Source organism: Haliaeetus leucocephalus, unplaced genomic scaffold (genome assembly GCF_000737465.1).
Source record: "Haliaeetus leucocephalus isolate CR32 unplaced genomic scaffold, Haliaeetus_leucocephalus-4.0 Scaffold450, whole genome shotgun sequence".
Classification (NCBI taxonomy): domain Eukaryota; kingdom Metazoa; phylum Chordata; class Aves; order Accipitriformes; family Accipitridae; genus Haliaeetus; species Haliaeetus leucocephalus.
Window position 1 is genome coordinate 16,778,682 of NW_010972886.1, and position 142,521 is coordinate 16,921,202.

Sequence of the window (142,521 nt, forward strand, 5' to 3'; positions counted from 1 at the left end):
CCTTCTGTATCCATTAAAGGATAGATATTCTCCTTGGCTTTCTTTTTATTGTTAACATATTTGGAAAAACATTTTTTGTTGTCCCTTACAATAGTGGCCAGATTGAGTTCTAGCTGAGCATTGCCTTCTAATTTTCTCTCTGCGTGATCTAACAAGATCCCTGTACTCCTCCTGAGTTGCCTGCCCTTTCTTCCAGAGATGATAAACTCTCCTTTTTTAATTGACTCCTAGCAAAAGCCCCCTGTTCAGCCAAGCTGGTCGTTTTCCTTGGTGGTTCGACCTGTGGTACATGGGAATAGCCTGGTCCTGAGCCATTAAGATTTCCTTCTTAAAGAATGTCCATCCCTCCTGGACCCCTTTGCCCTTCAGGACCATCTCCCAAGGGACTCTCTCAACCAGCGTCTTGAATAGACCAAAGTTTGCCCTCCGGAAGTCCACAGTGGTGGTTTTGCCAACCACCCTCCTTGCCTCACCAGGAATTGAAAATTCTATCATTTCATGGTCTCTAAGCCCAAGACGGCCTCCGACCATCACACCTCCCACCAGTCCTTCCCTGTTTGTAAACAACAGATCTAGCAAGGCTCCTCCCCTGGTTGGCTCACCCACCAGCTGTGTCAGGAAGTTATCTTCCACACACTCCAGGAACCTCCTAGATTGTTTACTCACAGCTGTGTTGTATTTCTAGCAGGTGTCTGGGAAGTTAAAGTCCCCCACAAGGACAAGGGCACACGATTCTGAGACTACTGCCAGCCACTTGTAGAATGATTCATCCGTCTCTTCAACCTGGTCGGGTGGTCTATAACAGACTCCCAGCACAATATCTGCCTTATTGGCTTTGCCTCTCATCCTCACCCATAAGCACTCCACCTTGTAATCAGAATCGTGTAGCTCTGTACAGTAAAAACATTCCCTAACATAGAGAGCCACCCCACCACCTCTTCTACCTTGCCTATCCCTTCTGAAGAGCTTATAGCCATCCATTGCACCACTCCAGTTATGGGAGTCATCCCACCACATTTCCGTGATGGCAACTAAGTCATATCTATCCTGCTGCACGATGGCTTCCAGCTCCTCCTGTTTATCGCCCATGCTGTGTGCATTGGCATAGATGCATTTGAGCTGGCCTATCGAATCCACCCCTAACATCAGCATGCTGCCCCCAGGCTCATCTCTGGTGCACCTAGTTTTATCCCTTACCCCCTTCAAACCTAGTTTAAAGCCCTCTCTCTGAGCCCCGCATTCTCACGAGAGAGGATTCTTTTACCCCTTTGAGATAGCTGGATGCCATCTGTCACCTAGCAAGCCCGGTGCCATGTAAACCTCCCCATCATCAAAACCCCCCAAATCCCACTGAGGGCCCCAGCCTCTGAGCCACGTATTAACCAGGTGTGTTTTCCTGTTCCTTTCAATGTATTTCCCTGCCACTGAAGGGATTGAGGAAAACACTACCTGTGCTCCCAATCCTTCTACTAATCGTCCCAGGGCCCTGAAGTCCCTTTTGATTGCCTTTGGATTTCTCTCTGCAATCTCATCACTGCCAACCTGCACAACCAGCAATGGGTAATAATCAGAGGTCCGAACCAGACCAGGGAGTTCCCTGGTCATGTCTTTTACCCGGGCCCCAGGGAGGCAGCAGACTTCCCTGTGGGATGGGTCAGGTCTGCATATTGGGCCCTCTGTCCCCCTTAGAAGGGAGTCGCCTACGACAATTACCCTCCTTTTTCTTTTTCCAGAGGATGTGAGAATGCATGGGGCTGCCCGACTGAGCCTAGGCACCTCCCTAGATAGGGCTTCATCTACACACTGATCTTCATTGACCTGGTCCTCAAATTCCAGAGCCCCATACCTGTTGTGTAGGGGCAACATTATTTTCCTGTAAAAATGTCATTCCCTCTTTATCAAAAAATCTAGAGGTTTGTAAGAATGATTGCTGGTATTTTTCTCTTCATGAAAAATGGTAACGCTAGAAAAAAGAAATATTACAATAACATTTTAAATAAATACAAGCTAGCTAAGTATAAAATAAATATTCCTGTAAATTTTTTTTTAAAAATCTGATAAATTTCAGCTTCCATGTAATTTTTTTCTAAATGAAATAGCAAGTTTTGGAAAAATAACTGAAATGCATCTGAGTAAAAAAAATCCATTTCTTTCAAGAAAGACAAAGTTCAAGGGTAAACAAACAAACAAACAAATTCTAAAGAAAAGAAATCACACCAGGATGAAGAGATATGAGGAAAGACTGCATAATACTTGCAAACTCTAAATGACCCTAAATAGGGAATCAGCCTCTGATGAATCATAAGATTATCATTAAAGTAATTGCTTTAAGGAAAAAACTTTTTCTTCTATTTTACTGTTAGTATAGAGAACACAGAATTTGTGCTTCCAAGGCTCTGCTGACAGCCACAATGTCATCAACTTAAGCTGCTCTCAGCAGCTAGGCCTTTTAAAAAATAGTCATGGTATCTAGAGTCACATCTCTCAAATTCACAGCTTTGGCTGGATACTAGGTATACCATGAGAGCATCCATTCTGCAAAATTGTTTTATGTCCAGCAAAAATTTAATATTCACAAAACCATATTACATGCTTGGACATACACTCAGAGAGCAAAGTTTAGGTGGTCACAAAGAAACTAAGTTAATTATTCTGTTTCTATACAAACATTCAAAATCAGACCCTTTAAGTAATAGTTTGCAACACTAGAAATAAAGGCAACATGCAGTAGTTCTGCAAATTGTGTGAAATGTAATAGTGGTAAACATATGCAGAAAAACTAACAACCACCCAATGCTCAAATACTAAAGTACTAAATATGATTCATTAGCGAGCAATTAAAATATTAAAGAGATGAAGCCAAACTGTTCTACAGAGGAGATGCCACTGGCTAAAGTTATAAGCAGTGGAAGAGGAAACATGCTTAGATATAACAGTCAACTCCAAGTGTGTAGGATCAAACAAATTTGTCTACTGAAATGGATGTACAAACTACAGTTAATGAATCTGATGAAGCTTTTAATGGATTGGGATGCATTAAATCTATAATATATCACATTGCTATAGGCCCCAATGTGCTTTCTGAAGTAGATGTGCCACATAAAACTCAATTAACTCTCAGAGACAGAATACAAACTGAACTTCACCAGATGGCTCAATCATTTGGAGTTAATTCAGACACTATTGACTGCGTTAATAGTATGGTCACTGTACTAAAACAACAAAAAAAGTTATGAGAACTTTAGAGATAAGAAAGACATGCATAAAGCAATCAACCTAAAGTAGTTCCCCAGAAGACTAGGTGAAGAGGTCACATCTAGAGTTCAAAATGCAAGAGAGTTTTTAGTTTGGGATGTCAGCCAAGGAGCCTGGCAAACCTAACTCTGTAAAGAATTTGTTTCTTCCACTCTTTTTGAAGAGGTTTGCAAGAATGAATATGTTTCATAATTTCATCAGCACCTGATTTTTAGGAGTATCTTGTTGCAGATTTTGAAGGGTGTGGACACCATGGAATCAAGTAATTACTACTGACCTGCTAGGAAGTGAAGAAGATCAGCTCCCAAATCAGAATGTTTAATTTCTAGAACAGAGAAAGAACATTAGACTGAACAGAAACACACTTCTTGTTCGGCCTGGAAGAATTTGGTTATGTAGAAGAAAATAGTGACAAATAGCCAGACTTGACCCTGCAAAAATGGATTTAAATGTATGAATGGAATATCCCAGAACAAGGGGGTCTGGCATACATTCATGGGCTTGTTCCCATACTTGAACGTATTGATCCATAACTTCTTATGGTTAAGCACTTCCTTCAAAGAATACACAATGACAGTAGGTTGAATGGCAGAAGAAAAGCCTTTGGAATACAGAAGACATTATACTGCAAGTACTGGAATATTTTGAGATTAAGCAAGGTCCACAATCTCAGCTGTGTTATGGACTATTTTAATATTTACTGACATGTACTTCTAACCTTATAAAACATAACAGAATGCTCACACTTCTTTTAGTTCAGAAACAGTCTCTTATCTAATGCCTACAAAATCAGGATTATTTAAAAATAAAAAAATCTCATATACAAATGATTGTTTTCATAAATCCTGCTGTCCTTGCTGAAGACTTATTTTATACTAACACCTCTGTTTTGAAAAATAGGTTAATTATTTTACTTTTTCTATCCGTCACTATTACTGCCATTTTTAAACATGCTTAACTGAGATATGAATGTTACGTAGCTGGCAGGAATCTTCAGTGCTGTAAATGTTGCCTTCTCTTTAGCTGCCTTAGAAATACCAGTCCAAGGTCCATCTGAAAACAGATTTTCCTTAAAAATAATCCTTCCTTACAAACAGCTCACACATATTACTGAGTAGTACAATATTACCCAGTTGCACCAGAAAAAGCTTTCAACAACTTCAAGGCCACATAGTTTGAAGAAGGAAACTTCAAAGATCAGCCTCAACTCCTAGTTCTTCTATATGACTGCACTCTTAGCAAAGCCCCTCCCTATTTTCTTTGTGATCTTTCTTGATTTAATTAGAAACATCTTTAAAAGGCGCCTTTTTTTTTTTTTTTTTACTATGGTAGTATAACATCTGCATTTTCAGCAGTATGCTATTTAATCACATTGGGTTATAAAGTGAAATTCTTAGTACTTAGTGTAGTATCTTGTAGAACCCATGCATTTTGTCTTTTAGTGTCCCTGACTCATCATCTTATATTCTTTCATCAACATTTTAATAGCCACTCTTAAAAATGTAATTTGATGGGTAATTCTTGAAACCTGTTTCAGTTGTTATTTCTTTAAAAAGTTATGTCTCTGCACAGGTTTTCTTTCTGTGATTACTGCACCTGAAACTAATTCCAAGTATTCAAACATACAGACTTAGACTTGGGGCCACCATAAACTCAGAAGGTGATAGAGCTGTGCTAGATTGTCATCCGAGATTCTGATTCACAGGTAAGAAAATTTTGTCAGTGTCAAGAATTTCACTTTTAGTTTTAATTGAAATATGTTTGTTTATTATGTATCTATTGTATGGTATGCAGTGTAGTTTTAGTTCAGACACCTAAATTCTGTTTTAACCCTGTGTTCAGCCTCCACGTGCTTTATTGGATCTAGCACTCACTGTCTACATTTAGTCCTCTGTTCCAAGGTAATTTAGTCAGTGACTCTGAAAATCAACTATCTGCAACTATTTTGCAGCAGACTGAGTAGAGCATTTATTCACTTTAACTTCTTTCTTGTTAATTTGACAAAAATAAAACTCTATATAGTAAAGTAGAATATCTATGAATTTCAGGGAATTTTTGGATCAAAGCTTCCCTGAGGATAGCAGTTACTTAAAACCATACCTGATCTGGAGAGCTCTGAAATAGATATTTATGTTAAATGTTTACTTAAATATTTTTCTGAGTCTTCTTTCTTGAATATGGGGGTTGAATAATCATACTTATTTCAACTGGACAATTTCACATAAGAAAGTTACCTATAAGAGTATCTGTTCCTTTCTTCTCTAGCAATTCGTAAATAGTTATCACAGAAACCAGAGGCTAGGTTGACTGTGAAAGCCCAAAAGAGAGTTCTAGTCCCATATTTTTCCTTTGACAGATTTCTGCTAGTCTTTAAAGTACTGGGAAATAGGGAAATTCAAACTAATTCAAACTACTCCCTGGACTCTCTGAAAAATGCCAATAAGGGCGGGGGGCGGGAGAAGACACAATAGAAGTGGCATTGAATTATTGGCAAGATCTAACATAACTGTACTGCATAATGTTTTTAAAAAAAACAAAAAAAACCCCCACAAACCCCAAACAAAAACCCTCAACCAAACAAAAACCTTTAAGGTGTCTGCCATTGTTAAGGAGATTCCAGAAAGATAAATAACTTGAAAAAGCAGAGGAAAGAAGGTGTAGATGCTAAATATCTGATGGGGACTCTTCACCTAAAGCTTGAAAATATACTTTAAGTTCTGGTTTGAAAAGTGACTATGCAGTACTGATGCTTGCTTATTCAATAGCTGTGTGCACTACGGAAGTCATATGTGCCTGTTTGGGTTTTTAAACCACATTCTGCAGAGCACACAAAAATGTGACAGTATTTTCTTCCTATGTGTTTTAAAAAAAAAAAAATAACCTCTATACAAATTTCTACTACATATTTAATGACACACCCAGAAAAGTACTGTTTCTATAGGAATAAGGGAATGTACTGAAGAAAGAAAATCTAAATTTTGCCTACAAACATTTGCCTTACTAAACTGCATTAGTCGTTACAGATAGACAGGCTCCTCTGGGGAGTAATACAGAGCAAAAGCGTAATTTTAAGTGCTTTGAATTGCTTTTGGAAGGGTTGGGTTCTTGCTATACAGGTATTGCTTGACAGTGCTAAAGTCAGCATATGTGCACAGCCCCTAAAGAATAGGATGGAAGCGCTGAAACTCTATGGCAATATCTCTATGCTCAATCTGGATATTGAAAATAATCAGTCTGCAGAAATGTGCCCTTTGCAGATTCTGCATAGCGTACCTCCCCTTTGGAGAATTCCACCATACCTTGTAAACTGAAACCTGCAAAAATTCTTGATACTTCCACAGCACACACACAGAAAGAAAGTTAACCTTATCAGTTACTTTGCATAAACAAAATCTTTTTTGTATTTATGTATATATATGTTATACCAGGTGACCAGTCCTTATTTCCAGGCGGTGTTGCTGAAGTCTTCATGCATGTCTCGATATGCCCACCTCTCGCTTTCTTAAGCAAAATCTTTAAAGCATGTTGGTCCTTGAAGCACCATTGGGCTGAATATATGCTTTTGACTCACAAGTGATAATTATGAAGCCTTGTTTCAATGGTGGAAGGACTCTGCATTGCAACTTACATTACTAGTTCATTCTTAAAGAAGTAATAATCAGAGCCATTGTCTGAACTCAATTTTATTACACATGAGCAAATCTGGAATAAAGCTACTGCAGTCAGGTTAAAATCAATGAACTATATCAGATTTATATTGGCTCAACTGAGATCATAAATTGGTCCCGTAATTGGACCTTTGGTTTTAAATAAAACATTTGCAATTGGCTGTTCTGCCCAGGAAACAGAAAACTGTATCTTGACAGCATTCTGAACCTATTAGAATTAGTTGGGAGAGGGTAACTACATGATGAACATTTAATTCTATAAAAGAGAGACAAGTCAAACAAGAAATAGGGAGGTGCTGAATTTGAAGTAGATTATTCTTAAACTTGCATCTGCATTAGCAGTGTTTATAGACCAGGAGGAGTGTTAACTCAAAGCAAAATAGGTTGTGATGAAGGTGTGATGTCCTCGTCACACTTTTTTTTTTTAATTTAAAAAAAAGCTGTAGTTGTATTCAATTGACTGAATGCCCATTTGCAGCTGGAGTGCATTAGATGCATTCCAGCATTTTCCACTTCAGTTTAATCCAAAAGGAATTCAGTTCATGTGCTTCAATACCACATCATGATGTGAATTAAAGCACGGAACATCAGGACAATCAGAGATTCACTTCAAAAGCACAATGCTGATCTGAACTAAAATGACACTAAAAAGAGAAGAACCCCCAGGTACAGAAAGATATTTGTAGGCTTTGCTAAAGATTGTTTATATGTTCAGTGGAAACTCTTACAAAAAGGCCCTGAGTGACTCCCACCTGAGTTCTTTGGTAAAGTGGGAAGACAGGGCAAGAAGGCCTGTGAATGAATTGCTTTTTAAACAATGAGATAAAATGATCTTGTCAAGATGAAACTATGCTTGCTGGTTTTTAGGCAGCTAAAACTAATCATGTAATACAAGAATGGTATATAAGACATCTCTTAGGACTGAATTGTTCCTGAAAAGAACAAAGACTTACTGAGATGACATTAACTCTTCTTTAAGAGAAAACATCGATTGCAGTGCAGATACTTCTAGTCCAAACCAGCTAACCTGGATAGGTTAAGGGCTGAAATACAGGCTTGCTCTCTCTTATATAACACCTTCCATTTTCAGTGCAGATGAAAACCGTAATGTGTTGATAGTCCCTTTACGCCCTTTTCACAGCTCACCCTCATGGGCCAACAAGGTGTCTTACAAGTCAACTTGCAGAAGAATCCCATGTTACTTGACAACAGGTCATGTTCAGGGGAAGGCAGAAACTGCAAGGAATCCTTCATACAGCTAAGGCTTGATAAGAGAGGATGCTCACACGGTGACAAAACTGCCTTATGTACCTGCAGCAGCCATCTCAGTTCTGGATTTCTGTTTCCAGAGCTTTTCTGGAAAAGGCAACATAATCTGCTTCAGAAGCCTTCATCAAATATTTAAATGTACGTGGACAGCTTTGCTAGAAGCAGAAGGATCTACTGTGTTCCCTCACTCTGATCAGCTGAAGCAGCGCTTTTTGGCACAGAAGGAACAGCCAGCTCAATGGTGTCTTCAGCATCTTCAACCAGTACAGCTATTCATGAAAGGAGTGTCTGTCCATGGCCTGACATTGGGGTACAAATCTGCAAGTTAGCTGTACACTGCAGATACAGCCTAAATGTAATTAGTTCTTTTGTTTAAGAATAAACTGACTCTAACCACTTCTTGGGCATGTGGTTCCTTCAAGACAAAAAGGCAAATAACTCAGTTACATTTAGAAAAATGGCTTTAATGAACAGGAAAATGGCATTTAATCTTTCAGTGCATCCTGCATTTTATGAGTAAATTCCGTGGGAAACTGTGTAAATGGAACATAATTATTTTTAAAATAGAATCCTTTGTTATTAGCTACATAACTGTCATGTGTACATAAAGCACCCTGCTGTACAGACAAAAGACTGGAAAAGTTTCCTGGAGAGTTTCTGCTATTGAAAGAATAAAAATTGAAGCAGTGGGGTGAACTTTTGGTTTACAGACTCAAATACTGAATGTTAAACCTGGCTGAGAGAAAATCACTTTATTCTGATAACCGGATTACTTAGAACAAAAATAGAGAAAATTAAGAACTGAAGAGCAGAAAATTAAGGTGGAATGCAATTTAAAGAGTAAGTAGATGATGTAGGCTTTCATTTTCATCCCCCCCAGTGTCCAGCTAATTAAAATTACAATCAAAATGAAAGTCTAAACTTGTAAATATCTTTAGCTAATGATTTTGTCTTTTTAATCATCTTCACATTCAAAGACTTTATTTTATTCATTTAGAGCTTTACAATAAAATGAAATTGTTTTTCTCTAGTAAAATCCTTTTAATTTTCGTTATCTGTTTCTTTTTACATCATACATTATGTATTTTTCTTTTTTCTTTCTAATTTCTGCACAGTATTCTCTACTTTTATAGTCTGTGCTCCTCTTAGGCATTTACTTAAAACTATTAAAAGTTAAATGTAATAAAATGCTATAATGTAAACTTTTTGCTTAACATAAAATCACTAGAGTTGCATCTACTGGCTTGAAAACTAATCTAGACAAACACTAGCTTTCTTCATAAGGTGCATATACAGATACAATGACTTTTTAAGCCACTGATCACATACAACTTTAAATTTAGACAGAACAATAAGTATTCATCATCTTTGTTTCTAAGACAAAGAATGGATTTGCCCCAATTTATAGACTGCTATCCATGGATAATGGCTGTTTTTTCTGTGAGTTTTGAGGCAACTCTTTGAAATGGCTCAAGAGTTAAAAGTAATTAAAGACATTCTTAATGTACTGGGCAGCAATGACTCACCTTTCTGCCCTTAGTGTTCTAAAAATTAGTGTTTGCTGTAAGTATACTTTGCACTTCCCAACAATCTGGGAATACAGAGTAATTTTATCATTTAAAAATGCATACAAACTTAGATCCTTTTTTACATGCTTATGTCACCATGAAATTTATAAAAAAATATTTAGTTTGGCTTCAAAATTTGTTATTATGTAAGTTTTTCTAAACTGTGGTGAGGAAACCTTGAAAATGTAGGAAAAATGCTGCTCGGTGATATGACTCTGTCTTAATGAATTCCCTCATTTTGGATAATACAGGCATTTTATTTTATTTTATTTTGCTAGACAATATTGACTTACAATGAGCACGAAGGTTAGAACTTAGCCAGTCATAACAGTGTAGTTTAACACCATACAAATACAACATTTCTTTAGTAATCTAGTTCATTTTGACCTCAGTATTACTTGCATGATCTAGCTACACTGTGAAATCTGAGGATTCTGACCTGGATCCTGGGAGTCAGACTGTGGATTCTGAGCTATGCTTGAGAGATGGTTTTGTATTCCTACAGTATTTAGAAAATGCCACAAAAAGGTAGTGCCAACACCCAAGCGAAATACCATAGGTTCAAAATACTCAGATTCAGTGACTGGCTGATGGACAAAAATTCAGTGTGAACATATCTAAAGGTGCTAAGCCTTTAACTTTACAGAAAGATGTTTCTCAGGTTTCACATCTGTAAAGACTGCCATGGATGCTACAAGTTATGTGAGTACAGGAGATCCCATTCACATGCAAACACAGACCATGGATGCATTTGCAACTTTTAACAGTTTTCAACCTACCTGGGAAGATTTATACTGTCAATCATCACCGTGGTATCTGAATTATCTCCAGGTAAAACCTATTAGCAGCACAAAAGACCCTCAAAGCTATCATGAAGTATTTGACAAATGTTTTGGGGGTTATAAAATTCTATCTGGAACAAGACAATATTTTCATTTGTTATCTTCACTTCGATTTTCTTATGGATTAACAAAAAAGTGGATGGTAGCATTATAATCAATTTTGCAGGATAATGATCAATTTTACATTGGCGTACATATACACATCTCCACTGAAATAGTCTCATTTTACATTGGTAAAAGCAAGGCCAGATTTTGGCCCAGCATCTTTTGGAATCCCTAACAACATACGTTCCCCGGTTCTGAAAGGCAACTTTCATCTGGCTGCTTGGAAGATCTCCAAGAGTCTGTGCTCTGCAAGGCTTGAAAGGGATTAACTGCATACTCTCATGCCTTTAGAATCAATATAACATATGGATTGGCCTTGTCTTCTTGAGTTGCCACTGACTGCAAAGGGAGTATTTGTACAATTCAGGAAGATGTAATTGGGCTTAAAGCCTCTGTGTTTTTTATGTGCACAAGTTAATTTATGTGAATGCATTAATGTTCATACATCAGTTATTTCACTGGGTCATCTGCCAAAAAGAGTGCCAAGATTTTTCCTATATGTACAAAGATGAACATGAGCTTTGCAAGCCCTCTGGACTGAAGACATTTTAAAATATCCAATGCTTACTTAATAATTTTATACTGTTAATAGATCAATCAGTGTTCTTGGGTTTGGCACTAGCAGATGTTTTCTAATATTAAAGTTCTTAAATACAGAAGAACAATTGCATTCAAAATCATCAGAACAGACTCATTTGCTGCTTCAGACACTTTTGTTAACAGCTGCACTGCTTTGTACTGAGGTATTAGAGATGTCCAGAGTTTCCATCTGAGTTTGTGAACTGTTAATGATGCAAAATGGTTTTAAAATAGCCAGAAATAAAAGTAAGACAATTCTGTGCAAATCACTAGAAGTATTTTGTAGCAAAAATTTCATGGGTAAAACAAAGCAGGGAGTACACATGAAAACTGTGCCAGTAACAGGCTGTGGCCTGGGAGGATTGTGGTAGAAGGGGAAGCCTGGTGGTTCTCACCTGCGTACTCTTCCAGTGTCCAATCTGACATCTCACTGTTTCTAAACAGGGTGGTTTGGCTTGTGGATGTGCCCTCCTGATGCTTGCTTCATGGCAGCTCCAGTCCTTGTGTTACAGCTTCAGCAAGCCAGGCCAGCCTAAAACTAATTCATCAAAAAGGCAGTTAGTTTTTGGTCAGTGAACAAACTGGCCCCGTGTACAAGGGGATCAATGAGGGACCAGAGTTGGCAGAAGTGAGAAGAAGGGACTGTATGGCCAGGAGCAGGGTGAAGGGAAGAGCACCACTGTCCTTCACAACAATGAGCCCTTCAGTGGGATCAGTAGTACAATAAAACCTCTTTCACATGACAACAATGGCCTGCTGGTTTAGTCACAGAAACCTCCATTTAGTCCCAATGGCTGTTAGCCTCTGAGCTGTGCTTTCAGTGGAAAATTGAAGCTTGAGAGGGAAACTCCTCAATTAGCTGAGGACAAGGTTTAAGCGTTATTTTTTTGTCTAAGACCTCAGTTAATTTTCACTGGTTTTCAGTATGTACACCTTTGGTGTAGCTTTTAGGCATGAGCAAGCAAATTTACCTTTAGTAAAAAAAAAGGTACAACTGCATACTATTCAAAGTATTCTTTTGCTATATTTAATTAAGAGTACTTTCATATGCTTCTACCTTTAAGAATTCATTAGGGCTGGAATTCTTAAACTGTAGTCTATGGTGCATTTTGTAGAGGCCTGTGAAGTTGTTCTGTGTGTTTAGGTCTGCACAGAAGCTAAAACATAATAAATATTTTTCTAGTGTGGCTTTTCCTTACAAACAACTACTGCTTTTAACACCAGATTTTGTGATCACTAGGTAGGTGAGAAATCATCTCAGAAGAGAGGTGCTTTCTGAAATAGAGATGTTCTGTATTAAAAAATAATCTAAACTATGAAAGTTTAAAAACACTCGATCGATGGCTTTGCTCTCTTAGTAACACTGACCTTCAGTGGCTTGAAACACTATTGTAATTTTCCAATTTGCTATTATAAAATCCAGATTTCATAAACATATTATTATCTTTCCATTATGATTACTTACTCCCTCGAAGGTCTACAATGCTTTTCTATAACATCTAAATGGAAATGGGATTAGGATGAGATTCTGTCACTCAGGGGATTTGTGGAAAAAGGTGGGGATACACACAGAAAAGGTCATTTTTTAGGGGCGAGATGAACAAAATGACACTGAGTTATGAAGGACAGCAATAACAGTATTAGCAATTTTGCATGTTTTTAAATTGATTGTTTTATGTTGGAGATACTAATGTTGGAGAACAATGCACTGTTATTTTCCTGCCTTTCATAATATCCTTAAATAAATAAAAAAAATCAAGCTCTTAAGAAATCTACATTATTTCAATGAATTTTTTTTTAGGTTACTGAGTGGTTTCATGTGAATTCTGTCTTCTGTGAATGTACTTGCTGTCTGACTGTGGGATAATTTTACTTACAAAATCTAGCTTAGAAAATGTCGCTTTCAAGTGTTTGGTCTGCATACTGTTTGTTTTGTCACTCAAGTCATGATTTTTTGATTACTTAACTGGCTGAATGTGATATTTGAATGGACAAATAATTAATAACAAACTCCATTATGATTCTTGCAAACAATGATTGTAATTAAATTAGTAAAGGTGGCCTGTGGCTGAAAGATCAGATCAGGACTCCTTTGCCTTAAGAAGTATACCTGTCAAACCTCTTTCTTGCTTTGATTTTGTTATTTTCCTATTTTAAAAATTTTGAAGCCTGTGTGCCAGATCAAAGGAACATGATGTTTCGAGTAATTGCATTTTTATACAAAGTTTAAAAGTGTACAGTATATACAGTGTAAGATAATGATTAATGTTCTCTGGGCCGGAGTACTAAAATATTTTATGGTTCTGATATTACAGTATTTTTATTTAGATACATTACTCCATAACTGCACTTGGCTAAAGTGACTTGACATTTCTTTTAATGTCAGAGACTAAGATAAACATGTCCAAAAGAAGAAGAAAAACTGTTTTCAGTTTTGCATTTGATGCAATTAAGAAATAATCTCTCTGCCTGGTAAAGTACAGAGATACTTCGCAATTAAATAAGGTAATTTCTAGTATAATGCACATTGAGAGAAAACAGCTCAAGAGAAGAAATGTTTTGATCAAAATGAAATTAATAGATAACATGAAGGACACAATTTACTATGAAGCATTGGATTAACTGCTCAAGGTGAGCCATGCTGGGTATTGAAATGCACATGTGCAGCTTTAGCGGAGCAAAATATGGGCATACAGCTTAAACATAGTGATATTTAAAACCTGTTTGTGCATATATTTAGAAAATGTTTCCTAAATTGGTAACTGAGTCTTGCATTGTCCAAAGTTCTCTGGAGCAGAAAAGGGTGACTAGAGCAACATTCTTGCAAAGAACTGAACTGCTAGAACATGTCTTTCTCGGGTACAGATAACTTGCTGGAAGTCTGGAGATCATCAGTGACACTTGCAAGGTGTAAAAAACCATGTTAACCAGCACTGAGAAGGTATTTTTATTATCACGTATTCCTGAAAATCTTATTATGATGAATTTAAATGGCAAATCTTGGGAATCTTTCACCTCTCTATTGACTCTTCTTAGTGCATTTTATGCCTGATGCTTGGGCAAATCATTGGCAGAATCTGGATACAGGACAGAGGAACTTTGGCGGCATAGAAAAAGAAAACAGAACACAAGAGACTTTAACATGTAGCTCAAATGAGCAAACAAGGCTTCATGTTCATTCCCTCACATGGTAGCTATATATCTAAAAGCCACTACAATATAAAACTGCAAAGGGTTTGACCCTTTTTGACTCCTCTGTTTCCATGCAATAGCCATGTACAGATCTCCCAAGCTAAGGGAACAAGATCTAGCTGCAGGTATAAACATTTTTGTTGTTTTCTTTCCTTCTCTTTCAATTCTCCTCATGTCCCGCAGGTACTGAGCTGCTGCCAACCACCAGAGACAGTGTTTCTCTACTTGCAGAAAACACTTGGAGCGGGTTCGCAGTTCCCTGGCCTGGAACAGCTGATCTCCTGCTAATAATGCCTTTTCTACATCTTGTGAGCCTTCTGTACTCATTTCCACAGTGAGGAGCACTGGTTTAAGGACATGAATGACTCAACTTGCATTGGGAGAAATAACCTCCTCTACTACAAGAGATGAATAACTGGAAAAATTGACAAGATTTAGCCACTTTAGTCATTAACACCATATCCATCAGTGGAGGCCTTATCAGCTGGCCTATAAATATATGACCTTCTACAAACTTCAGTAATATATTGCATGCTAATCAGATTGCATTTGCATTTGTTCCCAAAGGAAGCAGCCTCAGGGATTCTCAAGATTCAGTCACTAGTTCTGCAACACACCTCTTAGGTGACTTTGGCAAGTCACCCACCCCTTTGTAAAACTGTTTTTTCTTTCTCAAACGTGTCTATTTTAGCAGAAACTGCCTCTCGTGTTTTGTGTGATGCCTTGCCTTGGTGATACGCAAAGCCTTAATGCCTCCTGAAACACACATAATAAACCCCAAAGCTGTGTTTAAGCCTCTTTCCTCAGGCTTTCCCAAACACAGGGGCTGTCAGGCCCTAGTGGCAGGGCACCCAGGAAAGCGAGGAAGGTTTTTATCCCAACAGCTGCCTGAGAGGGCAGAAGAGCTTTTATCACCCCGAATGTGTTGCGGCAGGAAACATTATATGACTCCTAGAAAAGCAAGGCACGAATCGAGCCAGAAGTAAACCCTTGCCTTGCTTCGGGTGGCACTTCAACCTGCTGGCGCAGCCGGCTGCGCACTAAGAGCCTCGCTCGACGGTTCTCCTTAGCCCCGGGCGCTCGTGCCCTCAGGACGCGCTAAAGCGCGAGGAAGCCCCGGGGCTGGCGGGCGGCCCGGCTCGCCTCCCGGGAAGCCGCGCGCCCCCACAGCTCAGGCGGCTGCTCCTGGCCGCGGGCGCCTCCGCGGGACCGCCCCCCTCCGCGAACGGTCGGCACGCGCCCCTCCCTCCCCCTCAGGCGCGTGCGCCGTCTGCCGCCGGGGGCGGGGCCTCACCCGGCGGCGCGTCGGATTCGAACGGCCGTGCCGGGCGGGAGGGAAGGAGCGGCGCGGCATGGCGGGCTCGGGGGCCTTGCTCCGCCAGTGCCCGCTGCTGCTGCCTCAGAACCGGGAGGGGACGGCCTACGAGGGCTTCGTCACCGCGCAGGTACCGGAGCCCGCGCCGCCGCTTGGTCGGCGGCCGTTACACCGCGTCAGCCTCCCCCCCCGCTCCCGCTCTCTCCAAGGCCTGCGCTGGCGGGCAGCCCCGTCAGCCGGGCGGGGGCGGGGGCGCTTCCCGCCTCGCCCCTTTGCCGGGCCGGCGGCTTCCCGGCCGAGCGCGGAGCCGCCGGGTTTGTGAAGCAGGAGCCGCCGGGGCTGGGGGGGGACGACGGGACGGACGTCGTAGCGGGGCACCTCGGCTCGCGCCGCCTTCCTGCGCCCGGTTCCCTGCCGTGTGCCGTGAGGGGGCTGTGGAGAGGCGCCCAGGCCGCGATCCCGCGGGTTTGCGCTGTTTGTGCCCGCGGAATTGCTCTTCTTTTGGCGGCGCGGTCTCGCTGCTGGCTTGTGGGCTGGACTTGTGCTGGCGAATGTTTTGGGGGGGGGGGGCAGATTTGATGTGCCTGCACTCTTGGCCTAGGGTAAAGGTTGAAGCGAATGACTAATGGTGGGTATTTTCCTTTCACTTACCGTGTTTGTGAGGTTTCAGCTTAAGTAGCTGCATCATCTCTCTGAGGATCTGGTAAATTGCAGTGCCGGGAGAAGAACAGCACCTCAAGACAGGTTGAGAGTGGATGCTCTTAAGCCAACTTTGCCATCAGAGCGGTGACGCTACAGCCATGGCTCATTAAAATATCACGCAGGCGCGTGCATACAGGTCACAGAAACAGCTCTTAGCAGGTGTATTTTCATTTAGAAATAGCGTGGGATTTTCTACCTATAAAAATAAGTAAAAGTCAAAAGACATTTTGCATTTTCAGAAATGTAGTTTTGCAGTCAAAATTCAGGAGGGTGTTTGGTGACTCTTGTATTCAACTTTCACAAGACATGTGCAAGCATGTGTTTATATTTGCATTACTCTCAAAGCTGCAACTTTTGAAACGCCCTGTGTGTTAGAACGCATCCTGGAAATAATGGGAAGGTTAAGATGCAAGTGTGAACATCTATCCTCGGATGTGATTTTTTGATTAGGGCTAAGGCCATAATGTAGCAAAGTCTGAGGTTATGCGCTTAATTTAAGCGTCCAGTAAACATCAGCTTTGGAGGAGTTTGGAAGCAACTGTTGTGCCAGTGGGCTATATTCAGCTCTGAAATGGGTATCTTGTTTTTGCCCATGAGCATCACAGAAACAATGAGGTTGAAAGGAACCTCTGGAGGTCCTCTAGCAGGGTCAGCTGGAGCAGGTTGCTCTAGACCATGTCCAGTCTGTTTTTTAATATCTCCAAGCATGGAGACCACATGACGTCTGGGGCAGCCTGTTCCATTGTTTGACTACCCTCACTGAGTTTTTTTCATTGCATTTAGGTGAAATTTCCTGTGTTTCAACTTGTACCCATTGCCTCTCATCCTGGCAGTGTGTCGCTCAGAGTCTGGCTATACCTTCTCTAGTTGTCCTCCATCAGATATTTGTACACGCTGGCAAGGTGTCCCCTGAGCCTTCTTTTCTCCAGGCTGACCAGTTGAGCTCCCTCAGTCTCTCCTCGTATGAGAAATGCTTTAAGCTCTTAGTCAGCATCATAGCTCTTCACTGGACTAACTCCAGTATGTTCATGCCTTTCTTATACTGGGGACCCAGCACTCCTGGTGTGCCTCACCAGTGCTGACCAGAGGGGAAGGATCACCACCTTGACCTGTTGGAAATGCTTTGCCTAATGCAGCACACGAGGCTCTTGGCCTTCTTTGCTGCAAGGGTGCATTGCTGGCTTAGGGTCAATGTCATATCCATGAGGACCACCAGGTCCTTTTCTGCAGAGGTGCTCTCTAGCTGGTCAGTCACCAGCAGGTGCTGGTGCATGGGCTGAATCCTCTCCCGGTGCAAGACTTTGCACTTTCCTTTCTTGAGTTTCCTGTCAGCCCATTTCCTCAGCCTGTTGAGGTCCCTCTGAATGGTAGCACAATCACACGGTCTATCAACCACTCCTCCCAGTTTTGTATCCTCTGCCAACTTGCTGAGCGAGGGTCTATCCTGTCCCATCATCCAGGTCACTAGTGAAGGTCAAATAGTGTTGGCCCCAGGACTGACCCCTGGTGTGCAGTTAGTCGGGGGCCTTCCTGCTGGACTTTGTCCTGCTGGTCACAACCCTTTGAGCCCAGCTGTTCTGTGGGTTTTCAGTCCACCTCACTGTCAGCTTATCCAGTTCATCCTTCTTCAATTTGTCTATGAGAATGTTATGGGAAACAGTATTAAAGGCCTTTCTGAAATTGAGATAAAGCATCCACTGTATCAGTCATCTAATCACAGGAGGAAACCTGGGTTTGTTCTTAACTTCCTGCTGAAGGAATTTCAGAATTCGTGGACTTAATTCAAGGTATGCTGCTCTGGAATAAAAATTGTGAGAGGAGTTAACCGCTCTCTTCAGTTCAGGGAGGAATTAAACCTGCTCGCAAACCTTCTTTATTTCAGTTTTATTTTGGTCATCCCTTAAGAAAGTAGAAGGAGGATCACAAATAGGGACAATAATTGAAAATATAAGTAGGGCATTTAGGAACTGCCCCATATGGATTGCACTAACAGGAAGAAAAATTACATTAATGTACTTGGGATTGTTTTTGTTTACAGTTCCTAAAACCTTGCTGAAATGTGTTGTGGATGAGTGCCCAAGTTCCTTTTCAGTGTAGTGCTTTTATCATAAGAGTCAGGTTTGACTTTTTCTTGAGTTGAAGACAGACTTTCATGTACTTCATCATGACCTGGGTTAAATTATATTTCTTGGTTTTGTTCAGATTTGGATAATGTTTATTTTTCTTCTGAAAGGTGTTATTTTTGTCTTTATGAAATGTGCACTGAAGTGTTTTTACTGAATTCTGTGAGTTAGAGGTCAAGAGTATTTCAACTTAAGAATTAAAATCAGCTTATTTCTACCTGTCACTCATGCTGCTTTCTCCTAAATAAAGAAATGCTGAATAATATTCCTGAAAGTCAGAGAAGACAAACTTTCTTTCTTAGAAGCTGATCTTATGGAGAATGCTTCCCACAAGTGTGTAATATTTTTCTTTGCTGACCTTCCTATTAACTAAATGTTTATTTTCAAGGGTAGAGACTTCCATATCAGGATACTGTTACCAATGGATTTTCAACTGAAAAATGCAAGGTAAGATAGTTTTATGAAAGCAATTTGTAAGTGTATGTAACAAGAGTTTATTGTGATAAAATCAATGATGGATATGCATATGAATTATTCTTTTTTCCATTATCAGTGTTGGTAATTAATTCTTACTGGTTTCAGCTTAACCTTGCAGCAAAATTGTACAGCATCAGTGTTAATAAACACTGACAATAAACATTGCCTATATCAAAATATTTTGTTGTTAATTAACTTGGAAACCTGTTGTAATTAATTGGTTGTATTTATATATAAATCAATGTACTTGGGAAAAAAATATGTTCATTTAAATCAGATTATTTATATGTCACCATTTGGGAAACAGAAAATTTGGTGCAAAGTTGTAAATTTAAGCAATTATGTACTTGATGGTTAGCATAGTTCTTTTAACTTCATTTTCTCTTTCCTGTTAATACATATTAATTTGCGTTACTTTTCTTTAAAAACTCAGTTCTTAATACTGTGAGTGTTTATCATAGTAATTTGGGGGTGGGGGGGTGTATTGTGTGTATGCACACATACATGGATTAGTCCTTAACATTGTATTCTGTACTTTTGCCTAGGCCAGTCTGCTCTGAACTGTGAACAGATGCGGTATTCGATAGCTTTATTACTTTCTAGGTTGGATACTTAAAATTGCATTATAGGTAACTTTGACATTTTCAGGATATCATTTTTAAATATTGGTATATTTTATGAAGTCATATTAGCTTGCAAGAATTATGTTGTTGTCTTCGGCAAAGAACAGGCTTTTGTAGGTAAATGCTTAATTTTTAATAGGCTTTGGGATAGTGACATTTGAAAGTTTTAAATAACTTCGAATATGAAACTCAAACTGAAGTATTGTTTACTTCATTTTTTTAAAGAAAAACTTATGTTATTGTGTAGCAGACTTTCTGATCTCTTCTAAAAATCATGTCTGTGAATTTAAAATTTATATAAAATACTATTTGTCTAGGATAGAGTGTAGCTGGCACCTAAAGAAGATACTGCATGGATATCAGCATATTTTAAAGCAGGTATACAACTTTTAAAACCGTTTCTGTTTAATGTATATTTATAATAATTCTGAGAATCTTGTACACCTATTCTAAAAGTGTTAAAGAACTCTCATTGTATAGGCAAGATTTATTTTGAAATGCTTGAGGATTTGCAGGTCAATCTAGAAAGAGGGATAGAACTTAGTAAATTATTTTATTTTTTTGAAGATTGAGATGGAACAATTTTTAATAAATGTCTACTGACATTTTACTGGAATTTAATCTCTCAGAAACAGATTTTGTTTTTCCTTTTTCTTCCTTTTTTATATATTTAATTTTTACAAACTGTTCATAATGCAAAGAAGAGAATTCACATTAATTATTGATGGATCTAGCTCATTCTGTGTTGTAGACAGTCAAGGAATCTAAGTTAAACCTCCCTATCCAGAAAGAACTTTGGAGCAAGGGTACAACAGCCCTGCAGTCACAAAGAGTATTTTGCTTCTAAGAAGGCATCTTTGCCACACCTGCTAGTTGAGGCACTGTATCTCACGGACTGGGCACTCCAAGGGTTTTGAGTAACCAGAGATACAGAGCTGAGGAAACAGAAGTGTAAACATGTACCACACCTGAAGATAGACAGGGATCCTTAATCATGTACAGCATCTAAAAGCAGACGGGTCTGGAGAGTTCCTGAAGGAAATGTAACGAACTAAGAAACGTTTTTGAGTGATTCTAAAGCTTCTGTTCTCATTGGTGAAGACTAAAGTGTTCATAAATACATAAAGTGTAAAGTCTTTGTAAACTATATAAATGTGTAATGTGACATGATGTGATGAAGGTGATGGTTAATTTTCAGTAAAGTTTCCTGTACTTTGGGAGATGTGTTCTGTGATAGAAATATTTAAACATGTGGTATGCAGTTGGGGTTTTTTACGTTAGTTGGTTTGACAAAACTAGAAAAATAGATAGACTGAAATTGTTTACCAGTAAAAGTTATGAGTTTAAGAAAAGGAACTGATACTGTGTTCTCTCCAGAGGTTACACAGCTGTCCAGATCTTGTCAGTTTTATGGTGGAGCTGAAAACTATTTTGGTAAGTGACAGAATATATATGTGGGAGATGGGATCTTCTTATAGCTTTGGGCTTCACTTTTAGGTTTTTTACAGTTTACTGTTTGGTGGATGAATTTATGGTTTTCTTTAAGAAGAGGTGATTTTGTATGTATGCTGTTCATGTAATATTTGTATAAATATCCTTTAGGATTTTAAGTGACTGTACTCTCTGGAAATTGAAGTGTTATAGAAAAAATTAAAATCCTGGCAAGGGATCTCAGTATAGAGCCATCCTCTTTACAGTGATTTTCTTGGAATTTCTATTTCTATTTACTATCTGGTATTGTCCAGATAGTAAAGAAGGCTTATAATCACACAAAAGATTATACAGTCAGTGGATTGCTGAAGGTGCTTCCACCTGTGTGACAACTTGACCAATAAATGCAGAACACTTTTTTTTTTTATAGTTCAGAGACTTGTTTATTTTTTTTTTAAGTTTTTTTCTAATCTGGGACTGAAGAGTAGCAAAATCTTTAGTTAACAACATGAAACTGACAGTTTCTTGTCTGTTAGTAAAACATTATCCTATGAGTGTTCTTGGTAAAGAATACTGGCATACAACCTACTTAACTTAGAAATAAAACACAGTAAGTATTCTTCAAAACAACAACAAAAATACCCCCCCTGGTATTACGCTACTGCTCTATACTGGGAATGCCTTTCCTCAGTATTGGTTCAATCCCTGCCAAACTGGATTCCACTAAAGCAGGCAAAGGTGCTTGGAATAGGACTGAATAAAGAATGTCTACATGTGGCTATTTTGGAACATTTCACAATAGTTATTCCAATCTATTTGCCTGGATACACAAGCACTCAGAAAATGAGAATGCAATGAAAGTATAATGCATTCAAAATAGTAAAATAGTGATCCTCAGTGCAGATAGTAAAAACAACAGAAGATGCTGTGGGAGAACTGAGCAGAAATGATTGTTACACTGATTTTATTATTAATTCTATTTATTATGTCATTTATTTAAATTTATTTTAAATTATTAATAATTTTATTATAAATGTTATTATTTATTTGCCCTGTAAGCATAATTTTAACTTAAGTACACTTTTAAAGAACAAGTAGCACAACACAAATGTGGAACATGTAGTTTGGTTTTGTTTTTCTTTGTGATGTGGCATTACTTTTTTGATAAAAATTTCTTCTTGAGGCATCATGACATACTTGATGAGTGTCTGTATCAAAACTTACTCTCTGGGATCCTATGATGTTAAAACTGAGAAACTGACTTTTTTTTTTAATTGCTATATAAAGTTGTATATAGCTACTTAAAAATAATATGGGGAATTTCATATATGTGTCGTCTTTTGTGGCTGTGGAGCCCACGAGACAGCTGTGGGCTTAATAGAACTTTTTTTGCAATGTTCTTTCAGTCAAGATGCTTGACTTCAAATTTATTAGCTGAAAAAGAGGCACATTTGATATTTGCATCTGAAGACTATGTTGTCAACATCTGTGGGGTTTTTTTAAATTGCAGATGTTTTCATTACCAGTATCTGAAGTAATTTACCAAACAGCTTCTTTGTCTGCTTTAGCTGGAGGCTATAACAAAACAAATGCAGTGTACAGTTAATTTTACATAAGCTTAATATTTTTGAATGAATTGCGAAAGTCACATGACTAAATAGATGCAAAAATATTGAAATCTCTCTTAATGATGTTTTTAATGTTCTTTTAAACAGGAAATTGCTTTAAAGAATACACAAGACCTGCATATACCACGGCCACCAGAATACTACTCCTGTCTTGTCAGAGATCTAGAAATACTGGGTTGGAATAAGTATGTTTATTTTATTTCTTAATAGGCATTATCTTTAGAATATCTGTTCTTCTTTTATATTTGTGAGTTGAACATATCAAATATACTTGTTCTGTTAATTTATCCTGTTCAAAAACTGGTTTTGCTTTAAAAACTCGGCTGCTTTGTTTTTAACGCAAAAAAACCCCAACAAACCTGTATCAACTGAAGGTATACTTACAGTCTCAAATAACTGAGCTGAAAGGTGAGATGCTGCTACTACTAAGAAATCAATTCTTCTTTGACCTATAAACTCTTGGCATAGTAAACATATTTAATACAACTTCTAACAGTTCTCCTTTTTCTTCTTTCTTTTTCCTGCTTTGTATAGTTTTTTTCAACTATTCCCATATGCTATGGTTGATCATCATGTACCTTTATGCTTTCATAAAAACAGCTCATACCTTTTTTAGACTTAGAGTAATTATTTTTAAAGAACAGTTCTATCTTTCTCTTCATAGCACAAGGATCTCCTTAGACAAAGGAATAACATGGTTAATCCACAAAAAAGTAAATCTACAAAAAAAAGAAATGTGAGTGGAGGGGAGAATTTGGAAAGCTGTAAATCCAGGACTTCAAAACAGCCAGCTCTTTGTAACACCCACAGAGAGAAATGTGTATATATTTTTTGCTACCCAGATGGGCTCAAACAGCAATGAGGGCTATTGAAAAGCATTAATTAGTCTCCAAAAACTGTGCAAGCAGATCATATTTGGGGTAGCAGGGGGGCATTTCCATGTGGGAAAAACGTTGGTTACTGCACAAGTGTAAACTGTCACCTGAGGACAGAGGCTTAGTGCATCCAAGAACATGGTTTCATGTATGTGCTGTACTACAAATTGAGTATCTGTGGAACAAGATGTGACAGTTCAGGTCTTTTTCTGGGGGAAGGAGAACTAGAAATGAATCTTTTCACCCCAACTAAAATGGATGGTTTAATACCATGAGAAAGAATGTCACATTAGCAAAGGATATTTGACTTTGTTGAGGAATCAAATAGACACATAGCTGCCTCTGGGTGCCTTCTCATTAGGGTCTGAATGAGTGCAAACAGATTGTATTATTCAGTCCCATATACTCTCAGATGAGCTCATACAACAAATTTAATTTCATCCTCCTGCAGAAGAAAACAAGGTTGTTCTCCTACGTCATACAGAAACCTGAAGGAACACACAGTTGTGATCAAGTGCATGAGGTCCGTGTGGAAATTTTTCAGAAATCTGCAAAGCTTCCTGTTTTGCAGACTTTTACTTGAAAGGCTTTAACTGCCATCACATGTGCCACCACTGGCAAGTTCTCTGATACCAAGTCTTTTACTTCTCCAGAAGAGAGCCTGGAATGGACTGATTTCTATCCTTTCCCTTAGAACCTCCAGGAGATCTCTGTGGTGTTGAAGGTAGTTGTTTCTGTGTAGGGAGGCATTAAGGAAATATATTTGAAGGCTGTCTTTAACTAATAATATGCAATTAATCTCACAGTGCCTTCTTTCAAGGGGTTAAGGTGAAAGATTTTGTAGGATGTTGAAGAGTTCTGAATGAAAAGCTACTTCTTAATTACAGTAAAGTGAAAGTTAAAAGAAAAAAGTCTACGTTTGTGATTTTCAACATGACAAATCTACTTTTATCTTAGTCTTGGATGGTAAGTTAACTTTAACAAGTGTTTATTTTGCTAAATGAAATAAAGAAGCCTTGGGTTTAATCACAGTTTTGAGTTTTCTCACCTGATTTATATATAAATAAATAATATGTGATTAACATTAAGTAGGAATTTGCTTTGAAGGCCCACTTTTATTTAAAGATTTAAAATATCTTTGTTAAATCAGCTGAAGTTTTTTCGGTGATTTCTATTATTAAGTATGTCATTGTGCCAGCTGATGACATTCTCTATTCAAATTTCTCAGAATCAGGTCTGAGAATATTAGTTAAAATTTCCTAAATACATGGGAAATAAATTTTGAATCATGCCTGCTCTCCCAAATGAAAAAAAAAAAAAAAAAAAGCAAAACCTTAAAAAAGCCCATGCCAGCAAAATAGACACTGACACACAATAAATATACTTTATAAATATAAATATAACATGTACTATATTTATAATTGGATATATAAATACAGTATATTGCTAAATATACTAAAAATAAACTTAGAAAATACAGTTTAGTAGCTTATCTCAAAACTGCTATTTCTTCTGACTTGCTGTACATACAAAACATCCAGTGGTTTATTATTAAAAAGCACATCAGTGTTTTGTCAGAGAGCATGCTTCTAGGGCAGAATTTGACCTAGTTTCTAGGCAAAGATGTGGTCTTCATGTAGACACACAACTTACTCTGTGCTTTTGTCCAGTGTAGTCATGTAAGTCACTAAACATACACCTCTTGATTGACTTATGTTACAGATAAAGTCTCTATTTGATTGGGGTTTTTTGGTTGGGGAAGTCAATCATTAATCAAAGGGCTAGTCTGTACATAAGAGGATCATACCTGGTTTACTGTGAGTTGGAAGGATAATTACCTAAAGAGGTGATTTGAAGTACGTTGGTAAGTTACACCTCTAATTCTAGTGTGCTTTTAACAGTATAATGAACTACTAAGAAGGCCTCTTAACCTAGACTGATTTTGTGTTGCAGGTCATGTGTATTTGCATGTTAGTTAAAAACATCCTGGTGTGGTCTTTCAGCACAAAACTAAGCCTGCATTTAGTACTGGCAGTAAGGATCAAACACTGCTCACACCTTGAGAAGCCTCCAGCTTTACTTATCAGGATTTTTCTTAGAAAAGAACTGGCTTGTTGTAGACCCTAGATTTAGTTTTTCCTAGTGAGTTTGGGGTCATGCTGGAAGCTGACTGCCTCCAAATCCAACTGAAAAGCTGAAGGATATTTTGTTTGAAAGAGAATCTAAAGCAATAGGCTATGGTTGCTTGACCTCTGGAGTGAGTTAAGAAGCTCTCAGGTATGGCACAAATTTAGTGTGTTCTAATGGCTTTCATCTAAGGAATATGTGAAGTTTCTCAGAAACAAATTGAAGACATTGTCTGCAATGATCTTACACCTGTTTCCTCCTAAACCACTGAAAGTACAAACTGTAATGAAGATTGCAAATGTGCAGGCTGCTGTGATTAGATATAATCACTTTCTCTGTGATACAGAAAAGTTGATTCTTTGACCTAATTTAGGTATGGAGGAGGGTGAATATGCTTTCATATTCAAATACTTGTACACAAAAGTCACAGTTCAACAGGTTGAAATTGTACCAAATTGGCAACACTAAGTGCTGTCCTAACAGCTGAGGAGTTCAAAGAAGGATACTTCCTCATTTTAAGAACATGGAAAATTACCAGCACAAACCTAATCAGCTGAGGTGGGAGAGAGTACACATGTAATAGTATTAAGCTGTAGGAAAGGCTCTTCTAATACTACCTCATAATCTTCCTGGTTGATTGAATGACAATGTCTTGGGAAGGTAAATTATCGACTATAAAACATCTGTAGGACTCTTATCACCCTCATGTGGATTCATAAAGGTTGCTAGTATCTCTTAAGTCCATAGTGTGAGTCATGATCTCTGAAGTCTCAATGCATTTCTGCTTGATACTTGCCAAGTTTTTTCATAGAAAGTATCTTCTCCTTTTGCCTTCTCCATTTCCAAGGGAATCCTGCCTTGTCGTATGCTCTCAATCATTTGTGTTATGTTGAATTACAGTACTTCAGAGATTTAACTGAAGTTTTCCATCTTTATGGTCATTGCATTTTTTTCTATTTTCTGTAAAATGATGGAGCCTACAGAGAAATGAAGTTTTATATAACTGAAATATCACCTATGTAAACAATTCCTTATTTGATACAATCATAGGAAGAAGTTCATACAACTCTTACAGCATTGTCCAACTTTCTCCAGTCCTACAGAACTAACCCTTTTATCTCTTCTTATCCAAAGAGTAGTGTGGTAGAGTGGTGTTACAGAACAGGTAGCCACAAAGCTACTGAGTTCCTTTTTTCTATCCTAAATGGAAAATTGAATACTCCTTCATTCCCCAGAGGCAGTTTACTGTTTTTACATTCTGCTGAGAAGAAGGAAGGCTAGCTATGAATTTTCATTCTGGGCATTCTTCAGCCCTCTATGCCACTTGTCGGCTGAGTTTTTTATTCCTTGGAGTTCCTGTTTGTGAAAAAGTTTGTAAGTGAAGAGAACGTTTTACTAAAAAAACCTCTAAGTACATGGTTTGTAATGAATACTACTTAAAAGGTGTGTTGCTTAGCTTGAATAGTTGTCGTCTTCTAGCAGCAACTTGTTGAAGTCAAAATTAAATAAAAGTTGTAAGAATTTCCAGACTGATCTGGATTGTAGGGGTGCTTCATAGTGGTGATGATCTACATTTTTTTAACATTTTTTTTCCTGTTATTTCCAAGCTCAGCATGAATATGAATTCTAAAACTAAAAATATGTTAAAAAATGAATAACGGACAGAACTTGAAAATCGTTTTATGATGTATTCCTCAATACATAATTAAACAGGTAGCCATTATTGGCAAATAATGCTTACTTTTTTTTTAAAATGCTTTTCCAAATGCTTTTTTTTTTAAAGTTTATCTAATTTACATTCTGTCAGTAAAACTGAATGTGAAGGTTCTTTACAAATACGACTGAACATAATCATTGTTTCTATTTTTACTATAATGGTGTGCATATATTTATATTTTAAATATATAAATAGGTGCACACATGTATGTATGTTTATTTTAGAGGCTCTCAGGTTGTTAAACTAATTGTAAAAGTACTGAACCCTTAAGGATTTCAGAAATAAATTTTAAGATATATATGTCCATTGTTATCTAAAAAAAAAACCTAATTTTTTAATCTTGTTCCCTCTCACCTAAGGAGCAAGGAACTGCAAAAATGTTTGATTTTTAATTTAAATAATCCATACCTTTCTGACACCTCAAGAGTGAACTGGTCCAAACAAGATGACTGTTAGAACAGATAATTTTAAATCCTAAATGCCTTGACAGTATCCCTTTAATTTTTTCATTCTCTTTTGCTATCTAACCTCACAGTGCATTGATGTGGGCACTGGTTGTGCTTTATTTTGGGCACTGCTATATATTTTATTGCAGTAACCATTCTGTGCCTTAGCTGCTGATTTAGGATTTCCCCACCCCAGGCAACAGTAGGTGGAGGTGTGCGATATAGGTAATTTCCTATCTTTATAAAACTCTGTGATATAATTTTGAGGTAAAGTTGGAACAAAGCGGGAGTAATGATTTTTTTTTTTTTTCCCATTAGAGGAAGAATGCTCTAATTCTTTCTAAATAAATTGAGTTTAATTGACTACAGTTGAATTACACTTTTATCAAGACTTGTATTTCTTTCAACTGTTGTGGAGAAAAGGAGTGTCAAAATACTCCCAGGAATCTGTAGGACTATTTAATATTGCATTAAAGTTAATCAGTATTAAACATGAAATAATATATCTCTTTCCCTACCTACTACCACTGTATTTTTCAGTTCCCTCATATTGAGGCTATGTCACTTACATAGATAATTTTCTTTTCTTCTTTTCGCTTCCTTCCTAGGAATGTGCACACCCTTTGCTGTACCTCTACTTTTTCTTGTACAGGCTTCTGCAACTCTGTTGCCAGTTTCACTTGAAAGAGAACCATTTTTCCCAGCATGCTGGCTTGAGTGACTGGGCTAATACCTAATGGTTTAAAAAACCCCATGTTACTTAGGCCAGTGAGCAGATGCTTTCTTTGAACTGTGATAGGCCTTTCCATCAGTCTAGGTGATAGTTGTACAATAATCTTGGACTGCTTTTTATCTTCACACAAGAATGACGTAGTAAAAATGCCAAAATATCCATATGCCTAGTTCACTGGTAAATATATGGAGAAGTTTGAACCTTCTTGGCAGTTGTTGAAGCTATTCAGCAGAACATATTTCCAGAGAACAATGTGTTTTACAATTGTATTCGTCTTCATTGTTGTGGAAGCACAAATAAGTGACATCTTAAGCAAAGAGTCAGTGATTATGTCAGAAGTTGTAAAACTTATTTACATTTAGTACGTACTTGCTACTTGCTTGGGTGCATGTATACTGTGTAAAACTGTCATGAAACAAAGGCAAATCATCATAAATAACTCATTTTGTACCTGTTTGGTTACTATTTTCTGCAGAAAATCAATTTTGGAATATGAACCAATATCCGCTGAATTTTCCACAATAATAGTATTGATAATAAAAGAGAACTTCATTGAAGAGAAAAGCAAATCAAGAGCATAAAAGTCTCATACAGTAAGAAACTGCAGAAATGGATCAAAGATTTGACAGGAAGTTTAATGTGTACATAAGTAGAGGCTGACAGGAACATGCTGTGTGTGTCAAAGGTTCCAGTGATGGAAAACTGAAACACAGTGCTCACTGACCACAGCATGAGTCTTGACACACATTGTAAATAACCCAAAGATATATGACTGCATTAAGCAGTAGACTGGTGTATTAACAGCAGTAAATCTAGAACAGCAGAAGTGGTTGGCATATAGGACTTCCTCTGATTAATATTGTAACAGACTAATAAGAGTATTGCAGACATTCCAAACTGTACTATTTACAATGCTGTTAGTTTTCTTTTCCGTTTCAGAGTTGCATATGTGGATACGGGTCTTACCACAATCAAGCTAAAGGCTGAAGACTCTTGTGGTCGACAGCATCTCATGACTCTGAAGTTAAATGCAAAGGTGAATTTATGTGGGAGAAAATATTTTAAGGCTTCCTTGAAATAAATGGATTTTTGTTAATTCATAAGGATTTTAGAGAGTCGGTTTGTTTGTTAGTATGTCTATTCTGCAAGACAACGGTGGGGGGGTTTGTGAGAAATTTTTTTTATAGAGAGTTTTCAGACTTTAACTATATTTAAAATTAATATTCCATTATGGTTATGTAAAAATCTCTTCATATGAAACTGTGCATCACATGAAAAACACTTTATGATATTGCAGTTATTTTACTGGATTACAGACAAAGCCATCTGGAAGACTTTCATTCATTATCACTCAGTCCAGAGACTATGCATATATCAAGAATTAGAGGATGTTGGGTTTCTTCTTTAGCAAGTCTTACTCTTAAAGCTATAGAGATAAAGATTTATGAAAAACTGACTACAGAAGTGAGTTCCTTATGTTAAAAAAAATTTCTTCTTAGTCTAAATAATTGGCTGATTTTGACATTGCTTGCAAAGCAAATGCATGGTGTGCGCAGAAGCAGAAAAATTTTAATTCTTCCTGGTACTTAGAACTGAACTCAAATTGCACTGTTTTTCATAAAATTTCTCATTTCAAGGCATAAATCTCTTATCAGAAACTATGAACATCCAGGCTGTATGGTGACAATTGTATAGTAATAGCTGTTGTCTTCAAAAAGTTAGTCCAGGGGAAAAAGTATATCCAAAAGTGTCTAAACATTGTTGTTTGGGACTATCCTTGGTCCATCAACTGGAGTAATAATCTTGAAGGGCTGAGGAGTGGGCATGGTATTGTAAGATTAAATTTCTCCTTTGCAGATGTCCTATATTCCTTTAGATACCAGGATATTTTAGTTTTACATAAGACAAGCTAATTTTACCTCAGAGGGGAAAAAGGAGCCTGTGAAAAAAGTAGTCTTTGGGAATTGAGGTTGCTAAAGTGGTGTTGTGGTTTAACCCCAGCCAGCAACTAAGCACCATGCAGCTGCTCACTCACTTCCCCCCCACCCAGTGGGATGGGAGAGGGAATCAGACAAAAAAAAGTAAAACTTGTGAGTTGAGATAAGAACAGTTTAACAGGACACAAAGGAAGAAAATAATGATGATAATAGTAACAATATTAAAATGACAGTAATAATAATAATAAAAGGATTGAAATATACAAAACAAGTGATGCACAATGCAATTGCTCACCACTCACTGACCGATGCCCAGTTAGTTCCCAAGCAGCAATCCGCCCCCAGGTCAACTCCCCCCAGTCTATGTATTGAGCATGAGAAGCTGAAAAATCCTTGACTTAGTCTAAACACTACTGAGCAACAACTGAAAACATCAGTGTTATCAACATTCTTCTCATACTGAACCCAAAACATAGCACTATGCCAGCTACTAGGAAAACAATTAACTCTATCCCAGCTGAAACCAGGACAAGTGGATTTAAAAAAAAAAGAGTGAAACTATCCTACCTGCACAGAGTAATGAATGCATAATTAATTTGCTAGTCAGTCTGTTATTAAATACATCAATGGAGAAAATATATCAGGAAGTACAATTATGGTCTATTTAATGTGCGAAGAGAGTAACCAGACTGTATTGTCATTGTTTATAAGGGACCTGCTATCCCATACTTAGTATGACACTAGAAATTAAGTGCAGCCTGTTGCCCCAAAGTTTTTTCTTGATTTTATGACCACTGAAGTATTTTAACTATTTGGAAGCATAAAAGTGCAGGAAAAAAAATACAGTGCAATACCCATTTTTACCAAGCAACTGCCATGTTCAAACACTATTACACTTACGCATTGGCTGGTTCTGTTTAGCTTTAACTTATCACTGAACTGTGAGGGGAATCAAGATTACCTTCTTCTGTTCTTGTAAAAACTTGTGTATTTTTTTTATAGTAATAAATATCTGAAGTTGAGACTCCTCATAGCAGAAGAGAGCACCATCTAAAAACTAAGGATATAGTGTAATAAAAAGATTAGATTATCCAACTTGTCTATTGCAACAAGTAATCATCAATTTTTTATTTTTTTTCTCCAAGTGATTGTTATGATGAAGGATCAATTGCTTGTCCTTTTTAAACCATGTCTGGCATTTAAACTTGCCACAAGAGAAAATTTATATGTGAAACGTGGTTTTGGTGACATGGGGATTTGATTTTCCTTCATGTACATATCTAATACACTTGAAAAGACTTTGCTGAAGTATTTTTTGAAGGGATTTCATTTTATAACCTGCTTTAATAAAAGTATGTTTATTTCTGTTATGCTGTTTCTTTGATTAAGGTTACTATCTGAGCTAAACCTCTCCTCCCCAGCATATATTGCTGCCTCTTGTCTGTATTCTGGCAGATGGTTTTGTTCAGCCTTGCCCTCATGGATGCCATACAGTGAAATGAGTTGATGAGCCTGCTGACAATGTTTTCAGGAAGAAGGTCTTCAATAAGTGATTTAGTAAATTCTTTTTCATAAAGTTATCATGTGTATTCAGATAATCACCTAAATATTCCTTTGCTGTCACTCTTAACGGTTTGGATGTATTTTGAGGACTCTTCCTTAAAGCGCTGTCAAATGTTTCCACCTGTTATCCTTGTTTTATGTGCTTTGCGTTAGGAACTGTCCTTTCAAAACAGAAGTGTCTAGGAAATGGGGTGATCAATTCAAACCTGGAAGAATTGAGAATGGTCATATCATAGTTAGGTATGTTAGCCAAATCACGTGCTACACAATTTTGACTTTTGTAAATTATTAGGCTTAAACCTCGTAAGAAGATATATTGTTTAATGCTCAGATTACATTTCATGAAATAGTTTTCCAATTTATTTGGTTGAAAATGCCTGGTCTAGAAATCTTTATCCATTCACAATTTAAATAAATAACTAGAGAAGTTTTCTGAAAACAAAGCATGCATCTTTGCAAGTATGAAACTAAATACATTGCATTTTATTTATCAGATTTCATTTTGTATTGCATGAGAAGTGGGTTGGGTGCTTGCCATTTCAGATCTGAGAATTCAAATAGGCCACTGCAAGAATTTGCATACCATGTAGTAATCAAGATGCTTTGGTAAACATCTGAATGATTTGGCAAGGGTTGTGAAAATACTTTTTCTAGATAAATTTAGCTGCATGCTCAAAAATACAATATAAATATTTTGTTCAACAATTGCTTAAATTTTTTAAAGAATAATAGGATGGTTTCTGACATACATATTTGAAGGTAACTGTAATAACATATGATGTCATTGATATGCTCTGGTATAGTATTTTAAAATACTGTCTCCTGGGGAATAATTCACCTTATTTTATATAGGATTTCATTCTGCAAGGTCTAAAAACATTATGTACATATGTACAGAATCATTGTTGCATAGTTCTTGGCAATTATCTAGTGCACAGTACAAAACTGTGCTCTTAAAGAAAATTTGACTAAAAAATGCGGGGAAAATGTGCTGTAGGTTTTTTTTGGTTTGTTTTTTTTTAAAGTAATATAAAGTTAGAATCTGTTTGCAAGCACTTGTTCAAAGGCATCCTACAAAATACTGCATAAAATGAATTTATTTACCAAGAAAGTAAACACATAATTGGCTAGTGCTGCTGGGATTTAAATGAGGTAGTCCTAAAACCAATCCTACGGAAAAATTGTTCTGACTTAGTTTGTTCTAGGCGTACTTTTATACATTGAAAACAAGTTTATTTCTATGCAAGCATTGAAGTATTTCATGAAAAATAATACCTACAATACAAAACCACTAACACTACAATACAATACATGAACAGTAACGCTACAATAAAAGAAACTGTAACAGCTTTTGTGGCTATACATTTCTAAGTTGTAACCGCCTCCTGTCCAAACTGGTTGTTTCACTTCTCTTGCTCTCTCACTGCTGTTTGTCTGCCACCAATTTGATAAAATGGGAAAGCACAAGATATTCAAGTTATAGGAGTTGTTTTCAGAAAGTGGATGCCTAACAGAAACCACAAATGAAGGGAAATTAAAAAGCAAGTTTAAACAAATTTCTGTAAAATCATAAATCCAGTAAATTATTATTAAAATCAAGCAGTGAAGAATGGATGCTCTAGGGAAGCTGTGTCTCTTTTTTGCTCTTTGCCATAGAGAACCGTTTGAAACTAAGTACTGTAGAATTACATTTTACATAAAATAAAGACACATTTAAAAAACTGATAAATTGATTGATGTCTGATAAATAAGGACAGTGTCTATGTCTGAGGTTTACTTTGGATGGAGAATGGTTATGGGAGGCAGCACAGCTAAACTTTGCCTCTTTGTCTTAGCTCTCTAATTCTGTGAGGAAGCTGGGACTTTTTTTCATATGTCTCCCCAGATAAGATTCTCTGTAACATCTTCTTGTCTTGGCAGTTGATGCAATACTAATACAATTTCTATAAAACTGCTGTGGACATCATTGGTAGAATTTGAAAGGTTGCATAGGACTAAAGGAGGCAACTTCTCAGGTGAATAAAATTTTGGATCGGTGCTTTTATAAAGGACATAGTTTATTTGTAATTAGATGTTTCTTTCCTTTGCTACTTTATTTTTCAGAAAATACCATTTTTTTTCTCCACAGACTTCATATTGGATGCTGAACAGCAATAGATTTACTAGTGTAATGAATAGCGAGTGCTTGGAGTTATCAAACCTTTTATAGCTTCAGTTTTCTTAATACAGCTATTTTTTCCTCATTGATACCTTTTAATTTGGGGCAGGGGGTGGGGAGTTGTTTAATTTGGAGTGTGTGTTTATTAATCTCTTTCTAAATAGTTATATACTTACTGATTACTTTCAGTTTCAAAACAAAAAATGTTGCCAATCAGAGCAAATATTTTAGTTTAAATGAAAATTAGTTCTTGACCCATGAAAGGGTTGTTTGGGTTTTTTTAACCTTTCCTATCCAGTACAGGTAATTGAGGAGAATTTTTTTTTTAAATATTTGATGTTTTAAGTTCTTTTTTAATGTATCTGTGAACACTGAACACAGAAAACTGTGATTCTCCTGCCTTTACAAAAAAACGATATATAAAAACTGTTTACATGTAGATTTCTTCTTTAAATGATAATTAACAATCATAACTATTTCTGAAAATGCTTTACATACTGTTTCCTCCAACAGCCAAGTTCTCAAGATGCTTGAAATGCTTGTATTTCGTTATCAAATTTGGCAGCTAAGTATTAGTCTGACTTTAAACTGAAAAAAAAAAAAAGAAAAGAAAAACTGTATTTTCTTTCCCTCCCTCAGTATCCAACAGAACCACCAGATTGCCTTGTGGATTTTCCTGTTCAGTTTGCTATTTCTTGGATGCCACAGGTAAACTGCTGTACTGTACTTCTTTTTTTAATAACTGAGATACTTACACAATATGTAGGTGGTAATGAGGGGTTGGACTTTATTTTTTAACTCCAGCTTTTTTCACTGTGTGCATTTTACTTTTATACATCCTTATGTAAATGTAATAATACTGAACTCTATATTCCTTATGATAGTGTTTTAAGTATTTTCCTTGCCACATAGCTATACCTTGCATGTTGTATGCTTTGCACTCATACTGGCTGTTTTTTTTCTTAAGCTGTTCCTACAGCTGAAATATCTTTAGGAATGAGATTGGGAAAATATATGTGTGAGAAACAATTGTCTTATAGAAAAGAAGCACCCTCTAAAGTTGACAGAACTTAAAAAAGGCGGTCCCCCAGTTTGTTATCCTATATAGTTTTCATAACATAACAAAACCTTTTCAGTTACAATCAAAAGAACAACAGAAAAGTACTTAATAGAATTCCAATTTCATAGTTTAACTGATATCGTTAATATAAAGAACCAAAAGCCATTGTCTTTTTTTAGTGTCTCTTGCATTATTTCATGTATCTTTTTTCCTTAATAGAGCATGTGTACTTGATTAAATGGATTTAAATGTGGCCACTTATATGTAAGTTAATTTGAATTATCTCTAGAAAATAGTTGATGTTTAATTCCATTTAATTCAGGAAAATAGATTTTACATAAATGATTGCATTTCATAATTCTAACTGTTGTGAGGATTTCTACCCATTAATAAAGCCTGTCTTTATGGTACTAAATTTACATAGGGAACATGGCTGAAAGGTTGCATCAGAATGATTTTAGGACGGGCATATAATTTTGACTGCAAAGCTCAAGGTTCTGTGTGTCCCCTCAAATCCCCTAATATGAGAGCTTGAGGAACTAACTGCAAGAAGGGACCATTGCAAGTAAAAAATATATTTAGTTTCACGTGTAATTTTAGGGTTTGATTCTCTGGTGTGGTTTGGAACAATTTAAACAGATACTGTTTTTCCCTTAAATTATACTGGATTCCATATACTACAGGCAGGATTTCAAGTGCTGTTTCTAACCTCAAACTTTATACATACTTTTAATAGTATTTTATTAATTTTACAGTTTTGCAATTTATGATGCCTCAAATTAACAACATTTCAAATGTCCTTGACAGTCATTACTTCTCTGTGTTTACGGTTTGTAATTTTAAAGCTACTAGCTGGCCTTGTGTTTTAATGAAATGTTCTTGAAAAACATGATATGAAGCAGCCTCTGACAAGTTAAAGATGGGAGCAAATGTATTAATATTGACACTACAACCAAGTAAAAATCTAATGTTAAAAATATGACATTCTGATGCTTGAGATTTTAAAATCTTTTTACAGTTAGAATTACCTATGAACTATTTGAAAACATGAACAATAGATGTTTGTATTTAACTGAAGACCAGGTTTTGAAATCATGAGATACTAATTCTAGCTGCTGATAGCCTGCTTTAATACTGAACCAAATACCAGCAACCTGTGCATTCTGCTGGTAGAAATGCTTTAGTTGTAGTCTTTTTTGAAAATTGACCTTATCTGTGGAGTGACATGAACCTAACACTTCTGGAAAAAAAAGTCTGTAGTAGTTGTGTAAATTGTGTTTATTTTCAAAATGTATAGAAATCATTGCAGTGAGCAGTCTTCACGCCATGGTAAAATAAGGGTTAAGCTTAGGTAACACTGAAACACCACTGGTAACAGAATTTAGCGGGTCCTCAAGTGGTTGAAAGTTTTGGTTCCTAAAAGGCAAAACCCCCATGCTATACCTATTTTCTAGTAAAGTAACATGAAATTTTGATACTGATAGGTCTTAAATTTTAATATTTATTGGTCATCTTTAATGTAAAAACCAACAAGGCTTAATTAAATTTATGCAATCGCACTGTTAGAATCTAAACACCTATGAAAGAAAATATAAATAAATTTCAGGTAATTGATTTTTTATGTTTTTTTTTCACCCCCCTGTGTGTGCTGTTGCCTATTTCAGGTTCTTTTCAGTGCTCATGGACTTCAAACTTGAGGGTTTGTTGCGTGGTTGTTTTGTGGGGTTTTTTCTTTTCTTTTCTTTTTTTTTTTTTCCCCTCCCCTCCGTATAATAATAGACATGGCTTTATGGCATCCATATTAAAAATGGGTAATTTTCCTTATGGTCCCTGTCTTCCTGCTGGGTTGATAATGTTTTGATGTATTTTTCTTTTGCTCTGATGAGAGGTCTGCTGCTGCTGCTCTGACATATTCATTTGGATGAATAATTATAACTTGCACAATGTCAAGCTGAAGATGGTAGGGTTTTGTGCGTCATGACAAGCCTAGTAGCCAGTGCAGGTGTCTCACAGCATGATCAGCAACAGCCAGTGTATTCTGGCTCAGAGGAGACATTTTAGAGTAGTAAGAAATCAGCACCAAGGGCAATGCTGCTGCTGCTACTGTTATAAGTGCCAAATAAATGCAGAGTGCTTCTCAATGACAAGTGCAAGAACATCTACTTATTTCAGTTATATTCTTTTTCTAAATAACCAGATAAATGTGCTGTCTCCACATTTTAGCATACACTGTAAGCATGGGTCTGCAGTTTCACTGCATCTATATTCTGCTGCCCTCACATCAGGGTATTGTTTCTATACTGACCACTGCCCACCTGGTTGGCTACATGAAGGTCATGAGAGTGGAAATTAATGACTAATGAGGTCATGCAGCCAGCCAACAATGAAACAGTAATACAAGATTCAGAATGTATAGTGGTATGAAAGAGGTTATTCAGTTATTTTGATGAAAACACAGTAAAATGCATCATAATTGTGCTTTTTCTTAGCAAAGGAGCTTCACAGACACCAGTTTTATATGCCTCTATAAATACAAAAAATGGAGATGGTTGACAAGACACTTTATAAAGATTTCAGAGTGTTGTGTCTCATTTTGATTTGTGCTAAGGAGGGGGAAAATTGCTAAAGTTCTGTTTGTGAGAAATGAACAGTTCCCAAGCAAATCTAAGGAATCATAAATTATTTAGGTGATACAGGTGATCCCTTTTCCAGTCAACAACTGTTTGCTTTATTAAACTGTATTTTACCTATGAATTCATAAAGGGCAAACAAGTAACAGCACCTGCATTTTAGGCTACTTTACCTTTTCCATTAGGAGGCTTTGCAGTTGTGTGAGGAAGAATTTTAGCAAAAAAAAAAATCTCAGAATAATGATCACATTTTAATCTTTAAAAAAAAATAATAAATTGTGCTGTATTTGCCTCAGTTAGAACATTTTTACTACTATTTGGTTAATGTTTAGTCCATTGAGGATTTGGACCAGGTGTTTGAAATTTGGCAGCATAGCCATGTAGTACTTCTTAAGAGTTACTGAAAGGCTTCATGGATTTTATGGCAGGAGCAGACTCAAGACTTTCTTTTTTTTATTCCCAGCCTCTATGGCTCTAGAAATAAGGACCAAGAGTAGAGTGACTTTTTTCCATTCCTTCTTAATCCTTTAATTGCAGGAAACAGTGTATGGGCAATAGGGGTGAACTTGGGAAGGTGTTTGAGTTGGAGTAAAGTAAAAAAAGAAGGAAGGGGTTGGCATGAAGAGCTACCAGTGATGAGATGGAGACGAGAGTGCAGAGGGTTGAACAGAAAGGTCCAGAATACCTGATTTTCACTGACCAAAGTAAGTGCTTTGTCTCCTACCAGTTGTTGAACTGGATGGAGGATACATGTAGTCTGACAGCACAAAGGTAACATTTGGGTCAAAGTTTTCGAAAACTTCTGGGGAATCATCACAGTTGATATGTTTACTTGTCTGTTTTCCTGTAAAATAACCAATTTAACCCAGTCTCTACAAACACCTGTTTTCAGAAGTGAAGATCACAGAATCATGGCCCTCCAAATTAACATGAAATTGCTGTTCAGTCCAAAGGACTATGTTGGTATAGCTTGTGTCACTATGTGTCAGATTTTTGCCTCATAGAGCCTTGAATAACAAGGACTTTGAGGCTGAATATATGCTTTGTTGGGAGAGAAAACTCTGTGTGCTGAGAGTCACTTACAGTGCTTTTTCAGGAGTCGTCACTAATCGTATTCTTTGTTTTCTACACTCACAACTTGAAATTTGAAAAATCTGGAGAAGTGTTGAGTGTTTAAAGCTATGACTATGGTCACGGGAGGTGATGTTCTAATAAAACCAGTCCTCTTAAAGCCAGATGAAAGGATCTCAAGCTGAGTGTTCCCAACTAACATTTTCTCAGCCTCTTGGTTTTCCATATGAAAACACAGAATGAGGCCATCTAATGTGAAAAATGCATTCTGATGGTAAACCCAATAATGTTTTTGGGCTGCTCAGCTGCTGTGGTGGTCATTGTAGAGAGCCGAAGGGAACGGGGTCATTAAATCATGCAGCATATCTCTGTCAAAAACTTACCAAGCTCCCACTTGAAAGTAATGAGGTGTCCTGGGACTGGAGGGCCTTCTCAGGACCTCAGTGCTCTAAGGGAGAGAGGAAGCCAGCTCCGGCTGCTGATTTGGTATGAATTCACATTTGATGGGTCTTTCAACCAGCCCGAGCTCTCGGTATCTTGTACAACTGCCATAGCATAGGTAACAGTAGCTAATCATCGCATCTCCTCTTAGGCTGGTTTGCTAGTCTAAACCAGTAAAACTTTTTTGACCTTGTCGAATGGCGGAGTCTCCATTCCTCATCTTAGAAACAATTTTGTCCCAGCCACGGTGGGTTTGCTTGAGAAGGTCTGGTCAGAATCATGCGCCCTCATTGGTGCCTTCTGCCCTGGCTTCAGTAGTGCCTGGTCAGGCTGGGGATCAGGGAGCACAGCTGCAGAGGGATCGCCTTCCAGCCACTGCAAGAGATGTCAGCGATCCCACGGGGGGGGGAAATAGTAGTATGTGATCAAGTTAGAAAAGACTGTGATATCCACTTGTGCAAAAAACTGCATTAAGGTTTTGTGACTATTCCAGCACTAGTATTTCCTCACCTCTGCTAGCTAGTCATTACTACTCATATGGGCAGCTGATGTCAGTATCCTCAGTAGTTAGAAATAAAATGCAAGGTTGATGCTACACATTAAAAATATCTTCATTTTGTTTTAAGTTGTTGTGAAAGATTAAACTGCCACAATGTTCTCTGTTTTTGTAATGGATGTCTTGCCTGATGAGCATGGTAACCCTAGCAGATACAGAGGATGGAGTAACCAGTTTGGTTTTGCTAGTGCTTTTTAGAGTCAGGGCACCCAGCGATGATATCCTGAATTATGAATGTCTTATTTTCCAAAGAATATTTGACATATTTCATACAAATTGTAATGTATTTGTACAAAGGTTACCAAGAAACAAAGAGCTTGTGCTGTTTGACATTATTAGTGACTACCTTGGTGTAGTGTAGACAAAAAAAAAAAAAAGCATGATAGCAGTCTTTTCTAGGAAGAGTGTTGGGCAATGACCAAAAATTAGTTGGTTAATCAAATAAAAAGGAACGTTACAGTTTTCATGGTTTGCATGACAAGCATGTGATGTATTTAAATAGCTATAGATGCATTTATGTATATAGCAGGAGACAGCTGGCAACATCAATGAAGCATGCAAATAAGATCAAATGAACAGTGCATTAAAAAAAAAGATTTAACTACCTTTTTAAGGAACATCATTGAAAAATTACAATTAGTATTAAAATTAATTGGATTTTAAAACTTATCTGTGGGTTATAATCCCTTGATGTTTCTTTTTTCTAGTGAAACCCTTTGAATTCCCGGAAGATAAAGATAAAAATGATTATTAGAGGATTTATCTGTATGTGATATAGAAAAATGTAAAAAATCAAAATGGAAAGCAACTGTTGCAAGTACCAGAAAATTATGCTATTAATTTAAGTGTCATCAGAGCACAAAAGATCACATTTCAGGACTGTGTGAAAATTATTAAAATACTGGAAATAATAGTACTTAAGATGAAGATATTATACTCTAAGATGTGGTTAAGTGACTGACACTATTATATCACTTCAGGTATTATAAAAGTAACAAAATGCTTTTAAAGATAATAAGCGTTACATTTTGAGATTGGCAGTATTCACACTTTTCTGCTTAAGTGCTTTCCTACTTTAATATAATTTAATAACAGCAGGAAAAAATGTAGCATTTTATTTCTAAGCTACACCGTTTCTTTCTAAAATATGTATGTGTAAAATATAAAAACTTATTACATATAAAAATCATATTTCTTCATCTGAAAATGTTCATATAATTTGCTTCTTTTTGTCCAGGTGAGAAAGGAAGAACATAATCACTAAAGATTAAAGGAAACCATTCCATGTATATTTTGTGTTATTTATAGAAAAAAACCCCTTTAAGAACTGATCACTTGCTTTGCTTTTCCTTTTTGACCCCAAGAACTCTTTCCCAGGCCAAAAGATACCTGAAATATTTTTGTGTTATCTTTTTGGGGTTTTAGAACATATGTTACCATCTCTTTATCCTAATTGAAGAAGGAAGTCCTGTCCGTTCTCTCCTATCCTTCCTGCTTTTACTCATGCGTTTAATTGGTCAGTTGTGTTCTGTGTAAACGATTCCAAAATCCCCTTCGGTGCTCCCAAATGATTCCTCTCTTTCCACTCTTGAATTTCCCACTACCAAACAATTTGAGAAGGAAGTTATCCAGGAAGAGTTTGTCTCCAAAACGCTTCCCCCCACCCTTGATCTCTCTTCACTGCCGCCCTTGTCTAGTTCCTTGACACCTTCACTTTTTTCCTGTCGTAGCTTCGTCTCTCCCCAGGAAGCCACATTCTCATGGCTCCTTGTTCTCCTGCTGGTCAGGTCAGGACACTTGCCAGTTCCTCCGCCGATTCCCTCTGACGTCAGGCTCAAAACCTGTATGGGGCATTACGCCAAATAGAACTCCTCTCTGTTCTGTTCCTCCTCGTGCATCCTTCACCTCCTTTCGGTTCCCTAAATTCATGTTCTGTACCCTCTGGGCATCTGCATTTGGAAAGGGGTTAACTTGACTGCTGAGTGTTTTCTCTGCTTGGATAAGTCCTTCCCTGTAGAAATAGTTACTTCTCTTGTGCTCAGTGATGATTTTAAGAAGACTTCTTTTGCATTGCTGTTCTGTATATTCTCCTGTATAATGAAAGATTTTTCTGATTCCATCTAATCCACTCTCAAATACTGAAATCCCTTGAGTGTAATCCTCTGATTATTAGACGGTTTCTTCTTCTCTTACCATACTTACATGGCTTGAAATCTAATGTTAAGTACCTGTTTTTATACTGCTTAATTTTGAGATAATTATTATGCCATTGTTAGGCTATATTTCTTAGAGTCTTTAAAAAATAAATAAGCCACATTAGTTATGTGGGTATTTCTGTGTATTTATATTTGGTACTACTGCCATGTTGCTCAGCTGAAGTAGAGACAAAATATCAGAATGTTAGAAGTTTAACAGTAGATAATGATGATTTTTACTTTAATTTTACAGTAGTTTGTTACAAGGCAAATTAATAGTTGTTACCAGTTTTCAGAAAAGTTTTCTGAAAAGGAGTATAAAACACTATCAAATCCAGGTATGATGCATGTATATCACGAACTACCAGGATTAGAGTACTTATTTGTACTCAGGATACAACACTGTGTTGTTTCAAAAAAACTATGAGGTTCAACCTTTTATGCTACCATGATACAATTGGATACATAACTAGATTTTAACACTTCTTAAATTACCTACAGTTTGTTTTTGAAATATTCTGATGGCTGTAGGTGGAAGCTATATGAAACTTGTTTAAATTTCTTCTTTTCTTAGAACTCTTTAATAGACATTTATAATCAGTTCCTGGCGGCATTAGAATCGCTGAAAGAATTTTGGGATGCCATGGATGAAATTGATGGGAAGACATGGGTGCTTGAGCCAGAAAATCCCACACGGAGTGCTACAGCAAGAAGAATTGCAATAGGTACGAAAAGATTTGAAGGAATACAGTGGGTCTGAGAAGTAAAACTTAGGGTGCTGTTGTGCTTTGCTTATCTAATCAGATGGTGCTTGTTGGTGTTAGGAAAATGAAAGGTAGCATTTAAAACCAACAAGACACAACTCTCTTATTCTGTATAGTTAAAAAAATAACCTCCCAGAGAATACTAAACTTGTTCAGAAAATTAATTACAACTTTATGGTGTCACATAAAATGAAAGTTTCTGCAGGAAATATTGTGTATTTGTAAATTATGAACATGTAACTGTCAAAAACTGAGGACTTGCATGATAACTCGAGAAAAATCAGTTATTTTTAAAAAATCAGCTTGGATGAAGCCCTTGTTCACAAATTCCAGGGGGTTTTTAACAGCTTATTACTTTAGATTGATCCTGTCCTGGAAGAGTGAAGGGAATGTTAAGAGTGCAGTCAAAAGGGAGAAAAGGGGGTTAAAAGAGGCAGGTGGAAAGGACAAAGAAATACGAGAAGAGAGGAAATGCGAGGCTTACAGTGTTAAAGTACCTTAATTCACATGCTGATGGCTGGCATTTCAAGGTCTTAATATATATAGGATGAGGAGTCTTGTAATTGTAAAGGAGAAACTTGCCACTGTCAGAGGTTAGAAATGGGGGGTGAGGGCGGAGTGTATCTTTGAAAGAAGAGTTCTGATTTTTAGCTTAAATCCAAAATATCAATAGCACATTGTAGAAATCTGAGAACATACAATGGACCAAAGTAGACCTATGTTGTCCCTGAAACCGGTGGCAAGAATGATTGAAGAAGGAAAGGAGCTGGTGGGGTGCTGAGGCTGCTTCTTCATTGGGGGTGGAGGGAGGGACAGAAAAAGTTCAGCAACTGGCTAAAATGACATGGGTTGGACAACACTTCTTTTTTGTGTGTGCGTGCAGTCAGGGTGGCTTTATCTTGGTTCTGCTGTACTTTGACACAGACCAATGAAAAGGAAAGAAGCGCCTCAAAAAGCGCCTCACGGTACATCAATGGAGGGCAGTACAAGGCTTTGAGCCCTTTGAAGATTGTGATGAACAACAGTTATGACTAAACTTTGATTTCAGTCATTCCTCCCTTCAAGGAGGGCAAGCCTAACATACCTCTTTATTACAAAAAATGTTGGGTTTCACCTGGTTTTATTTAGAAGAGAATTTGCTGTGAGGTTTTTAACCTGGATCCAGAACATTTTTGAGCTGCTTACCCCTTATGAATAGCAGACCTTAGGAGGATGATGGGGTATCTTGTAAAAGAAAAAGTATTTGCTATTTCAAAAATATGCCATTGTTCACTCAGTCCAGGAGTATGCTGGGGGGGGACACACGGACTTTTACTGCTTAATAGGGTCTTTATGCTTCTCTCTTTGACTGTAAAAGATAATGAGGAATTAATAACAATTACTTCCCTACTACCTTTAAAATTTCACTAAGATTTCAAGTGGATTATGTCATCCAGCTTGAGTTTGATTATTCAGAAACAAGTCTAAGTGTTAGGTTAAGATTAGTCTAAAAGAAATGCAAGACTGGCAGGTTTTTTTAATCAGTTGCTATTTTTAATTACAGTCCATTGAAATTTAAATATTTAATATATACTAATATTTTGTACAGTTAATTTGGATACCTACCAACTTTTTAATCATTTACTGCAATGAAAAACAGCCTGAATTAACCAATTTAAAACTGCTTTTAAAAAAAGGTTAATGTTTCCATTTTCAAATACTTGACTGCAAAGAAAAGCTTCCCCTATGACTTACTTGCTTTCTTATTGTAGGGAACAATGTCTCTGTGACCATAGAGGTAGATCCTCGGCATCCAAGCATGCTCCCCGAGTGTTATTTTCTTGGAGCAGATCACGGTAAGGCAGCAGACACACACTGTTTGTTTCTCTTCTAGAATCTGATCTCTGGCAAGCAGATAGTAGCGTAAGCTATGTCAGACTCCTGGGGTAAACTTTACTTAAGCAGAGCCAGGAATTAAGCTGAATACTTGTGTAGGAGAGTGTTACACAGTAGATGCTGGGGTTTTTAACAGCCTAAATCCATAGCATGCTGGTTTGCTCTGTGAGTGACACTTTTTTCCAGTGCTTTCCTAGCACAGTTTGGAGGGAACTCTGTCCCCTACAGGTGATTACCTAACTGTGTTTATATTTTAATATAATTTTCTTTAAAAAATAAAAAATTACTACATAAGTCCTAATAGTGTTTGGGAATATTTAAGTCTCTCATTCTGTGTCCCACAGCTTTTTACCAACTTTTTAAGGTAACTACGATCGTATCTTCAACAGTATGATGTTTTAAATATTAGTGTAATGAATTCCCCAAACTGAAAACTAAGAGCAGTCTTTGACTTGGGTACCTTAAGTAATTAAAGAACCCCTGACCTATTCCTTCCCCTTCAGTGCTGAAATATGAGAGGTTAAATTGGGTGGGGGAGCGAAGGGGATTGTAAAGATGATGTAATTATTTATGTACATTGTTTGCAGTGGTTAACCCTTTGAGAATTAAGCTGAACAACAATATGCACTTATGGTAAGCATCTTTAATAATACAGGTTTGAAACCGAAATGGTATTTGCCATTCCTAGTGTTGACTTTTTTCACCCTCTCTCCCACCTGCAGGGATCCAGAAATCAGTTTATTACAAAACTTGAAAGACCTCTTAGAAATTGATTTTCCATCTCGTGCTGTGTTAGAAAAAAGTGTAAGTTGCTTTTTGTTAATCATCAGTCGTTATTTCTGAATAAGTAAAATTTAAATAGTCACTTTATAACTGCCAGCAAAAATAAGAGACTTCGAAGAGAGGTAATTGGATTAATATATTGTCATAAGGACTTCTGAACTTCAAGCAACAATTGTCAGAGCTTGTTAACCTTTGATTAGAGGTGCAGACTTTCCTGTGGCCTTCATAGCAGTAAGGCGATTAATAACAGGCTTCACTATTAAAAGGGAAAGAGGAAGTTCCAGAGTAGCTAATGAGATGTGGAAAATCCAAACACTCTTGTTACGGATGTTGATGACTTAAGTTCTAATTAGGCAGAGCTCCTTAGAGGGGACAAGAGGCCGTCCAAATACTGGTGCATTTCAAACAAACTTGGAATTAATTTTTCACAACGCTGTATTTACTAGCTTTGCTTTCAACTTGTGAAATTTTTAAATTAATATCTGACTGAGGTCTCGTGTCTAATGTCCAAATGTAATGACAAATCATTGTGTTTAATAAAAAAGAAACAATGGGGCCCAAGAGTATGAAAATGCTTGTCAAACTCGATGTAATTCAGTGAGAAGATAAAATAGAACCTACTAAAGTCTTGTACGTCCGGCACGTAATCTCACTCTTTATGCCATAATGGTGTAAACATATATATTGAAGGCAAAATACTTAGTAATTCTAAGTAACAAAAACCGCAAAAGCAAAGACAAATAGATGAACGTGTTTTCTGTGTTACCAGCCCTATTTCTTCCTTTCAGTTATACTGCAAGCTAAAACATGTTGTGTTTTAAGGATTTTGCTAAGGACTGTGGAATCTGCTATGCCTATCGACTCAATGGCACTACTCCAGATCAAGTGTGTGATGATCCCCGATGCGGACAACCTTTTCACCAGGCTTGCCTCTATGAGGTAAAATAATTAATGGGACAGACTTGCTCATTAACTGACAGAGTCTAGAATGTAAGCATTGCCCACTGAAATTTAAGATGAAGCAAAATCCTTTAAAGGAGTGCTACAGCAGTCACTGTGCTTCCTCTTCTCTCCTAAGCCACAATTCATAAATAGGCTCCCTGTGGAAGGGAACCTGCCTCACTTTGTGATTATACAGACTCTGACTTGACACACCCCGTGTCAGGTGTTGATCAACTGAACTCTGTTTGGAAAAAACCCTGGTAATAGATTGTTCTTAAATTTGATATGGAACAAATGTGAATTTTAATCCACTTACTTATGTTGCAGTGGCTACAAAGTCTTCCTTCTAGCAGACAGAGTTTTAATGTCATCTTTGGTGAATGTCCATATTGTAATAAGGTAAGGAAAACTCATGAAAATGACTGATTGAACTAAATTGTTAGGTTTCGCCTTTATGTAAGCTACCACAGACTAAGTCAGTTGTAAAAGAGAGTATGTGGCTACTATATTCCCTTTACACATTGGCATAAAGGGAGGAAAACTTTAAATTCCCATGCATTTAATGCATCAGCATTTAACTAAAGGTTTTCTGAAACAGTATAAAGACAGCTACACACCAGTTATCAACATACTAGTGAGAGTAATTAAATATCACGCCGCATTTTACTCCATGATACTTTTTTAATGTTGCTGTAGTAAAGATCCAGTTTAAAAAAAAAAAAAAAGTATCCCAACATTTTAACATTTGTAACACGAAACAGCCTTGTACAAATAGCTTAGTACATACATAACTATTGAGTGCAGATTTGGAAAGTTTAAGAGAACTTGCCTGTAAAAGAGATGTATTGACAGTATTATTTAAAAAAATCTTTTTCAAGCCACTGACGCTGAAATCTTCAGTGAAGAAACTTTGAGGGAAAAACTGTGTGATGGGCACACGGCTGCACTTACACTGAAGACACTGAAACAGTGACATCAAAGAAAATACAAGGAAAGTAATATTAGTAGCAGAAGTACAAGTATAGCTATACTGTAGTGGTATGTTTTGTCAGTAAATGCAAGCCTAAATATAATGGACATCGAAGGACTAGTGATGTCAGAATCAGTTTCTTGCAGTGATAGCGGATGATCTGTAGTTAAGAGTTGATTGTGTTTCTTTTTGGATTCTGAGAATGTTGCTTGGGGGTCGAATGGTGGTAATTCTCTTGCAGTGTCTTTCTGCAGGAAAAGAAAATAAATATGGTAATAGCAAACTTAATATTGAATAATCGAGTGTGAATCGGAAAAACAAAGACACAAAAGACGACATCTAGGTATTTAAATTATCCTGGAGAAAGCAAGACAATTCTTACAAAGTCTTAACTCTGGGATTTGCAGGTATAAGTATATTGTATATTAAGTGTACAACATTAGGTATGATTAAACACCGTCTAAGGAGACATACTCTATTACTGAAGTCAACAGCTGAAATCCTTCTATATCTTTAACTTGTTTCCAAATAATGTTAATATTTTAAGTCTTTACAGTGTTCCTGCTAATAAAGTTTAGCCTGGAAACCCTAGACATTACTCTGAAGTCTGATTTGCTGTTTTAATTTGTGTAAGTTTTTGGTTTTCCTAGTGAAGCTAAACTTCTCCTGCTTTATCACCGATAGCATAAATATGCGAATAGTGGGGATTTTGTTCTAGTTGGATAGGGTGGTGGTTGGGGGCTTTTTAGGTCTCCAGAAGCAATGTCATCCTTGGCTTACCTTTTTGATCTCCATTTCTGAAAGGAATCCCCAAACACTATGCTTCTGTTTCTCATCTATCCAAGACTTGACCATATTTTCCATTGTCCCTTAGAAAAATTTCTACCTCTGGTTTCCTTTCCATGATCCCATTTGCAATATGTTATTTTTTACCAATACATCCCACTCAATTTCAACCCTAGCAATGTAGTTTTCTTCATGAAAATTCATAATGTAAATTGTATTTCTCTAATAGAAATTTCCTGTCTTCCTGTTTTATTCCTCTCTCAAATTGGTGACAGACATGTCTGTTTCTCTTCTTTTAATTAAATATGGGCTCCATCTGATAGAAAGATACTATTACATCCAACACAAGGGCAGCTCACAGGTTTTTTCTTCTCTGCTTTTTGTTTTTTCCATGTATTTTCTAGATATTACCTCGTTCTCTCTTCCCCAGGTTGTCTAGCTGTCCCGTCTCTCATAAGCATCCTACCCTTCTTGTCCTACTCCTCTCGGTCAGGTGTTCCCCTTTCAGCATAGAAATGTTTCTTGGTTTAATTTATACCTACACTTTAACTGCTTTCCAGTAGCATCTTACTAAGCAGACACACTCAATTCGTTCATTGTCCCAGCCACGTGATGTTCTTCTGAATGGACTTCCCCAAAAGATAAAAAAACAGGGAGAAAGAGAACTTTCCCTCCAAGTTCTGTATTCAGACGGTTAACTGCATCGTCTGTTAATAGCAACAGGGTGGCGATCCCATCTAAGTGGCTAACTTAGAGTGAGGTGCCTGCAGTTTACTACTGCAGGCAGTTGCCTTCCCAAAGGGTTTGGAATTGCTCTCTGGAGAATGCGTGACAGCCTCTCGCCACTCTAGTTCCTGCATGAACCATTGTTTTTTCCCTGCTTTGTGCCTGAAGAATGCTCCTGAATTTTCATAACCTCAGTACTCTAAAATTTCCTATATAGCTTTCCTTTACCAACCTCCTAAATTATGTGAAAGAAATTGAGAGGAAGTCTGCAAAATGAAACTAATACAATCTTGCCTTTTTTTCCTTCTCCAGTTTCTCACTTGAATATCTTAAATGTTATCTGACATCCGTTTTAACTCTCCCCTATTATGCATAATATTCAGTGAGTACCACAGAACTATTCTACATCAATGCAGCACTATTAATCATACTGGAGTAGCAGCTTCTCCTTAATAAAGACTAAATCAAAACACAAATATAATCTAAATACTAGACCAGCAATTGGTCCCTTTTCTGCAAGAATGTGCTTTTCATTCCTCCCACAAAAAGTTGGGAAACATGAATCCCCAAGTTACTCTCCAGTGTCAAGATCTGTAATCCATACTGTGTGCTTACTGTTCAAGTTAAATGGGGGAATTTACACCAGCTCTTTTTTTTCTTATGCCATGTTGGAAACCTAAATGTGGCTCTCTTTTCCATATTGGCTTCTTTCTTAGGACGATGGTAGCTTTTACATAAAATTAGAGGAGGGAGGAGATTTGGGGGAAGAATTTGCTACCTTTTTTTGCTAATATCTTTTAAATGTTACATTTGAGGACTAGGAAGTAGCACTGCAATACCTTCCTATTACAAAATCATATTTGTTACTTTGAGTCACTGTTGTGTCAGGACTCGAGAGACTTTTCAGAATCTGTCTACCTTGCTATCAGCCAAAACATCTCCAAAAATTGTTCTGCTCACCACTTTACTGCCTGATGCTCTCAGGTACAGCTGTGCTTTTTCTGCTTCACTCTCCTAGCTTGTACCAGAGTCTCCAGGCAGTGATCAGCAGACTGCTTGAAGCAAAGAATTTTGGATTAATAATAAAGCTAACCTTAAAGTTGCATTTTTGTGCTTATTAGAAATCGTCCTCATTTAACAAGTTATTTTTCTATATGAAAGAAACAGGTTAGAATCTCTTTGTTAAAGTATACATAAACTCCATAGAAAAGGAGCACAGTATGATTACTAAGGTGTACTTTATCTGCATTATTTTTACTAACATTTTTTTCATCAATTTTTTCATGTACAGTTGAAAAGTGTGACTGAATACATTCATTTAACCCTTTTATGCAGTAAATTACCAATAATATTTGAGATGAGTTAGTTAACTACTAAAATCCTCAGATTAAACAGTCAGAATTTAAGAACTTAATTAAGAGTGCTATGAAGTTTTCCACTATGTAGAAAAGGAAACTACTAAAGTAAGTTTCTACCAAGAAAACAACAGGGTTCACAAACGGAGATTGTTGTTTCCCCAGCACCTTTATCTGATGAGCAGACACACTGTTGCAGTACTCAAAGCGCAGTGTTTTACTATCAAACTATAAAAAACCAGGAGTGGTAGTTTGGGAATAGTATGACCAAGCAACTATACAGACTTTTAGTGTTTGTGGCATATATTTAGTTTAGGCTTTGTTTGTGGTCGTGTGGTGGTTTTGTTGGGTTTTTTTAAACTCTTGTTTTTAGAAAAGCTGATCTTTCTCTTGCAAGGTGCCATGACTGTTCTAAGGTAACACCAAAAACCTCACCTTTTGGGGGTGTTGAGTCTCCTGAATCGTAGTGTAAAATTTAACTAGCTTCTTTTCAGCCTGGAATTGCCGGTGTGTTACCCGAGCATGGGGCCTGCTTAGGCAGTTACATTCTTCCTCTTTCACTGTGTTTTCCTTCTGTTGCACTGGCTTTGGTGAAGGCTTTGGTAAGCGAACCTGTAGATGTACAGATAGTAATTCTGTATGCTGACAAGAATTCAGTAACGTTCAAAATTGTCACAGGTACCATTCTGATACTTGGACCTGTCAGGTTTGAGACAGGTAAGTTTAGTGCCCTCTCTGCACTTATTCCCCGGGCTTACAAGAAACTCAGTTTTAGGCTTGGAATAATACAAGCCAGTAAGTGTATGCCAACTTCTGGAGTATGAGACGTAGCTCCTGGCTTTTTTCAAGCACTTTTTTCCCTCGCCGACCCCAAAAGGTGGACATTGAGCTGACAGAGCAAACAAACTCCCAGGAGATACCATGCATTACTGCGATGCCCAAATCCTCACCTGCTGAGGCTCCGTTTGGTGAAGCATCCTGTTAAACTTAGTTGGCTTTTCTTTATCTTGGAGTTGTTTGCCTGTTACCCCAGTACAGGCTTTGTTTTGACAGACGTATTCTTCACCTTCCATCTTTTTTTGCTTCTGCTGAACTGGCTTTGGCATAGGCTTTGGTAAGCGAACCTGTTGATGTACAGTGAACTATTTTGTATAGTGAAAAAAAGTCAGTATTTCAAAAAGAAAATTGTTCCGTCTTCAGTTCTGAGAACACAGAATGAGAGTAAGCTTTTATCTTTCTCAAAAGAATTGTTTTCAGCATTTTAATTATCAATAAATGTCTTCTTCAAACAGTACAAAGTTAGAGCTATGCTGTATTTGCGAAGTATGCTATAAAATAAACTTCAGTTATACATTTCAAAACATTCACTAATAGCCTTTATTGGGAATGATGCCAGTAAGTCACTGTTTGTTTCATTAACAAGTAAAGCTGAATGCATTTTGTATCACTGGATTGAATCAAATGCAAAATTCTCTAAAGTAAGATAATCGCTAAGTCTTCTGACTTGGGTAATCTAATTTAAGAGTTAAGACTTATATTCTACAGTCTCCTAAAATGTAAATGGGGAAATACATGGTGAATAGTTGCATGAGTTAATGCAAGTTTTTTCCAGTGCTGCTCTAAGCAGTAAGTATCAAATGATGTCTGGTTTTGGCTTTTGTAACTTGGAAGACAAATGTAGCCAAAACACAGGCTGTATGCCACATGCCTTTGGTACTTCTGGCACACTAATAACTCCGTAACTGTAATGTTTGCATATGGTCCTCTATGCAGCAGCTGTATCTGAATATAGCAGCTAAAAAAGAAATAATGGGCTGCTTTTTTATTCTGCAAATTAAATACATACAGGAGATAGAAACTGCACAAACTAAATACCGTTGAAAGTGCCAGCAGGCACTTCATATATTGTTTAATCCAAAACACCTCTTAAGAATATAATCTGTATAGTTCTGCTCTGTGAAAATTACTAACTTTAGGAACATAAAGGTGTATCTGTTCTGAACAACTCAAGCTAGTTTCAAACAGTCTACCTCAGGACCGAACGCTGTAGGTAGCCCTGAGCAATGGAATTGCACAGGCGAGGCTCGGTGCCACACTGACAGTTACCTGAATGCAGGGGCCCAAGCTGTTTTCTCTGCATCAGGGCACCACACAGCACCATGCAAGAACTGCTGAGCTTGTTGCCAGCAACCCCTGGTATCTTCACAATGTATACATACTTTAAATTACTACACCAGTTTCAAAACAGGACTTGGAGCACTCGTGAAAATATTTATTTTATGCCTAAAAATTACCATAGTCCACACTAATAAAAATTACAGGTTGGTATCGATGTAATTACTTTTTAATACAAAATCTAGCAGGTAGTCAGCTGGCCTTACCATACTTCATTTGGGCATAATGCTGGCACTTTTACTGCAGGTGAAAAAGCTAAAAATATTTAGCCGCTGCCAAAAACTGCGGTAAACAAATTTGAGAATTAATGCAATTAATATTTTATCACCTATGTTTGGTGTGCAATTGAAACAAAGAACCAGGATGTAGCCACTGTTAGGCTTTTTATGTCACCTCAAGATTAGACTCATATACTATATAGGGAGCTGCATCTTAAAATTCATGTTCTGTAGCAATTCCTCTTCACATCATCTTCAAGGAGCTGATGTTACAGGATCCCCTTTACGGGTGTTTACTGGTCTTCAGAAGGGAATTAACCCAAAATCACCTCTTTCCTGTGTACCAAACTGGTACAGGTGGAATCAGACAGGTCATCTGGAGTCAGATTCTGCTCATAAGCAAAGAAGTGAGGAGACAGTGGATTGTTTGTAGTGGCTCCCACTATTCTTAGGTTGCCTCTTTAATGGGAGAAGTGTTTGGTGAATAAAAGGAGAGGTGGAAAGGGAATGCAGAGATGAAAAGAGTCAGACCTAGGATAACTACAGACAGGGCCGTGAAGAGATGCAGTGGGAAGTGCCTGCCTGTCATCGAACACTTTGTCAGGACTGTAGCACCAAAGTGTACCAGGCCTTGAACATCCTCTGCAGCCAGTAACCACAGATGGAAAAATTGGATTTTCTGAAAACAGCAATAAATTTAGAGAAAGTTCACTTATCTGCTCTTTCTACTTGTATTTAAGTACTCCGTAAGTCCTCTGAATAACTCTAAAATTTCCTTTCTGCAGCTGTTCTGCAGTGAATGTTACAGGCAACTTGCTCATGTAAGGCAGCAGAACTGGTTGAAGAAACATACTCGGATAAGAAAGAGGTGATCATTGGTGCAGTGCTAGCATTCTTACTATTCCAAGAAGCAAGACACTCAACATTAAAAATTTCTCTGAAAAAGTGATGACAGGTGCCAAGATTTAGTAATATGCAGACATACTCTCTCTCTCTGATCTTGTTCTTGGCCATCAAAACCAATTCCGCGTAGTCCTACAGCACAAGAGTGCTGATAACTGACACTCCTCATTCATGGATTTTTCAGTGGGGTTGTGCACTTGCAAATAGCAAGTGCTACAGCAGCTTTTACAGCCTGGAAGGTCAGGATCACCCTTTATGCCAGCATACTGTCAAGTGTTAGGCCAGGCAATAAGAAGAAAATAGATTTACTATTCAGTATCTGACTCTTAAGAAATCAAAGACTTCTGTGAACCAGAGATCCAACAGGATCAGCTGGAGATCAGTTAACAGCTACCTGATATTTCAATTCAGTTCAGAAAACAGTACAAACTTAAAAAAAAAGCTTCTCAAATTAGTGAGGACAAAGTGGTCACCATCATAGCAAGAGAAATACTGTTACTGAAACAGCTTTTGGTTTTGTTAAAAGAAAAAAAAAAAACCAAACAAAAAAAACCAAACAGAAAAGTCAATAAAATTGCCAAAATAAGTATCTGTAATTACCAAGATCAAAACCCAGTGCCTTTTTATTAAACATGAACTTTTGTTCTGCCTTCCATAATACGTAAATACTGCTGACAATTGGTTTGTGAGGCACTTGCTACAATAAAATGTAATTGTATCATGAGAGAAAGGTGACAATCAGGAGATCATGAAAAAATTACATATTCTCACTGGTGGTTAATTAGCCATGCAAAACCCCCTCAAACAGATATTCTCTTCTATTAGGAATGATTACTATGCAGGCCTACAGATGTCAATACCACAGTCATTCAAATACTTCTTTCCCTACTAATTGAAGGTTGTAAAGCTCTGGTGCCAAGGTTTTGCTTCCAAAGAGCTAATTTATGACTAGAAGGATATTTTATGTCTTCAGTTGCAGCAGCTACAAAACTCAGCAAATCAGAACCATCTGTGCACTGATACTTGAATCACCATTCATCTAGCAGCCTATCAGTCACATTAGTTTGCATCCTGCATTCTTGGCTCACATACACTTGTGATGGTCCAAAGTTCACCAGAAATATTAAAAATGAATGGTACCCTGACCCTGCCTTATTGCACACGCATCAGAGACAGAAACAGGGCTTTTGCATACGGGGAGTTTCAAGGCAGAGGTATGATGGGACTGACATTTCACAGCAAGTCCAATAAGACTGCTAATTACCTCAATCTCCACTTATTAAAACACGGTTTTATTAACTGTACAATTTCAGACTTAAAAGTACAAAAGGAAAATATAACACGATAGCTGTCAGTTTTAAAATTCTGTGTTAGTGCATCACATAGCACTGCATACCAATAACACAGTTAAACCCCAGAATAATACCTCCTCCACATTAGGGGCTGCAGGAGTATAAAGGCAAACGACAAAGAACAGTTTGAAAGCAAGAAAATGAATTAAATGCTTTCACTAATAAAGGTAACTTTGCTTTTAATCTGGAACGAAGGAAAAACCTGGCATTCAGGCTTGTCTTCAAGATGTTAGTGAACAAAGTCCTTTACTTCCCCATTATCCTGAAAGTAAATCATTCTCCACAGACCTACTGCTTTGAAGTGAAAGGCTGTAGGTCAAAAGGACTCATGACAGTTCTTCCTCCTTAAGGGTTGACATCCCACTTTTTAGCAAAGGCAGGGGAAACAGGAAGTAACAAACATGGTGTATTTAAGGCAAAAGAACTGCTGTGTCAGTCTCATTTTGAGATCTTAAACCATTTCCTCTTCTACAAAAGAAAAAGCAACAATCAAGCAGGAGATGTCAGAAATAATCCCAGAACTGTCTTTCTTACTTTTGACACTTCAGCAGCAGAGTGAGTTCGTGTGCAGGCTGCAGCGGAAAATTCCAGAGGGCCATCGTAGCGAGTTCCACTTGACTCTAGTCCATCCAGCAGGATTTTCTTGAGCACTTGATACTTTGGCTTCTCATCATAAGCTAAGCCATAAACACATGCCAAAAACTTGGATATTTCACCTGTAGAGCATATTTTAATGTAAATTTCACTTGCTGTAGACCTAGAACTTCAGAAAGAATTTAAGTCCAAAATGGATGCCAATCCTACACTGCCAAACAAGATGACACCATTTCAGCTGAAGACACACTCAAAACACAGAACTAACACTATCTTGTCTTTTTGAGATGAGAAAAGGAAAAGATAGACTTGGATAAATAAGCTAACCCTTAAGTGTTATGTCTTGTTATGCACATGCACTAATTCATATAGTACCGAAAGCTATCTAAGTATAAAAATTAGTCAAAATAATTTACTGACAAATATTGATAGTTCTGTATAAAATAAAAGTATTTTATATTTGATAGATCATAATACCCCTCTATGTATTAACTACTCTCAACAACACTATTTTAATCTGCATAGATATTACACTTTGAATGCTTTGGAAAAAAGCTACTTTTTTTTTTTTTATACTTCTACTACTTGGACACATATTGTTTTTGAGATTACATCCTAGAGCAGTCTAACAGCAGCATTATTTTGCTATCGTTATCAAGCAGTTCTAGAAACAGGGAAACCACTGAACGGGCAGAAATAATGCTATTAGGAAAAACATATGTGGCGGGGGGGAAATCAAACTTTTCTTTCAGTTGAAGGCCCAAGTGTATCCTAAAACTGGAGTACTACACCAGATATTAGCATCTGATAAAATCCCAGAAGTAAAGATTTATTAAATATGTATACACATCATGAATATATGTTATGTAATACATGATACATTCCAATAATTCCAATACAGAAATGCTATGAAAATAAGTCAATAAATCAAAATAGATACTGACCTTTGAAGAAAATTTGGTGTTTTCCCTGGGTTACTTTTGTATTTCAGTGAAGGAAGAAACATATGACAAGATAAACTGTCCATTCATTTGCTTTTTCAAATTCTGAATACTAAGCAATAAACCTTTTGTAGACAGTTGCTTACTATTTCCATACTAAGAGCTACTTCTGTTTCTAAGATAGTCACTGCTTCCTAACACCTTGGATTACATATGGCTAAGATCCCTTATGTCACAGTATGGCATACATCACAGATGAGACTAAGATTTTTATACTACCACACACTGGGGATGAAAATTTAGCCCTCAACATCCATTTCATCTGCTTCATACTTGTTTATGGGATAATGCAGGAAAGTAGCAGAAAAAGAGTTCCTGCAATAAAAGCATTAAGCATCCCAAGTATCCTGTATCAGTAATCATCAAGAGTCATTTATTGCAGAGTGACCAGCATTCAACAGCATCCAGAATTTACCTTCTTCCTCTGCAGTAAACAAGCCTTTGAGCTAAAAATGCTTAAAATATAATAAGCTTGTACATGAAGGGCCTGATCCAGTTCCACTGAAGTCAGAAATATTAGTTCAATTAAACTGCAACCTGAATTAACGAGTGTGACATGATCTAACAATGAGTATTACGTAACTACTGCGTTATCAGCTAAACACAGATACTGCAGGCTGAATTCTTCTGTTGGATAGGTATGCGTAAGAGTGGTTCACGCAGGCTTGATTTCAAGGGCTTGATTCAAGGATGACTTCTGCTTGCATGCTAGTTTGCCCTAAGACCAGAGCCCAGTAATACTGCATGGACTCAGGCAAAACTTAGCAATTGCATTTAAGATTTTAAACCGAAGACTTTGTTAAATTTGTGTTACTTTCACTTATCTTCTGCTTCCCCCAAATAGAGTAAGACATTCAAGTATTTTTTGTAACAGGCTAAAGAACTATATGGTACATAGTGCAAGTACACTTACTACAGCTGCTTCCAGAAGAATCCCATTCCATCACTGAATCTGGGAGCTCATCCATAAGCCTGAAACAACATGAGAGTGCAACAATTTTATGTGGTTTTGGAGCAGGTGATTCTTCATTTGGGATTTCGGAAGACAGCAAGTCTCAATTCCAAAGGGAGTGGACCTCCGGGATAGCTAATGATTCACAGTACTGCTTTTAAAACAAAATCTCCTCTTACCAGCTATATTTTTAACTCTTTGGAGACTGCTGATTTCACCAAGACCAGGCTTACAGCTAAGACTGCGCTTTAACATTAAGTTTTTCTTTGCAGATGTTTTAAGCTTTCTAGAAAGAAAAAGAAAAATCCTTTGAGCTGAAATGGCTTGTTCTGATTTCAGCTTAATGATTGATACTTGTATTTTGGAATTTAAGAAGCAGTTCTGGTCTGCCTACTAGTCATTTAGCATCAGGCTCTTTCTGCCACATAGCTCACAGGCAGCTGGGTGATGGCTGTCAAAATTACAAGCAGGCACGGCAGGGACAAAAGGGGAGAGGGAGGTTAAACGACCTTAAGTCCCATGCACTTCATAAACTGAAGGGCAGGGTCACAGATGTACTTTCTATCTATCCAGAAACAGAAATAGCAAAGGACACTGGAGCTTAGAATCAATCATACCCTAAAAACAGATGAAGTATCACCAGCTCATCTTTGTGCAGACATGAACCAGGATGATCTCCTAGCACCTGTAGGAACCTGCAGCTGCACAAGCCCCCTTGCCCCGAGTAAGTGAAATCTGTTAGTTCAGTCTAGCTGTTAATACTGTTAAAGGATCCCTTTTGTTTGTTTAAAGGAGCCATAAAAGCTCCACCAATAAGTAATGGGGTGTGTTCTCAAATGCATAAAGTTGGGGTACATAAGCTAATACCTTCAATTCAGTAATCTGTTGTTTAGTATCAGAAATAGGGGGTTCAATTTTGGGGAAATGAAACATTTAAACATAAACATTTTCCTGTAACCTAGCTTAAATTCCAATTCAAATGGAGCCTCTCCTCCAATTATGGAATGGCACTAACATTTCTGAACTCAAATATACCAGCAGTCCTTAAATATCCCCTTACCAATGCTGAAAGCTTTGGCACAGCTGCCTCATTGCCCCAGTGTTACTTGGGAGGAAAGACTAAGAACTTGTAGTGAAAGGGTGAGAGGATGAGACAATTCGTGAACAACAGAGTTGGAGGTGCTGCTCGGGCTCCTCCCTTTCAACTGCACCCCACCTTCCAGGCCCAGCCCCTTCTTCCTCAGTGTCACACAGACTCTGCAGCAAAGGACTGGCACGCTTAGCAGGGATTCAACTGTGCTGCTTAATGTACTAACTAACCTGTAGGCAACTGGATACACACATATATCCAGATGTCTATTTCTGGCCTTTGAAAACAGTATAGGCACTGAAAATCAAGATAAATAAAAGGGGATTACCTGACCAAGTTACCTAATACCAAGAACATAATTCATTAGACTAACTGGATATTTCTGATAAATAGAATCCATATCATTTTCTGTGCATTTCCTCAAAGCATCTGTTTGCTTGGCATCCTGAAAATGCTAGCAATCTAAGGGTTAACTGCAAGGGAAGAATTAGTGAAGCAGCTTGATTGATTAAATTGATTTAACATTGAATTGTATAAGTGTTACCTTGCAGGGGGTTGTGTAATGATCAGAACTTCTAAAGGAGAAATATTAAACATAACATACGATGTCAACATTTACAGATGCAATCTGTATTATCCACAGTCTGCAGGCTAACCTTTTTCTGTGTTGAGAGCCAATGCCACACTGAATTTGCAGATTGATTTCTGTGGATCAGCTATCCCTATTGTGTACCTCTGTTGTGACTTGCCCTACTTAAAAGTTTGCTGCCTTCTCCAATTGTGATGTTACATTTATGGGTAACTACTTTTCTGTATAGTCTTCTACAGCCTACACTGTACCACATGCAATTAACTCTCTCAAGTCCCAACCGTGAAAGCAGAGAAAGAAAACACTAATGCACTTGATTCCTTCAGTAAGCTCTAAATGAGTCATGCTGGGAAAAAGGAAAGATTTTAATCAAGTTCCTTAGTATTTTGGTATTTAATTGTTTTTAGTGGCAGTAGGCTTATATAACATGAAAAAACCTACATAAAGACATCTGAAAAACAGTATCATATAGAAAGTTAAATAAATTGAATGCATGTGTGGAAAAACTTCCAAGAGATGTTTGTATTATAGTCTCTACAAAGCACCCATGAAGTTTAATGGAAACACACAACAACCTTCTGTATGTGCAATCAGGCCTGCACTAATTCATGAATGTTTTCTTTAAAAAGGAGTATTAAAAAAAATACACAGCAGACAAAATGAGTACTGTGCATTTGAATTTATCATCTCGGTACAGCAGTACACACATAAACATGTGGAAGAGGGTATCCATACACATAGAGTCCACATTTTTAACTGCTTCTTTCTTGAGGAAAATTGTTTTAGCTTTCTCATAATGTGTTACTCTACAGCATGTAAAGCTGTCTTTTTCAGACCTGTTTTGTTAAGTGATGAGGGCATTGCAGGGTTCTAGGGTGGTATGCATGTGTACATGTGTACTTGTGTGTTGTTTTATTTTTACTTTGTTTTCGCAGTCTGGACAGCTACAGGGTCCTTCAGGTTCTGTTCCCAGGGTAGCTTCCCACATAACCATTGCAGCATGCAGTAGCCAAGGATTTCAAGGTCACCTCGTCTGGATGGGGCTAAAACGTGGGGAAGGAGGGGGGAAGAGGAAAAAAAAAAAAGATGAAGAATAAGAACCTCTTCTTAGGAAATAGAAAAGACTTTGACTGAACTAGTGTTGATGAAATATGAAAAAGCCAAATGGGCAAAGTGTTTTGTTTATTCAGCTGTATTAGACCTAAAACGCCCCAGCATTTGGCCACAGTCCACAGACAGGCAGTGACTTGTTACTGTTGAAGTAAGGGTCAGTTTCCTCACCTCCTCCAACTTCATCCTTCCTCAGTCTGGCCTGTCACATGGACTTGATCCCCATGGCCTCTGACATGATCCAGACAGCCCATAACTGAGTACCAACACTTTCTCAAAGAGCCAAGCAGTAAAACAAAGAAATAAATGTCTGCTGCTAAATTGCTAACACATGTTCCAGGAAGTCCATGGGGTCCACATTGGTCATGCAGGGACCCTGTGAGTGCAGACTAAACACTGATGGCCTTTCCTGTTCTCCTACAGAGCTATTTGAACTTGGAAGATATGACAAAACTGCCATCTAGTGTACATTTACACACCAAAGTTGTCTGCTACAAGTACTGTGAATTGTTTGTTTAGAGAGTTGTAGCATAGGCTAAAATGTACTTGGTGTTTAGCAAGTCCTGTGTAAACTTGCCACTATTGCTTCCAAAAAGGAAGTTATTTCAGGAACATCTTATTCTCACTCTGCACACCCCAGATACACTAACTACAGAATACAAATACAGTACATATAATTCAGTCACAAATTAACTGCATCTCCAACCATCTTCTGTGCAGAAAATTGGGTAACTGAAGTTAATCTATAGATTGACTTTTCCAAGAGAAGGGGGGGGGGGGGGGGGGGAGGAGGGGGAAGTGCAATACTAATAGAATTGCTATTGCTTGCTGCTATTCAGAGGAAACCAAACTTGAAAAAAATTGAACAAGCAGGATTGTTGTACTATTTCTTCATACACATTTGACTTGCAGCCTATAGTTTGCAAGTTGAAACCACATGGAAGCTGCAAAACCAGGAACTGTTAATTGTGATTAAAGACAGACAGGTGTAGAAGTTAAATTTATGCTTTTCCAAAATGAATTTGCACTTTCCAGAAAGAAAAGATTTCAGATTTGTTTGGTACTTTTTGTTTAGCCTAAAGCCTAGTAGTTGAGCACTGTGCTGTTAATCCAGCTGTAAACAGATACCATATTTTATGGGCCTTCATTAAATAAATTCCAGAAAGTCACTCAGCAAACTTATTTTTTAATTTAAAGAGTCATCTGCTAAAAGCTACAGTGCCAACACATCATAACTGTTTCTTGTTACCGTACACACTTTATTGTAAAAGCAGAAGATTAGTTCTTATACATTCTCTATCTTAACTGCTATTAGACTATGGGATTATTAAAGGCCCTTCTATCTAACAGAATGCTACACTATCCCTTGGGTGTCATTTATTTTCTGCACTAGATTCAGCAACATCCTAATGCAAGACTTGGCTCTCATATTAAAATAAAAACACAATCTCTACCACTTGCTGTTCTGTAGTGATTTCTTCAGCCATAAATCTCCTGTTAACTGTGGAACAATTCCATTCATACATATGTGTTCACAACTCCTTTTTCCATTATGGCAATTCCAGATTATAACCATATAAGCCAGCATTTTTGATTGCAGATCCTCTAATTTTCACACAATGCTTTTCTGGCACCTGCTCGTGTAAGATGAGCTACAGAAAGTGGCCTTTGGAGAAAAACTGTCAAAGTTACAATAGACCACTTTTTTCCACTGAGGGACTAATTGATATGAATCTGTAAATAATGCTAAGTCAATTAGATTTCAGAAGCTAACCTAAGATAACTTGTTTTCTGACAAAGCAGTCCCCAGAGAGTAAAGTTTACTTCACAGTTAACAGTTTGGCCATGACTAATTACCTTCTTGCTCACATGCCAATCTTGAGCCATTTTCTGACTAACGCTAGGGCAAAACCATCACAAATAGGGAGACGTGTGCAAGTAAGACTTTACTAGTACCTTCCTAAAGCCACAGTAGTCAGCTAGGGAAAAAAAAAGGTATGTGTAACTAAGCCATACATCACTAAAAAATAAAAGGGGAAATGTTTTACAGAGAGATGGTAAACTCCCATATCACTATCTCCCAGGTCACTGCAAGTGTTACTACATAAAGATATTTACATGTGTTTTTTCATAGAACCACGTGAAAACGTCAATGTTTGATTATTTGATTGTACTATCTTATTCTTTCTCTCTGCTCCTTTGTCAGCTTGGTATTAGAGATGCTAACTTCCACAACTTTTTAAATCATTTAGATCTTTATAAAGAAAGTATTCACTAACTAATCTTTAATAAATTAATATGATCTATGAACAATGGAATAATTAGGGTTTCACCCCAAATAAAGCACTAATACATAAGTTTCAACTATATGTTTACTTGCAAAAATAAATCTGCTAATACAACTGGAGGTTCCAAGAATTCTTGGTAAACATCAACTGACAGAAGTCAATCTGCCTTCATTTTAAATCTGATAGCCATGCAAAAATAAAATGATTCTGCTTGATAACTGTCACAAGAGTATACATTCAAAATAGTACTTATTTAAATCAAATTCTCTTATTTCTCTGTAGACTAAAGACTTGTTGGTGGTTTTTTTCTTTCTTTTTAATAGATATTTGATTTCTGCTTTTCTATTAACCAGGATTTTTTAAATTATTATTTTAGTCTCATATGAAATATTATTTAATGGGAACACATTGGTGATATTTTATTTCACAGTATTTTTATAGTTTAATTTTTTAATTTGAAGATTTAACGCCTGATTCTGTCCTCACTCCTGCCAAAATAAATGAGGAACAACTCCACTGAAGTTAATGAATTAACAACCATGTCAATGAAATCAGAGTCAGGCCATAACAAGTTTAATGTACACCACAAACATATACTCAAAACATGCAGGCACAGGGTTCAATGATAACTCAGAACAACGTAACTGAAGCAATTCACCCTGAGAAGAAAACGTATTATGTATCTCTGTATACTGGATTTGGCAGTTACCTAAGCCCTAATTTATATTCAGATTACTATTTCAAAATAGGTCATAAATGTTATCACACTGGCCACAATATGCTTTCAAAACTACACTGCTCCCAAGAACTCATCTGAAACCCACATAAAAATGGGAGATTTCCTCTATGGCCCTTATTAAGCTAACTTTCTCAAGCCTTTTGTAAGGATCTAGGAGGCTAACGAGTGACAGATGAAATGTTCTTCTATTATATTTAATTAGCACTGTTACATTATAATTTCACCATTAGCATTTCTTTAGATTGGAAGGTTTTCACAAAAAGGATCATTTTAGTTGCTCATATTGCATCTGCATGCAGTGGAACCTCCAATTCTCACTGGCATTACAGCATACAAATTCATGTTAATTCACAAACAAATATAACTCTCAGCCATTAATCCAAAAGCCCATAAAGGAAAGGAGTGTTAACATGACCACAGAGAAATATAATTATGTTAAAAACGTATCATCACAATGTTTTAATAAATGAACTAAAAGTGATATAACTTCTTAACTCAAGATTGAGATGATAAAAAAAACAGACAAATACAAGACTTGTCAAAAATCTGCCTACGTTAGGGGCAAGAGAAAGGAAAAGACCAAAAAAAAAAAAGCTAATAATGAAGTATTGCTTCCCCCAGGTACTGGTCAGTCTGAGGAGTTCACTGCAGCAGGACAGTGACTAACTGGATAGAGCGGGTGGCTACAGAGAAAAGGTTAGATAAATATAGTTAAATTAATGATAAATTTTAATCCTTGGAGGCCATTCCATACAGAGTTATCCAGTCTCAGGCAGGGCAACTGCCAGCAGGTCCAAGAACAATCTCTCCTCCTCTCATGTACAGTTCTGCGCCATTAGCTTGGCATGTTGCTGAAGTACTCACTGACAATAACCACCACCACAGAATGCTGGAAAGAAAAATCCAGTGCAAACATGGTGTCACCACAACAGGACTACAACTCTTCCAGAGAGCTCAGTCTGGGACATAGCAATGAGTGACTTTTCCTGCGCCACCTATGGTCTTTCTCCTCAACTCGGATCCTACAGCTATAAACTCAACTGGTCATATGGCTGATCAGCACAAAACATACTGCAGAGCTGGCAGGAGTTCCTGCAGTTGTTCACAGGGAGGATACAACCGCAACTCCCCAGCACTGACCTCACCTTGGGCAGTCACAGAGGTGCCATGCTGACAATATCGGCCTCACAGTCCTGGAGGCTCACGTCCTCTCAAAGGCAGCCTCGAACCTGGAGACCAGCCCGCACATCAGCACTGTCGGTCACGGGATGCAGTCCCAGCACATTAGTTGAATAACTCACTTCAAGACCCACAAAAGCAGGAACACCACTGCCGCTGTCCTGCCATGGCCAAGCTTATGAGCACACTGTGAGCCAGCAGGTCCTGGAGGCCAGAAGTTCCCAAACTGTGATCCTCAAACCTCTTCAAAATAGCAGAGCCGGCCCGGACAATCACAACAGCCTAATGTGCAGACATGTGCACAGCAACCTCCAAACAAGCAGTTACACATATCCACTGACCAGCAAGATCTAACTGCAGAGCCTCCTCGTTTTCATGTTTGCTCTGCTGCACCTGTAATAAAAGAGTGTAGCCAGCAGCAAAATTCTCCTCTAAACATGGACAGAGAGTGAATAATCATCAGGACTGGTGGAATGGGATGTGCTGAAAGGAAGAAGGCTGGGGTCCTTATTTGATGGGGAGAAGTTTATGTAGTGGGAAGGCTGGAAGATGCAAGGGAACTTCACCACAAGATCTGGGTGGGAGATAAAATGGTGGTGGCAAGAGGTGCAGGTACCTGGTCGGAAGTAAAAGGTTCCAAGCTTGTAGTAAGGAGAACGTGTGGCAGGAGAGTAGGGACAGGAAATTTTACTCTTCTTTCACATCTGTGTGGCAGAAAAAAAAAAAAAAATCATAAAGGTAAGGGGCTGGCAAGCAGCTGTGAGATTCACTAATTTTTTGAATTCCTGGTGTAGAGAATGAGAGCCAAAATTAAACAGCCAATTCCCAGCCACACTCATCAGTTGTGCTAGAAAGTTGTGATGCTCATCATATTATTTTTGCTGCTTCTGGACATTGTTGGCAGGACAGAATAAGCTTACAGAGGTGGTTATAGGAACCTATGCAATCTTCTCCTTGCTAAAGCCTGACTCTTCTTTCGCTTACAACTTCCTGCTCCCTCTTCTGCTGGGCACACATCTCTAATCCAACACTCAGAAACTACAGCATCTTTTTATTTATTTCACACTGCAAAGTTCCACCCATTTTTCACCAGATCAGTTATATTTGCCTTTTATTTTTAGGATTTAAAATTTGTCCTGCACACAGTCTTTGGGAAACACATACCAAACTGCAGCAAATCAATAATTCATTTGACCGACAAAAAAATCCAGCAGGCTCCCTCTGAATCCTAACTACACATGGACAGATGCCAAATAAACCTCTTGATCCAGAGCCATTTAGAGCTCTGTTCTCTGGAAGCCATGTGGGCTCAGAAAGAATATGTTTCCAGGCATAGGTGTTTATATTCTTGCACATCCTTCCTCACAAAATGAACCCAGCATATATTCTAGTCGACCCCTGCATGTAAAAGAAAAGGAAAAATGGACCAGCATTGAGCTATGTTTTTAATATCAAACAGCAACAGTTCTGTCAGACCAGCGGGGAAAGTAAGAACAAGAACTGCAGAGCTTTCCCTACAATCAGCCTGACGCCTGCATTGCTCTGTACAAACAGAGAGTACGGGCATTCAGATGGACCTCAAGGAGCGCATGTTGCAATAACCCAATGTGAGGGGCACAAAGAACTGGCTAAAATATGGCATTAAACATAGCTGCAACTGCCTTCCCCAATACAGAAGATGAAAATAAACACACTTTTGCTCAATGAAACCAGCTCAGACAACACTTATTCACCAGCTACAAAAAAGCGACAACCAGTGGGCCTAATTAAGGCAAACGTCATCAGACATTCTACTTATCCTTAAGCTTGTCAAAAGTCACTATTACTGTCTTAAGCAGCTTTTACTATTCCAGGTGTAGACAGAAGTTCTGCAAGGGTTTTGGTAGGCCCTCTACCCAATGCGAGAGGTGGCAAAACTGCTAATAGTTGCTGTGAAATGTTGTTAAAAGGAAGAGAGTCATCTTGAAATCTATGGCAAACACAAATATATGCTGGAGGGAATTCAACATAGACAGTTCATACTCTTATGTTCATCAATGACAGCAAATTAAAACTGGTCTTACGCACTCAATGCACAGGACCAGAGTATTTAAAAAAAACTCAATATGTTAAGCGCAGTATATCTCCAGAGAAATTAGGTATTGACTGCATGCCTCAGTGAGTAGAAAATCTACAAAAATCCATAGGAGGCATTGATCCAAATATTACTTTTTAACACTAACTATGTAACAATTTTTTAAATGTACACTGGGTGCAGATATAATTCTCTTTAATTATCAATCAACAAACAAAAATGTAGTACTGTTTATACAGTATGGTCTTTAAAAATGAATACAATGAATACACTCAAATACTACTCTAAAACTAACAATGCAGTTGTGCCACATGAAATCTGCATTAAAAAAAAAAAAGGTTTTAAATTTAAAAAACCCACATGCTGGTTGCAATGAGATCCAGCCACCAAATACAGGAATGCTGACGGTGCCGGTCAGATCTTGTGGCAAAGTCCAACTTGGGCCCTGACTTGGTTCAAAGTGAACTCTAGACGTAGACAGGGGATGTAACTGAGGTTGCGACGAATATTTGCAAACACCTGCCAAGTCTGGAAGTCCCCAAGCAGTGCTGTGGCACAGAAGAGCCAGTCTGTGGGGCCCACACACACTGGGCAGAGCAGAGGTAAGCCATGCAAAACTAAAGACAAAACCAGCATGGAGAGCTGGGACACGAGGCAGGGCAGCTGCTCCTAGCCTTTCCCAGCTCAGGGGGAATTCTTCAGTTCCAGCACAAAGTCAAAGCCATCAGTACCATCAGTGTACACCAGCATGCACTGAAGTAACTTGTTTGAAGGCAGCAATTCGCCATCAGCTGCCACAGGAACAGCACATCCGACTCGGCCCTTACCAGAGGCTGTCAGAAGAATACGGACTAATTCTACCACCCAAAAGTGTTACCATGCAGTGGCTGCTGGTAGGAAACTTTCTGGATCTCAGTGGACTGCCTAACCTCTACATTGAGGTTGAGCTGATGAACTGTACAGAGAGCCTGGGGAATAAACAGGCATGCAGCTGAGCTAAACTCTCAGTTCAACTAGGGAAACACCAGTGTTGATTTAAATTAGTGGGAAGTAGTTACATTTCACTGGTGTTATGCAAGGAGGTTATCAGCTTCAAGCATTACAAAGAGGCACTTTTGAAAGCAACAAATTCATAACTTGTTTTAAGTTTCAGCATGTACCTCAAATCGCTGTATATATTCAGGATGCTACTTTATGAGCAAGTCAAAATGTTCTCATTTGTCTAGCCCAGTGCAGCAACTGGTACTATTCAACGTTTTTGAGGTTTGAGATATTTATGTTGCTAAGTACATTCAGGAAACACCCTCTGGAAAGGATCTCATTTATATAAAATAACATTTGAAAATTAGAACTATATTCCATGTGCATTGAAATAAAAAAATACTCCACTCTGAAAAATCAGGTAATACTAGAATGAAGGCTATCTATGCAGCTTCAATTTGCCATCAGCAAAGCAGTCTTTAAACACCTTTCAGAAGAGCACCCCACCTCACTTGGTACATCAGACTGTGCTGAGACTCAATCATAAGTCGGGAGTACAGGAGACTGTTGAGCAAAGCAGCCCTTTGCCCCAGCTGTTGGAAGTCCTTCAGTATACTGAAACATATTCGCAACTCTAAACCTCACAACAAGAGGTGAGATGATGGAAGCCAGTTGCTGTGTTCTGTCATCCGGACCTGTGCAATCTCTGACAGAAGTCGCTACAGATGCATATTTTCCCTGGGATGTTGAGAGACCTGCTGCAAATGGGAACTCTGGTAATTTGACCTTAATGGATTCAGGCTGTTACAAGGTCAGAGCTGAGGCATTCAATGGGAATAGTTTGGATTCTCTGCAACATAACAGATACCACATCATGTTCTGCAGGCTTTTCCGGCAGGAGCATCAGAAAAATCTGTAGATTTTCTGTTTGCAGCTATTAACAAGCAAAAAATTTTCAAGTGGAAGATGGGGTAAGCTCCCTCAAGCTATCTTTCTGAATATTTTGTTTTCTGGAGTCCTCTGCTTTTCACCAATTCCCATCATGGCTTTAGCTACCTGAGGGGGTAATCTAACCCACAGATTGCAAAAGACAACTTAACTCACACTTGCATGTGCACACCTTTTGCCACCCAAGTTTGTAAAATTTCCCTACTCTTTCAAATAAAAGGAATTACCTGTCCTGTAATCACATACCCATCAACAGACACCTGTCCACTAGACAAACTAGCTGCTCTAACTATCCAACTGCCAAATCCCAAATACTCCAGCTTCCACCTATTCTTCAAACAGCATCCACATCAAATACTAGTACATGGCCACATTGCTCACACTACCAGGAAAAACAGCCAGAGTCAGATCTCCAGAAAATGCACTGTATGCTTGGGAGGGCTAGAGTCTGAAACAGACGCTCTCTTCACCACAAAATATTTTTTAGCAGGTGAAATTGTGCAATTGTCTTAGCAGCAAATACTTGACAGTCTTATTTCATTTTTCCTAATGACCAGAGTTAAACGATTGCAGGTTTTAACAGCGCCGGCAAATTATCAAGACCCTCTACATTACATGGTCAATGGTCCTTTTAATAGAAAAAGCAATAATATACAGTTGTTTGTGCCAACTAAAACTCGTTAGAAAGTATTAGTTTAAGGTAACAGTTCAGCAGCTATTAACAAGCACAAATTTCTACAGTTATTGCTTGTGACACTATGATCCTAGCAAAGCTGGCAGCAGAAAACCATTCCTTTTGTTTTAGAAGATCCCAGGGGTAAGGGGGCTGGGGGAATAGGGGAAAGAAAAGTTAACAAAAACAGTGTTTCGTAGCAAGAACCAAAGTTTTTCAATAATCACCATTTTTTTCACTAGCATAACATTAGAATTGACTTTTTGTCTTGCTGACATAGCAACTAAGAAAGTTGTGTTGCATTGACCATATTGATTGTGAACAATGCAGCCATCAGTGGGACTCTGCACCATATATTTTCGATATTGACCTCCCATTCCCTTTTCCATGGCTCTATGGGTCTGCTATTGGATTTGGACTGCAGTGTAATAAACAGCTAAGGTTTAATTAATGGTAAATGAATACAAGACATAGGTTATGACTTTAACTAATTAGGGAATTGTTGAATTAAGTCTGCCTTGGAATGCAAGGCAGTACAATCAATATCCAATAAAAGGACTATGTATGTAATTTACCTGCAAATGTGTTTCCAATACCATCAAAGTGAGTTTAAATAAGTAAGATATATGAAAGGCTACTGGAAAAAGATTTCAAAAAGTTAACACTTTATGGCTTCAAAAAAGGTTCTTCTCCTTGCTGAAGAAATGTCATCTTGAAATATCCTCCCATAACACAGATGGTGACACTCAGACACAGCTCTCCCTAAAGGACAGTGCAGCCTCGAAACATTTTTCCTTGACAATGCAACACTAGCAAATATTGCCTCTGCCTCTATAGAGTATAGCAAAAGCAAACCAGTACTCCCAACATGAACCAATTAAGTTTAATAGCAAGCTCTTCTTAGGGCGTCTTGGTCCGCCTTCCAGTACCACACGTGCAGCAGCCTTTCAGTTTTAATCGTGCTGCCCCTCTTCCCCCACGAGCCTTGGAAAAGCCTTCCCAGGCACAAGAAGAGGTCACCACACAAGGGTCTGATCAACCCTGAGCAATCCCCAAGACTACTTCTATTGTATACATCAGCTCACACAGCCTGATTACTCATTCTGTAATCACTCCTCTGAAATAAAAAAAAAGAAACCTACCTACTCCCTTGTGGGCATCTACGCTGGTAAACTCTATTGTCCCATTATGGCCCTTCCTAGGATTTTCCTGATACTGTTTGTGGTTCCCATTGGGACAATATCTGTAGGAAAGTCCATAATCTGCAAGATAAACCTGGAAGACATGAACAGACAAATGAATAATGCTTTTGTCCTTTGAAAGTATAACCTTTATAATTAAGTCTTAAGAAACTGATAGGTTAAGGACAGCCTTAGATCTAAATTTTATTAAACCAAATGGTGCCTCAGGATAAAATATGTACAACTGGGGGCTATAACAGCTGCCCTCCCCATTTAAATCCTTCCACTACTATACTCTTATCTTATTTCAGAGTCGAGCAGAATTTCAGTCTTTTTATTTTGTTCCCAAGCTCTCTCCTCTCCAGGTGGGAATCTAGACATCATAAATTGCAATATGCCTTTTATGTACCCTCACGTTGCTTATGGGACCCCTTCCCCTCCTTACTTAAACAGGAAAATATACACTCCTGTTCAAATTTTCCAACAGCTGAGACTGTACAATTTCATAACAGCAGTGCAACTTAAAATCCAGAGGAAGCAAAAGGCAGCAGCTTCCCCCAGCCAGACTGGACACAGGGCTCCAGCGCTAACAGGGAGTGTGACCACAGGGCTGCTGGACATCAGCCTAACTGTAGTCTCATCTTTCTGAATGTCACTGTCAGTAACTTCATACTGGCAACAACTATTTAAACATAAAGTGTAAGATGAAACAAAGCAAAACAACTAGCCCCCCTCAACCCAGAAAGCAATCTTAGTAAATCACTCCTGAATTTATAATAAATTTTAAAAAGGCACAGAGCCAGTCTTCACTCTAAGTTACTGTGAAGCAAATCCATGGAGCTAAATCAGCGTAAGAGAAAAAAATTTGGGCCCCCACTGTGTATACTGCAGCAAGCTCATGCATTCTGCCCCACTTACCTTTCCATCCTGCACAGGTGATTTTTTTTTTTTCCAAGATGCTTCACTGTAGCTATCTAAATAACCAGAGGGAGGAAGCCCCACAGTTCTGAATGACGTATCTGGGAGATGCACTTGCATATTCTTGGGACTTGACTGTAAAAGTATTAACTGACTTTAAACTTAGTCTTGCTCACTTTTATGGTATTTGAAGCTGAAAACAGTACAGCTCAGGAGAGCTGAATTTTACTTTCCATTCTTCTGCTGGCTGTCAAGACAAACCCAAACATGCCATCTGGCTCCTACGCCTCTGTAGAGAACTATACGCATAGCGCATGTGGTGCTGCATCTATGTCAATTCTGCCACTCGCATGATTTAGATTAAGGGCACAAGTCCACTCTATGAAGTTCAGATTAACAAGTTCTACCCTCCAACAGGGGTAGACGTAATACATGCACATGGTCAATTACTGCAGCGCAGCTGACAAGCAGTAACTTGTTGAAACCAGCTGGAATTTAATCACAGTCTGTCCACCCCACAATATCCCATAGGTTATTTTCTCACTCTGTCATTTTCACACTCCCACCTGGCCTTTGCCCCTTACATTGACCAGTTCTCACATTAGGTAATTGCTTTTTTTATAAATATCCAAGTATGGTACCTTCACTTAAGAGAAAAAAAAACAACACAGACTGTTATTATATTGTCATTGGAACTGATCTCTTGGGCAAAAGCTAAATCATCTGAAGCCATATAAAGATCATTTCTACTAAATCATATTATATTATAAAGAAAAACTTTTTCTTATTCGAACCTTAGTTTTGTTTCCTTTTTAGCTAAAAAACAGTTTATCCTATAAAAGTCTAAAATAAACTCTTCTGGCACTTACTTATGATTTAATTATGTCACTCCTGGTAGAGGAAAAACAAACAAACAAAAAACCCTCAAGAAAACTTAACGCATTATTTTGTAGCACATTCTGTTGAACTACTGATTCCTGTTTGTGCTCCAGGCAGCTTCAAATCCTGGGATGGCTGGTCTCTTGGTTTTACTGTTTCTGCTGCAGGATCTGTGCTTATTTGGAGCATGTAAGCTGGGATGCAGCACTCACTTCCTGCAGGGTGATGGCTTTTAAGATTACCAGTGATGTTTTTTACCTGACAGACTATACAAACTGTGATACAAGATTAAAGACCGTAGGCATGTTTAGAAAATCTGGAACAAGGCATAAACTTTGTTGGGTTGACCGATTTGATTTTCTCCTGTAACCATTCTCCAGCGTATTCCTGATGCTTTGGTACCTGTCCTAATTGAGCCCACAGCCAGTGTGAGAGAACTAATTTAAACTACCCTAATATCAAGTTTTGCGAGTCTTCTGCATCCTTTGTGGGCTGGGAAGGACAGAGTAGGCTAGAAGGTGCATTCTTCCCAGGCTAAGTGGTACATTCTGGATTTTGCTTGACTATAGCTTTCTGACACGTACAGTTGACCAGATACAATAAGATGAAATACAGAACAGATTTCAACCTTTAAAAATTCAGGTTATGCCTTATATTAAAATGAAATGTTAACTGTTAGAAAAAACAATACAAGAAAAGCACCTCTGTCAGCTCTGGTTCTGTTTGGGCTGGGAAAGCTAGCTTATGTGATAGACCCTCCCATATGGCAGCCCAGCCTTGGTGGTCTCTCAAACTATCTTAACAACAGGGCATCTAGAAAGTAGCCACAAATATTTGCTAGTCAAACTTGAACTATGTAAAAAAGTTACCAGTTATCCTACAGGTAAATCACAGTAACTCTTAATCCATTTTTAAGCAACAGATTTGCTTAAAATACTTTCAGTAGTTGTATCAGCAGGGCAGTTTAAATTTATACTGAAAAACCCCTCTAAAAGTGAGAAGCAGCTTTAGGTTATCCTGCCTTGACTGATGGTGGCAAGACCTGGAAACCAAGAAGCAATTACTTCTTAAAGCCACTCACATGCAATTGCAACAACATCTATGATTGTACCACAGTTTGCTCCAGAAGTTGGTCATGAGTGTCATTAGCTGAGCCATTTAATGCTTCCACAACTGTCACATCAGATTTTTTCCACAAATATGCAACCAATGGTAGCCTGTCAAGGCAAAGCCTCTTGGCCACCAACAAATATCAATCCCCTTCAGCTTGTACAAAACCAGCAATGCACTGTTACAGCCTTGCCACAACCATTATCAGAACGACTACATTATTTTAAATTAACATTAACTTCATTTCATCAATTCTCATTACAACCCTTTCATCATTAAAAAGATATATAGTTCTTTATAGCTAGTTGTCACTTTTTTATAATGTAACACAGCATGCCCTTCCAAATTTGCTCAGAACATGGTGGGTAGGGGTGGTTAACGAATTGGTAGGTTGTTGTGGTTTTTATAAGGTTATAGGGAGGGGGAAAAGAAGATGAGTATTAAAGAATATTGAGAAAAATTAAGTCAGGGTTAATATGTGTTTCAATACCATAAATATTTTTCATCTGTGTGCTTTTTTTAGGAACAACAAAACAAATAAGAACAAAAAGAGAACAAAACATATGCAGAGTAAGATAAACAAGACACTTGAAACAAGAAATAGTAACATGGATGATGAAGGTGCAACAGGGACATAAGCCGAACAGCTGGGTTTAGCTGTGTTACACTGTACACTCCTTCCCACACACTTAGCTATTTTAACTGTTGTTTTTGTTCAAGTTTCTCTTTTTTACACATCCCATTCTGCACTAGACTCAGCAGTGCTTAGCACAGTCTGTTACTAATAGATTTTGTTATAGATTAGAAGCCAGATTTCTAAAGTCTTTGCACTTAATTTCATGCAAACATGAATGTGCCCATCTTATTCAAGCGAACAGCCACACAGGCACAAATAATTATTTATGTGCACAAGCAACCAGCCATAGATTCGGCAGTCCTCTTGTCCTTTCTGTGCATGACTCCCTCACAGTGCTTTATATCTGAAGTGCTAAATATCTGCTAAACATAAAATTCTTACAACTTCTATACATTATGATATATAACTGCACTGATCTGGGAAGTCATAAGTCCAGCACTTTGGATTCTCATGGCATTCTCTTTATCTTGAAGCACACCTAGCAGGAGATTTATCACTGAAAGGATAACAATACAGTGGTTTTCTCCATAACTTTCTTTCCAGTGGTTCCACTACTAGACTTAAAGCGCTGTAAATAATTAAGTAGATACCTACTAATAAGAGGCAGATTGGTTGCTAATGGCCACAGCACTGTCAGCTTCAGTTGGACACCACACTACAAGAAGTCTAAAGCTAGACTGAAGTCCATCTTGGGACAGGAAGTCTGAAGTATAGTACTTGGGGCAGAAATAGCATCTTTCACAAAATAGAAGCCAAGGAAGGAGGAAAGCAGGTTAAACAAAGGAGAAAGGGGAAGAAATCTTCTGTGACTTGTCAGTGGCAAGTCCCGATGCTGGAATCAATTGAACTCCAACATATTTGGGCCATTACTACAAAAAGAAATTAAACCAGTATAAACAATCCTATCCAAATGTAGCAGTAGGACTGATGAATGAAAATTAAGGCTGTCTGATCATGAAGCTACATCTCAGATCAGGGGCATAGCCAGCATCCATGAGTTAAAATTCAACTGTTTCTCTATGGTATCTCTGCATACTGTATCCCTCCTAAAAACATAGGAAGGAGAACAGAAAAGATTTTCCTTTTTTTCAATTCATCTGTCATACTAAACTAAAGAGCAGGAATGACAATGATTCATCTCACAATGAAAAATGGCTTAAAGTTGGAATTGTTTTCAAGCATGTTTTTACCATATGATCAATGTGTGAGCTCTGTATCTTCTATGCTGGTCCACTGAAAGCCAGTCTTAAAAGTTAACATTTTGAAACATTTTTGTATTCTTTTTCCCTTTTTGGTTAGGGCTGTCTATGATAATCAAGTCTGAGAGTTTTATTCTGTAACTGTCTTGTCTAAGAAATGCTTGAAATCAAAATCAGAACTGAGATGCAAATGTAATTAAAATTTATGGCTTAAAAATCCAAATAGGCAACTTCTCGTGCAGACCTGAGTCTGCAACACTGCAGCATGTCTGCCCGTATAATCCATGGGGGGAGGGGAGGGAAGAAAATACTGCAAGAAAATTGTTTTGAAGAGGCCTTCTTCCAAATCTTATTTCATTTATTAAAAACCTCTGATTTTAAGCTTGTTTGGTGACCACTTGTCCTTTTTAATAGTATCACAATTAAAACGAGTTTCATGGATTTGAATTTCTCTTTTAGAGTCTATATCAATAATGTTTATTCTACTTTATCATACAAACTGTTACTGGTATGCACCAAATTATCTTTAACTAGCTGCAATACTGAAGACAGTGCTTCACTTGTTCTGTAATTTATAGATCTGATCACTTCCAGTTTTCTTTCAGGCCTCTCTGAGATTCATGGGCTGTGTACTTCCCTCAGTACATCACTCCTATTGTCAGTCATTGTGCTGCGTCCATGTTCAGAAACATATTGACTAGAGAATTGATCTTTTGACCTGTAACTCACTGAATGGCCTATCTCCCTTCTACTGAATAGATCTGCAGCAAGCTGCTCTTTGAGGTCCGTTGATTCTGATCTTCTAACCATTTCTAAACATCATTTGGAGGTCACAGAGTGACAGGACCTTTACTTTATTTGTTTCTCTGTCTTGCCACAGAAGGTAGGGGACAGCAGTATGGATTTCACACATTCTTTCAAAAAAGGGGACTATTCTATTTATTGGCTGTGGTGTAAATTTACCAGGTTAATTTACAGGAGAGAGTAGCAGCAGAAAGTCTAACATAGAAAAATGGGGCTTTTTGGAACTGCAGGAAATCTGTGACAAATTTGCACATAAGAGTACACACGAACAGCCACTAAATGACAAAAAGACACAAAATTGACTATAAAGGTACACATACTTTTTTGAACAGAGATTTAAGTCTCTTCACCAAAAGAGAACACAGAAATACATTTTGAATAAGTACTTTTTTTTTTTAAGATATTAGTTATGTGTTTCTTTAAAAAAAAAATTAGAATTAGAGAACACTTCCAATTTATTTTCTCTTAAAATCCTAGACCCTAAAGAGCAAGAACCCACTAGCATAAAATTCTTAACAAAAACTCACCACAGAAATTGTTTGGTCAGACAGCTTTATTATGCCAAATCCTGCTGGAGCTACAGGTCTCTCAGCTTGTATGCCTGAGTCTGAGTTTGCCACTGGCTAGATGCTCTCACTCCCTATTTATGAGATTAGGTTGATCGCTTTACCTCTCAGTTCCACTGTTTTAAAAAAAACAAGACCAATGCAATCTAGCTATCCACCATTTTAGCAGAGAGTAGGTTGGACAAAACACTTCACAGGGATTTGGTAGCAATAACAGTGTCTGAGGTTTTATCTGAAGTATCTAAGGTTAGTACAAGATTGCCAAATTAAAATACAGCATCTCTGACAACAGTTTAGAGGATACAGGACAGGATATTCCATATTGTTGTCATAGTCAGTCAATGGCAATGCTCCACAGAGCTTCCCAAAATACTGTTCTGGTAAATACATAACACATTCAGCTCACCAGCACGTTATAAAGACAGCTTGATTTGTAGAAAAGGCTGTCGCAACATCACAAAGTCTTACATAGGAACTGGATGCATTTGGAATAGGAAGAAGCAACTTTCATGGCAAAATTGCATGCAAATTAACGACACATGCAGAGAGCCAGGACATGACAAATGCAAAATCATCTGTGCAAGTACACATGTACAGTTCTGAATACCTGAATCTGTGTGACAATATTGTCTAGTACTACTCCTAACCCAGGTAAAGAACATTTATTGAAGTATGGGGGCAGACAGCACATCAGAGTCAACAATTCCAGGGGAAGGATATTCAATTAGTGGCATATGTAGATCTGCCAATTTTAAAGTTTTAGCCATGGTGTTGGTGAGATTATTCCTTCTTTTCATGCCCCACAAGCCACAGAGCATACATGCTTCAAGATATTGTGCAAGCTGTGTCTGGAAAATAATTTTTTATTTGACCAGGAACAGTCCCATTAAACCATCTGCCCTGCTGTGTAAGCTAAATATAGTACACATTACCTTACAATACATGGTTGTAGACTGGTACAGTATAGTATCACGGCTTCAGTGAAATTAGCAGACCTGTGGCCACTTGCTGTATTTTCTGGGGACCATGACTGGGAAGTTTATCTGAATAATACCTGAACAGCTCTAAGTTTTCTTAAGCATACAGAAATGAAAGTTTAATTCATACCTTACAAATCAAGCAAATATTAGAAATTCTGTCCTCTTAGCTCTTCTGAATGAGAATGTGAATTTTAAAATGTTGTATACAATAATTCCAGTGGAAAAGAAATTTTACTGAAACAAAATTCTACACAAAGCCTCCCAGCAGTAACATACACTTTGTACATGTTGAGCTAGGAGCTAGTTAAACTGGAATATCTATTGATTTCTTTTATTTAATAAATATAACTTAAGTCATATTTCCACCTAAAACCTCTGTCCAGTAACTCACAAATACCTTATTTCTAATCTGTCAATGAATTTACTACTTGTGAAAACAAAATACTAGTATAGCATGATCTTCATGCAGGCAACATGAGAAACAAATCAGAAAATCACCCCACAACCTGGCCAATTCAAAAGCAGCTGATCAAAGTCAGCTACGTGCCTTAAAATTTTATGATTACTGTAAATGGACACTTCCAAAATGACTTAAATGTGAAAAACAGCAGCATATCTTGCCGTCATAAAAATACACAATAGCCAAGACAAAAAAAGTCATTTGAGTTATGCTAATGGGTTTGGGTAGCAGATCGTTTTGCCTCTAAATAGCCTCCTTCTTTGGATTCAGCAGGCTGGTAAACACCATAAACTGAGATTATGTACTAGCAGCTACCACTGTCTAAAAACATGGTTGTTTTAAACAGCCATGATAGTTTTCAAACTATGTGTTTTAGAAAGCTGAATAGTTAAATTTGACTCAACCATTTCACTTGAAACCTGTAAAAATGCAGATATAGTTCAACACTTCAACCTCCAATGGCAGTGAGCTGTTCTGCAAGATCTGTTTCTTCATCACTGCAGTAGAAAAACAAAAACTGAAAGAAAACAAGTATTGCTTATGCTAATTATATTTAAGTGAAGTTAGAGATGTCCTTTTTTCCTAAATGATTTTTTTTTTCCAAGAAAAAAGCATACTTAGATTTGATTAACTGAAGAAAAAAAAGACATCATAAGAGCATATGGAGTATGACAGGATCAAAAGATTTGTTTCAAAATGTTTCACCAAAACGCTTCAATTTCAAGGCTAGCTTTAGGCCTGTTATATCCACTACAATGAGCAAGACGTAAGAGTTAGTGGCATGGAAACACAATTCATGACAATTATTAGAAATCTAGAACTTCCCAAGAATGAAAAAACAACAGGCCACATCCTTAAACTCTACTAATATACTTAAACTAGCATGACCTAGAACAGCAATTAGGTCCTCTAACTTATTCTCTTGATTAGTTTACCAGTCCATACCAGTACCCCAGTCAGCAGAGCACAAAAAGAACAAAGCAGAGTTTTGTCCTGCTTCTTTCTCAGAACTTAAGCTCCACAGAGCCACTCTCAGATTTGTCATGAGAGGATGTGAATGTTCATGCATAAACTTCTTTTAACATGTGAATTGTTAATGCAGAATATACATAACTTAAAACTATTAAACAGTTATAAACACATTAGAGTTAACAGCCTAGATAAGTAAACACGCTTACCTCATGTGGATTGGTATAGCCCAAAAGTAGATTTGCTGCTTTAATGTCACCATGAACATACTCATTTTCATGTATATATTCCAAAGTATCCAACTAGGAAAGGATTTAGGACAGAAAAGAAAACATCATCATCTTCTCCACTCTGCCCCTAACCCTACCAGCAAATATTTCTCACTTATACAGTGAAATCAAGGGCTACACAGACCGAGCTGAGAAATTTGTTTTGAGTTAGAGCACAAGGACTACCCACTCTGTCCACAGGGTCTGCTCCTACCAGGCACATAGCTGATGGTAAATCATAAACAAGCCATATTTTGCCATGAGGTATCCCTGTGTAACTACCCATGAGTATCAGCTTCTAAGGTCACAAAACAAGAATGATACTAGTACTTTATAAACACTGGAGGAAATGTTGAGAACAACAAGCTCTTAAAAAGAACATACTCAATCAGCCCTGAAAGTTTATATTTGATCCTGCCAATTATTATTTGACTTGCATTTCATGTCACCATCCCCCTGCATCATCATCATCATCCTTCTTCAGCCCCTTGCACGTGTTTGCACTTGGCAACTCATACAAAGGACAATCTAGTCTTGGCTTTTGGAGAGTACAAAGAGTGTTACAAGTTTGTCAATTATGTGACTACAAAGGCCCTTCACTTTTTTTTTTTTTTAATTATTACTATTATTTAGGTTAGAAGGAAACTTTGGAGATCTCCCGTCTAAACCCCCTGCTTCAAGCAGGACTAATGTAAGTTAGGTCAGGTTGTACGAAGGATTGAATAGTCAAGTTTTAAAAGTCCCCAAGCATGGACATTTCACAGCCTCTGGGAAGCATGTTCCAGTGCTAAGACACTCTTTCTGCAAAAACTTTTCCTTTACACTCAGAGTTCCTCTTCCTGTAACTTAAGACCGTTGCCTCCCATTTGCTGTGCACCTCTGTTCAGTAATAGCACAAATGATATTACAAAGGAGCATGTATACAACCTTCTGTTAGTATGTGCCAGTCTACAAGCATTTGAAAACAAAACTGTATTTGCAGACTAGCCTAATCTTGGCCTGTACAATCAGTGTGTTCAGCAAACACACTGAAAATTTTGCATTCAGGCATGCAATTGTGAACTTTGACAAATATGGATGTCTAATACAATACCCTTCAGACACTGAAAAAAAAAATCAATACATGTGTAAGCCTATTCTCATATGCTTTAACATCTCAGTCTAGACATACATTTTGAAGTGTATGGTCTATGTTTTAACCTATTAAAAAAAATTCTGTTTAAGCCCACCAACTTCCAGACTGCAGGGGGTCTCGATTTTCTACATAATACTCATTTTTTTTAAAAAAAAAAAAAAAAAAAAAAAAAGAAAACACATAGCATTTACGCATGTTTAATTCTAAACTCAAGAGCTACCTAAAGGAACAACACTAGAAAGATAATTTTCTAGCTGAACTCAGCAAGTTTGAGACATAGCAATTTCCTCTCTCTCTATACATACCATTCGTGCCCCAAGTTGCAGAACAGTCTCCTTCTTAAATCTCCTTCCACAATCTTCAAAGATTCTTTGAAGGTCTTCCCCCAGCCTCTCCATGACCATGAATCTATAGCTATCAGGAAATACATAAAAGGGAGGAATCCTTTAAGACAAGACTGCAAGTTTGTGTCAGATTGAAAGGACTTATCTCGATTTTGTTGAAAATGGATCTTCAGTCAATTTGAGGCTTAATTACAATTCATCTTGTTACCTTTTTCCCTTGTACTCAGCCAAGCCTGATCCCCAAAACACTGGAATTCCTAAACATCTTATTTTTTTGAGATTCATCCATTTTCTTACTGTAATAATAAAAAAAGATAACATTGGGTTAAAGGTAGCTAGAGAATTTCAGGTTTGGTGTGGGGTTTGTTGTTTTTGTTTTAGCTATCAAGCCAAGACTTTAAATGAAACAATGAAACAAATAAGGCTTATTTGGCAGGCTGTGTAGCAAACAATTCAGACCACAACTTTACTCTGAAGTTCTCTACATTCTGCAAAACAAGTTTTTTGTTCTAACAAACACTTTGTTCCCTTAGAAGGCAGATAAGCAATTATCAATAGCTGAAGAAATAATTCCTTTAGAAGCTCTACGCTATTCAATACAGAATGCTTCAAGCTATCAAAAGTGCTTATGTCTACCAGCAATCTAAGTCATCTAAAGTCTTTAGAACGGTTCCCATGAATAAATCACATCCATGCTTAAGTGTCTGCAGAATCAAGTGCCTTGATTACTACTAAATCCTGTGATGATTACACACACTCTTAGCTCTGCACATGGAAATAGTTACTAGCAGAAATATGGTCACCAATTAGTCCATGTAGTACCTCTGTTCTAAGGCTGGCCTCTTTCCATTCATCGTTGTGCACTCTGAAATGCACACATAATAAATTTGGCATGTTTCTGTTCTCCCTTCTGATCAGAAAGGACAAGGATGACATCCAAGTAAAGAAACCTATAGCAATCTAAAATTATTATAGCACCAACTAGGATTAGTTCAGTGCATGTGAAATGAGTTGGCTATCAAGCTCTAAAGCAACACTTCTTATTAGAAGCAGTTAAACCCAAGCTTGTCCTTAAATCTACCTGAACCAGAACTGATATACTACTTACTATGTTCTTGTTTTGCAGCCCTCTGGTAAAATTTCAGTTCAGAAAATAAGGGTCCATTTTCAAGATATTCCTATTGAGAAATAAACAAACTTAGTATCATAAAATGCATTAGAAAGACAACAGTTTATAAAGAAAAGTGTATGAGAAATTCAAAGGGGATGAAATCCCTTTTTTTCCCTACCTCCCATATACCATACCATCTGAAATGTAATTTTAATAAGCAGCTAAAAAGAAAAGTTGTTTCGCAACACATTTTCATAAACAACTCTGATTCCTTCAGGAATTATTTAAGACACTATTTTCAGAAATACTGTAGATCAGGTGCGTCTAAGTTCATAGTCTACTTTTCCTTACTAAACTGTTGAGGGTAGTAATCAAGGAAAGGAAAGAATGAAGTCAAGGAAATACTGTGTGTCACAGAAATGCCAAATATATCCCCAAGCAGGGAAAGTATATCAAGATATAAAAAAAACAGGGAAAAAAACAAAAGCCACAAGCATGCAATACAGACCCAATGTTGAAAATAAGGATAGATAATTAAGAGAAAGAAACGCATACAAGTTAACAATATAGAAATGAGATCTACATATTACCACTTTAATTACATGCACTGCATCATCTTCTACAGGAACATGAGTCTGAGGGGAAGCTGCAAAATGAGAAAGAGATGGGTATCAAGCTGTATGCAACAAAATGTAATTGCAAACAAAGACCTACCTAACATTGCATAAGGTGACCAAAAAAACCCATGACAAAGATATCCAATGTTTTGTTTGAATTCCTGCTTTTAAAGGTCAGAGTTTTGCCAAGTTCAAAGAAAAACAAAATGAAAACAACACGCACACACAGAAGTTTTAATCAACAAGTACAGAAGCAATTTTAACCCACATTCTCAGAACTCTCTCCTTCAATGCTAATTAAGGAGTAAGCAGGATGTCCCTATTGCACGTTTGCACCACAATGGGGTATTCCATTGTAACAGACTATGTTTAAGTCATTCCAGTCAATTGGATAAGTTCTGTATTTGGTTGCTGTCAATCCACTGTCGTGACAAAGACCCCGCTTAAAAGTTGTGACCTACATTATGCCTGTAGACAGGATTGTCTGCTTTCCTCTATTACAAATTAATTTGGCCCTAGAACCTTGATTTCTATTCTGACATAATTTAGACACCGGCCTAAGTTAGGGACAGCACAGCCACCACCTACCTAAAGGGGAGATGAGGGATTGTGCCTCTTAGTGCAAGTAGAGATTTCAAAACAATAATTGACCACATGTGCCAATTACAGCCCAGGAGACAGAACCTCTCTGCACAGACAATGCAATCCTATTTTCTTCTGACCCTGAGAGAACTATCAGTTCTCTCTGATACTACTGAAGCTACATGCAGCTACACTGGGATTAAAATTTAATGAGACTAAATCATCTTTTAGAATCATCACTGAAAAAAAAATAAAAAGAATACAGTTCCTAGGAGATAAGTGTCCCTTTCAAACTTCTTATAATGATCAAATACCAACAACAGTCCAGGTGTGAAGCACTTCAACTATCAGCACACACAAAAATAGACTAGTTTTATCCACATAATAAAAATCAAGTAAACTTGGACCTAATCAAACATCCAAGCTTTCACCTTTTGATGGTCAGTGCATAAAAATATTTTTACAATGAACAGACTCCTTCAGCTGCCATCTTCCTTCAATTCTATTCAGCACCTGGGTTGAATCTGGCAGCATACACACCCCAAACACCTGCAGGCTCCCCACTACCTTCTGCTTGACATTTCCCCATGTGAATGCTTCTGTGCTAATAACACATTAAGATAAAATGAACATATCCTAAAACAGTAGCTCTGTAAGGTGCAAACTATCCGTAGACTCAAACGGGCAGCAGTCACATTCAGAATACAATTTAAAACTATCATACAACCAGGAAGGAAATTTTGGTAAACTGTGTTCTTACCATATTATTCTACAGAACTGGGAATTAAGGCACAGGTGCTTGAAGTCTTTATCTTTCTCTGCCACATGTAGACTATGAGTTAATAGCTGAAGACATTAGTTTAAAAGGAACACATTCCATGTGTTTTCATTGTATTCAACAACATCACATTACCCAAACAGAATTAGATGTCCTCCCTTACTGACACAGATCAGAAAAGAACCTGTGTATAAGGAAATGTATTTTAATACCAAGTTACTTAACAGAGTTTTGATAGGTATAAAGAAGTATCAAATTTAAATGTATTTGAAAGAGTCTGATCTAACTTCCCTGCAGACATCTTGACATTTTATAAAGAGAGGCCTCATTCATGGTAATCTGGAACAGACAGTAACAGCTGTCAGGGTAATGAAGAAGAGCAATTAACGGGAGGTAGCCCAGCAAAAGGGCCTAACCCCCATGGTTCTTACACTATGCCAGTGTGGATGCTTTTTGGAGTCACACTGAAAGAACATCCTGAAGAAAAATAAAACCAAAACTAACTGGCAATCATTACAACGTGAGAAGGAAGAAGAGTCAGACAAAGCTCAACAACATACAGGAACAGAAGCACCACAAAATGAGTAAAGTGACATTCAAATCCACAAAAGGAGAAATGGTATTATTGTTGTTTTTACTGCACATACATGAAACAAGGCATAACATTCACAGTTAATAACATTCTGAACTTCTTACATAGATAATGCTTAGACAATTAATCTCATACATACAGATAAGCAGAAGTTGCATGCATACCTTTTGTTACATCATTTTAATTAACTATTCATATATCAGGCAACAATACTTTAGCTGCAACTCAGAAATAAGACAGGCTATTTTTTGTCCATAAACATACATAAATGGTTTTTAAAAAATTGTCTCATTACTATGTATAGTTACTTAACAGAGTGGAAAGGCTCCCAAGGTTTAACAAACAGTCTGATTACATACCTCATAGACCACCACCACATACTCTCCTGTGAGTTTAGCTCATAGTTAATTACTGTATACTTGTAATTAGCCATGTGCTAGCCTCGTTCTGTGTGGTAGCACATGGCTATTTATAATATTACAATCAGTTAAATGCTAGACTGCAGGACAGTAAGCAGAGACCCTGCAGGAGAGCAATGCTGATAGGCAGGAGGTCTCTGATGGCATATAAGTACACACATAGAGTACCAGGAGCACTATATGGTGAGATTACGTTTGCAAAGGATATCTTGAAATAGCATAACAAGTGTGAGTGTTCCCAGCTAACAGTTTATGTTGTTTTTACCAACTAGAGATGCACAATCTCCTTGCATTTTGGGGGAAGGGCGCTGATGTATGCATATAATCAAAACCATTGTCTGCATAATTGTTAACTGGGAACACTGGTGCAAGACGAAGCTGTGTAGGGGGCTGTGGCTGTTTCTATCTCATGCCAAGATGAGTCTCACAAAACATTTGCAAAGGGGAAAGGACACAGCTCTGTTTCCCCTTCCTCCCCTTCATCCCACAATCGTAGCTACCATGCCAGTGAAAAGCATGTGAATTTAAAATGCACTCTGAAATAAAGCAGTGCAGGAAGATTCACATTCTTTGCCATAATTTCCCACTGTTGTGCCTACACAACACAGCAAATAACTTACCTCAAATTAACCCATGTCCAGAATTCCCTAGCTTCACCCAGGCACAGCAGTTATGGTCTTATCATCCACTTTAATTGTGAATTTCATCCGTTTTGTTGCCGAGTGCCACAACCTTAATTAATGTAGCTTTCTAAATGTTAATAAGACATGGTAACAAAAGGGTGTTTCTGGACGAACTGCAATTTCCTACAGCCACACAGCACAATTGCATGCAGTCTGACAAAGAAACGTGCCAATTCTATTTGCCAGTTCAAACGTGCTTGTTGTAGTTTTAGCAGTTAATATGTGGCAGTCACATTTGGAATACGGTGAAATATTTTCAATGGCTCTCACAGAACCAGTTTTGTTGACAAAGTTTGCACAGTGGAAAAGAAAACAGCATTGATTTGGCAGTTTGGAAAAACATCCCTGCTCCTGTCCACAGCTGTTGTCTTTGCCACTGCTGGATATTTTGAGAATATATTTGTTTGGGAAACATGAATAAAATTATTTTCAGAAGTTCTTGGGTTGCTAGTATTTTATTTTTGCTTTGCTTCATTGGTTAACTAATCCTGAAGAGTGATATTGTCAGCTTAGTTTTCTGCAGAAATAAAAACTAACCTCAAAAATACCACACTTCGAAGTTACAGCCTACCTATAAAAAAAGCTGGAAAAATTCTGACCCTGTTTAAGTCAAGCCAAGAGCTGTTAAATTCAATGGCTAACAAACGGGGGGGGGAGTGTCACTCAGAGCATCTAACAATAAAAAACAATCCAAGTTGCAGGAATATAGTTACTAAAAACAAAATGTAAACAAATAAATAAAAAGTAGCATCTGCTATTTAACACACAACTTCAAATACTTCCTACACATGGAAGGTACTAAGGCAAATATTTAAAGGCGAACAAAGCACATTGCATTCCCCCCCCACCTTTGCAATACCCAGTATTTCCCAAGAACTGAAACAATCAGTGCTTGAAGTCTGTTTTTACCATAGCCTAAGGAAGACCTGCTTCTTTGCTCATATTGTTACTTTAAAAATACATCATCATTTCCTGGACAGACTTTTCTGAGCAGTGTTTATGAATAGGGTTTTTTCTAGATTCTTCTTCTAGGTAGCTTTATGAATGTAGAGTTTTATTATACAGATTACAGATACATAGCCCTCTGTACCATGCTTGTGAAACCATCTTCTACAAGACCCAACTAAACTGGTTTTGGTAGAAAATTGTGTTCAACTGCTAAACTGTTTTGCGGGTAACTGCAAACACCTCCAAGTTAAGAGCATTCAGTACTGGTAGGAAATTTCACTACTACTACTACTTACTCATCTTTCTATGAAACCTTAATCTTGATTCACTAGAGCCAAAGTTTTCTGTTCCACAGCAATGGAAGCCACTGTTTGACTTTCAAAGTTAATTACTCTAAAATAGCTATGACACATCCTTTAACCCCAGGCAGAAAAGCTATGCATGGTCTGCTCTTACAGCACTCTCAGATGGGAGTCCAGGCCTCTAATATTTAAAACTTGATGCACAAACTCTTTTCTGGCAAGATTCTGCTCCAGCCCATCTGCTAGTCTGACATGGTGCCCACTCAGAATATACCATGCCAGTTTCAGTAGGGTCCAGGTGCCAAAGACGGCTGAAGGGAGTGCCCTCCATAAAGCAACAGGTGCCCTATCTCTCATCCAAAGCTCTTCCTGTTACCATAGAACACTGCTCAGAAACACATCCCCCACTGAAGGTAAAAAAAACACCAAACAACCTGAACAACAACAACAAAAAAATCAAACCTGCTCTCTTGACTTTCTAGTTTTAGTTTGCATGCCAAGGTCTCAGTCCCCGACCAGAACTCTCACAAGGTGGACTAATGAAGAGCATGACAACAGCTCCCAAATGACAGGTCCACACATATGGGGGAAAAAAACCCCACCCAATACATTATGTGGCAGAACGCTAAAGTGTAATAGTAATGATCTCTGCAGACTTTGTAACATAACAGGCTTTAGACTACTGGGTAAAAATGACTTATGCTTTCGAAGTTAAGACTTCTAGCCTACGGAGGACCAAAAAAAGAAGAAAGAAGGAAGATTCAAGAGGAAGCAGCCATCAGCAAGAACAAATTGAGGTGAAGAGTATTTCCTCTTTAACAGATGGTGCAGGCCGATGCTGTACCACGTGTCAGTCCTCAGTAACTCCCGAGTAGCAAAATCAGGCTAAATTTATGATTTAGTTTGCCTACAGACAGGGTGAAAAATTAGGTAATCTGCTTGCTCTATCTATATCTATACAGTCTAATATTAGTGACTAGATAAAAAGACTTTCCTGAAGTGGTGCTTGTCTGCCAAAGAATTTATTTTCACACTAAGATTCACACCTGCAGGTACAATGAGACCTTTACTGAAATGCATTTTAACATCTGAAGGTTAAGAAAAATCCATCCCTAACCAGACAGTTACCTACTAGCGCTATTAATTACAAGGTTTTGCTATTAATATTCTTCTTTCTATTGAGTTTATAAAAATTATGCTGAATGTATACCTTTCAGTATCATTTTTACTGCATTTTTAATTCATTTGCTGCACTATAGTAAATATTTTCAGTGAAGTTAGTTTAAGCAACTGCTGAAGTACTTCATTTCTCTAGAACGAATTGCTAAAGCTGGCTTCCTAACGCAAACCAAGGAATGAACACTATGACAGTGACAGAATGTGCTTCCATCAACGCTTCTCTTCCCTGACACATGTACACCCTTGCTCACAGCTATACAAATTATCCATGGAAATTACTCTTTCTGAAATAGAGACAACCTTTCTTTCACACCTCAGCCTGATTCCCACACCACCAGGCCTCAGAATATCAATGGCAGAGTGTACTATAGTCCAAGCTTAAAAGTAGAAAAGGCCACAACCACACCTCTTCCCTACCTCCACCAGCAGCAGAGCTCCCTGTGCTGCTGGTATTAAAAGACAATACTCACCCATTCAATCGCTGTTTACTGTTGAAGCAGATATTCTTTGCCTCTTCTTGGAAAATGAGGGAGGAAAAAAAAAAGAAAAAAAAGAAAAGGATAGTGCACTGGCTATATTGGTGACAGATCTCCAAGTAGGGCAGAATTATCACCGGTTTTAGCTTTATCAGTATGTACTTTCCTGAGCTTCCCATATTGTAACAACACACGCAAAAACAGCAGTCAAACCGCAACACACGAACACCTGCTGCAAAGCCAGGTTTCAAATGGTTTCAAAACTCCTAAGTTTTCACCTATCACTTACAAAGTTTCATTACAATATACACACATAATACAATTAAAACACATTTACAATGTAGTAAGTTCTATTGTAAAAGACGCTAACAAACATGCATATATAAATATATATATAAAAAAATAAATATTTTGCACAACCATCAGTTTCCACGAGAAAGAAGCCTTCAAGCAGACAGTGCTGTATACAGCAGATTTCACTGTGACAGTGGAATCTTAACAAAACATTGCGTGACCTTTCTGCATTTAAATTTTCAGTCCAAATTGTGCATTAATAGAGTGCTTGCAGCAGAACTAGAGAATGATTTATATAAAGACTGGTGTTAATTACTGACTGTGATCAGGAAGATAAATGAGAGAATGTAAGGCTCTCAGTAGCACCCTCCTCAACTCTTGCTTAATTTTCCAATGTACTGCTGCTGTTCTCCACAAGGCTACAAACTAGCCGTGAGATCACCAATGTCATTCTTCCCCAGTTGCTCTCTATTCTGCTCCCCCTTATCAAAGTGTAGCAGTTCTGTCCGAGATGCCTGACAGCAAATCAGCCCCATTTACAAAAATAAAATAAAATAAAACTTCTAACATACAACAGTATGATTAATTCCAGCTTATGATCCATATTGCTTCTGCTACAACAAAAGCAATGCTTGAGAGAACATCTCTAGATGGCTTCTATTGCTTCTGGCAGCAGAGGAAGCTGTCCTCTTCAGAAGCATTGGGAGGAATCAGGATTTGTAAGCCTTCTGCTGCTGGATTTGCTCTGGTTGAGATAAAAATGCAAAGGGAGTCCAAGGGAAGGAACAAGTCAACAAAAAAACAGATAACATGGCACAGACAGGAAAGAGAAAGAATAATTACAAAACCAGGGAAAACATTTGTGAGGCAGGACAGAACTTATAGATAGTGATAACTTTCATGTACATAACTAGAAGTTTAGAAGCCCTGCACCTGAAGAGACTATTTGCATCCTAGGGCTCAGGATCAGTAAATGGTTTTCAGCAGCTTTGATCTAGTGAACAGAACCTTCCACAGAATGCATCCCTTGTAAATATATTTTGCAGAGATACTGTAAAATCTCTCAAGAACATTGTTACAGATTAATGGAGTATGGAGTACCCTTAATGGGAAATTAAGCTATAACAATGCACATCAAAATCTTTACACTGCTACTGTAAAAATACTTATTAAAAGATACAGCCGGCAGAGTTAACCTTTACTTTTACAAAAGGGCTGTGCTGTTCATACCTGGCAGGCAGTCGAATCTGTCTCTTCTCTCCTATCTTGCCCACCTCTCTACAGCTCTTTCTGGGTTAGCTTCTCACTGAAAGTTTAGTGGTCCTCTCACATCTTGTTGTATATGCACTAAAAACTAGTCTGAACACCACAGAAAAACAAGGTGCCTCTCAGCACCAAGCATCCATATCGTACCCTCAAAGGTTCATCATCTACTTCACATCCCTTGACTCTCAGAGACAGCTGAACTCTTTGGTAGGATCAAGCCCCCAAAAAGCTACTGAATGGTATACTTCACATAATATAAATACTTATCAGAGATAAAGAGGTGGACTAAACAAGAAAGCTACAGTCAGTGTCAATACTTGGGAATAAATCTTGCCCATTCTCTCTTTTAATTGTAGGATGAGCTACAAGGAGAACTAAGCCTGCAGTTCAGTGCTACATGTAACATTCACTACCCCTTCTGAAAGAAGAGATTAAATGAACACAAATACCATTATAGAAGTGGCAGCTATATTTCTTTAGCCATGCTGTCACTTATGAAGAAACAGAGTAGTAATACCAAGGGTCCCAGATTGTATTCTCATTCTCAACTAATTGACTGACTGCTTTCCACCTCGGTTCAGTGGGAGCCAAACTGCAACAAACACCACAATATATGAAATCACTTCAGTGGTCTGTGTGCTCAGGCAGAAAACTAATCAAATCTGCATGAAACTGACTGAATCCCACGTGCTATACCACCCACAAGGTCCAGTGTGATTTGACTGCAACAGCAAATGACAGAGCTATATTCTAAGTGATTCAGGAATACAACATTTTTTGTCTTACACATTCAAAACAGTTCCTTCAGACAGCCTCCAACCATGCATTTGGTGAAGAAATTCAGTGCAGCAGACCACACCAAATCTAGCCCAAAGTAAAACAAATCCTCAACTTAAATAACGGGTAGATGTACCCACCAACTGTTGATATTTACTCATTCACTTCTGTTACACTGAACTACTTGCAAATATATACACTGCCTTAGTTTTCTCCAGGTTTTTCAGTGACTGTGTCTACTCTGCAGAAAAGCAAAAGCAGTGGCATTTAGGTTGTTACTAAAATCTTTTTGCTTCATTTACACAGGCATTCAGTGGAACAAAGTGCCAGCTTCTATCTTTTTTCCCCCCTAGAAAGTTTCTCCACTCAAACCTGAAGCCTAGATGCAACTTAAGTCCAGATGCACAAGTAAAATTGTCCACCCTCCTGCAGTTTACAGCCACACATTAATAGCTGGAAGAACAGTACAACTGGGCAACCACTTTAGAGAAGCAACATCTGACCACATATGGGACTATCACACCATGAAATAAAATATGAGTCTTCAGTTGCCATTCAGTTTTTTGTGATTAACCATAACGGACATAAGGAGGAAAAAAAGAGGGAGAGGAAGAACACTTCAGTGCAATATAAAATGTTCCTGAACAGCTGAAAGCAGACAAGCACCATGAGATAGCCAGACAGATGTAACAAAGATCACAGTCAATCTGTCACCGAGAGGCCAGTGGCATGCAAGTGCTACACTTATGTCTCCAAATACAAAAAGAGCAAACGTGCTAACCCTTCTATAGAAAATGCGCCCTTTTTCTCTCTACAGTAGGTCCCTGATACTACAATTTGACACTGATGGACAACTCCTTCACCTCCATGAAACCACATTGAATCTAGCACAGCTCTGCATATTCGAAAGGAGTTACTAAAGACAAAAGAACTGAGAAGGCATGTAACACCTGTTCTAATGAAAACTTGTCTCATTATAAAAATCTGGAAATCGCACTAAGTGGAAAACTCATGCTGCTTAACAGCACATTAACAGATTATTTTCCAACAAATCACTCAATGTGAAGGAAATATCATTAAGAGATCAACTGAAAAAAAACCAACAGTAGGTAACAATCAAAACTGTATTTTCCATGGCAGAAACACACAATAAGGAAAAGCTTAAAAAAAAAAGGTATAGCTGATTTATGCATAAAAGGAAGTCAATTTATGTATAGGAGTGACTTGCTTATCAAGTTTTCAACATTAATACTCCAAATAGAGAGTTAACATACCTCCAACTTAAAAAGATCATGTTTGGTTCCAGGAATGATGTACTAAACTGCTTCTAGATAATTCTTTACTGCTGCCTTAATACAAGTTCAATTTAGTCTCTACCAGTCACTGTTGGTTAGTTTGCGTGTATTTGTTTGCCGTGAGAAAAAAAAAAAACAAAACAAACCCCAAACTCGTAATATTGCTTTGAAAACAGGATTTGCTCTTTCATAGAGACCAGCAATAGTTACATACATTATGTCCTCTTCAGTGACCCAGCATGCTTTACAAACTGCTTTTGAGAACCATTCATTCCTCATAAAACACTGGCTGAGTGAAACACAGCAGCTTCTTCTGAAAAAAATACAAAAAAGTATCTAGGCTAGAGCAAATAAAGAACAGCATTTCCACTTCTGGCGAAAGGTTTTAATTCGGAGGCAACACCCAGCTAACTATTGTTACTGTTATGTTTCTTGGATGAAAACTGATTCAGTCTTGGCCAGGAGATAACATTTCCAATGACCAGAAACTCAGAGAGCGCTCCAGAGCATAAGACTGGCATAAGTCCAAAGCGGCGGCTAACGAAAGCATCACCATTAGTTTGAAGAGCATCGCCTGGCAGTGCTCTTCGGTAGTTTTTGACAGCAGCAGAAACTTGCCTACTCCACCCAAGCTCCATAGAAAAGCGCACTAGGAACCACTGAACTGGGCTAGACACCCACGGAGAACACACTGCACCATCAGCAACACTTCTGAACAACAAGGACACCTAACAGGTCGCTGCAAATGTCAGAAGACCACACTTCAACACAGATGACCACCAGCATGTAAACAACAGTAACTTTTAAAACCCATCCTGTCTTATTCATGTCAGAAAGTTACAAAGAAATTTAGAAGTCACCCTTCTAATCACCACGCGTATTTTACCTAAATAGATCAAGCCAAATCCTCCATGGCCAACCTGACTGCCCAGCCTCCAGACTTTTCCTTCCGTGTCTTTCAGGATCATGTCTCTTGGCAGAGGAACCGGCAGCTTGCCTCTGCCTCGATCCTTAGGCGGCATCGCACCTTGAGGGAGGGGAAAATTAAAGGAGAAGCTGAGGGTTTTTACAAGAAACAATATCCCTCAATGTCCCTTTGCTAGCAGGCACCGAGCAGGGGCCCAGCTCTCCGCGGCCGCCCTCGGCGATCCCCCTCAGGGCGGCGCCGGGCGGTTCCTCCCCGCCTCAGGGCCAAAGGGCCTTTCAGCTGAGCGGCAGGCCGAGGCGGCCGACTCGCAGCGGCGTCCCCTCCAACGGCCGACGGGACGGGGGTAGTAAGCGGCCCGCGCTCGGCCCCGCCGCCCGCTCGCCCCACACCCACCTCCGCCAGCTACGAACTTCCCAGCTGGGAACTTCCCGCAAGCCGGGCCCAAGCGGCGAGGACCCGCCCGCAGCAGGAGGAGGAGGAGGACGGCCGCCGTCTTCCCGCGGCAAACACCGGGGCGGGGAACAGGGGAGGGCCGGACGGCCTTCGGCCGGGCCGCGGGCTCTGCCCGCCCTGCCTCGCCGGCGGCGGGGCGGGACTCCCTCAGCAGCCCCGCTCCCCTCAGCGAGGCGGAGCCCGACGCGGGGGTGGTGGGGGAGGTGTCGCGCGCCTCCCTCAGGCCGCCGGGCGCTCGCGCAGCGCTCCCCCCTGAGGCGCCGGCACGTCCCTCCAGGGGGAACGGAGACGCTGCAGGAGCCCGGCCGGTTCGGCCTTGCCTCTTTTTGAGCCGCACTTCGCAAGTGAGCAATTTACTTTTTTTTTTTCTTCCTTAAAGTGCTTTGGTGCATATCGAAGTAGTTGATGAGACTGTTCCCCGAGGTTTTAAAAAAATAATAATAATTTTAAAAAACAATCTTAACTCACAGGGGTTTCAGGGTGCTGCACAGACTTCAGGAGCTGTCACAGTGCCACTCCTTGGCCAGGCTGCTTCATTTTTTCCTCGGGGTCTTCCAGGTGTAGGTCAAGGATCACATCTACGCACAGAAACTTGCCCCAAACCAGCATGCAACACCTCCTGCGTTCATCCCCGGGTGAGACGACAGAGGCTCACGCTGCCTCAAGTGTTGGTAGCCACCAGCAGCCCCATAGCACAGTGGGAAGAGGCAACAGTCAGTCAGCCGCCATTGCTCCGGGCAGGTAGAGAGAACAGATGCAGCTGACCCAGGGGTGGATCACCCCATCACCACCGCTAGGCTGCAAGTTGGGAATAAAGGACAAGAGTGCTTTTTTTATTCCCCAGGCTCACAGGGCATGCCTCTAATCACAAGCAACCACCTTGTGCTATCTTTGCTTTATTAATAGGGTCCACCCACCCCACCAGCACACCACACCTAGTTAGAGCTCACTGGGGACCACCATGTCTTCCAAGCAATGACTACCAGTCCTTTTACCCAAAAAAATATAGGTTCAAGAATAATCAAAATCCAGAACATCTTCAGCAACCACATAATTTGCAAGTGAACTTAAAAGTAGTAACACAGCTTATGACTACAAAGTATATATTGCCATCGGTACAGTAGGCCTTCCTTAACACAACAAACCTTTCTGCTTCATCAGTCCGGCAGGGTTTGTGGGTTTACCATTACTGAAAGGAACAGCTGAGGAATTACCGGTAGAAAGGTCAACCATAAAGCAAACAAATTCAAGATTGCCATAAAGCATTTCACAGGGTTTCTCCCCTTTGCAAAAGTCAAAACAGACTGTAGGAGGGTGGGGTTGGGGTTATTTTGTTTGTTGGGGTTATTTTGTTTGTTGGGGGTTTTTTCTTCAAAAAAAACAAACGAAACCACAGATGCCCCATGCTGCAAAGAAACCATTACCACTCATTGGAGAGAGCTAGCACCTTTATTCAGAGACCATTTGGGCAAAGCTCTCAGGATATCTGTCACTTGGTATGACAGCCACTGTTCTGCCATGGGTGAAGGATCTTTTCAGAAGAAAATTGTCTTCAAATAGTTGCCTAGGAAAAAGAAAACAAGTGTCTGTTTAAGGAGAAAGCGTTTTTGCTGAACTGTTGTGAAGAGGTATTCACATGAATAAACTGAAACGAAAGCATGTATTAGAGCATTTACTGCTTCTTAGCTATCTTTCCCTGCCCACAAAAGTACAACAACATCAGGACAAGAAAGTGAAACAGATCAGGTGACGTTTGCATTTGTCTTCTACACATTCAGGAGATTCCAGTGATAGCATTAGATTGCTAGCAGATGCCTACATTGTTACATAGTTTAAGGCTTTTTTTTTTTCTTTTTTTTTTTAGAACCAGGAAAAACCCCATAAATTAGAAGACTCGAAATTGTGTGGAGGAAAAAACAGATTAAGTATAAATAGAAAGATACATGATCCTACAGAAACAGAACTGATTAGATATTCTTATTTTTATTTTATTTAAGTACAGAAGAACTGGAATTGATTTCCCTTTTGTTCCCACAAAACCATTGAGAATACTCTAACATCAGGAAGTTAGCGGAATATATTGATTTAATGAAAGGTTGGGGTTCAATGCAAAACTTTACAGTTCAGAAATATAAGTTGTTTTGAGCTTATTTAGTGCTTTTTATTCATGAGTAAGGATAAGATCACAGAAAGAAAACAAGTTCCTACAGTTCTGAGGAATAATGAAGTCATCAGAAAAGGCTATTTTGAAAATAGTCATTGTAAGCTAACAGCAAAACTAAAAGTAGAACTAGAAACACAAAGGTCTATTTCATTGTTAATGAATACAGTAGCATATGTAATCTGTTACTGTTTTTGAAAACTTCAGTCAGGTTGTATAACAGCTGTTTGACTTGTACAACAAAGATACCTACATAGGTAGTCGAAGTTTAAGGTCTTCATTTTTTAAATGAAAGTTTTCTTGTACTACTAAAAGAAAAGAAATTGCAAGTTTACAGCTTCAACTCCATCCAAAATGGAGGATTATCTGAAGTCTTAGCCATCTTTAATATCACGCAGCTCTTTCATAACTTGCACAGTTTAACATTATCATGTAGTATAAAAAGGTTTAAGATATATACCCTACAAGTCACAGAAAATATTTATGGGTTTGGTTGGTTGGGGTTTTTTGGTTTGGGGTTTTTTTTTTTGAGAGAGAGGGGACAAAGTACAAACTTTTAAAGCTTTTACCATTTATTAGAACAGTTAAAAAACCCTCAAAGACAAACACATAGGAATGTAATAGAGACTAATAATATCACTCAGACAAAAAGAAAAAAATTTACTAAAAAGAGAAGTTTCCTGCACATACCAGGCTACTCCTGAAGAATGAGTTTGTCACTTAAATCCAGATCTTTATTAATAAACCACCATAACTAGTAGGCCCACAGAAATAATATATGCAAATGTCACTAATTTTTTTTTATACAGTTCTGTTCTAGGCAATGCAAAATAAAAACTTAACACACAAATTTTTTTAAAAATCAACAAAGATCAAAGACCTTACATGAGGAAAAACTCTAATCAGATTAAAGCTTAATACTAGAGCCTTTTGCCCTATAAATAGCACATCCCTGTGTTTTGTAGGCAGGACTAAGGAACCCTCTTTTCCTGTCGGGCTGAACTGGAAATGGGGCTTTTTTTTCCCCCCTGCTTATCGTCAGCCAACTAGCAACCCTCCCAAGAAACATGAGCTTTATTTAGTCAGGTTAAAGCCTCCATTGCCTCTTCACAGTTGCTTCAAGTCAGCAGTTTGGGATTGTGATATAAAGAGGATGAATGGCCAAAATAATTATAGATATGAGGGTGGGTTTTAGTTTGTTCTATGGTGGTTTTTTTTCAGGAAAGCCTAATTATGATGGAAGCAATTTCCTTTCAAGGTGATGTAGGCACCATTACTGCCAAATTCAAGAATCCTTATAGGAGAAAGGTGTGTATGCTAACAAGAGTAAAAATATTCAAATCCTGCCAGCATACAACTGAAAATGTTACCAAATTACTGTTATTTTACTTCCTAATGGCACATTGCTGCAAACAGCTGAGGGCCACAGGCCTGTCTCGTGAAGAATCTATCCCTCATGCAGCTTAGGTGGGCATTTTCTCATTAGTCAGAGTTATATATTAGAAGTGGTAGAAAAGATGCAGTTTGGATGTTTGTTTTAGTGTTCTGGGTATTTTTAGGGTTTTATTAATTTGTTTTGCTTGGTATATACTTACATAATACATGAGAAAATCTGAGTGTCTCTGTAGAGTTGATACAGGTGTGGTCACTGTTGTATTACTGAAAAAGAGAATGGTGGCACTGTACTTCTTAAGTTATTCTAAGATTATTGCTAATATCCTGGGCTGGCTCTTCTGCAAAGGTAAATACAGTGATCTAGTTTGGGGGTGAAGATGTGAGTGTAGATCATTTTACATAGTAGATCAAAGTTAGGTACCCAAGTAATGTATGGTTTTCTGTCTAGCTGTGTATTCAGGTGTCTGGTGCTATTTAATATCTGGCCTTTTGGATTTGTAGGTGCCCAAGAGGCACTTTGAAAGTTGGAAGTAAGCCTGTAAGGTACAAACTTTGGAAGTTTTATCCTTGCCTGTGGCTCAGAAGCAGTATTGTACTCCTAATCCTTTTCCCAGAGTAAGTTCTAGAGGGTTACAAAAAGCTATGCTATGTTATCATGGGTTGCGTTTTAAAAGTGTGGTGAGATTCTCGGGGCATGAGTGCTTTCATTAAGTGTTTAATAATACAGTGAACTGGTTTTATCTCTGTCCTGAGACTGTATTTGTTTCTGTCTTTGTTTTAAAGCACTGTACATTAAACATTTGCTCTGTTTTCCATTTATTTCAATCCTTTTTTTCTTCTCCTTGCTCAAACCTAAGCTTGAGTATGGAAGATTTTAGTCAATTATATGAAATCTTGCAGTATCCAATACACAAAGCCCCTTAAATTTGCTACAGTAGGTGAGCAACTTGTAGCTTCTCTCACTATTGCTTTGTGATGCTTTCGTGGTATTTAACACTGACATTTTAACACTTCCACATTTAATTCCCCCCTTCCACTCTGGACCTCCTTGTTGCTTAAAATATCATTGCTAAATTTACACTAGAGATGTAACATCTCTGTATTAAGAACATTGACAACAAGGCATCAAGTTTCAGACTGTTTGCCAGTTTCTGCTGAGAAATCTATTTGTGTTTGTGCATCTGTGCAGAGTGCCGTACTCTTGCTGTGCTTATTCAGTTGTCACTGTGCTTGCTGCCAGTTTCTTAGAACTTTTAAAGTAATTACTTTTTGCAGTATCAAGGGATCTCCAACATCCAGGGGGCATGTTGCTCAACTCCGTCATTGTCTAGGTGCATTGACACCCATTTTAAAGACTCTTGACTCTATTTTGTGTGACTGGCCCTGTGATTGAGATCACATAATTACAATAATTAGGAAGCTCACCTCAGGATATTATCAGAGCAACCCACCCAAACCTAAGTCCATATGGTTTGAAATAGCTAATGAGTCAGTTAATGTGCTATGTCCAGGAGTAATGGACACTCAATATGGATGGCATGAAGACATAATTTACCAACTTCCTGACTGATTAAGGTTTTCCACACAGACAGTTCTTGTATTTTGCATCTCACAATAAGTTCAAAGTATTAAAGGCTTTTACGTGTTAAACAGAGCGGAAGAAAATGGCTGAGACTTTTAAAAGGCAGGCAAGAAATTAGTCCTTTCTTTAAAGAAAATACAAAAAATTAGAGATCTTAGAACTTTCATCTTAAATATAATACTGCAAACAAATTATTTGAAAAGCTGTATTAAAGTACAAGAGATGACAGTGGCAATAGGTGACATTTGCTTTAACGCAAAGTAGCCTGAATGAATGACTCCTGCACTTCTAGAGGGGCTGCCTTAGCCTCTGTAACTTGTCTACCCAGTCTCCCTTTAACACTCATCTCGCTCCCAATACCATGGAAATGTGTAACCAGTTCTACGTCCTGAACCAGCCAGAATAGGGGACTAAAACAAGGAGGTCAAACCTTCTGGCAACAAAAGCACCAAAAGCCCTGAAACAGGGAAGAAGTGATGTCTGGTTTTTAATGAGCTACAGAATCTTTCTGTCCAGTCAGGGTCAGGATTCCTCTCACCAAGTCTGTTCCTGCTCTCGTGCCATTTTAATGGCTGTTGGGATGAGATGTTACTCCCAGTTCCTATCACTGTAACTGAAAAGACAACCAGACCCTAGGTGTGTTCCTTATCTCTTGTATGTTAGAGGTTTTATTGCTCATACCTTTAGAAAGCAATTATTTATGAGCACTGAAGAAAAAGTGTTTTCTTAACCATGTTTATTTACTTTCAGAAATGTGCGAAGAGATAATGTAAGTTTATTGTTGTGGTGGGAATGGATTGTATTTGCAGGGAGAGCAGAATGTCTAGTCGTTAGAGCAGAGAGGGGGATCAGGAATGATTTTCCTTGTGGGAGTAATTCCATGAATCCCAATCCTGGCTCTGCTACTGACTGACCTTATACAAATAATTTTGTATCTGTTTCATTTCATCCATCTGAGGCAGACGGATGGCTTGTTTTAAGGCACTGAGATTCTCAGGTGAGAGTTACTGTGTATGTATTATTGCCATGGCTATTACCTGATGGTGAACATTAGCCCTCCCTTATCATGGGATATGTGATACATTAGAACTGGTTTTGCATGTAGGCAGCTTGAACGTATGTTCTTCTTTCTGTCATTGTTTCAAGCTTTTTTTTATTCAGGCTTTTCCCCTCCAAAACCAAACACCCATGGAACACACAAAATTTGCATGAAGTTAAAGTTATTACAGCCTTGCAAAGAAAATAAGTAGTTTGCCTCCACTGGTGTTTTTTTTGTGCATTTTATCCTAGGCATGAAAGCAAAGATACGCTGGTCAAAAAAGCAGGAGGAAGGTTGCTAAGCTTCTGTGGTGGTTACTACTTAGGCATTAGGTCTTTTCAAAGGATATCTAGGTATGGGAATGAAGAAATTACAGGAATATTAGCAGTAGCACACCAGTGTTCTTGGTCTACAGGAGGCAGTGACTTTTTTTTTTTTCCTATACAGCAGTGTATGTGAAAAAGTTTAGAGAAACAAAGAGGAATTTGGCAAAGCACTCAGGGAGAAGGTGCATATAATCATTTAAGTCTTTCCATTTCTGAAATTATCCACATAAAGTTGTCTGAGAAGGGAAACTCATCTGTCATAGCATTCATTATTCACATATCAATGCTACTTTTTATGTATAAACTTAATTATGATGATAGGATATATTAAATATGACTCATTTTACTGCAAGATTGATTTTTTTCCTGACCTCAGAATAAATATTGATCTTCATGATCTTTAAATGTAGTGCAAAGGTTGTTATATTAATGGCATATTAATAGAAAGTAGCCCAGACCATGCAATCTTAATATATTTGCATTGTTATTTCTCAGCTCCTATCCAGAAGGAAAGAGGCAGGGTGCCGATGCCTTCTTTCCCAGGAGAAATCAGGAAGCCGTTGATTTTAACGACTGTTCAGACTGCTTTCAATTTGTTGTTGTGCTTTGGGGTTTTTTTTTGGTTGTAGGGTTTGGGGTTTTGGGGTTTTTTTAATTAAAAACAGTGATGAAGTGGCAAATAGATTGTATAATACATCTAATAAGATAGCAATGTGTTGCTTTTCCAGCATGCCCGGGAAAGCAAGGTGCTGTCCTTACCTGATAGTGCTCCACTACCCATTGCCATGCAGTCAGTTCTGTGAGCAGAATCATAGTTGTGAAAGGAGACTGATGGGATAATTTGACAGTTTTGGATTCAGTATCTGGGGCTCTGATTTCTCCAATAATCATGCTAGTAATTTTCTTAATAGCCGATTCTTAAAATCAGTTAGCTTATTCAAGTGAGTCTTTGCCCTGCTTGTGTGACTTTTTTTCCCTTCTTTTTTGCATTTATAGTGACTCTTGAAAATCCAGGCTTAGTACTGTGGTTCTAATGGTTAGCTGAACCAAGGCAGATCCGTTGTTTTTAAATATTCCTCAAGGAGTAGTTGTGTATGACTTTTGGAGATCATACGTTGAAATAACCTTTAAATAATACTGTATAGTTTCTAGAGCTGCTGAGAAAACAGTGCCCACTTAGAGGAGGAATACTTGCATGCCTTTTATAAATGCTGGTTTATGAGCAGTCTTTCTGTTTAATACATGTTTTGAGTGTTTTTATGTCAGGTGGCATAAGTCAAGAGGGAAGATGACAGCTTGCATTCCGTAGTTTACAGACAGCAAGGAAAATAAATGTGTCTAGTATGACATATTTCCATACAGAAAATACTTAAAATTAAGAAAAGAAAGTGCTTTGAGCAACTAAAAATCTGCTAGCCTGACTTCTACAGTTTGCAGCTTTAGAACTAATTTTGAAAGAAAGAATAGTAACAGTCCATGATGATAAATGGAAAATGGAATAAAATACAGTATTGCTTTGCATCGTGCCAAACTAACTTGGTATCTATCTTTGCTATGATAACTGATTTGCTAGATGAGAAATGTGATAGAACCAATTCATTTGGACTTCAAGGCATTTAATGCAGAATCACATGGGAAATTATTAATAAAGCTGGAGAATGTGAGAGTAAGCGCAAAAAGTGTGAAACAGTGGAGAAATGGGCAAGCAGTAATAAACTGAAAGGGGAAATAGTGAATGACAGAGAGGTTACTAGTTTCCTAAGAATCTACCTCAGGTCCTGTTTAATTCAGTATTACTAATTTCGTGAGTAACAAAAACAAAACAGAAATGTCCTTATACAATTTGCTGATGAATATAAAGTTGCGAGGCACTGGGGAATTGGTGTAAGAGAAACAGAACAGTATTTCATAATACAAAATTTGAGGCTGTGCTTTTTGAGGCTGCTGGTTTGGAGGAAAAAGAGGACAATCGCAGAATGACCGTGGGCTGGTAACGTGACTTAAGTTTGAAGAAGAGTCAGGCCTGATTCTAGGCCATATCAGATCAAGTACTTTTATTATGAAATTCAGAATACATATTTGGTAGTCTTTCACTGAGAATTAATCTTTACTGTCCTGTGTATTCCTTAAATGTTAAATCATGAATATTATCTCAAATTATGCATGCAGAGGACGATGATCATATTCAGTTCTGCTGTGGAAAGCAGAGCTAGATTATGACTGTGAATTGAGTTGGAAGAGGACCTCTTCTGCTGGAAAGCAATTCTTGTAAGAAACAGATTTGAAAAGAAGTTCTGAAGAAATTTATTTTCAGAGGTAGAGTAAGCAAAATTATATAGTTTTTCAGATGTTAGGTGTGCTGAGGCATAGGAATACACAGAAACTCCTTTACATAAACAGTAAGTGGTAGGGAATTAATTAACTTGATAGATTAATTAGGAGCTGTGCTGAGGACAGAAAGGGGATATCTGTTTTGTATCTTCAGAAATAACATCGGAAATACCATGAAAGGTAATAGGGAGGCTGAGGGTAATATAATGTGAATTATTTTAGGATATGCAGGGCTAAATTTTGGAATCAACCTGTCCTTTTCTTTCTCTACTTCATGATGTGAAGACCTATTACTTGGTATACTTTCATCCCTTGCACAGGAAAAAAGGCATGAACTGCTGAGTTTTGAGATAATTTTCTTTTTTCCCCATGGGATTTTCTAGAAAAGGTGAGATTTCAGCCCATCTAAGCACTACTATTAGTTTGGTCCTTCCAAAGTATAGTGATACAATAATAGTTATGCACTATTCAAGTAAATTAAGACAACGGCATTTAAGTAGTATTTCAGTAATCTTGCGCTCAGTTTGTCCCAGAATTTTTCAAGGGAAAATCAGACCTGTTTACTTGTTGACTTAATATTTTGTGGAAAATGTAACTTTTTGTATTTTGCTGTGATTTTAAAAATTAGTAACTACATTTATATATTAGGGATATCAACAGAAACAGTTCATGTATATTACTGTGTACCTAATATACTGCATATGGTACTGTTAATTTGCTTGTTTGTATGTCTGCTGTTTGGATATCTTCTGTGTGTGATATTTTGTTGGAGCACATATGATTTGAAGAAGCTGATTGCCTGCTGTGGTATTTATCCTATATAAATTCTACATTAAATGACAAATTTTAGACCCATCAGAGACAGAAGACTAAGTCCATCCATTGAATTCCTATTTGTATTATTACTTTCTAATGAATTCTGTACTACAGCAGGTGTCAAATCATATCTGTTGTTTTGCAATCGAGTATGAATAGAAGATGTATTGCTATTGCAAATGAACCTAATATGAATCTAATGAGCAGTAATGAGCAACTGTTTTGTCATTATTGAGGCAACCACTGTGATGCTAATAAACTCTCATTTCTGCTCTTTAGAAAAAAACACTGACCAGGATTTATAACATGGCCTTAATGTCCCAAAAGCCTGAAGCAAAAAAGAAAAGTGGAACCCCTAAACTGAGCATAATTTAGTAATTTTCTGTGTGGCAGGCTTCTTATTTTCTTTTATTAAACTCAACCTGGTTTAAGTCTTTCAAGCTTTCTTACATTTGAAAGGAAAAAGATGAAGAATGAATGCCTATTAAAGGAACATAAAGTTAAGAAGATGGGCATTCTGCCTTAATTTTCTTTAATGTAAGTACACTAATTCCATACTTCTACACTTGACAGTGATTTTGTAATAGTAAAGGCAACTATGTGCTACTGTTTTAAAAGCAGTCACTTTAAAAGTAACAGGCCGTTAAATCAATATAGAACTATAATATTTTTGGGGGAAAATATCACAACTGTCTCTTAATTGAAACTTAATTTCTTATTTTTTAATTTATTTTTGTTGTCTGTGGATCATACAACTGCTGAATAAACAAATATACCTTTGACACAATAGCACCAATAGCTTACTACATAACTGATATGTAAACGAGTTCTGACTCCTGTGTGGCTCTGCCTTTTCCAAGTATAAATAATACATAGAATGATACATAAAGCTGTGTAAAAGGGACAGCTGGGTACATGGTACTTACAAGTGGAGCACAGGAAAACCAGTCAGCACTGCTTTTCTAAAAGCTAAGTACTATACTTCCATCAAAAAATAATGCTTCTGTGTATATAGTCTTCATGGACTCATCTCTCTGTGCAATAAAGCTAGATGCACTGTAGAGATTCATTTCAGTATTTCATTTGGAGGTTTGAACTATTCTGTGTAGGGTACAGCTGTTTGTTTTACTACAGTACACTCCATACTTGCTTTAAGTGCTGAATGGAGACTATATTGCCAATATTTAAGGTATTATATAGACACAGCAGTGAAACTGTGAATTTGTGAGCAAGCCAGGGGATGGGCATTAGGACAAATTACAGCAGTCATCTCTCAAAGTTGCAAATAGGGCGCCAAAGGTTGTATGAAAGCCATAAACTGTTCCTTCCATGCTGGGGCATTAAAAGGACTTTTGGCCCGCTGAGCAGTAGCTTGCAATAGTTCTCATTTACGGACATTTCAATTCCTAAGAAGGGAGGGGAGCAGGAAGTCAGGACGCTGCTGGCTTTCTATCAGTTGCTCTGCCAAAGCTGTGTTGTTAACTGGGTAAGCCATTATGTTCAGCTTCTCTTCCCATCATTAGTAATATATGGATCATATTTACTTACCCTTTAGGTATATCACAGGGTTAGTTTTTAGTAATGCTTGATGTACAGAGTTGAAAAAGGCAACTCTGCTTAACAGCGTCAGTATCCTAGAACTCTCCAGGAAATACCTGTCTAGATATATTCACATCCACTCCAAAATTCACATTCACATAGCTTTATTCACTCCAAAAGCAGTCAGTTCTCATACTCCACAACTGTTCTGTAACATAAATGAAGGCATGACAAAGGGAGACAAATAGGAGCTTTGCTTCAAAAGTATAACCCTGATCTGAACTAAAACACTGGTGGAAATGCATCCATAGTTTAGAAGAAAAGGTGAAGCAAGAACAGGTCCAAGTCTCAAGCATGACTATTAAACTACCATCTTTAGGCAGGAGAGTCTGTAAGTTGCCCATGATGATAAAAGGACTTTGGTTATAGAAAGCTTTTGTATGAAATATCTGATTTCTCTTTGTATTAATTTCTTTATTGGGGATTTGATTCCTTAGATGTTACATAAATTCTTGTGATTCATCACATCTAATGAAGGCTTTTAGGTTGCTCATGGAACTAATTATACCATACATACAAGTTACAGTTTGAAGGTGTAAATTAATATTGCATATAAGTTCAAAACATTTTATATTTCACTTTGGTAACTGTAATTTCACAAAATCATGGAATTTAGGCTGAAAAGGACCTCTTGAGGTCATCTGGTCCAATGCCAGTACACAAAGCAGGACCTATTCTGAAGTTATATCAATCTTCAAAGTTAAATCAAATTGCTCAGGGCTAGAGCTTCCCTGTCACTTGAAAGCTGTAATAGTTTGTTATTGAATGTCTGGCAGTTTTATTACAATTTACATTTTTTCTGATTGCTTTCATCTGCACTAATAACAGAGGTATATTACAGTGGCATCCACAGGCCTTTGTTAGGACTGGATCTTTCCCATAGCAAACATGGTAGAAATAAAGAGGTGGAAGTGGCTGCTCTCTGAAATGTAGCTTATGATCACAAAGTAAAAATGTTTTGTGGTAGTAGAAGCCATCTTTCTGTTGCTTTGTTTGTACAGCACCTTACAGACAGTGTCTACATTCATGACTCAGGATCATCTGTGTGTACTATGTGGACAGTAAGAAGACGGGGTAAATTTTCCTGTTCCACTGTGATAGATTTGTTTGGGAACACATTCAACGTTTCATCTGACCAAAACCAACAGGCTTTTACTGTTACCTTTAAGAAAAATATGCACAAGTACTCATTCAAGTCTATACATAGTAACCTAGCGGTACATATATCATTATATATCTTGTATACATCAGTTTGAAGTATTTTATTATTTAATTAATGTGAATATCATTTACATTTCAGTAGTGGTCCATAGTTCTTTATATTGAGATACTTAGAGCCTCTAAAAATACCATTTAACCTACTTCTGTAGTGTCTGCGCTTCAGCATCACTGGGGAAGATGGGCTCAAAGACATTAAGCTATAAATTTGTTGGAGAAACAATGACCTGGAGGTAACTAATGAATGGATTACAGACTTTTATGCCAGAGGCAGTAAGTATTGAGGGGTCTGTTCATCTGACAGGTTTTTTTTTTTTTTTTTTTTGGTGCTTATAAATTTTGCTCACATAGAAAGGCAAAGTAGTTATTAACTCTGAAGCCACCTTGTCACGGAATTGCTGAGTAGTAGAAAGCTGAGCTGAATGTTTCCTTAGACACTGTCACATGTTTGCACGGTCAGTTTCATTTTGCAGTAAGGAGTTGCACAGTGGCCATTCTCGTGCTCTCTGGGCACAATCCTGGAAGCTCTGGACAATTCTTTGAGGTCTCCCATAACTTTTGCAGTACTGAAACAGAGCAGGGTTTTTGCACACATGAGGCTACAGAGGTCCAAGGGAACTTGAACAATTGAGTACTCAAAAGAAAGGATTCTGCTCAGTTAGAGTCCAAGTGGCAGAAACATTTCCAAAGATTAGAAGATTAAATGAGAATGGAGAAAAAGTTGGCAGAAAGGGAGGAAAGAAGAGCTCACTGTAGTTTTTTACAGCATTATGCATAAATCACAAGAGGCTTGCATGGTATCATCACTAGTATGTAGATTACAAGAATCTCTCTTTGGAGGGAGCATGAGATAAAGAGAGCAGATGTTCAAGGCTTTGTGTTGTCCACCTTGCAGCTCATGTTCTGGAGTGGCCTGTGGGTGGAGTGGCTTGGGTAGAAAGGAGATTGCTACTGAAATTTGGGGCAGACAGGTTTGGGAAGCAGTTGTTGTTTAGACCATCTTTGAATTCTTTAGTTACATAGGGAACTTTCCAGCAGCAATACCAATGGTACACAGACTTTGTTGTGCTGAATGTACTGTTTGCAAACTGTGTCAAGCCCCACTTGGAAAATTGCACCAAGAAGGTAAAAGCAACTCCAGAATAAAGTACTGTAACTGAAATAACTAGAAATTCCATTGAGATGACTACAATTTTTCTGCTTGTATAACATAAAACTGCCTTACTGCCTTGTATAAGTGTCTGTCCCTGACATTATCATTATATCACTACAGTGACCTACTGTAGTTGAGTGGTTCATCAGCTAGGGGCTTTATGGAGAGTAGATTGTCATGAGAAGGCATTTGATGAAATCCCTTAAGGATATAAATATCATTTGCAGGAATCCAGAGGCATGTCTTTAGGAAAAGAAAAAAGATTTCCTTCCAAGAATCCTAGTCTTCATATGCTACTACTTTTTACATAAATAATGAAACAGCTGTTTAGCATAACCATTGCAAGCATGTACTAACTTTTGTTTACATATGCACCAAACCCTAGACAATCTCCAGAGATATCCTTCCCTTTGCTTATGGCTCTCTTCTCTTGTTCTGCTGCCTCCTCTGACTAAATATCAACAACAAATTACTCAAGGGGTCATTAAGCTCTAATAATCTATCCCAGTCCATCCCCTTGTTCACATTCTAGAATCATAGAATCATTTAGGTTGGAAAAGACCCTTAAGATCATTGAGGTCAACTGTAAACCTAACACTGCCAAGTCCACCAATAAACCATGTCCCTAAGTGCTATGTCTACACGTCTTTTAAATAACCTCCAGGGATGGTGACTCAACCACTTCCCTCAGCAGCCTGTTCCAGTGCTTGATAACCCTCTCAGTGAAGATGTTTTTCCTAATATCCAATCTAAACCTCTCCTGGTGCAACTTGAGGCTGTTTCTTCTTGTCCTATCACTTGTTACCTGGGAAAAGAAACCTACATACTTATGACTCTCTTCCTGTCTCTAGGGGGCTGGAGCAGGGAAAAAACCCGCACCTTCCATTCTCCCCTATTAAATCACTGCCTGTGTATACACAGAGTAAGCCAGTAAATCTTCTCCAATGTATCCTTTCTGTTGATGTGGCTCAGTTCAGCACCTGATGCAGTTAATGCTTGGGGAAAGGGCGCTAGAAACTACCTGGCATCCTAGGAATTTTGGTGAGAGGTTTTGATAGGCATGTGGCTAAATTTCTGGAAGAGGTGGGCATGAAACTTTGTTAAGGAGAAAGTAGTAACTGTAGCTATACAGTAATTGTATGCAGCATAGCTTTATAAAGTTATATTGAATTGTATTCGCATTCTTATGAAACCATTATAAACACTACAAGAGCCATGTGTAAACCAGCAGCAGTATCACCATGTAGATAGCGTCCCGTTTGGATTGAGAAATACAATCTTGCACTTTTTTCTCTCTTAAAGAGCTGACCGTACTCTTAAAGAGTGAAGGGCACCTGAATCCAAATGAGAGAGACAATATGCACAAAGAAAATTGAGTTACATTCCCTATTCTAATAGGTGGCAGAAAATCTATAAAGCAGCTGTTTGTAAATTTGTTCACAAGGCATGTGAAAAAGCAATAATGCAGCCAAGGTAAACGTTACCCATACAGAAGATGAGCCTACCACGTACTAACAGTATAGAAGGGCTATAAGTACTGTGCAGTATGGTGAGAACATATGTATAAGGAGCACCGCAACCAAAAGCTGATGGCCTCCAGGGAATCCTTGCTATCGGCTTTAATCCAGCACCCGTCCAGGCCTCAAAACATCTGCAGTGCTGCTAAGCCTTCTTTACAAACTCTGGAACCACAGATTTGAAAGCATACTGTGCCGGGAATGCCTTCTCATTTCATCAACTGTATAATGCATACAGGCTAGATACAGGCTCTCCTTCCTCTTCCAGGACGGAAAGATGGCCAGTCACCAAGTATAGATGTTCTCAAAGTTTCCCTCAAGCTATCAGTGATCTTGCCATTCTCTAGCTCTCATGTGCTTTGTTCCTTGACTCTATAGTGGAGTTTCACTGTGACTTTTAAATCTCTTTTTTAATAGCTAAATGCACAAGGGAGTGAGGTTTGTTTCTAGGTCTTGGGAGATATTTCTTGTCCCCAGTTCTTCTGTACTATTACAAGCTGATTTTTTGGCAAAAGGGAAGTGTAAGATAATTCCAAACTCACTCTCTGGGCACTACTCTGTATTTCTCGACTCCTTGATACTGTGATGCTTTTGTATTTGTCTAATGCAAGGCTTTAATTTCATCAGTGTTCTTATGCAGGCTTCCTGATTAAATAAGCGTGTGTGCTTGGTAACTGCCAGATCACCTTTGATCTGTTTCGAGAATGGCCTCTCTAGAGGGTCTTAGTAACACTGAGCAAAAACTTGGTGTCAGTCCATGGCAGAAAAGTTACCTTGCCCTGTGGAAACCCTCCTGCTCCTGTGTTTTTGTTCATCTCCTTTAGTGAGCAGTTGCTGTCATGAGCAACCTACTGCTTAGTACAGAGAGCCTTAATGCAGCTGTGCTTGTGATTCCTGATAAGCTTCATGAGGGACTACACTGCAGCCCTCAGAGGAATTCTCTTCTTCAGTTGAGCTCTATCCTTCTCAGAGCCACGCTGCCCTAGATGACACTGTGTTGCTGATGCTGAGTGTTGCTGTAGTGCAACTGTGTGAGGCAGGCTGATGAAAAAGTCAGTATAATTTTCAGTTAGAAAAGGCAGAACTTAAGCAAGTGTCTAAGTGTTAAAAGATTTGTGTTCTTTTCATTGGCTAGTCTGGGATGTTTTGTACAAGGCCATTTGGTAAAGTTCAAGGGTAATTTGATTTTTAAATTTTTGTTATTATAGCAAGGAGAGATTTTTTTCTTGATGGAAGAAGAAAAATTGCTGGCATAATATAGCTTTTAAAAAAAATATTGAAGGGAAGAAGAAGGAGGTTTAGGGATTAAACAAAGAGCTCATTTCTAAATAGCAAAAGCATAAAAACCGTCTCCCTATTGAACTCTGTAGCTGGGGACAAAACAGTTTTATGAGACTACTGCAAACAACAATCATTGTGATAAAGACACAGGCTCACCCTCTGCAGAATGGTTCTAGTGATAGTCATTCAGCTTCTGATTCGTGCAGTGAAATCCAGAGAACAGAAGGCAAAGGACATCCAAGTGTAGTAAGTGGAAAAAGGGTAACAGATATTTTACATTCCAGGTTTAAGGAGATTGTAAAAAGAGAAGTAAAAGAGAATAAGGAAAGAACCTAGCTTTTATTTTGGGGGGCAGGAATGTTGGAGACTTCTGTAACTTCAAGGAACTTTGTTTTCAATGTCTGGAATGATTTTTCATTGATTTTCCTGAGGGTTCCCCAAGATGTATTTTTAAGGTGCAGTGGTAAACAAAATAGTATTATTTGCAGCTTCTCTTTCCAGCTTTACAGTGAAAACATTGTAATAAATGCAGCACGCATGCAAAACATCTGTCAGAACCTGACATTATTTCCTCTTTATAGCTCAGAGTGGTTTTTCATTAATTGGTTGTAAAATGAAAATATCAAAAAGCTTGTTCAAAATGCACAGTAAAAACCATGAATGCTTAGAGGGCTGTGTTTATAAGTGTGAATTTCATGCTGACATTTGAATGAGTCAAGAAACACAAGCAGATGAAACAAATGTAGACGAAGTGTTGAAAAGTCCAAGAGTTCAGTGTGTTATTCTTCTGTTTTACTAGTTGCTGTTAAGGTATGCAACATACTTTTAAGTTTTTTTTTGAAAAAAACCTCATAGCTTATAGTGTGCTGTGAGCTAGTATGTGATGGGCTGTCCCAAGTGACATATGATGCTCGCATATGAGGTCATTTGAGGATTTTGCAGTCTTGCAAAGAAAGCAAAAGCTTTGTAGTTTATGCATCAAACTACGAACTTACAAGTGTAAGTCTTTTGTCTGCACCAAGCTTGAGACTATGGACTATCATAAAAAGGAGCGGGGCGGGGGGGGGAACCTGTTAAAGAACTTTTACTGCTTTGGAAGGGGAAGCAGTTGAAAGTAGGGTACAAGCACATGCTTTTACTGATGTGATCAGAGTATTGAAGTTGCTTCTAGGGTTTAAATGGAATCCAAACAAATCTCAGGTCTCTGCTTTGGTGAGGTACAACAGATAATTAGTCTGATGACATAATTAATGGATATTTGGCAGAAGTGTGAAGTACCAAAGGGAACCAAACAAATTCACCTTTATCTGTTTAGATTTTCATGAAACTTGCATCTGTTTTGCAGATGCCTGTCCAAGGTGTATAACAAGCATTCATAAGAATTTGGATTTTTTTCACAAAACATCTGTATCTCTGTGCGGTTTTGTTTGTTGTGTTTGTTTGTTTGTTTGTTTGTTTTAATTAAACCATTGACTTCCAAGAAAAGCAGCAAACTAGCAAGCCTGTATTAAAGTGCATTTGCTTAGTGTTTTTGAAGTAGGCTACAGTGCTCTTGGTAGCCCAGGAAGATAGTGACATATCAGATGATTTGCAGATTACCAAGAATGTGTTTAAAACATATATGGATATTATATTTTTATATTTTAATTCATGGAAGTGTATCTTGTAAGACAGATATGTAATATTCCAACCTGCTACAAAAATAGCTTTTCACAGTTAAATACAGTTTAATTTAAATGATTTTTTTTTATTTTAAATCAAGTGAAAATTCTTTCAGGTATTTTGCTTTCTCCTCTGTTTTTTTACCCCTTGTTAAAATTATCATTTAAGAAATATCATTATTAATGATTTGTCATTTTTCTATAATTTGGAACAAATCCACTGAGTAAATTGTAACATATAGAACAGAATATCTAGAATAATTTGAATTTAGTCAAGGTTTGTATAACATCAAAAAGCCTGTTTGGTCTAGTGGTATGAAAATTTAGTTTATTAAATAAAGGGAAGGTAACTGTCTTCTACACAACTGCTACTTGCAGAAGGTTTTCAAAGATGTGAAAAGTCTTATGATTTTATCTACTAGATAAATTACTTATCTCAGTTCCTTTTAATCTTTTTACATTGTGTAGCTACAAGTTATATTACAAATCTAAGTACTGTTCTATTTTCTTTTCCTTCTCCCCACCCACTTGAAGTAAAGTCCCAGCTCAATTAAGTCAATGGAAAACTCATTGTGTTCTGTGGAAACAAAGCTTAGAACATAATACTTGGTTCTTCCTTCTTTCACTTCTGCTTTTTTACTTTTTTCCTGTTTGTTTATCATGTTATTCTTTCATGTGAAAATGGAAATTGGATTCAAAGATGGTATATTGGATTCAAAGATGGTATTTTTAAATAGGTCAGCTGGACTTCAACGTAGCATGGTTTGGAGGTCAGCACAGGAAGAAAAGGTTAGATTAGTTATGTGGTGACTCATCAATAGAGTGGATAGGATGCCTTTCCCCAAAATGCTGATATTTGGACCAAAATCTTTGCAAACCTATTTGAGTCAAGGTGATAAGAAGCCAGTCAGTGTGTTTGTTATCTTTTTTTTTCTGCAAATGTTTAGAATTCTTCAGATATAAAGGTGATGTTTGAAAAGTTTTGGAAGGATTTATGCAAAAACCATAATAAAAAGAATTTCAGAAGTCTTCTTGGAGGCCATATTGCTTAAAGCATGTTTGGCAGTCTTTAGCGTTATAGCACATTATGGGGAACATTTGCTCCTTATGCTCTGTCATGTTTTCCTAATAGACTGCATTGCCAGACTCAGCGGACTGCTTTGTACTTACCAGTCTCTGCTCTATTCTCCAGTCATCTATAAATATGGCACCCAAAATTACTGTTTGCTGATTTGACATTTATCCCAGTCTCTCAGGAGATTCTTCCAAGCAATTCTGTCAACAAGACCTTTGTCATTATACATAAACATCACAAAATATGGTCTATATCTTTTCTCCTTATAGTGTTTGGCTCTTGAGACGAATTCAGAAGGAACCCTATCTGAGTCTCAGACATAATTTTTTTAACAGGATTATCTTCCCTGGGATAGGTATACTTTCAGTCTGATTCAGTTTTTCTTTGAGGCTCTGCAAGATTTCAGAATTTTCATTCTTGGAAAATGCTGTGGTGATGGTAGATCTATTGTGTGTAATGGCAGCTAAAGATTGCATCCATTTCTGTATTTTTTAGCTGGCTTTAGCAGGTGATTGCAAGCCAGTTTTCTGCTGTCCGCCCCTGCATAGTGTTGTAAACTCTGAACATGCAGAGTCATGCATCTGTAAAGTGTTCCATTGATTTGACTGATTTCACTGAAATTACTTGGCAGATTCTTTCACTTACTGATAAGATATAAGAGCTTTTTTTAAAACATTTAACTTTTTGACCTAAAAAGTTAACAAGATATTTGTGATCTAATACAAATGTAAATATCTTCCTATTCAGAAATCTACAGGATTTCCAAATTCCTGCAAGTACTTAGAGCATCCTTTTTTATTTCTCTGGTTATGTTTGTGGGAATTTTTGTTTGGGTTTTGATGGTGTTGGGTTGTTTGGTTTGGGTTGGTTTTTTTTCTTTAAAGAAAAGTTGATTTCTGAAAGTAATTTACCCTTTAGTACTTTTTAATATTTCACATGATAGGAAGTCACCCACAACTGCAGGTTTGAGAATTAGAATTTTCAAATTCTAATCCTGACAGAAGTGTAGGCTGAAGGTATCTGCAGCTTCTTGCTATATTCATGTATCTTATTGTATTTTCTAGTCTGAATAAGATCTTCTATAAGGACCATCTCATCAGACTTATTACCTGTATTAAGGACTTACAGTAAAGTGATGACATTTCCATTTCAACTAGGTAGAGTTAAAAATTATTGAAGCTTTCTGACAGTTATGGACACAGCTCCTACATACATGGATTTGCTTTTGCTGGGAAGTAGCTGTAAGTCTCTTATCTGTGATGTAAATTCTATGTAACTTGAAAATTCAGTTGTTAAATCTGCAGAATTGTCAGTCTCAAGTGTTCAAAAATATATATCCATGTATAACATTTTAGCATTGACTTTATGTGATTAAGTAAATGTTTGTCAGGTTTTTTATTTATCTCCTGGGTTTCTATGATTTCATGTTTTCCAACTTTTCTTTTTAATGGCAAGGTTAACAATCTTTTAGAATAAGAGCTGAAATTTGTATTGACTCACAATACCCCAAGAAACCTAGGGCTTTATGAGATACTTCAAGTATCAGAGGACAACAATGAAAGAATAAAAAAGATCCTGGATGCGATACAACTTTATTAGATAATTTGCTCATTTTTGAGAGAGGCTAATACAGTGAACAAACAGGTGGTGAGTCTAGGAATTGTCCCACCATCTAGGCTTCAGAAGGGGCAATTTTTTTTTTACTTTTGATCCAAACATGACACACCATATCTCTGTCTGTCAAAATTGAACAGAAGTGAGGACAAATAGCACTAAGATATATTTCCAGGGACTGATACATCTACCACATAACAAGTGGAATTAACTGAATGTGTGCATCTGCATTTCTGAGTACAGGAGAGAGAAGAAAAACAAGTCCAGGTGTTTGGGTCACAGAAAAATCCCAGGGAGGAATGCTTAGGCGCTGACTGAGAAGGGGTCTTGGAATTTGAGCAAAAAAAGTGCTTCTTGTTGAGCCCTGCTGTCTTCAGGGAAATGGAGCTTTATATGCTCTTTACAGATGAACAGAATTGCTTGGAGGGGATACACAGCTCCATTGCCAGTTCTGCCTTTAACTAGAATAAAGTCCTAAGACTCTCGAGTTTTTGGCTAACTGCTTGGAGAAGAAAAGATAAGATTTTGTGTATTTTTCCTCAGCCTGGCTTGCCACAATAAACTATTTAAGCTTTTGCATTGATTACTTTCACTACCCACTTTTTACACAAAAACAGTAGTAGTTGTTCTGGTACAGATAGAACCTATATAAGCAGCAGTATTTCATTCCAAGTAGCTGAAACTGCTGCCACTTTCTTGTGAGGTGGAAGTGTCTCTTATCTTCCCTCTACATGTGCACATGAAAGAGTCATGCCTCTTCTAAGGTCCCACAGGAAATCAGTATCGAAGACTGAAATAGATGTGTATATATATACATAAATGTATAGCTACCAGACCTTTCCTTCCTTGTCTGTCTTTCTGCTAGCATTTTCACCCTGTTCTTCCTATTAATCCTTTTGCTTTTTCCCTTGCTTTTCCCTTCCCATTGCACTCCCCTCTTCTTGGAAAGCCCCACCTTACCTCCCAGTTCTTCCTTTCTAGACCACTCCACACTCCTTTCTCTTTCACTTGTTCACAGAAAAACTTTTCAGATCCTTCTCATGCTGAGCTTTTGTTCTTCTGTACAGTTGTAATGCTGCTTTATTGTGATGTGAGATCCAACTGGGGTGAGAAGGATAAGGGACAGCTATGCTGCTTCTCCTCTGCTCAGAAATGCAAAGTGTAGTCTGTGGCTGGAGTGAAGCTGCAGGGGAAACAGGGCTCAGTGCACACAGCTCAGGCTTAGGAGCCTTGCCATCATCAGCAGAAATGGAATGACAGCCATGGCAAGTGTCAGCTCTCGCCAGGTATGATACTGCAGCATGAAGGTTTTAAATGTTGTAAAGACAGCACTGAGTATGCCGAAGTTTGGGGCTTCTCTGAAATTAAAAAGCAAAACACAAATAAAAACTCAGCTGAACAAAAGCTGAGCATGTAAGAGAAGTGTGTTAGTTCCAGGTTCTGTAAAAAGAAGCTGCTTTGGAATAAATCTGACCTGACAGTGACCTTCAGAATAGGCTGATCTTCCCAAAGGAGCTTCTTAATTTGTACCTTTAATGAACACATCATCTATATAACAGATTCCTGCATTTGAACTATGCCATGTTTGTTCCATTAAATGATGAAATACAGATGTATTTCCAGACACACCAGGAAGCTATTTCTAAATCATCTTTTGCCCCACTGCTGACTAAATAAAGTGATTCCAGGCTTTCAGGATTTAAAACAGGTTCCTATCTAAACAGTTGTTGAGGGTTGCTTTATAGTCCCTGTAACCACAGAAAAGTCCTGCTATTTCACAGGATACTTGCCCAGCACATGTAGAAAGTTACGGTGTTAATAGCTTATGCTAACCATTTTCTCCCACAGTTTTCAGAAGTTTTATTCTGTGCTTTAGAGCACATAGTCCTCATGCTGACAAAGAAACTGAAGCCTGTCCCTTTCTAACCATATGGTCCTTATGTTCTTTTTCTAGCAAGGCAAAAAACCTCTTATATATGCTTATTGCCCAGGATTGCTTTCGGAGGGGTGGGCCTTAAAAATCTCAGATAATGGAGCCACAACACCTCTAAAGAGAAAACTGGGACTAACTTCACCTGTAGGTAGCTACCTAGAGCAACAGATTTCTATGGTTAGCAAAGACTTCTGGCTTTGTGAGCTGTTGTGTCTATACAGTAATGTGTCAGTGTCTGTGACTTCTCTAACCATCATGTTAGGGGTTGACCATCAATTAACCCATTATCATAATTATTCCTTCACCCTTCTGACAGAGACTGCCCTGAGCCAACCAGTTGCACTGAAGTGGTGCCTGATGAGAACTTCTTTATGTTAAAATAACACATAAGATACTTTTCAGTGTTTTTAATGTTTAAGTAATATTTATGTATCACATTAATGCTGATAGAAATGCATGGAGTATCACCGTGTGGCTACACAGTAGCATACCTCTTCTGCATTCCCACCATTTAGATCTTACTTTTATGAGCAGTGTTGCTAGGATAATTGGAAAGATCTTCTGTCTCACCATACTGACCCTGTGCACTTAAATGGTGTGTATTTTTTAAGTCCCTGAGTCCATCCCTCTTCTATTATGTTATTTCTTATGGGAAAATGTCTTTGCTGTCTGTAAAATCATGAACCATTACACTTCTCAGGAATTTGGCTGGACGTTGGTATATCTTGGCTAGATTTGAAAAGCAAATTAGTTCTCCTGACATGTTTAGGCCAGGTTACTTAAACTGCTGCAAAAGGCAGTTGTTCCTTTCAAAAGTAGCAAGATTATCTTCTCTTTCTGGCAGCAATAGGAGTAGTAGGATGACTTTCCTGACCTGATTCTGTCTTAATTCTGTACCAGTCCTCTATGTCTCCCCATTCTGGGGTAAAGCAATGGCTGGCGGTTTTCATGGCTGTGGTGATCTTTTCTGACAACACCTAATGTTCCAGTGTTTCCCCAGTTTTTGGGCCATCTTGCTCAATCTAATTCTATCATGATCTGTTTGGGCTTGGAGAAAATACAGCTATTGGTTCACATAGTAAATTCAACTCTATTAAGTGTGTATAATTATGAGAAGCTAAGACTTTCTTCACAATGGGCAGCATGCTGCTCACCCAGGAGTGTCAGGTACACTTCTGTCTCTCACTTGGGTTTGTATTGACTGTCTTTATGCCACCTGCTTCCCCTTCTCATTCCCTTTGTGCCAACCTAGAGCAGCAGTTCTGACCTCTAGCGCATTCTTGGCAATATGCTCTGGACATCTGCAGTTTTAGCTGTCTGCTGTTAACAGGAGCATGATCCGTGCTCACGTTTGCAAGACAGGCTTCTGCAGTGCAGTTTCACTGGCTTCTATAAGCATTCTTCTTGTGAATAATCAATTGTACATACCTGCAGACTCACATGCCTGAATGCTGTAGCAGGCATATGTATGTCAAACTACAATGAGGACTCTTTAAAAAAACAGCAATCAACTTCCTTGTAATGTGGTCAGAAGGGGACAATACATGTTTCAGAGTACACTGGGCGCATTCTGAAGGGAGGCAATGGCTTGGGGGTTTTTTAGGCAACTTTGATATGCTCTAGCTGCATTTCCTCTTTTACTGCTTGAAGCTTAGATCGTGGCTGAAAAGGTTACATGTCCTGGCTGAGCACCCCCAGGAAACCCTAATCCAACACCATTGTGAATCTGATGCTGTTAGATGTGGTGCCAGGAGGTGTATGTGTTTCAGCAACAGATGGACAAGCAGCTCTGCTGTGGCATTCTTACAGGAGATTTAACAAAGTTTCTTGTATTGCAGCCTTACAAAAGGCTCTTCCTACCTCTTGTTGATGTAGTTTTATCCTTCCTTCATGGAGCAGTTTTTATAAGATTTAACTCATGCCTTTGGCTTTCTGAAATCATTTGGCTGTATGTGGATGATGGTGATGAAAGTTTAGAAGAGTTAAGTCACTGAACCTAAAGAAAACAAAACTTAAAAGGAATGAATTTATGGCTTGATAAACTTGTATTTTGCATGATTTTTATGTGATACATCGGGGGAATATATGAATGAAATATTAAAAATCTAATTAGATCAAATCCAAAAGGTTATATACTGTTTTTCAAAGTCTGTCTGTTCTCTGAAACAATGACAGAAAAAGTCATACTTACAATAAGTGATACCACTGTCAAAAGTTTCTTAGACTAAATTTTGTACAAGCAAAATGACCCATTTTTGGTCCTAGCCAAATTTCCTCTTGGAAATTTCATATTGGGGTATTTTCTCTTCAAGTACTCTTTTCAGCTGGAACTTCTAAGGTATTTCAGCCTTACTACAACAACAGTTTGGGGATGTTTTAAACCACATTTATTATTGAGAGAATTACTATTCAGAACACTTTACTGATTAATACACAACATAGCACATACATGGATGTCCCATTCCACATTGTATTGTTTTTGTGTGGCAAGGTTTTGGTAGCAGGGGGGGGGAGTTACAGGGGTGGCTTCTGTAAGAAGTTGCTGGAAGCTTCCCCTGTGTTCGAGAGAGCCAATACCAGCCAGCTCTAAGACGGACCCGCCGCCGGCCAAGGCCGAGCCAATCAGCGATAGTGGTAACGCCTCTGTGATAACATTTTTAAGAAGGAAAAAAAAGTTGGGGCAGGGAGAAAACAGCCGCCAGAGAGAGGAGTGAGAACATGTAAGAGAAACAACCCTGTGGACACCAAGGTCAGTGAAGAAGGAGGGGGAGGAGATGCTCCAGGCGCCAGAGCAGAGATTCCCCTGCAGCCCGTGGTGAAGGCCATGGTGAGGCAGGCTGTCCCCCTGCAGTCCATGGAGGTCCACGGTGGAGCAGATCTCCACCTGCAGCCTGTGGAGGACCCTATGCCAGAGCAGGTGGGTTCCCGAAGGAGGCTGTGACCCCATGGGAACCCCGCGCTGGAGCAGTCTCCTGGCAGGACCTGTGGATCTGTGGAGAGAGGAGCCCACGCTGGAGCAGGGTTTCTGGCAGGACTTGTGACCCCGTGGGGGACCCACGCTGGAGCAGTGTGCTCCTGAAGGACTGCACACCATGGAAAGGACCCATGCTGGAGCAGTTCGTGAAGAACTGCAGCCCATGGGAAGGGCCCACGTTGGAGAAGTTCGTGGAGGACTGTCTCCCATGGGTGGGACCCCACGCTGGAGCAGGGGAAGAGTGTGATGAGCCCTCCCCCTGAGGAGGATGAAGCGGCAGAAGATAACATGTGATGACTGTAAACCCCATCCCCGTCTCCCTGTGCCGCTGGGGGGGTTGGGTAGAGAAATCCGGGAGTGAAGTTGTGCCCGGGAAGAAGAGAGGGGTGGAGGGAAGGTGTTCTGAGATTTGGTTTTATTTCTCATTACCTTACTCTGGTTGATTTGTAATAAATTGAGCTAATTTTCCCCAAACTGAGTCTGTTTTGCCTGTGATGGTAATTGGTGAATGATCTCTCCTGTCCTTATCTCGACCTGCAAGCTCTTTGTTATATTTTTCTCTCCCCTGTCCAGCTGAGGAGGGGGAGTGATAGAATGGCTTTGGTGGGCACCTGGCATCCAGCCAGGGTTAACCCATCACACACATATATAAGATTATGCAAACTCTGCATTTGGTGTTTTGTGATAGCATTGCCCCAAAAAATTTATAAGTATGTAAAAGTGGAAAAGGAAGGGCCAGTGGTACTGGACTGTATATGACACTTTCAAACTGTCAATATCAAAGCTCTCAGTAAAAACAAATGGATGAGATTGCATGGAGTTTGAATGAAGCATGCATCTTTATATACGTAGGGACATGCATGAATTTAAGACACGTTGAGCTTAAACAGCATTAAAGCTCAACTTTACTTTCTCCTGATAGGGCTGACGCTACATGCCCTAAGCTGAGACAGCCCCCTCAACAAATTGTTGCAGGGAAATAACTAAGCGTATGGTCATCAACTCATGCCATATTTTCCTCACAACACCACCAGCAAGCAGATGCTTTATGTAATCAGAAATTCCTGCTTACTAACAGAGAAATCACAAATATGTCACATTGCCCAACATTTGGGCTTTTTTTTTTATTATGGGATGGTTACAGGAATTTTAAATATGCAGTATAAAACTAGTGAGTGAATCTGTCTTTGTAATTTTCTTAAAAAAAAATAGAGCCTCCCTAGCCACCATTCCCAGGCCCTTTCTCCTGTCTCATTAAGCCAATATTCCTTTAGAAATAAGGTCATAAGATTACTTTTTTGTATCCTGATGACTTCTTATTAGCCCACCTCTGTGGCCTTGTTCCCTGTGCCTTTGTCCAAGTCATCTGTGAGGGCTGGCCTATTCCATCATGTCCCCCCTACAAAGAGGTGGCAGGTACCTGACTTTGAATGTCCTGGTTTTCACAGATTTAAAATTCTATTTCTTGCATGTGCACAGGACATGCTTTTGGACACCCATCCTTACTTCCCAGAGGAACAGGGTTTCCCCAGGACCTGATGCAAATGTGGAGGAGCCTCTGAAACTCCTGAAACACAAGTAAGGGGGGAGAAAAAGCGTGTGAGTTGCTCACCCCCTTCTTCCCTCATCTCCTCAAGTTCTTTGCAGGATTTTACGACCTTCCTCTCTGGCTCCCCACTGCCCTTAAAATGCTCTTCCTTCCTTGGTCTCCTCACTGTTCATTAGTTCCCCTGTCCTCCAAAGCAAGAACTTGTGTGTGTAACTTGCTTTATTTTTCAAAAAATATTTTAACTGTATTTACCCCAAATAATAAAGTATGTCTTTGTCAAAGGTTTTTGCATTACTAATAATACCTACTCAGTTGGTTTTCAGAATTCCTTTTGAGGATCAAATGCAAACTGCCACTAGGTATACAGTAAGTTAAAATTATTCATCCTCTTGTACCACCCAGCTCATTCTAAAGTTGGTCTGTAAAGTGGAAGCCATTTTTGATTTCAGAATCCTAAAATATTCTGTAGTCCCTTAGGATCAGGAGTTTAGACACTTACCTATTTGGGGTGCCAAATGTTGAATGTTAAGAACATTTGGAGCATTGTGGAAGGCTGTGGTTTGATCCACTAAGGATATGCAAGAACAGAAAAAACAGTTTATCAGAATTTTATCACTTAGGAGAAGCTGTTTTTTCAAGCCATATCTTGAAAAGCACAGGCAAACATGACCCTAAGCTTATGACTCTAACCTTACCTTGCATCCCCATGAGGCACACCAAATTTCAAGGCAATTTGAGCAAGTATGTGGATTTTAAAGCACTTAGTGTCGACCTTTAAACAGAAATAGGTACTCAACCTTGGAGAGCCTGCACTCCCTGATAATTAACAGGAGGATTTAGTTTTTAAACTGTATTGTGGGAATGTAAAAGCTCTTTGTTGATATTATTAAAATTGAATTTTTTGAGCTATGACAGATTTGGATTTTGCTCTTACAGATTCTAATGAATAACACTCCTTAGAATATGTCAGAGCAGAGCTCTGCACACACACAAAAAAATCTCCTTCTGACTTGATTTTTATCTGCTTCAACCTACTCATCCACATGGTCTTTTACCATCAGAAACAGGAAAAAACCAGTGGAAAGAAAGTGGTACCTACCTTGCTTACTCCAGTGAGTTCACTGTTCTGGAAAAAAAGCAGCACGTTTTCATTCACTAAAGGAAGTAAATATAAAATGAACAAGATACATTTACATGATTTAATTGAAATTATACAAATTAAAAACAGTACTAATGGAAGTGTAAGCAGTTAATATTTTAAATAATTTAATTGAATTCACAGGCAGATTTATATGTTAAAATTGGTAAGCCTCAGTAACTTGGGATATTTTTTCCTTTCTTAGTTGTTCTGCGCATGTCTTCTAAGAAGATTTCCTTAGCTTGAAAAGAGCTGTGGAAGGAAAAACCCTTCTGTCTGTTGGCCTGACATTGGAGACACAAATTTGAATATCACATCAGACAAGCTAACTTCTTACTGGTCTGTCACCCCTGGCAAGTTCTTTGTCTTCTAAAATGTAGGTGTTTTGGGATGTGGAAAATTACCTTGTCTGTACTTTTCATGGCAATGTGGTATTAAAAGACAGTAAAAATAGACAACTAACAAGGGAACATCTTTACAAGAGGGCAAAGAAGCATTTAGACCTGTGGGAGATGACTCTTTCCCCCTCTCTCTTTTTCTCTCTCACACACATATGCACGCGCTCAGACACACACACAACCCAAGACATGAGTGATCAATGCACCTGCTGGGCCAGGCTCCTGCTGAAATCACAAGTGAGTTCTAACAAAACAGCTGCCTTCGTGGCATCCTGTAGCATGCTCTTCAGGACAAGGCGAACATGTTCACCTAAAATCATGTTTTGTTTGCATCCTAACTGAAACAGCATTAAAGGGGGAAATGGGAATTCAGAGCTGCCAGCTACAGTATCTCTGCTATCAGTTCACCAATAAGGCCTAGTACAGACCCGCAGAGCCTCTGGATAAATTGTATTTTCCAAGGGTTAATTAAGCTGTCTTGAGCTTCTGCATGAAGGGGAACAAACTGGCACTTGCAGCGTTTTCTGAAACCTGCTGTCGACATTACAGTCCCTGCTGCTTTTAGCTGTATCGATCCGATGCCTGACCTGTGAAATCCTTGATGGCTGCTAACACTGGAAGCTTACTGGAGCTTTCCAAGGGAGCTTCAGGACAGCTTGTGTAGTCAAGTACAATTACCTGTCCCTCCAGGAGAGCCAATTAGTTCACAAAGAGCTGGAGCAGAACAAATGTTTTGTGTGTGATTTAGAATCTTTAAAAAAAAGCTTTGTTCTGTCTGATTCTTTTGTTTCTAATTTTATGATTATTGCTCTGTTCGTGACAATCCACACTGCATTTCCTTATATGTCTCATAAAGGACTACTTGGGCATGAAAAAACAGATTTAGAGTTGTTATTTTTTTAACAGAGAAAAGCCTGATGTGTGATGCAAAAGCCAGCCTTAGTAATTTTAAATATCATGGACCTAAAAGTAGGATGCTCACATATTGAATATTTTCAGAGCCTTAGATTAATGTGTCTAAAACTGACAGCATATGTAGATATTTGTGCTGTAATTTTTATAGCACATATATGCATATATGTATATATAGTTATACACAGATCTCACTTTAAATTCTAGGTCTTGATTTTCTGAAAGTGAAAAGACAGCAACTGTTGTACAAAAAAAAAACCAACATAAAAAGAGTGGAAATTAAAGAGATCACCATGTATATTAAAACCCAGTTAATATAGTATTTATAACTTTTTAAAGTAGAAATAAAAGACAGTAAACCAAAATTTAATCTCTGTTATTCCAAACAACCTTACTTCTTGGCTGAAGTTGTACAGGGGTAACAGCAGCATTGGCTCGGTAACAAACCTCTTCAATTAGTCTGAACTAATAATTCAAATAAATAAGGACCCAGTAATTTAAGTGGTCAGTTACACTGGACTGAGTCCAAAATATGCAATGTTCTACATATAAATCAGACTATAGCAAAGGTGGTTGCAATAGGAAAATGTTGGATGGTTATCAGCTGGTGGTGAGAGATGTCCTGGGGTCAGTGATTATGAGTTTTGTAGGTATTGCACAGTTCATAGCCTGTTGCTGAAAATTGAATCCTTGGTTTTTTGGTTTTTGGGAGGTGTTGTTTGGGTTGTTTTTTTAATCTTCCCTTAGAAGAGTGGTAGAGAATAGATCTCACTGGCTTCCAGTTTAGGGCTCAGGGTTCAATGACATATCCATTACATTTGGATTCCTTCCAATCCTAAGAACTCTTGGCATTGCTGTTCTGCTTGAGAAATGGAAGGAAGGGGAATGGGACACGGACCTTTTCATTTCAAGGTCACTGGTTTGATGAGGTCTGGGTTAGTAGTGACCAAAAGTTATTACTGTATGATGACTGTTTTGGTTTCCAGTGTGAAATGAGATGATGGTCTTTTAGTCCAATTCCCAGTTGAAGAATGTTAGTAGTACAGAAACCACCATTACAAGTGACACTAATTGGCACTCTGCTTAGCAGTGATAGCAGATAGACCAAGGATTGAATGGACATTAGAAAGGATTTATATTCTAATTCTTTGTGATTGTCCTTCCAAAGGAAGCTTGAAACACTGCAGTACAGTAGTGGGGAGACATAACTTGCTGCTTTATTTACTGTACAGGTGTGTCTTGTAGGGCATGCAGACTTCCATGCTATCAAGTTGGCAGTTCTGACATGTAGGAGGAAAATAAAAGTTGATCCACTGGGCAGATAACTGAAACTTTTTTTTACCAGAGTAAATGGCAAAAAAATCTTACCATTTTTTAACCAGAGTAAATTACCATGTAATTTATGTTAGATAATTGGGAGCAGTTAGTCATAGCTGAAAAAAAAATCCTGAGTCAGTCCATATGCATAAGAAAAAAGGCTTTCATGCTCATGTACTGGTAAGGACATGAGTTGGAAAGTTGGAATTTCCAAGCCTTTTCCTAAAGCATGAGCAAATGCAGGAAATGGCTTTTGTTTACTCACTTCCATAGTTTGCTTTAATTGTTACTCTAAGTGTCATTAAATCACAGGCGTCAATTTAGGACAAAATGTAAGTTTGGCTTAAGTGCTTTTGTCAGCTCCTTTTCATCGGCTTTGGGAACATGTCTTACCTCTTGGACTGGATGTGTTATGATACAATAGGACATGAAAGAGACTTGAGGAGTGAAATCCACCACAGGAGCTGCTGCAGTAAACTTTGCTGTTGTCAGGGAAGACAGCTATTTCACTGATAATGCTTGTAGTCTCTGAAGCTCTCTTTAGCATGTGCAGGTCAGCATGTAGTCATTCTTTTTTATTGCATCTGGGTGCATGCATCCATACTTCATAGGTATGCAAGGACGATTGTTGGTGCATTTGACAACCATCTTTGTGGTTGAGATGGAACATCTTGAAAAAGAGATCCAGAAGTGTCTCATGCTGAGGAACGTTATTCTTACATTAAACTTAATCAGGCTAAGGCTGTGTCAGACATAGTCATGGCAGCAGAGCCATCCATAGAGGGAAGGATTATTGCAGTGTCTCCTCTAGTTGTGCTTCTGCCAGGTTCTCTGACTGCTAGATGCCTCAATGAAGATGAAAAGCATGGACTGTGTTGGAAACTAGTGGGTTGGATTGACCAAGTGACATAGTATAGGATCCGGAGGACTAAGATTTGTAAATGTGCCTGATTAACCTTCAGGATGGTGAGGCAAGGTGCTTGCGATTTGAAGGGACCCTCATTGACTTTCAGATATTTCCAAGAAATCTACTGGCAATGATAGAGCAAGATGATCCTGCAAAGGGTGAGGTGGTATGCTCTATAGGTTTTTTTTTGTTAGAACTAGCAGTTCCCACAACTACATTCAGCCTATGGTCTTGTCAAACAGTGGGTGAAAGAAGGAACCATGTGAACAAATTTTGTCTGGCTTCCACTGGATTACTGAAATGCTGCACTAAGTATCAACAAATGCCTGATCCTTTGTGCATTATGTGCTCTCATAGTAACTGCGCTGAGCTATAAAATGATCAATTATTTATATGGGAAGCATAGCAAGCCTGAGTGGCATTTCTGTAACCTGGAGCTTCACAATTAATAAATAAAACCATTTCTTCTACTGTCAGTGGCCTGTATCCTTGCTTGCTGAGGTGCTTGCTGGGTGGCCAGAAGAGGGAATTGTAGGGGCACAATGCCATACATTTGCTTTGCTGTTGTAATTACTTGGCAACTTCATCAATATTATCTACCTTGCTTAGAAGAAAAAGGATATTACTGTGAAAATCTCTACAATAATATTAAATTAAGCCTTACTTAGTCATTTGCTAAGGAAGCATCATAAATTATGTTGCAGCAAGCCTTCAGAGCAATTACTTTATTTGGATTTCTCCCTTTCTTCCCTGCTACTTGATACCAAGTCCAGAAAAACTCCGTGATGTGGTGGGCAGAAAGCACAAGGTTAGCAGTAAGGTATAAGTGTTAACCACCACAAATGCTGCAGTATTCCTTGCAGCATAGTGACTTTTGTCCTTTGAGTCAGGGTTAAGCACAGTACAGCAGCACTTTCAAACTGACTTATAAGAAGCTGCAAAGGAGGTCGTCTTGTGAAGGATCAGCAAAAGCAAAGTAACAAGGTATATCTGTGTGTGGGAGGGAAATGTTTGATGTGTTGCTGGTACAGGTAAGGGACCAAATGAAATCTTCTTAAGAGTAACATTCAGTGTCCAATCCTGGAAGTTCATTTGAGCCTCTTTAGGTTCTGATTCAGGTCTCCCTTAGAGGAGGGCAACTTGTTAAGGAAAATAAGAAGCAATTCATACCACCAAAATTTTGCAGGTTTTCACTTATTAGGTTTTATCCCCTGATGTCTTTCTGCAGAGCCGTCTCAGGTATCTGTTTCATGAAAACTTAGCCACTCTTACATGGCCTAGCTGTACATAGGGAGAGAGAAGAGTGGCAGCATGCCAGGAGAAGCATCAAAAGCATGTGCAGAAATGTTTTCTGTGGCTTTCAGGTGCAAAAGGCTACCTGTCCCCCGTTGTGCTCCAGTACAGTGGGTAAAGCAGACTGTTTTTATTCAGGAACGCAGACTGCAGAGGCTGAGTCCTTTTCTCCTGTACTTGGAGAGTCACAGACTCAAGGCGATCCTGCATTCCTATGAAACTGAGCATTGACTTGGGCAACAACATGGACTTGAAGGATTCTGGTAGAGAGGTGCAAAAAGTCAAATTTTGGTTGGTTGACTGATTGAGGCCTTTTGGTATGTGCTCATTCCCATGCCAAGTCATTGGAAATCAGCATGCAGTCTAGCCTGGAGGCTTAGCACTTCATCTTTTGCACTTTTTTTTTTTTTTCAGATTGGGTTTCTACCTGCAGGTCATACCTTCTTTTTCTAACATTTAAGCAGTTCAGTCATCTTTTTATTCTTTTACTGCAAGAAAGATACAGAAAAAACAACCAAACCCTAAATTCTGTTTTTCTATAATTACAGCAACAGCTTTCATTTGAATATTTCAACAGAGTGCCTGACTGAGGAAATTTAACATGGTGCTGAATAGCTCTTATGGAAGAAAAGTACCTGTGCTCCACAGTTCCACTGAGCCCCTAGACACAGTATTTGGGGCATGTACTGTCCACTTGGTATAGGCTTGCATTAAATTTGTAAAGCATGCAACTAAAAGTCCGTATACTAAGCATGTGTGTTGAGCTGTGTAAGAAAAAGCCCGCTTAAGGTGTAAGTGTAATATAAGCCAAGTTGCTTTTTAATTAATTAAATGGTTTTGTTCATCTCTCAGCATTAAAACAGTTTGAGCTTTTGAAGTGCAGAGAAGATTACATTCCACTTACCCACACTAACCATGTGCTCTATGGCCAGAGAGGTGGTCACATTAAAAAAAAAAAAAAAATCCTATTGCGTAGCCTGAAGTGTCCCTACCCACTGTTGCAGCTCCCCAGTGGTCTTCATAAAAAATGGATTTGGGCAGGTTATAACCATTCTTTAAACATCTGTGAAATATCACTATCCACAAAACACTTGGGCTTTAATTGTTTGAAATGCCTCTCTTAAAATGATCCTTCTAAAAACGAGTTTGATTTTTCCTTTTCAATGTAAGCAACATTTTTATGTTCTAAAAAAAAATAAATAAATCCTACAGCATTGTCAGAAGTGCTGTGTTCCACTTTATGAACCCTGAAGTAATGGCTCTGCAAAAGTATATGCAGAAGTCTGTTATTGACTGCGAAGACATTTGGTACCGATTAACTGTGAACTAAAGCATCATTTTCACTCTCATACCAGCATCAAGATAATATTCCATTTGAACCTCTGATTTGATTGATACATCTCAGCAGAAGGACATTTAGACTTTTATGTCATAAAATGAAAATGAAATATTTTATGTCACTGAACACAACAGGCTGGCATGCAGTAGTTAAAATCCAATGAAGTTCCAATCAATCCTGTAGTTACTAAAATACCTAGAATCTTGCATTTTTGTTCTGAGAGGGCTTCCAGGAAAATGTCGTAAAGTTACAATGGTGACTAGTCAGTATTTGTACTTTAAAGACTCTAAAATTTCCCAGCTTGCAAAGGCTGCTAAATATAGACAAGCAATTGAGTAAACTGCAGCTTGGAATACAGGATATCCAACCTGCACATTTTGCAAACTGAAAACTCTGTATTTTACAAGCATATTGACCTACTAGTGTTCAGGCAGATACATTTTGTCCTTTGTTCAACTTGGGGGTCTAGTTTTGAAAAGTCTTTCCTATAAACTCTTTTAATAATATACTTCTAGTAAAATTCAGGTGGTGTTTGAATTCTTCAGGTTTTGTAAGGCAAATATCTGTCCATTAATCTAGAAAATATTTAACTTAAATATATGCTCTCAGCATTGGGTTTTTAAAGAAAAAAAAAGTAAAGGTTGTTTCAACTTTTTACATTAACTGCCTGTCTTGACAAGTTCCTAACTTCAGTATATTGTGCCTCATTAGTACTTTAAAACCTGCTGAAGCTAAACTGCATCTTACTTGCCTATTAGTTCAACCTTAGGCCCATCAGTAGAGCATTACCCAATGTCTTGGGAACAATTAAGGCATGCCTTCCCTACCAAACAGTTTCTAAGTGGACAAAACATATTTAACAGTAGAGTTTGTGGCACACAGAATGGAAATGCAGTGAAAACTACTGGGAATATGCATTAATCCTAATGCTGAACAAGTTCCTAATAACTCACTTGAAACTCCTGGGGATATAGTATCAAGTATGTACTCTGTAAATGCTACTAATGAAACATTTACAGTCTACAGTGATAAAAGGAAAATAGAAGAGTCTGTGGCCAGTTAAAGGGCTAGTTGAACAACACCCAGAAAGCAAACTTAAGATGTACGTGATTATTGATCTTTTCAGCAAAAAGACTTTATGAATAATATTCATACCATACCATTAGAAGCTAAAGTAGCCTGGGAATTAAGCATCAGCAGGAGAGCAATTGATGGATTTAGACAGGTCAGACAATGTCATTCTAAAAGCAGCTAATCAATATGGACAAATGTGTCAGAAAGGTGATTTGAAAAATGACTTTATAATAAGGGAGGGGAAAAAAAGCCAGGTTCCTTAGGTCCCCAATTTTTCCTCCTTCAGAATTATATATTATTGAAACAAGGTTGTTAACTATTTCACATTTCCACAAGCAGCAAAGAGAAATTAAACTAAAAAACCACAAGGGAAAAGCTACAGTTTCACCCCACTGAAGATGAGTAAATAGACTGAGACCAGGGCAATTTTGCCCTGTGTAGCTACTGCGGTCTGCCTGCTGTCCAATTTTACAGCTGGGCCATACATTATCCCACCTCATTTTGAATCCTCTTTGAAGCTGCAAACTTAGCACCAGAATCTGTGTAGCATTTTGTTGAAAAGGGTTGCTCCAGCACTCCTGAGGAGGCAAAACCTTTCTGAGCTGGATTCTTTTTGCAACAAAAGAGCTGTGATGGCTTTAACTTGCTGGCTTAGGTAGCTTTCCAGCTGCTCTGTTCTCATTTAAGTGGTGCGAAGTGGTCCAAGAGATGCCACTTGATTTCCAGTTGGACTTCTTCAGGAGTCGACTGCCAGCCATTGGATAATGTTAAGCTTTTGTCTGTCAGATTCAAGTGTGCTGCATTAAAGGGTGATATTGTTTGCTCTTGCGGTTCACCGTAACCTATCAGCTGCCTGAACAGCACACACTTATCAGAGCTTGTTCTAGACTTACTCAGCCAAACTTGTTACTGGCATCTAGTGTCCCCAAACCCCAAAGAAAATCTAGTGACTAATGCTTAAGGCTCCAGGTTAATGTTAAGTAACAGTTTCTACTTCCTATGTGACCTATTGGACACATAACCAAACCTGTCCTTTGCTGCAATTTCCCCATTGGTAAAATAAGTAGAATAGTACTTCACCACTTGAGAAGTTCATACTTACGAACTCCCCTGAGATATTCCAATGGAAGGAATAAAAGGTTTATAAATACTTGGAGGATTGTTATTATTGCTGCTTTTGTCAAAGACATGGCTACCTTCAATTTAATTGAATCTCAAAAAGTAGGAAAAATAGATCATTGAAAATCAATGGATGTGGAAGTTCAGAACAAATTTCTTGTTTCTTTTAGTCTCTGCTGTCTCAGAAAACACTGTTAATTGCATCAGTCCCTCTGAAATTCTTCTCTATCATCTTTCTCTGTGTGATTCCCCCCTCTTTGATCCAGTAGTTAAATGTGTCAGCTAAGAGATGATGTTTTGTTCCCCAAAATGGCCTTTCCTTTTGAGGCCCATCTGTGACATGTCACCTGAGCAGGAATTTCCGTTTCAGTATCCTGCAAGTATTGTACCACATCTGAGATGATTTTCACTGTGTCCCTAGAAGAAGAAATACTAACTTGGGTATCATCAGTAGCTTCTTGACAGTTTTTTACTACCCTTTGAAAACATTCTCATGTCATGACTGTGGATGAATGGAGTCAGGATGAATGTGGTCCCTTCTATGCCTGCAGAAAGGAGGGCTCTTAGGGAAGGTTGTCCATTGCCACCCTCTGGGCCTTCTAGGGAGGAATGAATAGAGTCATTGTAACATGGTACCATCTGGAAGCAATTGGAGGCAGGGTAAATAATGAGGAACAATGCAGTCAGATTCAATAGGTTTTAGCTTGTGTAGGTACTAGGTCAATAGATGGCAAATACATTTCAATGTAGAAAATAACACAGGGCCAAGAAGTACAGTTGGGGATTATTTACTAACCAGAACATTTATATAGCACACTGATGAGGAAAAGGATTTTGCGGGTTGCAGTGGGGCAGTAAATAAAACTCAGCCAAGACCTAATGTATGTGAAAGCTGATGCCATTGTATTTATAGGAACAGAGCTTTGTTCAAAGCTACCATACTCTACCCTTTTGCTGCTAGTTACATGTTTATTAGACATATACATGTTTACTCAATTCTGAGTCTTGGTTTAAGGACTGAAAACGATTTACCTGCGGTGAGGTGCAGTTTATGCATAGCCTTGATTTCACCCTGGAGAACAGGCCTTTCAGCTCTGGATCTGAGCTGGAGCTAAACCTTAGGGACAGTAACAGAGCTCATAACCAAAACCTGATCCCTTCCCCTCCTCCTCTTCTCTCCTTTCCCCCGATGACATAGTTCAGGAGGTCTGGCTTCAAGATTCCTATTTTTCCTGTTACTGTTGGTAATTATTTAAATAACACAAAATCCCCAGAATGTGCAGTATAAACCTTAGTTATTATGAGATTGTCAGTTGTTGGTTGCATTAGTTCTGTGATCGAATTCAGAGGAAAAGCCTTTAGGAATATCAGTTTTTTCTTTCCTCCATAGTCCTGCCTTTTTGGCATGGGTGCTCATGGCAATTCCCACTAGTAGCAATAGGTATTGAATAGGGGTTTTTCTCCCCTTAATGCTGCTTCAGCAGCACAAGGTCGATGCTTCTCTCCCTCTGGTTTTCCCACCTCAAGAGAGTAACATTGCTGAACAGCAATCCCCAGCGTTTAGAGCCATGATGTCCCCCAATCCTGAAGCTCATCTTTGCTACTAAGAACAAAACTGTATTCTCCATAGTGCAATATGCCCATGATATTAACCCTGTAACCCACTGAGCTCCCGTTGCCATCTGCAAAAATAGATCTGGAGTCTGTTTACAAATCATAGTGATATTCCCAGGAAAACTGCGTTGTAAAACAACAGTTTGTCTTGAATGTATTTTGATTTTTCAAAACAGTTTTATCTTGAAAGCAATCCTGTAAGCCTTATCAAGCAAAGCCCTAGTTCCAATGTATCCGTTTGCTGAATTAAACAGCGCTAAACATTTAACATTCTAAATGAATTAGGCTGGGAGATGTGAAGAAAGCTGAGCTTTAAGATGAAATGTAGGACAAACTCAAAAGGATGTTTTGCCTGTTTCATTCAGCATTAGTATCTTGCCTATAGGCCTCCCTTTGAAATAATCTGTGAACATGGTTACCATATAATTAGCTGAGCAGTAAGTTAGGTGTTTAAAAATATTTTTTCAGGTGCTTTTTTGTATTCATGATAGCTTCTCAACACCAAAAATCAATCTCAATCAAAGCTGCTACTGAGTTTATCATAAATTATCATGAAAAGGTTTTCTACTGAGTAGATGGTTAATTACTATCTAATTTGAATAATTTTGCATATTAATGAGAAATGAATGAAAATCATTTTTAGATTTTTAACTTCAGCTGAGAAACCCATGGAGATAATGGCCCCCTTTTAAGATGCATGTGATCCTGTTACTAAAGGAGACTGAGAATTTTTTTCATTTACCAACTTGTTTTAAATTGATTAATGGATTAGCGTTTTTGTCATTAATAAACTATATCCAAATGAAAGACAAGTTCATTATTTGACTGTGTGGCCTTCTATCTGCTGCCAGAAAAAAACTAACTGACTGAGAACAGATTAAGGCTTTGCTTAGGGAGGATGTAGCCTTGCACAATCCTTTGTAAATGCCAAAAAGCCAGAAAACTGCAAAGTTAAACAGAGCTGGTTTGAGGTAGGCAGCAATTCACGTGTTTTGCTATATGAAACATTAAAAGGTATCACAAGCACAAGCCCCTTTCTTCTGCTCAGCACCCACACATAAGTGTGGAAAATGGGGGATGTGGCCCTCTGTGCTGTGAAAGGCAATAGAGCTATTTTGCCATGGCAATTTCAGCCTGGTGGGTAGGGCAGCCTTTATGCTTTCAGTGGGCTCCTGCGAAAAGGGGAAGGACCAAAGGAGCCTTGTTGGTAGCTCATCCTGCATTGCTCTGCCTTCATATTCTGTTTCCTTGTACACCAGTCCTTGTACACTAGTTTACAGGGAAATTAGCCAAATTACTGCTGCCCTGTTGCCTCACTGGATCAAACCAGTTCTGCATCTGCAGTGAGAGATACGAGACTCAAAATCAAAATTTGCACAGTAATGAGAATGTAAGGCCATTGGAAGTTGGGAACTTTAAATGATAGTAGATCTGGGCGCTCTGCAAACCTTCTGTATTTCATGTTGTCCTTTCCTATATAGAAGGCCTTTGGGGACGTGCCAGTCTCTTTGCAGTGTATGTAGAATAATGTAGCCCTGATTCACAATTGTGTGGTTCTCTGCATGCTGCAGCTGTACAAATAGTAAATGAGGATAAAATACACACACCACTGTATGGAACCACATGCTTGTTCAGGGATGTCTAGTTAATATTGCATCTATTAGGACTTGGGTTTCTGGGATTCCTCCTTTCTGATTTTCAACCATGCAGTGTTTATAATATGAGCAAAAGCAACTTACAATGAAATTGAAAGGTTGTACATTAAAAATGAGTATACAGTGCACTCTTAGAATAAATAATTAATTGCCAGAAGATATCAGTGAAGCCTAAGGAGTGACATTTATATAAATATAACAAGACTATCCAGATTTCTAATGGCAAATATTTAAAGACAGGAAGAAAAATTTTTATAGGGAAATAAACCATCCTGCTTCAAAGCATATGCCAGACATTACCTAATGTGAGCTAGGGAGTAACTACGCATGCTCATTATGGTAGCTGCTTGATTGCTCATCTTTCTGCAGCAATTGGTAATAACCTTTGTCAATAACAGATTACTGGATACTAAGTACACCAGTCCCGTGATCTGCCCAGTCATACATAATTTTTTTTTAATTGTTTTTCTTCACTTTGATGAAATGGAAAGGAAAAATTATATGCATTCTTTAATAAATCCTGGGGCTTTTTAGGCTATGACCCTTACTCTTGATTGCAAAGTGGTGCTGTGTTTGAGTGGAGTCTGAACCTTTCCAGGAAGAAGTTTCTTAAAATACAATGTTGTGATTGCTGAATTTAGACAAAATAACAGAGGCTGAAATTTTCAAAATGGAACAGGGTATTTAGCACACATCTTTCATTCTTGATAATGATAAACACAGCTAAATCTACCTAAAGGTTTGTGTCGTGGCTTAACCCCAGCTGGCAACTAAGCACCACGCAGCTGCTCACTCACCTCCCTCACAGTGGGATGGGGGAGAGAATCAGAAGGGTCAAAGTGAGAAAACTCATGGGCTGAGATAAAGACAGTTTAATATGTAAAGCAAAAGCAGTGCACACAAGCAAAGCAAAACAAGGAATTCAGTCACTACTTGCCGTCGGCAGGCAGGCGTACAGCCATGTCCAGGAAAGCAGGGCTCCATCATACATAATGGTGACTTGGGAAGACAGAACTCTGTAGCTCCGAACGTCTCCCCCTTCCTTCTTCTTCCCCCAGCTTTACATGCTAAGCATGACGTCATATGGTCTGGAGTATCCCTTGGGTCAGTTGGGGTCAGCTGTCCCAGCTGTGTCCCCTCCCAACTTCTTGTGCACCCCCAGCCTCCTCACTGGTGGGGTGGGGTGAGAAGCATAGAAGGCCTTGACTCTGTGTAAGCACTGCTCAGCAGTAACAAAAACATCTTGGCATTATCCACACTGTTTTCAGCACAAATCCAAAACATAGCCCCACACTAGCTACTATGAAGAAAATTAACTCTATCCCAGCCAAAACCAGCACAGTTTGGAAGGTACAGATTAATGGGAAATGTAACCAAAACTGTAAGAAAGTGTAGACAAACCTGATAGACTATTTTGGAGTCAGCTTTGGTCCCTGCTATGATCCTTTAACTCCATCTGTATTTTTCAGCACTTTAATTGCTGCTTCCAACATATAAAATGTTTTGGGGATTAGCATTTTTCTGTGTTGAGACTTCCTCACCTCCATTCCCCTCCATTGTCTGCTTCCTTATTTTTACTTCTGGGAACAACTACCATGTGCATGGCTAAACCAGTGTTTGGTTGGATTTGTCATGGGAGACCTCTAAGGATAAGCCATGGACCTCAGACTGTACCGCAATTAAAAATGGTATGTCAGTGTGTCAAAACACTAAAAAAGTCAAAATGGGAACTCTGTATCAGAAGAAGCTGGTTCATTAACAAAATCTCTATAGTATGACAGTATTGTTTTAGGACTTGGAATAAAATACCTGTAGAAAATAGATGTTGAAATGAACAATATGAGAATTTAGTAATGATCACTGTGCTTCTCTTGCTCACTAGCAGGGCACCTATATATCCAAGTCCACCCAAACAAAATGTTTCCTTTTGTTCAGAATATCATTGCAATCTGTGCTAGTGCTGATAAAAAAATCTCAACAATCGTAACTCTTAACAATGTGTGAAAACTCCTACATTTTACCAGTGTACAAGCTCATAAGCATGTGACTGGCATTTTTTTCAGCATTAAGCCGTACTTCACAGATGCTTATGTTAATGCATATCTCAAAAATTATTTGGCCCAGCTCTTACAGTGTTCATGCAATACTCTGATTTCAAAAGAAGTTCTGCCTAAGTTTTGACTGCCTGTTTGAGTCAGTAATTTTTTCCCTAGGAACACTATTTCAACAAAAATTACTTCTATTTGCAGAGGGTCCGCAGGTGTGGTTTGTAAATCACACCAATGGGTTTGGTCAACAGGTCAGTAAGAAATAATGAAGCCATGAGATCAGAAGATGTGTTAGCACCTTTAAGTCACCATGCATGTATGCACAGAACCCAGTGTCTGCCACTGATACTGAAGTATCTAATGAACTATTATTTTCAGGTTTTCTGGTTTCTTACATTGTAGAAGAGGCTCTACAGCTTGTACATTTTCTGGTGAGTAAAGTATTTGCCATCATCAGAAACATCAGCAGGTCAGACCAACTGCATGAGAATTGTGTGAATATTTTTGCAGCTTTCATTAGCAAAATTATTTTAATTAGTGAAGCCCAAAGTAATTGAAGGAGAAGGTTATTTTATTTGTTTAGGATCAATGCTTCCATCACCATCCTGGTAGAATAGATTTCTCCAGTTGTGAGGATTAATTCTAATCTGGTATAAACCAAGAATAACTCCATTGAGGTAAAATAGAGCCCCTCCACTATAAAACTTGAATCCTAAACACTGCTTTAATGGTGAAGATGAAGCTGGGTGTCTGTTCACATTTGGTCCCTTTAAGAGGCACTTTGCCTCTCAAATAGTCTTTGGACTTTTTGGACCTATAGGATCATCTGCAAAAGTATTGTACACTTCTAAGTACCTAAGGCTATGAGATGTACGTCCATTATATCCATCCAAGATGATATATGAATGCAGTAGGGCATGGATCTTGTTCAAGGTGTGAGCTGTTCACCCTATAACCACAAGCTGGCAAATTTCTTGCCAGCACAATCATTCTAAGAAGTTGTAGTAAGGGGGAAAGGTATTGCAGGCTTCTTCATGCTACACGTGAATATAAATGTTTGATCATATATTTACCATATACTTAGTTATGTTTTCAAGGAGACCACACATAGGTAGAATGAGAGGCGTAAAGGCAGCCAAAAGTTACGAGCTCTGTTGGCATTACATTTTCTTTAATTTTGTGATGTTTTCACCTCTCCACTATATACATGGGTTCACACACAGATTTCTGATTTTTCTGAACTTCTCTCTTAAATGGCACAGCTCTAACTTCAAAATCAGTCATAGGAAAGGCACTATTCCTAGAAGCCAGTGAGATATTTAAGATCCAAATGCTTCAAACACCATTTGAAATGATCAAGGTCAGGGACCACTCATGAAAATTACCATGCACCAAGAAGCTAGGCATTTAAAATAAAAACACCACAAATAATTGCTGGGCTTGTTCTATATCATATGAATTTATAGAGTAATGACCAAACTGTGACACAGCTCCACTCTCACTTAATATTGAGTGTAAATTTTTAGTAGCTGCAGTGAAGTCAATACCATTTCTTTGGACTTAGAAAGGTTACTGAATGTCAGATTCTGCTTTCAGGCTGAGAACAAAATAATTCTAAAGATATACTGAGAGCATGATCCTAATTTGCTTCAGCAGCCTTTGGCCTCTTTGTCATATAGAAACCCAGGAAATTATAGAAACTTCAGGTTTGTGTTCCTTTTAAAGACTGGATGATTTTTCAAAGACCGTCTAAGGAAGCAGAATGTGTACCAGTTAGGCACTGGCCTGGTTTTGAAGGCCTGGTGGATATGCGTGTCCTCAGCTGGAACCAGGAGCGTTCACTTGCTCAACTGGAACTGGGTGATCTGCATTTCCTTGACTAGAACTGCCTACCTCAGGGCAGGCAAAATCCTCCCTCTGCTCCCTGCTGTGCCCTGAAGTGCACAGGCTTGACATACTTTAAAATGATAAAAACTTCCTGAACTCCAAACACAACTCAGCCCAAGGCTAGCTGTTGAGACAAGCCATGGACATGTTCCGCCTCATTTCAACAATTAGTGGATTATCCTTATGCTGTTTGATTATCTTTGTTATAGCCTTGTGTGTGTTACTGAAGTCTAATTCCCACTGCTTTCAATGTGTAAGATGTGCTTTTTGTTTTAATGATAACTCTGGAATCTGGAATTAACTGTGCCAAATGAGGTTGCATATGGAGGTCCAAGTTAATTTCTGTTTAATAGAAATAAATACAGGTGACTGTCCCTCAGGAAAACAGGGCCTGCAAGGTCATTTGGCTTGCTGAGACATGTGGATGATGCTTTTATGCCAAGCCTAAATGCTGGGCAGGATTAGAGAAGATTCAGAAGGGCATTTTGAATTTGCGTATGTGCAGATCAGATAGCCTAAAACAAAATTTCTTGAGAAATGAGAGTCATATAAAGGAATGGAAACTGTGGAAGGATGTCCTTGTGTCTCTTCAAGTTGAAGTAAAATATCATAGCTGTGCTCTTGAATGGCCAAAACCAGGTAGAAGTGTGTTTTGGGGTGACCCTGCTGGGTAATCCTTCAGATGCACCCACAGCTTTGAAACTCCCAGTAGCACACACTTAAATGCATGGTGGGCATGCTTGCACTTCCAGCTTCTGTCTGTCTTTGCAGGAGCAATGTCAAACAGGGAAGACCTTGTCCATTGTCCCCTGCTGTAAAGATAGACAGGAGTTGTGCACTGCTTGAGTTCATTAGCTGGTCAGACTGCCTGCAGTAGACAAGCAGACACCAGCAGCAAGGTCCCATGGCAACTTTAGAGCATTGCCGGGACAGTTGTGGCAAAAATAGGTAACCCACACTGTTTTCTGCACATGCACAAAGGATGCGGATATGTTATAACACTTGCCTGCAGAATGGATCCCATAGCTAAAGCTGCAAAGCTTTATGCTTTCAGCCCCAGTCTAATTCATGAAGTCTCAGCCAAAACGTCAGCCATTACAAAAGGTACTTCTATAGTCACTGCTTCTGAAACGAGGTTGCTTTTCATGGAAATGCGGTGACCAATAACATGAGTTTGTTGGATGAATTGTCTTGACACTCATCCAGGTAAAGCAGTGGAGATGACAGATAGTTTGGCAGAAGAGGTACAGTTAGCATATGAAAGGATATCTATAACATATGGGCATCAGTATATATTTGTGGATTAATACATAGCTATTCTTCTGAAAAATAGGTTTTAAAATTGTCCTTTCTGCTTAAAAAGTCAATGAAGATTTAATTATAAACCCAAACATACCTAATACATATGTAAGAGAGATCCTGGGGAAAAAAATTTAGAGGACACAGAATAAAAACAAAGCCAAAACTTGTCAGTGTAACCATTAACTACAATGGATCAATGCCAGTTTACACCACCTGAGAATCTGACCAATAATATCTATTTAGTACACACTATCCAGCATCTCTTGGGTTATTTATTTTTAGTCATTAGGATACCTTTGCCAAAATAAGGTCCTGCTTTATTCCAGGGGAAAGTCTTAAATGAACTCTAATGCCTAATGTTCTTTTTCAGTTTTCTTTTATTTCTGTATGAAGAATAAGCCAGCCAGATACAGTATGTTAGAAACTATGTTTTTCCATGGGTTATAGATTTTCTCATATATTTATATACTAATTATATAACTAGTTTTGTAAACTTGTACTTCTTAGGTAAGAGGTTCCAGAAATCAAAATAGTCAACATTAAACACCACAAGTACAGCTGCAGTTTTAAATATTTTATAATCCAATCAAATTGTTTGAGTAGTAATGCATTTAAATGTTGTTATGGAATCCCCTCTAGACTTTTTAAAATGGTTACTCTGTTCTTGGCTTTGCTATTTATGAAATTCATATGGGATGACATTTTTAATAATAGAGCATTTGACTTACAGAGTAGCAATTCCTGCAGTGTCTCAGTATAATCTATAATTTTCTGACTGAACTTTCAGAGGGACACAAACACATATCACACTTTTATTAATGAACATATACATCTGTTGATGTTGCCATAATTGAAATGACCTTAAGTGAGAAGACCTACATAAGTCATTTAGCATTTTTTATGATGCTTGGGTGAAGATGCTGTACAGATGCAGCTTTAGGAAGCTAAAGCAGGAGTACAAAAGCTGTGCTAAAATTATGAAGGGAGGTTTAGTTTGGAAAAAGGCACAAAGCAAAGCACAGCCCACATATAATTAAGCAACATCCGGTACTATAGAATTGGACAGAAGAAAGCTATCAGGGAGTCTAAATTACCTCTCCTCCCTAGAGAGGATGGCACTGTCAGGTCAGGGCTGTGCTAAATGCTGGGTAACATGAGGGTATTTGATTGCAGTTGCTTTCACTGTACAGAGGTTGTGGATAAACTGAGGACATCATTTCTGAGAGGCAAAAGTTCCTTAACCTCCTCAAGCACAAATACGTGTCAGAAGGGCATTTATAAAACAACAACCAGGGCTTTGCAAGAAAAAAAACCCCAAACAAAACGGTAAGCACTTGCTCCTTTGCAGTTCATCTTAGGCTCTCTTCTACTGAAAGGCATGGACAGAAGCCAAACAACTGCATGAAACTGGGTCAAAAAGTTGTGAAAAGACTGGTGGGAGGCAGGACTCAGCTCTGGGCTGAGGCCAGCAGTGCCCGATTCACCCGGCCTCCTGTGCCCCAGCTGCTGGTGACAGGAGCAAAGGAAGAGCGCAGGCAGGGAGCCTTCAGTCTCCCCCCTTCTCTTCCTATAAAACCTGTGGTTTCAGGCAAAGGAGCAGGTGTCAGCTTCCTCTTCCTTAAAATTTGTGACATCTCCTTGCTGTGCTGCCACAGGTGTCTCCTGTGTGAGAGGGTATGCTGTGAAAGCCCCTGGCTGCGGCTGCGGCGTTTCCTGGCCAGTCCTATGGCAAGGGAAGGGTGGTCCAGGATATACGCACAAGCCTCATGTACGAACATCCTGAGAACCACAGAAATATAGCCAGGGTTCCCAAGGTGGCCTTGTTTTGTTTCAGCAACATTTCTTCTGCCCTTTCTGCATATTTCCTCATCTGCTTAAGTGTGTGGAATCATTTTTTCTAATGATTATGGCCAAACCAGGTGCTCACATGGTGAAAATCAGCATACGTAGTTCCACTGGCTTCAGAAGCATAAGCTAAGATAGTACTGCTGATGGCTTTCATTTGCTTAGTACTATGGGAGAGTTTGATTTGGAGTTTAGACCAGAAAAACTTTCTGAGAGCGAGCCTACAGGTGGAGGGATAGATCCTGCTCCCATATACACAGTTATAAATCTTGCTACATGAAAGCTCTGGAGCTACTCCAGATTAACTTCACTGAAAATGAGCCTGGAATCAGGCCCTGTGGTGCCTGAGTTACTTCAGACTGTTATTAATTTGAAGAGAGAAAATGAATTCTTGTTAAGGGGAAATAAGCAGTCTTTATTAATAATAATTAGAGAGGGTAGACATTAGTTTTGATATATTGGCTTAATTTGGTAAATAGACAGATAAGTAAAAAATAGAATTAATAATTTTACAAACTGGTAAACATTTTCTGTAGTTTAATATTAATTGTGTTTAAATGCTTCCTTAAAACTGTGGGTTGCTCCCACAGTAGCAGCTACACCAGAGTGAATTGTCTGAGCACCCCTGCTTAGTTGCAAAGTCAGGCACCTGCTTCAGTCCTTAGTGATGGGGTAGGATCCCCAAAGGCCACTGAACCTTGTGATCAGAGAGGCAGCAACATTTGGGTGTATGTGTGTCATCAGCAGTTGGGACACTATGAATTCTAGTTTGCATGCCACTGCACTTCTTATGAACTGTTGCTCAGGATTTTTGTTCTGGTTTCAAGGCACGTAAAAGATGGTATGTGCTGTTAATGCAATACCACTTAAAGGCATTCTGTGCTAAGGTATGCATCCCATTACTCTAGGCCCTGAAGACTTTGGTTGTATGTCTGTTTAGATTGCAAAATTTAGGAGGGGGGGGGAAAGAGGCTTGGGATATGTGTGCCAACAGCATACCTGAGTCCCTTTCCTGTCATTAAACCACATCTCCTCCGAAGCACCAATGTAGTTGTATTTTCACTGGCTGAAAGGGAGTGGTGACACTGTTGCCACCATCACTTCTGAAAGATCTCACTGGTACTTTGCTTTCCCAGCTATTTGCCCTAATCTTACTCTTGACTTTTGGTGGGATCACAGCACAGAGTAAGGAATGGCTGCAATCCAAATTATTATTTGACACAAGCTAAGCAGAAAAAACCACCAGTATCAAATTTCACCAGAAGCCATACACTAATGTACGAGGATTATTGTGTTCTTCATAGTCAGAATGATTGTATGTAATTTTACATGTAATGTTCTTTGAACATATGGTTCATAACATAAAAATCCCTTCATTTTAATTGACACAATAGGCTAGAATGGCTTTTTTTCCCTTGCCAAAGTACTTGTTATGGTCTGTATCACCTATAATGTGCATTCTGTAAAGCTCCTAACTAGGTATTTCGATGCTGGAATGCAAAAGATTGCTATTTATGAGACCATGAGACCACCTAGTGGGTCAATGATTTGCATTTTAAAAGTTCATTAATATGTTCTAAGATCATAATAATGCCAGTATTTCATCAGACCAACATTCATCTCATTCTAGTAATAAATATGTTTTCAAAATGTCTTTTAACATAAAACAGAGGAGCAAACAAATGTGTATTTTTGTGACTCTCAAGTTGCTCTAATTGAAAGTTTAAAGGACACTGGGCAAAGCTTTTTTCCCAATGGTGCATAAAATAATTTTTTCCTTCTGTTGTTTTTAAGAATCCATTAAAGGCTTGAAAAAGTGAAATCTGTTTTCTTATCTAATCCTTTTTTCTTCTTTTGTGGACACATGCTGGTTTGCTGTCGTAAGGCTGCTTATGAGTCCTAGTCTGCCTGGCATTGATTTTTTTTACACCCCCCACCCCCCCCC

At 38.3% G+C, this 142,521-nt stretch overlaps 2 protein-coding genes across 6 annotated transcripts; one reads left to right on the forward strand and one right to left on the reverse strand.

Annotated features, from left to right (window-relative positions):
• The first annotated feature begins 15,825 nt into the window (after positions 1–15,825).
• On the forward strand, positions 15,826–47,575 carry FANCL (Fanconi anemia, complementation group L). 2 transcript variants are annotated; one of them, XM_010574849.1, is made up of 14 exons: positions 15,826–15,923; positions 19,007–19,065; positions 20,036–20,096; positions 21,096–21,152; positions 22,865–22,962; positions 29,615–29,711; positions 34,973–35,056; positions 42,861–43,011; positions 44,802–44,885; positions 45,513–45,558; positions 45,648–45,729; positions 46,531–46,647; positions 46,978–47,049; positions 47,529–47,575. In XM_010574849.1, exons 1-14 carry the CDS (start codon positions 15,831–15,833, stop codon positions 47,562–47,564), a joined length of 1,137 nt encoding a protein of 378 aa, XP_010573151.1. In that variant the 5' UTR covers positions 15,826–15,830; the 3' UTR covers positions 47,565–47,575. The 2 variants fall into 2 exon arrangements, with proteins under 2 accessions (XP_010573151.1, XP_010573150.1); XM_010574848.1 differs by having other exon boundaries at positions 34,973–35,041.
• VRK2 (vaccinia related kinase 2) lies at positions 47,388–94,004 on the reverse strand. 4 transcript variants are annotated; one of them, XM_010574845.1, is made up of 15 exons: positions 93,973–94,004; positions 93,010–93,150; positions 82,506–82,561; positions 81,913–81,982; positions 81,013–81,100; positions 80,766–80,874; positions 79,266–79,358; positions 70,496–70,628; positions 60,284–60,404; positions 57,644–57,702; positions 56,674–56,706; positions 55,670–55,851; positions 51,438–51,611; positions 50,923–51,099; positions 47,388–47,868 (listed from the first exon to the last, which is right to left on the reverse strand). In XM_010574845.1, the coding sequence occupies exons 2-15, from the start codon at positions 93,143–93,145 to the stop codon at positions 47,626–47,628; spliced, it is 1,674 nt and encodes a 557-aa protein (XP_010573147.1). In that variant the 5' UTR covers positions 93,146–93,150; positions 93,973–94,004; the 3' UTR covers positions 47,388–47,625. The 4 variants fall into 4 exon arrangements, with proteins under 4 accessions (XP_010573147.1, XP_010573145.1, XP_010573148.1 ...); XM_010574843.1 differs by lacking the exon at positions 93,973–94,004 and adding an exon at positions 93,445–93,604; XM_010574846.1 differs by lacking the exons at positions 56,674–56,706; positions 93,973–94,004 and adding an exon at positions 93,445–93,604.
• Positions 94,005–142,521: the final 48,517 nt, after the last annotated feature.

Bases quoted from the DNA above. Each gene is read 5' to 3' on its own strand.
- FANCL (XM_010574849.1), top strand. From the start codon at position 15,831: ATGGCGGGCTCGGGGGCCTTGCTCCGCCAGTGCCCGCTGCTGCTGCCT. The intron at 22,963-29,614 runs GTATGTTTATTT...TTTCCGTTTCAG, and splicing joins GAAATACTGGGTTGGAATAA to AGTTGCATATGTGGATACGG. The intron at 47,050-47,528 runs GTAAGGAAAACT...ATCTTTTTCAAG, and splicing joins AATGTCCATATTGTAATAAG to CCACTGACGCTGAAATCTTC.
- VRK2 (XM_010574845.1), bottom strand. From the start codon at position 93,145: ATGCCGCCTAAGGATCGAGGCAGAGGCAAGCTGCCGGTTCCTCTGCCA. The intron at 80,875-81,012 runs GTAACAAGATGA...ATTTCCTGATAG, and splicing joins GCTGAGTACAAGGGAAAAAG to CTATAGATTCATGGTCATGG. The intron at 70,629-79,265 runs GTAAGCGTGTTT...CATGTCTTCCAG, and splicing joins GCTATACCAATCCACATGAG to GTTTATCTTGCAGATTATGG.